Below are 144,179 nucleotides of genomic sequence, written 5' to 3' on the forward strand. Positions count from 1 at the left end.
TCCCTACCTACATCATCATCAGCAGAAAGTTTTTCACTCGGAATAGGAACTTGCCCAATGCAACAATTTTTCTACCAGTGAAGCCAACTTCACTTGCTTGTAATTCATGACAGGAGCAATACTGATCGATGACACCAGCACGCTGTTCAGCATGGAGTGCAGACTGATGGTCAGACACATGGTCAGATAACCCGAGGAGTCGGTTAATCAAAGGTCAGATAATCAATGTTTCACAGTAGTCCTTTCAGTCGTTGTCCTATGCACATCCCTTCCTTTGACTCTCAACTCCCCCCCCCCCCCCTTCCCCCTCACCTCTTTCCTCTTTCTAAACAGATAGACAAATGGATAGGTAAACAGTAATGCCGACTGACGGAATTATTCATCTCTGCGTAACGAGAAACAGAGAGATAATTATGACAAAAAAGTGGCAAAGATGTACAAGCCAAATTGTAACTGCTGTAAAAACATTATAGAAATTGGTAACTATATGCAATCTCTAACAGAATGTAACTAGTGTTACTGCAAATTCGTAGGGCTATTCTTCAAAACACTGTAAAAGTAATTTAATTACACCTCCATTCCTTCATACGAGGCAAAAACAATAAGAAATTAAAAATGGTGGTGCACTCATGATTGCAGAGGAGGCATTATGCAAACAATAATTCCAAACTTCTTTCAGTGAAAATACAACAGACAAAAGCTGGCAGCCCAAAAAATATCCGTAAAATAACATTTCTCCTTTTACTCTCAATTTAAAGAAGCATGTAGTATTATGAAACTAATAGAAAGTCCTGGTTGGAATACAAATAATTGGACACACACATTGCAACATTATTTCAGCACTATAGGCAAAATGGACTCTCTAGCACCAGTAAAATGATGTAGCTGGCTGGGTCAATATACTATGTGTGTTTGTGTGTGTGTGTGTGTGTGTGTGTGTGTGTGTGTGTGTGTGTGTGTGTGTGTGTTACCTCTGAGGAATGACATGGCCTGACAGTTAAGCAATGATTTCTACCTGATTTATGTGTGTCTGATGACTGCTGAATGCTTCAACTATATAGCGCATGGTTACTTTTATTACTGTCATTACTTGTTCTGATTGTTATCATCAGTAACTACTAATCCTGAATGCCACAATTAAATTACAAAACTGAAAGATCACTTGCTCTGCTCAAAACTTCTGGAAGACAGTGAGTGTTACTCTGCTACAGCAGGTGAGAGGACAAAACGGGAAAAGTTCAGAGAGTCTATTGCACTTAGAATCATGAAGTGTCACTAAATGTGAAGGAACTAATAATCGACCACAGCAAGCAGATGCAAAGGACAGCTGATGAAGCTGTATGAAAGATACAAAAATGTAACCAACTAGACATGCAATATCCTTGACCTTAATTTTATCAGTTATTTCCTGATCAAAAGCTTTAGAATCAAAGTAGTTTCACTGATCAGGCTCCTGGGGAAAAAAAAAATCGTGAAGGAATGCCAAGAAGATAATAAACACAGCTAATGTTGAAAAAGGTAGAGCACAGATTGTTTAAGGTTTTGGAGCTACAGGGAAGCTGAAAGACGTGAAGAAAGATATGGATGTCCTGAAGTTGGCCACATTACAAATAAATGAGCTAAACTGGATAAAAAATGAATAAATCTTCTGGACAAATAAATATAAGGCAACAGTCACATCAGTAACACAATGTGTAACAGATGTTTGCGCATAATACAAAAATTGACTGCAAAAGTGAGTAAATACAAATAACATACTGACCAAAAAATTATTCAACATTGAGATGTAACCAACAACTAGTACTAAACCAGTTTGCATAATTCTCTCATGCGCAGACATATTAGACATAGAGAAAAATAATAATCAAACAATGGAAAATCCAGAATGGAATGTAACAATACTGAAAAGGAAAGTAGCTACTCACTATGTAGCAGAGATGCTGAGGTGCTGACAGGCACAACAAAAAGACTGTCCCAAATTAGATTTCAGCCAGTATGGCCTTTGTCACAGCAACTGAAGGCACACTGCAAGCAGCAGCACCAATGCATGATGGGAGTATGGGGGGGGGGGGAGGGGAGAGAGAGAGAGAGAGAGAGAGAGAGAGAGAGAGAGAGAGAGAGAGAGAGAGAGAGAGCACACAAGTCGTTTATTTTTTACAAAAGGCTATACTGGCTGAAAGCTAACTTGGGACAGTCTCTTTGTTGTGCCTATCTGCAACTCAGCACCTCTGCTATGTGGTGAGAAAAATAAGAAAATATTAAGTTGATGAAAACTGCTGGTTAAGAGAGAGACAAAAAGGAAGCAGTAACTTAACAAAGAAGTTAATAATAACAGACACTTCTATTAATTAGCTAAGGCAAACACTTTTTATAACTCAATGAGCAAAGGATATGTGTGGAAAATAAATTTGCAGCTCAGCATGGCACTTGCTCAAGAATACACGAACACTGGCTGTATGGTGGAGGGGTAGTCAAGGGGAAAAACCATAGGGAAAGAAATCTTGGAATAGGTCACATTCACAGTGGCTCTAATTCAACTTTTTCTGCTCGAGACAGAGCAGACAGAAAACTATTTCTCATATGGGTACCAAACTTTATGAGAGTTCAATGTAGGATTAAAATACAGGTGTCAGTGTGCATTACAGGTGCTCATAGTCAACATGGGTATGGACAAGGTGAGCAGGACTTTAGAAGAAAAGATGTTTTATCACAACAACAGCAATAGTACTGCAGCTCTTCACAAGTATCAATACATTAATGGACTCAGAGGTGTCTTCTTTCCACATAGGGGTTGAAGACCATGATAAGGAAATTCAGATTAACTTGCAATTTGGAACCTACTCCTGGGAGAGGCCGGTTGCCATTTGTGCCACCAATTGTTGAAGAAATTGCTGTTGCAATGACAATTTTGGTCGTAATGTGCAGTCTTCAAGCTGTGCACGAGCTGCATTGCAACAGCTGAATGTTCCATGTTCCATGGTCCACTGTTCTAAAATTGCTGTTACCCTCTCTTGTGGAAATTAAAATGTGTTTCTTTCTGTGGTGCATTTATTATTTCACTTGTGAATGTCCTTACAAATGTTTCCACAAAGTTTATTTGCCCTACAATCACTTGCTTTTCATGGTAACCCTCTCAAGCAGCTCAAGTTTAATTATACACAGCCTGCAGATTATGGAGGACGTTGCTTGTAATTGGTACAGACTGCACAAAAAAAAAAAAATAACACAAACCTAATACAGCACTGGACCTCATAGGGCACCAAAACAACCAACACCATCCCGAGGATCAATGACATAAATTGTGAATGGTGATCAACTGAATTTTAACAAATTTCTCAAAAAGAAATTGCTACATGCCTTGAAAGCTGATGTTACAGGACCAAAACAGCATCATCATCATCATCATGGAGGACGTTATCACCATCTGATAATATTACTTACATTAGTGAAGCAACATTATCATCTAAATTGGTTTTACACATTATATTTCAGTAGAAACTCCTTCCCATATTTACACAATCTTTAAAATTCCTAAGTGACAAATCTGTCACCTATAATGATTTCAAGTTTTGTGGGAAAACTCTAAATATGAAATTTTCACTCACTGACCAGGCACATTTTTTTTTATCCTTTTTCAGGTATGTAATGAAGCAGTTTCTTTACATCACTCAACTTATCAGATTTTGGAACACATCTTAGGCTGGTTAGTACACTGGGCAAAGGTCATCCTGGTTCAAAAACTGGGAAAGCATGTTATATCATACTATTAATGAAGTCTGCCAGCAATGTATCAGGCAGATTGACGTGAGAAGATTAAATGCTCGAAGCTGCTGAAGTTAAATTGCATTTTCTGGTTTTAAGAAATGCTTCTCATTGTATTTTCTTCTGACAGGCAAGCCTTTTCATGGAAGATTTATCAGATAGTTTGCAAATCTGAAGTATTGGTTGTCTCCACATCCTTGGCAAGATACTTGGTTTTCCTGCTGTTTACAATAATCTCTGACATATGAGGTATACTGTAGATTCGGTTACACTTTCTTAGGACTGTTTACAAGACCAAAGACCTTCTCGCAAGGAACAAATCACCCCTGACTGGGATAGTGGTGTTTTATCTTCTGAAAGTAGGGTGTCAGGCAAGGTAAGGAGCATTCTAGCCTAATTGTGGTTTTTGTTATGCCTTCCACAACCACCACACATCTGTTTGGGAATTGATGGATTTCACTTACTTCTAATAGAATATCATGATGTAATCACAAAGGAAAAAACGCATTGTCGGTCCTTTTCTTGCAACTTGCCTCACATTGAGTCTCATTTTTCTTCCAAGATGCATTTCTCAGTCTTTCTATGAGCTTTTATCTACTGCTAAACCTATGAGATAAACAGTGGGAAGAGAGGACATAAAGACACCAGTGTTAACTCTGGAATAAACAGGCCTCAATCACATACAGAATCCTTTTCTCCATGTAGTTCAAAATGCATGTTTTGAGTACTTCAAGCATATACAAGATGGCTAAGAAACTGCTGAAGATGACTCATGCCCAGGACACACTTCAATATCAAAAACAGATGAAAATATCGAAAAGTAGGTAATCGGATTTAATCTGACTATCAGATGAGTATTCAACCAATAGCTGAAACTGTAGAAATAGACAAAAAATGCATAAGGCAAATTTTATATAATGAATCTAACACAAGAAAAGTGCATGCAAAACTGGTGCCAAAAATTCACATGACTGAACAAAAACAAGCTCATGGAAATGTTTGTAATGACACTTTGAATACCATAGAAAATGGTCCTAATTTGTTGCAAACAGTGACAATATGATGAATCTTTTATTTTCCACTTATGATCCAGAAACTAACTGCCAATCCATGCATCGGAAGGGGCCAAATTCACGAAGAGCAAAAGAATCTCAAATGATCAAATCAAGATTCAAATTGATGATGACTTTTTTTCGATATTCATCGAATTGTGTATCTTCACTGGGTTCCTGAAGGTCAAGCTATCAATCAACATTACTAACTTTAGGTTCTTGATCAACTCCATGAGAAAATACGAGAAGGACCCAAATTGTGTAAGACCGCCCACCTTATTCACCTGACCTAACACAATGTAACTTATCTATTCCCCAAGGTCAAATCTGCATCAAAAGGAACAAGATTTCAGTCCCCTGAAGCAGTGAAAGAAAAAGCGGCACTCTTCATCAAAGAGCTCACAGAGGAAGACTTCCAGCATGAAAAATTTGCACCGAGTATTTTATGAACAGAAGAGGACAGTATATAGAGGATGATGATAACTAAATACGTATGTTTTTGAAAGAAAATGTTTTACAGCAATAGTCTCATTATTTTACAGCCACATCTTGAATACATCAGACTAAATTAAGTGCTTACATTCAGGATAATCCCTGGATTGTATTGCTTGCACACCAGTGGATGTATTTCATTTGACATTTAGCAACAGCAATTCTACCATGAATGTTCTGTTTCTGCACTTCATATTGCTCTCTTTTCATCGATACATACTCTCTAGACACATATTAAGACCAGTTGCGAATTTCTTAGCTGTGGGCTTCATAGCAGATGTAATAATCTTCCTTACTGTCCTCTTATCAGCAAATTCTGTTTTTCTTATACTGTGTTTAGTAGATGTTTTCCCATAAACTTTATGTACTGTGAATTATACAAGAACAGCAACCTACCCTGGCTCCGAACAGGTAGCAATACATACTTATGGCCAGAAAACTTGTGTGTCGTGGTACTTTTGTTTACAGGTCACTAAATTATGATTAAAGCTCAGAGAACAACGTTAGGTAACTGAATATCATCAGTTTCATATATCTTAAATGATTTAAGCAGCATACACCAGGAAAGTTCTCAGTATGCATGAATGTCATCTGTTCCATATTTAATTGACCTTAAGAGTGACATCTTACAACAATGATGGGAGCCGAGAGCTACAGTGACATCCAACTCCAGTGCCAGTTTAGTGTGAGTAATATTTTCTGTGACCTATTCCTGCACGTTCCTTCAAATCCCTTAAACATTAATTCCATATCAAAAACTCTGTTCATATTACCTTGATATCTCACACATCCTGCAGCACTAGTCACTTAGAAAGTTGGTGTGAATAAAGCTATTAGTGAAAATCATATCTAAGTTCTTATAGTAGTTCGTGAGACTAGCCTTCACGTATAAACAAAAAAAAAGTGGCAGGGGACTTCAGTTTATAATATGTATGGCTGATTCCAAAGAGTTCTGCCATTCACTGCTAGACAGCAATAGCATCATTTACATTTTCACAATGTCGCAGACTTTAATTCATTGTAATTCACAAAATCTGAATAAATATTTATAAATTATTTGGACAAACCATTCTTGTGAATACAAGTTTGTAATACTGAAAACATTATCAAAATCCCTGCAGTAGTTCCTGACATTAGCATGAACATACAGACACAGCAATGGTGGGCTTATATTTGGTTGTTTGGTTGATTAATTTGGGGAAGGGGGACCAAACAGCGAAGTCGTCAGTCCAGAACTTTAATTTATATATGCATAGGTAGAAGACAGATACAAGAAACTAGCAAATATCATCAGAGTTGTACCAATTAATCAAGTCTGACTGTTAGTAGGGTGTTAACATAGTGGTACATAAACTCAATGACCACAGGAACAGCAGCAACTCAGAATTTTTCCAAGAGATTTCATATGGTTGTGATCTTCACCCCAAAGAACGGTTTGATGCAGCTCCCCATGCTAACCTATCCTGTGCAAGCCTCTTTATCCCCTAAGAACTACTGCAACTCACATCCATTTGAACCTGCTTGATGTATTTGTCTCTTGGTCTCCCTGTGGAATTTTTACCATTACACTTCCCCCCAATACTTAATTGGCAATTCCTTGATGCCTCAGGATGTGTCAATTCCTTGATGCCTCAGGATGTGTCCTATCAAATGGTCTCTTCTTTTAGACAGGTTACATCACACATTTCTTTTCTCCCCAATTCTACTCAGTAGTTCATTACTTACTAGATCTACCCACCTAACCTTCAGTATACTTCTGAAGCACCACATTCCAAAAGATTCTACTCTCTTCTTGTCCAACTGTTTAGTCCATGTTTCACTTCCATAACAGGTACACTCCATACAAGTACCTTCACAAAAGACTTCTTAACACTCTAAGTCTATATTCGATGTTAATAAATTTCTCTTTCTGAGAAACTCTTTCCTTGCCACTGCCAGTCTACATTTTATATCCACTCTACATCTGCCTTTATCAATTATTTAGCAGTGAAACTCTACTATTAGTTTTAGTGCCTCGTTTCCTAACCTAATTCCCTATGCATCACCTGGTTTAATTCGACTACATTCCATTACACTTGTTTAGCTTTTGTTAACGTTCATCTTATACCCTCCTTTCAACATACTGCCCATTCCATTCAACTGCACTTCCAAGTCCTTTGCTGTTTCTGATGGGATTACATCACTGGCAAATCTCTCAGGTTCTTATTTCTTCTCCCTTAAGTTTAGTTTCTTCTCCAAATTTTTCTTCATCTTCTTTACTCCTTGCTCAATGTACAGAACAAATAACATTGGGATAGGCTACAACTCTGTCTCGCTCACTTCTCAACCACTGCTTCACTTTCATATCCTTTGACTCTGCCATCTGGTTTCTGTGAAAGTTCTATATAACCTTTCGCTCCCTGTATTTTGCCCTAGCTACCTTCAGAACTTCTCATCAATGCTGTAAAAAGCTTTCTCTTTACAAAGCCTGTAAAAGCTCATAAACATAGGTTTGCCTTTCATTAACCCATCTTCTAAGCTAAGTTGCAGGGTCAGTACTGCCTCCCACATTCCAACATTTCTCCAGAATGCCAACTGATCATTCCTGAGGTTGGCTTCTACCAGTTTTTCCATTCTTCTGTAAATCATTTGTGTCAGTATTTTGTAGCCATGAATCTTAAACACATAGTTCAATAGTAGTCACATCTGTCAGCACCTGCTTTCTTTGGAATTTTAATTATTGTATTCTTCCTGAGATCTACTTGCTCTTCCCTTTCTATAACATTGCCATCATGTTGAGTTCCCTTGTACATCTCCTTTGTATATTCCTTATCTCCTATCTATATTCCTTCCACCTTTCAGCTTTCCCTTCTTTACTTAGTATCAGTTTTTCATCTGAGTTCTTGTTACTTATACAAATGCTTCTCTTTTCTCCAAAGGCCTCTTTAATTTTCCTGCAGGCAGTATCTACCTTTCCTCTATTTACACAAGCTTCTATAGACTTACATTTGCCTCCTAGCCATTCCCACTTAACCATTTTGTGCTTTCCATCAATCTCAATTTTTAGTTGTTAGTATTCCCTTTTGCCTGCTTCATTCACTGCATTTTTATAATTTTTTCCTTTCATCAACTAAATTCAGTATCTTTTGTGGTACACACAAGGGTTTCTACTAGTCTTATCTTTCAACCTACTTGATCTGCTGCCTTCACTGTGTCATTCTTCAAAGCTATATGATCGTCTTTTACTGTATTCCTGCCCATTTCAGTCAATAGCTGCCTGGTGCTCAATTTGAAACTCTCAACAACCTCTCATTCTTGAAACTTTAATTTCCTACTTTTCTTGCAGGCCGTGGGGGAGATACTTCCCATTAAATTTATTTCTTTACAGCATTTAAGGTAGTATGTGTTACCTCTTCTGTACACTCTTGGCATATAGTAGCAATCCGCTGCACCAGCTGTAGTTTCTGTTTGTTGTGAAATATAGCCTTCGGGACTGTGGGAAGTATATATACCATCAAACAATGGTGTTTTAATGGTTCTTGGGAAGTATGGTTACCACCAAAGTAGTTTCTGAAGGAGCTTGGGAAGTATACTTACCACAAAATTACTCTGTCATTTGTGATCCTTGGGAAGCACACTTACCAAAAACTTAGGGGTATCCCAAAGCTTTTAGGAATAGATCTCAACACCTCTGTCTATTCTACACTGACCCAGGTGTATGAAAACTGCAACAACAATCAGTTTGTTTGTTGTGGGATCAACTGTCATTGGAACACACTGCTTTGCTTCCATAACATTCATTACTGTAACGTGTATCAGCTCATATCACTATTGCATAGTGAAGTTTCCAGGATTGTTTTCACATTGTGGTAATTAAATTTTAAAATCAGTAACAAATATTTTTAAATACAGTAAAAGAAAACATAAAATATAAACAGAAAGCTCTGTTATGTTGATTAATCGGGTTTCTGCCAGTTATTCATGTCTTTCCTGCACAGTATTTCAACTGCATGACTCTCAGTCTTCTTCAGGTGCTGTCCGATACTGATTCCAGTGTAGAACAAGTCCGGTATTTATGCCTATGTTGTGCTAGGCATTGCCTCTGTGGTCCGTGCCGCTTCTGGCACTCTGTCCGTGGTGTGCACCGTGCCGACCAATAGCAACCGTTGTGGCATTTTCTTCTAGCCATGCCGCAACCGCTACTATTGGTCGGTGCACACCATGGACAGAGTGCCAGACGCGGGGCAGACCACAGAGGGAACGCCTGGCATAAGGTCGGCATAAATACCTGACTCGTTCTACACTGGAATCAGTATCAGACAGCACCTGAAGAAGACTGTGAGACACACAGTTGAAATGTCATGCAGGAAAGACGCAAATAACCGGCAGAAACCTGATTAATGAACATGACAACACCGTGCCGGGTAAGCTTGAAGAATTACAGAGAGATCTGTTCATTATCTTTTTAGATGTAATGGCAGCACATAACAGCTCACAAAAGGGAAGTGAGAAACTCATTTACCACCACAGTTTTAAGACCCATAAAGGTACCATGGGGATATAGGACTACCATAGTTTTTGGTCCTAAATCACAAAAATAAAATTATCAAAAAATAAATATAGTTAGCTGATCACAATTCCAAGAAGTGAACAAAAAAGTTATCTTCACCAAGTTGCTACAAAAAAGTGCTTGCGAAACAGTTAATCTACAGTTCATAACCAATCAATTATGGTCAGAGTGCACATCTGCTCCTGGAAAAGTCTTATAATTTAAAATCTAGTTCCAAAATCTCTGTCTTACCATTACACAATCAATCAAACTTTCAGCGTCTCTGTCTCTTCCTTCTTGAGCAAAGTAGTAGTGATGATTAAATTACATTCTGTGCAAAATTTTACACAGTGGCTACCTCCTTCATTTCTTACCCCCACTCCATGTTCTATTTCCTTCTTTTCCTCTTCTTGCTACAAATTCCAATCATGCATCACAATTAAATTTTACTCCTCCTCCTCAACTATCTGAATAATTTCTTGTCTCTCATAATACATTCATTCAATATCTTCATCAACTGCAAATCTAGTTGGCTTATAAACTTTTACTGCTGTGGTGGGTGTTGGCTGTGTGTATCTTTGCTGCAATAACAAATTCACTATGCTGTTCATAGTAGGTTACCAACAGTCCAATTTCCCAATTCATTATTAGACCTAATCCTGCTTTACCTCTATTTGATTTTGTATTTATAACCCTGTACTCAGTTGAGCAAAAGTCCTGTTCATCCTGTCACCTAACTCCACTAACCCACATCAAACGTAATTGCTACATATCTGTTTCCCTTGTTATATTGTCTAACCTACCTACCCAATAATGGGATCTACAATTTCACACTCCAATCGTTAGAATACTGATTTTGTTTTTCCTGATGGCAGCATCCTCCTGAGTAGTACTTGTCTGGACATCTGAATGGGGAACTATTTTACCTCTGGAATATGTTATCCTGGAGGATGCCATAATCATTTAACCAAATAGTAGAGCTGTTTGTCCTTGGTGGAAGTAATGGATATAGATTTCCCTAGCTTTCAGCCGTTTGCAGTACCAGCATACTGAGGCCATGTTGGCTGATGTTACAAGGCCAGATCAGTCAAACATCCAGATTATTACTCCTCCACCTACTGGAAAGGTTGCTGCCTCTCTTCTTGTCTGACCTCTTCACAGATACCCCTCTACTGTAGGTGCATCTACAGTATGGCTAGCTGTATCACTGAGGCACTCGACTAACAAGCGTTCAATATATCAAAAGAAAGAAAAGTAGTTGTTTATTCATCCACTGATATATATAGCATCAGAACAGTAGAAACTGCAATGGGATTTGTTTCTCGAACAACAAATGTTCAAAGTATTCCCTATCCTGACAATGGTGAGCGATTGAAAGGGATACTTTTTTAACAAACAAAAACACTAACAATTTCCCAATGTGTATGTACCCAGCTGGGTTAACAAATATCACAATCCAGACATTAGTCTGACAAAATTAGATATACTATAGAATTTAACTGCTCGAAGGTCTGTAAAAGCTAAAACAGATTACAACAGAAAAGCAAATTAAATGTAGTGTGGCATAAATGCAAGTTTTTGAATAGAAGGCTGCCCATTTCCCCATAAAATTAGGGCATACTGTAAATAACTGCATTATGGCATTTTGCAAACAATTACACTAATTGTTAGAGAGGGCTATAGTTTTTCAAATATCTTGTTTTACACTTGTTAATAATGATGGTGACTTTGGATTAACTTGGGTCCCTATCCACCTATGGCAGGTATGGCAGCCTTCCTTATGTGGGGCTGGGAGGCCACATGAGTATGTAAAAGTAATAAAATCAGTTTCGTGTATGGAAAACTGATAACACAATAAGCAGAATCTGTGTGAGTGAGAGAGAGAGAGAGAGAGAGAGAGAGAGAGAGAGAGAGCCCATTGGGGGGGGGGATTTCTTAAGGGGCAAGTGATATCATCAAATATATTTTTAAAAACTAGTATTACAAAATAGCAAAAGTAGTTCATGTAAAAAGACACCCAAATCAAGATTATGGAAAACACTTCTTTCCCTTCATCCACTATCCATGGGCTGATTATGTGATGGTAAACCGCTTCCGTAGGTGCTCCAATATTTGTACTACATCTAACAAACATGCTTACATGAAAGAGTACATACTAATATAATAGAGGGAAACATTCCACGTGGGAAAAATATATTTAAAAAGAAAGATGATGAGACTTACCAAACAAAAGCGCTGGCAGGTCGATAGACACACAAACATACACACAAAATTCTAGCTTTCGCAACCAACGGTTGCCTCGTCAGGAAAGAGGGAAGGAGAAGGAAAGACAAAAGGATATGGGTTTTAAGGGAGAGGGTAAGGAGTCATTCCAATCCCGGGAGCGGAAAGACTTACCTCAGGGGGAAAAAAGGACAGGTATACACTCGCGCACACACACACACACACACACACACACACACACACACACATATCCATCCACACATACACAGACACAAGCAGAAGAGACAGTCAAATGAAAATGAGAGAATCGAAAAAAAATTGGAAACTGTTCACAATTTCAAAAGTAATCACCATTAACCATTAATACATTTATCCTACCGTGAGACAAAGACGGCAATCCCTTCATGGAAAAACGATTGTGGCTAGACATGTACTTCTCTCTCTAAAGCAAAGTGACAGCCCAAATGTCTGTCTTTGGGGCTCCAAAAACATTGAAATTTCATGGGGAAAGATCAGGACTGTATGGAAGATGTGTAAGGACTCTCCAGTGAAACTCTGGCAACATCTGGGTGGGCACGTTTTCATCTGATTGCTAATTCTATATCTCCGATATGCCTGTTTGGTGCATAAAATTTTGAAACCCAAAAATAGTTGGTTATTAAAATGTAGTTAAACGTGATTGATTAATCAAGCTGGAAAGAAAGGATCTTATGGCCAAACTGCTAGGGACAATAATTAAAAAAAATTATCTTATTTGAGAAGTTAAATCAATATAATTCCTGTCAGTAGATTTAATAGTATTTAACATAGGGATAATAATCTTCTGTAATTGTACTTCAACAATTATACAGATGTTTTAAGAATTGCATAGGTTTTCCAACAACAACAACTTTTGTAAATGCAATGCAGGATGAATATGTGCATCTGCGAATGAGAGGGCACCTCCCACATTTGCTGGCAAAGTCTGGCCTCCAGCTAGCACCAAGAGGACACAAAATCTTTTCATTTTATAAGAAATCAATTCCAGCAGCTGCAATGTACCTTTTTATTTGCCTGTATTTGGAAATTTCAGCACAACAAGCATGCCTGTTTCAGCTTACAATGCCACTTTCAAGTGCACGTCTAGATGGAGTTGGCAATCATATGGCATCTAGGGACCAACTATGGGCTGTCTGTTATGAAATAATATTTTATTAATCATGAAGTTTTTATAATACAAAATTCTTTGTGATGATTGTTTGACAGCTAACTGATAGTTGGTATTCTTAGATGCTGTCAAAGAGTTATCACAAAAAAAAACCATATTATAAAAACTACATGATAATAATAATAATATTTCCCAAAAGACAACTCACAGTTGGCCCACGTATGCCATACGACTGTCAACTCACCTAAATGTGCACATGAAAATGGCACTGTAAGCCAAAACAGACAAGCTTATTGTGCAGGAATCTCCAAATAAAAGCAAATAAAAAATTATACTCCGGTTACTGGAATTGACTTATAAAACTTAGTATTTCAACTTAGTTCAAGCTGCAAGCCCCATTGACAAGAATCTTAGAAAAGAGTTGTGCGCACTGCTTGTCACTTGTAGTTATTATGTTGTGGTACAAGGGTAAAATTTCATTTTGCATATGAAACGGTATTATTGGCCAAAAGATATACAGACTGTTGTACATATGCAAGAAGTATCATACACAGAATCGAGAGCCAGACATAATTTGGCTCAAATATTTCATGTCGAAAGCGAACATGGTGTTACGTACGCATTGAACCACGTGACTATCAGAAGCCACTTTCAACACATTACAGCGCCAAGCTTCTCCCTTCTGGCACTTCAAATATTGGACAACAGAAATGTAACAGCTCTGGTTCTTGCACTAAATGTATATTTTTAGTAATACAGCTTTTCTATTTCGATGAATGGTATGCACGACTTCTGAAATAACTTAATCATATCCCATGGAATAACCCATAATTGATATTTTGATTATCCATCTTCTAATTATAATGGACTAGAGCTTTATGGTTCTTAGACAAGTCCTACAGGTAATCAAATTCTGAAACAGTTGTTGCCTGCATAAAGTGCCAGCAGAAAAACTGCAAGTATTAATAACTAGTTTTTTTTTTTCCATGTTGAGAAATTAGAAGGAGTGGTCTGTTTTACTTGGTGAAGAAATTTCTATAGCCAAGATCATATAAATTCTTGTTTATTCCTGAGAATCGTTTTTGACAAATATGACTGTCATTTTCTGGTCTTCAAAAAGTTTTTGTAGCAAAATGTGTTAACTGTGAGTTAGAAACTCATCCCATGTTGTCATTATGGTGGATAAAATGTAGCACATTATACAAAGGTTTGTCAGATATAAAACATTTACAACTGAAAAGCACCTTATGCACATAGCAATGTCCGTATACATTTGTGTACATGCACTGTATGCCTCATCTAACAAAGCTGGATCATCAATGTATGGAATATGGCATGCAGATTTAAACAGATGTGCACACAAGCATTTTACAACGTTGTCAACAAGGTAGGAAAAGACTAAGTGCTACTTACCATAAAGACAACACATTGAGTTACAGACAGGCACAATTAAAGACACTTGCATAAAGCTTTCGGTCACAGCCTTCATCACCATAATGACAACACAGCATGAGGTTCTAACTCTCAATGAACACATTTTATAACCAAAAATTTTTTGAAGGCCATGAGATTGCAGAAATAAAGAAGAATTTATGTGATCTTTGCTATTGGAAGTTAACATAGCAAACAACAAGTTGTGCTTCAGAATAGAGTCTGTAAACTTTTGATTCGTGTACATAGTGTCACTAAAAGTGATTTTTTACATCAACTTTCTGGTGCTTTGTGAAAGAAACTGTATCAAATGATTTAATTTTTACAGACAACACAGTAACATAAAATTTGTCAATTATGGAGACAGTTACTATATTTACTAACTGGATAGAATTTTATTTTGAGAGTAGGTTTTGGGAACTGTTTTTCATTCAACTTAAACTTCTGCTGGACATGAGTAGTTAGAAAGTTCCCCTTGAGTACTATTTACTGTCTGCCTGGTGACACACCCTCTGTGATTTATCAATTGTTTTGCAATATTGAAACTGCCATAGGAGAAAGAGCTGGTAACCCAGTGTTGTATGACCAAGTCAGCATATTTAGCATATTTCCAGGAATAAGTATTTGGTTTGACTGTAATTGAATTCATCAGAGATTCTGACGTGTGTGATTTATGTAGGAGTGTCTTGTTGCTATTGCCCCAGTATTAGTGGGGTGGAGACAGATTTCATAAGATAGGCAAAAAGAATCTTATGGACTTATGTGAGGTTTTAAGCAGCAAGTAAAGTTGGCCATAATCAGAGTGAGGTTGCTTTTTGCAATACAGAGGGTAGAAGCATTATTCAGTGACAGCAAATGCCATTTCCACCCCACTGACCATGAGGTTTAACATGTTTTCCGCAGGCTGCGGGTGCACACTGTAACACTTGTGACATACACAATCAGCTACAGACATCTTACATAATCTCTCGTTTACTGTGTGTCGTACAAATCAGGTATTTGAACTCATACAAGACTGATATGTCAATTAGTACAGTTACAAAATTTTCCCCATACACTTAATTCAGGAAATGTGGCTTACCCATCATCAAAAGCTCATTTCATACAATGTAACACAACATTTGACAAGCATACTGCAGGGGTTATATGGTTCCAGGAGAGTTGCAGCAGCTTTTTCTGTAGTTGGAGAATCAACAGTCTGGATGATTGACTGATCTGGCATATAAACATTAATCATTAATGGTTTTCCTACACTGGTACTGCAAACAGCTGAAATCAATGAATAACAATAGCTGTTGTACTTCTTGAGAACATGAAACTACTATATGGTTTAATGATGATTGCAACATCTATAAAACGGTCCCCCATTCCCATCTCCATATACGGAATAACTGAGGAAGTTTTCATCAGAAAAAAAATGAACTGACAATCTACAGGTCAAAGTGCAGAATGTTAGATTCCTTTATCATGTAGATACGTTTGATTTTTTGTAGAGAGAAATGGATAGTGTAGTCTAACAGGGTGTTTTATCAAATACCCTGGCCCACTATCGGTACTCGTGCCAGCTAAAGTAATATATAGAAGAGGACCAGATACTATGAGCCCCACTCTGTACTTTATAACAACAAGGGCAGAAGTGAGCAGTCATCTGATGTACAGTGTTCACTTGCTGTATGAGGGTATATGTAGACTTTGGCACCGAGTTGGTGGCATCACAGACAGCTCAGAGTAAGAGGGCTACCAACAGTGTCAACAGGGACCCAAAACAAATGAGTCATTCTTACGTTAAAAAATAACTTTGATGTACGGTGCAAGGATCACACATTATGTATCAGAATGTGTTAAATGTTTGGTTCAACTATTTTGAGTTACAATCGATTGGGTCTGCCACTGTGAGACTTTAAAAACTTTAAATACGGAGTAGTGCAAATGAGAGTTCGGAGTTTGTTTAGTAGCCGGAAGTTGATCTAATACTCCAGCATAACCCATCAAGGACAGAATAATAGGAAGTTTGAACATGATGGTGTGCAAAGTAGCTAGACCACCAAAACAATTTCTAAAGATGACAGTTCATCAGCAAGATTTATAACAGGTAATTGACAGATCAAGTGCAGATGGCACCTAAAGTTTGTCGCTGCAAACCCATCTTTTTCGTCGTAATAGCTTGAAGTTAGATATAATGGGAATTATTGAAGTTCACTGGTGGGGAGAACAGGACTTCTGGTCAGGTGAGTACAATATTATCAACACAAAAATCAAATGGGGCTATCCAGGAGAAGGTTTAATAAGGGATAAAAAAAATAAGAATACAGGTGAACTACTGAGAAAAGCATAGGGAACACATTTACTGTAGCCAAGATAGACACAAAGCCAACAATGACAATGACGACGATGATGTATGAATGTATGAAGAGATAAAAGAAGTTACTGAAATAATTAAGGGAGATAAAAATTTAATTGTGATGGGAGACTAGAATTTGTTAGAAGGAAAAGGAAGAGAAGCAAAAATAGCAGAACATGGACTGGGTGAAAGGAATGAAAGGGAAACCATCTGATTAAATTTTGCTTTGTGCAAAATTCTATCACTGCTAACACTTGTTTAAGGATTCATGGAACATGATTTGTATATGAGGAAAAGACTTGGAGATGTTGGAAGGTTTAAGATAGATTACATAATGGCATAAAAGAGATTTCTTAAATACACTTTAAACTGTGAAGAACTTACAGTGCCAAATGTACACTTTGGCCAAAATTTATTGGTTACCAACTGCAGACTAAATCCTAATTGCAGAAAAGTAGCAAATTAACCCTGTGGCGCATAGCATCCACTACAGTGGACAGTGGTCGCTTCTTTGGCATTTTCAATCAGTCCTGAGGCTGCAAATGCACACAGCTCACTGCAGTGGGCACTTCCTACTGGTGTTGTATCCTGCATGCATTTGCAGCCTCATGACTGATTGAAAACGCCAGAGAATTGACCATTAAAAGTTGTCCACTGCAGTGAAATTCATGCACCACAGGGTTAAGGAGATAAGTGCTGCGTAAGTTTGAAGAACCAGTGATTGTCAAGAGTTTCAAAAGCAGTATTTCTCAAAAACTGACATACAGTGACAGGAATACAATAAAAGACAAATGGGTAGATCTGAGAGATGAAATGGTAAAGACAGCTGAGGATCAAATAGGCAGAAAGACAAGGCATAGTAGAAATCCTTGGATAAGGCAAGATACTAAATTTGACTGATGAAAGGAGAAAATATAGAAATACAACAAATGAAGCAGGCAAAAGGGAATATATATATGTTAAAAAGTGAGATGGACAAAAAGTCCAAAATGGGGAAACAGGAATGGTTACATAACTAATGCAAAGCCGTAGAAGTATGTATGAATATGGAAAAGATAGATTCAACCTGTAGGAAAATTAAAGAAGCCTTTGGAGAAAAGTTGGTTACAGCAGAGAATGTGACAAAACCATCAGCTTAGTAAGTCAATAATACAAAATACTGACAAATTATTTACAGAGGAATATGTAAGCAGGTAGATGCCAACCTTGGAGGACCAGTTCAGGTTCTTCAGAACTACAGGAACACATGACAATATGATCCTATGACTTATCTTAAAAGAGTGGTTGAAATAAGACAAAGCAACATTCATAAAAAACATTCCATACGTTGAGACTGAAATTCTGAAGGCAACAGAAAGAAAAATACAAGGCGGCTGCCTAACACTCTTATCGCAAACAGACAACAGCTGCTTGAGCCCTAAAGCGGGAGTAGACAGGTAATTTTAGGTGGGGTCCGTACACTTTTGAAATTTTTTACTGAGGTACGAAATAGAAGCCAGCTCATATTCCTTAGTAACTTACTTTAACTTTCACTCAAAAAATAATATGAAATACAGTAGATAGGCATAATTGCATTCAAAAATCAGAGAAGGAAATAAAAATTTTAAAATACTGTAACGTCTATTACAGAATTAGTTTTTATAAGCAAGAATTGTTGGAAAGTGAATAATTCTTGACCTGCAATGTCTTTTTCAGAGATATCCTGCCTGTGATGGAAAGATGACACACTTTGCATCAGGTCATACATTAATTTGCCACTTTCTTGCAGCTCAGTACTCATGCCAAAAGTTCGTCTCTAAATGCTTTACTTTTAATATCCAAAAACTGCACAAAAGTAGACATTTGTCCTCCATCAACAGTGTCAAAATTCATCAAATGCTACGGCATAGCAAGCCATCTTCTGCAGAAATTTGAACAAACTACTTTTATTGTCAGTTGCTAAAATATTGGTTCTTGAACTGCTTCTTGCTGACAATGGAATACCTCGAATTGAGGCAAAAACACTTTTTCTCTTCAAAAAGTGTTGTGGCCACTTCCAACATACTTTTTCACACACACACACACACACACACACACACACACACACACACACACACACACACACACACTCCTTTGGGAGAATTATCTTGCCCATTCATAGAGTGATTTAGTAAGATGGTGCTTTTTCTGTAAGAAGCCAGATATGCTTGGAGTTTTTCTTGACAGCTTCAGTACGCAGAGGAAAGTTTTTGTGGAACTGCTGATGAGTTGTTTCGTAGGTCTATCAGTCAGTGTAAAACAAAACTGTTCAATTCAATCAGTTAAAAACTTGGTATTTTCACTATCAACTTTAGGCTTTTTAAGATCCATATCAATGAAAGGAAATGTTACAAGACTCGATAATAACAAAAAAATTAACAACAGCTCTGAATGAGATTGCAGCAACTACTGATGAAGGGGCAATAAAATTTGTACTTTTTATTTAGATTTGTTCTTTATGAAAATACTGCCACCCAGCACAAAGTGCATGTTGAAGCTTCAGAAAGGAGATGCTTTCATGTCAAAGCTTATGTCAACACTTCACAAAGGGGCCACTCCCACATCGCAGGTCACTGCCGCTGTATATACCCGCCCAAAATATAAAATTGTTATTTCACATCCAAGTTTCATGAAGTGGCATTAAGCTTGCACTTGAGTTACAAGCACAAAAATCCTGTTAAAATGGATATGTCTATTCCAATTAAAAGATTCTTCATATGTTGCCAGAGTAAAAGACTGTCTTTACAAAATTTCCTATTTCATGAAATAAAATTCTTATGCTGGCTTTGGGTGTACAGAGCTTTCAAGTGGACCAAAATAACATGCTGTGATGGCCAACCAGCTCGCTCCCTTCCATCCCCACTCCCCAGCGCACTCTCCTGTGCTACACAGCATAGCAATTATGTATTTAATCTACCCACTAACCATTAAGAACTCTAATCAATCACACAATTACTTGTAAATACTATAAAAATGATAAGGGTGGCACTGAAACATGTTATCTGCAGAAAAATATTTTTTTAAAAGACTGGCTTGAGTAATACACACTTTCAAAAAACTTTTGGCATTCTAGTTTTTGCTCTTCCATGGTCCAGATCTCTATCACAATCCACCAGTTGTTGATCATAAATCTAAGGATATGAATGAGAAGCAATAGTTGAGAAACAAACAAACAAGACAAGACTGCAGCCTATCTGCCATGTTATTCAATCTGTACACTGGGCAAGTAATAAAGGAAATCTGGGAGATGTTTGGGAAGTGAATTATATTGGATGTAGTTGTTTAAAGGCCACTTCTTTTTGATTTCCTTCAATAGCTCTAAAACCACAGCTTTTAGTGAAAATGTTTCCCAGTACAGAATTAAGCTATACTAAATTCCTACAAATAGGGGCCTTATTTATTTTTTTCTCTGAGACTAATAGCTTCCATGTTGCAGGGGATGCAAAACTCACACATGATTAAAAACAGCAATTACTATTAAAGGGAGTGGCCTAAGAACAAATATTAAATTGTGTACCACATCTACGTGCATAAGTGTCATACTATGAAATAAATTGTGTTCTGGCATTGTAAAAGGGTGGTGGAGGTGGCAGTGAAGTGTAGAAGCGCGAGGGGAAAGAAGGTCACAATAGGTGGTTGTCATCTCCAATTCCCTCCTTTACAGATCTGCAAACTGAAGAGCAAGCAGGTGCTTCCCCACTATCTAAACCATTACATCATAAGAAGCAACTACAGTATGTTTCACAGAGTATACCAACCCTTGGCAGCAGCAACACACTGGGGACGCAGTGCACAGACATACTGGGGCAAGGAGGTGAGGATAGAGCAGGTGTTAGCTTTCCACAAACTGCATTAACACTACATATTACTAACAACACTAACACAAGAAACTTCTATGGATAAAAACTACATAAATCTGTGCACACTGTTGTTTGAATCTTAGCTGTGAAAAATTCCTTTACAGCCAATATTTGATCGGCAAGGGAAGGAGAGATGGTGAGGTGAAGTTCACGATCACCAGACTTCGTACCAATGTCTGGTCTAAATCCCAAACCTCTCTGCCTTTTCTAATGCAGTGCAGTGAGGGCATGTGACACTGCATGCATGCGCATGCACGCACACACACAGCTGTGCTGTTTTTCTGGGAAAGGCGATCTTTCCCACTTCAAGTGCCGCTTGCATTTCAGTTTACAGACAGACTATACTTCCCCAGCATTTCCTGTTTAGCTCTCTTCACTGAGCTCATGTTTATGTCATGAAGTTATTTTCAGTTTATTAAGTGAGCTTCAATTTAAAATATCTTCCCATGAACAATAGCTGAGAAGTGCATAATTTGTAAGTGTTATGTCAGTGACCTTTTTAGTGTTGGAGGAAGAGGATTTGATTGCTAAATGTGGCACCTTGCTGCTGCATGTCATTGACAGGGTAATGTAAAGCCATGTGATTGTACTGTAATCACTCAGTGGTAAACTAATGACTGACCAGAAAGTCACTGAACTTCCCTCACTTTTAATTGTGCTACTGGTAAACTGCATAAATCTCTTCCATTCAGGAATTGCTACCACTTTTAGAATGGACTGCACTGAGTGGAACCACTTACAACACATCCACTGTACATCTTGAAAGGTGGATGTGAATGTGATTATGATGGCAGTGGACTCAAGTCTAGAACAGTAATCTGCATTGTTTGATGTATGTTGAAATATCTGAAGTTTTCCATAATACTTAGGAGTCCTACCAGTGTTCAGAGGGAGATCATTTAAGTCTTGGAGTCTCTTCAAAGTTGGGTGATGCTGTAAAAAGTGTTTCAGCCAGAGAGAGTGGAAACAATAAAACTGATGTTGTTGACAACATGTTACACTTGGGACAGGCTCTTCAGTTTGGTAGACAGTTGAGAGCTCAAGCTGTTACTCATAACATAATAAATAGTTCACTTGCAAAGAAGTAGCCATTTAATACACTGAAATAACTCCACTATATAAGCACTAGATCACTGAAGTCAGTTTGTCAACTCTCATAACAGAACTAGACAGAAAATGTTGGAGAGGTACAGTCTGCCTGTAAAATGAAAAGCAAGGAGTGTTCAAAGACACCTTTCCTGAAAGAATGCTACAGCTGCCATACAGGAAGACTAAGAATCAATTTCTTCTCTAGCAGTGTAGAGCAGCGTGCACAAATCTTTGTAGTTTCTGTCCATATGTGTTTCTTTCATTGGTATTATTAGCAACTCATACCTGTATTCCATTAAGTGTTAATGCACTCTGTGGCAAAGAAACAACCTCCCTAGGCATGTCTACACACTGCATCACCAGTGATTCATAAGGCATGCTGCAGAAGGCAAGTGTAACTCTGTGAAACATCCTGCAGTTGGTTCTTGTGACTTACTGGCATAGGGACAGTTGGAAAGCTCCTGCTGACTCTTCATTTTGCAGACCTAAGGAGGAAGGAAGTGCATGACCATAGTCTGGTGACCTACTTTTTCTTGCACTTCTACCCTCCATTCCCTCCCATTTGCCCTTTTACAACCCCACAACACAATTTTTCCCTACTGCACTTAGACATGGTACACACATTTAATATTTGTTCTTAACCCACTTCATTCAAAAGTAAACTGTAATTTTATGCCATTACAACTCTATTTTTAATATCTGCAATTTTTCCATCCCTTGGAGCGCAGAAACTATTAGCCCCACAGAAAACACGAATAGGACCTTTTTAGTAGGAAATATAATATAAATTAATTTTGTACTGGGAAACATTTTTGCTAGAAGCCACACTTTTCGAGTTATTCAATGAAAACATAAAAACAGTTACCTTTACATGTCCCCCAACTCCCACGCTTACAACATACCACCAATGGGTATTTTGCTTACACTGTTCATGACACACACTCGTACCATTGCACAAAAATTTGTGACTACATGAAATTTTTCCCGTATTCTACCTTTTTTGGTCTTCTGTTAACAGGCTATATCAGCAAAGACTAAATCTGATTATTACAAACATTAGAGTTTAGCAGAAGTTACATCCCCAAGCCCAAATCAAACCTTGTGAGTGGATAATGGAGTAATTTGTCACCTTTTTTGAACCATACAACAATTTTCAATTTTCAGCGTGATATCAACTGTCAATCTGTACAGCCTTTTGCTCCAGAAGATATTTCTTATTGAATCCTTGATAGGTGCACAAAGTATATATTGAAATTATTTTGAATTCCAGTACTGTGGTATTAACTTAGCAGATCATCCAAAATTCACTCCTTTCATTAAGCACATATATTTCCACGTGCAAAGTGGGCAGAACAGGTTTTCTGTAAACTCATCCATGTGCTGGTATCATCTGTTTATTATTCATCTTGATGCTTAGAACTCCACATATGAAGCCTCATCCAATTTGTGCCAATTGGGTTCACTACTGGTGCAAGTATGTCAGTTTTGCTTGTCTGGAATTGCATAATATGAGTCATCACAAGAGTAAGGGTTCAACTGTTTGCTGTGAACCAGTGGTAAGACCGTTACAATAATCCTCGAGCTATATCTCGTATCGGTGTGTCTGGGATGGAATGAAGGAAGTTAAATCCCAATTAACATCCCATCAACGATGTCATTTCAAGCACTGCACATTTGGATTGAGGAAGGAAATTCGCCACACCAAAATCTGCTGCGACCTTTCAAAGGAATCATTCCCGCATTCATCTTAACTGATTTTTTAACGCCGTAGAAAACCTAAGTATTGGAGGCATCATGAGTATTTGAACCACTATTCTTCCAAATGAGTTCAGTGGTCTGGATGAGTTTCGGCCCTTTATGAGTATACTTTAGTTTTCAGCAAACATTACAGTTCTTGAAGATTATCTGATGTTCTAGCTAAATATTTTGTATACATTAAAAACTACAGTAAGCCAAGACACCATATTTAACCCCCTCTGAATTTTATCTTATTCCTGTTACGTTATCTGCTAATGTGACCCATTCTCCACTCTTGAGATAAAGGCATGGAAAATGTCTTTAATGACATGTCATTCTGGTTCCTCCTCTAACAACAACAACTTTCCATACTGTTGTTATTTGATCCTGAGATATTTGCTGTTTAGTTTCTGTCTTAGAATTTTATAATCTCCACAAAGACCTTGACAAGATCACAGAAAATACTAACAAATTCATTTTTCTTGATTATTTTTACTAGAACTGAACTAGAGAAATCATTTACCGCTTTCCCAGTAAAGAAGCCATTACGGAAGCCACGTCAAGCTGCTGTTAAAAGATTTTTCTCAAAAAAGTGGTTATAAATACTGTTGAATAGTATCTTCTCAAAAATGTTTGCTACGTGGAAAGGGGGCACATGGCTCTATAATTAGAGATCACTTGCATATCTAGTTTAATAGTATAATTTGTATAAGGTCTGCCTGGCCTTGACTGACTGGTGATGTCAAGTGATGCCATTCCATTGACTGACGCGTGTCTGGGGACATGTGAAAAACCTCAATCTTGTTCCCTGCAGCAATGGTATCTAGAAATTGATCATCTTCGTTATATTAGTCCAAATAAATAATAAATCAAGAGCACAGGCAATTCCTTCCATTTCGCATTTCTCAGTAAGCAGCCTGGAAACCCAATGTGCCCACAATTTGTGAAACTGCAACCTTTCAAAGGGCGAAATTGTTCAACCCAAATTTGGAAATTCCAATGCTATAGTTTCAATTGTGAATTGCCTGTCTTCATGGATCTTTTTGTACATGGCTTTGACCAAATCCTCTGAGAGCAATGATGGCTGGCCTGATCGCAGTCCATCTTTGACATTTTCCCCATCTTCCCTTGACAGCTCTCACCCACTTATGCACATTGCTGTCACTCATAGCATTTGGGCTATACACCTCACTTATCTATCAAAGAATATCTGCTGCTGCAAATCATTGACTGTATTTCACAGTCAGCAGCTGCTCTATTGTTTTAAACATTTTGAACTAACACTGTAAACAGCACAGTGGGACAATAACAATGCAAATGGTGTCGCTTGGTGATTCAGGTATGCCAGGAGGTGTTGCACATATGCGTTTCAAAGTTTGCGTGACATTTCGTTAGCTGCAGTGATTCGGACCTTACTTTCCAAATATCCCTCATACGTGGATCTTCTGTACACTTTTCCTCATTGTTCATCCTGTTAATCCCCCCTGAATAGCAAAACTGAGTCACCATTCGTTATTCTGTGAAATTTTACCTCTCTCTCATCAGCTACCTCTGATTCATGGCAATGATTTATTGCTGACATTGGACCATCATGGTTGATCAACTTGTTTATTACAGGACTCACCAATTTCATGAATGACAGTTGAATTTAGAAATAAATTAGCAATGTTCTTACAATCCTGCTGGGAATGTTATAAACCAAAGGGAGAATCAGTAACTCTAGATGTCCTTTGTCAAAACTATCAGAGATAGAAAATTTATATTTGAATCTCCACACACAATTGTAAAATTCTTGTTGGAGTATTCTATATTGCCAGAAATGCGATATTGTAAGATTCCATGTTTATCTTTGGAGTACAGAACTCAAAGACCTGTTCAATGCAGTGCTCATTCACATCTATTGCCAAGACTATAAATCCATTGTTTGTATACATATTCCATGTTTTGTCTCTGGAAAGTTAAATAATCATAGTATGTATTGTCAGTTACTTCACAGGGGCCACATGTCCAAAATGACAAATGAAAGTGTTTAATATTTTTACACAGTTTGCTGTGGCCGAATGTATAATAAGGAAGCTCCACAATTAGTGGATGAGAGTGGCTGAAGTAAGAAGCACTGAATTAACTGTTGTTCAGATCTCCATGGAGGTCCCTTACACTATCTACTGCTGATCTCTCTACAGCTCACTAAACACAACTACAATGTTTATTATTGTGATTGTTATGCTAAGTCCAGCATAGACAACAGGTCTAAGAGGACATACTCCTGTCAAAATGAAGCAGCTAAAGAATGATGGAAAGTCAACCAAAACCATACAAACCTACTACCAACACCCCAGACACAACCTGTTAATTGTAAATCAATTATCTTGGCAATGCAGGACTGCAGACGTACATATGTACATGGAAGTCTTCAAGATCATACACCATTTTTCCCTAGCATTTTTATTTTTGGATTTTTAAAGAAATAAAAAGAAAGTAACAGTGGCTTAGAAAGGACCGAAGTACATTCCTAGTTCAAAGACCTAGGCATCAAAATGAAAATGCAACATATACTTCACTGTTCATTTCATTTTATTTACTCATGACAAAAACTGATTTATGTTGTTCATTTACAAGATTAAGGGTGTCTTTTAGACAATTAGGTCAACAGTAAACTGCGATAATGACAAATGCAAAAATATGACTGAAATAATAGCAAGAAACCTTGCATTTATTCTGTGAACTACATGAAACATAGCCACAACACAAATGCTTTTCAATTTACAAGACATGTCAACTTATTTGTATTGCACTAAACACTGCCTCGCATCATCTAATAATAGAAACATCCAGAATATTTTAAAATACAAGCAGAAATTTTTGAACAAAACTTCCATAATTTTGTGCCACATCATACATTCAAAGATCAGTTCAGAAAATGAAAATGTATCTTTATTTCTTAGTTGAGCTAAAGCAGCACAGTGCTACAGGAGTGAAAATTTGAATGTGGATTTGAATGACTCATTGAAATAAGTGAAATATTAACAATGTTTCCTCACAGTTGTCTTGCATAATGTTGATGAACAGTTATGAAAAACAGATATAAATAATTCTGCACCAGGCAACAAAAATTCAGGTAAATATCGAAAATACTTTTTATCTTCTATACACCTTTCTTCAAGGTTTTGTACACTTGTAAAATGGTTCTATAAAATGGACACACTGTTTGTTCACTGTTCTCCCACCTTCAGATTACTGTAAGCATGTTAACCCATTACAGCCCTTATTGGGCCTTCAGGACTCAAATAGTTCATTTACATGCCTGTATTCCGAGTCAGAAAGTAAACGATACCTGCCAACCCTTCGCTCAGCGGAATCCACTGTGTAGGCATGTGAGGAAAAAAAGCTGCATGAGAATTTTTTGAATTGTACATGAAATCAGAGAGCAAAGCAAACACCAAAAAATTTAAATTCATCACAATACACATTACATACACATTGAAATGATGCTGGCAAATTAACACACATTCTAACATTTTATTAGCAATCATCTCATGATTGTGTAGCAGAGAGGACTGGTTATCTAGCATGAAGGTAAACTTGTGAGGAACAAATTATGAACTACAAATTAGGTAAGTTTTCCACAAACAGGACCTGTCAAAACAGTGCAGTCTACTGGTGTCTGTGTGTTCAAATATATAAAGAAAATGAAATCAACTTACACGCAGCAAATAACAGTGCTAATGTGTATCCTATGTACTGTAATGTTTTAATAATGAAAAAGCTCACCAGGACAATTTCAATCAAACATCTTGTAAAGAAATTATCTTGACAGCAATGTACTGAAGGCATTCAAATGCATAATTATCTGTTATGTCAAAAACGCCAAGAGAAGTGTCAGATTATTGAAAGAAAGGACCACTAATAATATATCTATACTGTGAGATGGCACAAAAAGAAGTCCGAGGCATGAGGTCAAATCATTATTTACAAATGCCTTCTCAACTCTAGCAATTGTAAACACCTAAAATATTAGTATTCTTGTTCGTGATACTGATGTTTAAGTAACTGACTGTCGTCTTCAGTACACGTTTTTATTTTCCTTTGCTTTAAGTCTCTTATGTCAACTCGTGGTTGTCTGCTAACTACTCATTTGACCAGTTTGTGTTGTGCTCAGTGCAGATTTCTGAATTACATTTTCTTGTATCATCTTATTGCTCCAGCCCCTTTCCCTCCATCTCCCTCTCCCACCCCCTACTTCTTGGCATGAAAAAAATGCCGTTTCCAAAAAATCAATACTCAGTAGGTATTTCATGAAATTTGTCACAAGGCTTAAAGCAGTTTTCAAGGGCGGGTGAAACGAGTGAAAATGGGATGAAAGAGAAAAGTGTGAAAATGTGGAGGGAAAGGGAGAAAAAGCAAGTACAAGAGTTAATTTGGTGGTGTTACAGTGAGGCAGGAAGCAGGAAGTAACCGCTGAAAAGTGTTCTATCAATATTGTTTGTACAATTATCTGAGAAGAAGTACTGCAAGTGTAAGAACCACTTTGCTCCCTTTGGGATACCGGTCAAAACCCCCTGACATCCAGACTGCTCTGCATGGCAGCTTTGTTACATAGCTAGTATCAACTTGGGTTCCATGGCATGTATGAGTGGATTTGCACACTTGAGCAGTGGGGAGGCAGGTGGGGGGAGATGAGATAAACAGGGGGTAGATAGGAGGCAGCCAAGGCGAGAGAGGGCAAAAGGGTGGGGTCACAATGGGGGTTTACTGGGGGCACCGGAGGTAGTTGCAGGTGAGTCGTCACATGCTGAGGGGGTACAGGGTAGAGTCGCAGTGCTGCCTGGGGGTAGAGGTAGGGGGCTGCCAGGGGCAGAGGTAGGGAACTGCTAGGGGCAGAGGTGTAGCAGTAGCCCCCCCCCCCCCCCCCCAGACACACAACTTGGTCAGAAAGGATAGCAGGGGCAGGGGCGGTGTCGCCTGTGGCAGAGGGTGTAGCATGTGGGGACTGGCCATGAGCAGAGGGGGTGGTGGGGCACGGCCACCAGGAGCAGACGGGGTGGTGGGGCACGGCCACCAGGAGCAGACGGGGTGGTGCTGTGCAAAATGGCCTTGTCCTCTATGAATGTGATACTGTGTTGCTGCAATGGATCAAAATTTCACACATTCGTTTCCATCCATCATTTTGCTCCTGGAACCCTCTAAAATCTCCAATGTTTTTCGGTACACAAGAGAAAAATAAAATACGGTCTGAAAACCGTGCCTGAAACCATCATGTACTGAGGCAATGGAGCATCGCATTCATAAGAGAGAATTTCTACGCAGCAGCTAGTTCCATTTTCTCCACTGACAATCATAGCAGGCAGTCATGATAAGTGAATAACAATCACAACTGTGATATAGTCCACCTACAGTCCATCAGTGTACAAAGTCATGTTTGCTGCTGAAGAGGTGGCCTAGAAGCAAGCACCAGTTCCCACATCTTTGACATTCCGTAGTGTCGTTGAATGACACTTCCCGACATGGGTTCCCATCCTCGATTTGCTTCTCAAGACGCCCTCTACAACCCTTCGAAGTTTTCCTCAACAAATCTGGGACACCCTGTGTAACAGTTCGAAGTGTCTTGGTTTCATCTGACACACTAATTGTTAAAGATTTATATAAAAAGAAAAGTTGGGAGCAAGGGCCAATTATCTTCCTATCACCAATTTAAAGAGAAAATCAGACACAAGGTAAAACAGATAATACTAATGACATTTATCTTAGAATCAGCTAAAACCAGAGGCACACAAATTTTTTGGGCAAAAGTTGTATACTATCAGTAATGAAGCCACACCCAACAAAACTGCAGCATTATGGAAATGGTTACACATGTTTTCATAAAAAAAGAAGACTAAAGTCATTTTGTTAATGAGCACTTGTGATAGCAGGCAATAGTGAAGAGACAAATGCCATTAAAACAGTGTGATTACATCACAAAAAACACACCAAGAATGCACAATACACAACGTGCTGTCAGCACGTAACAGCAGGTCATCCTAAAAAGATGCAACCTCTAAACTAAAGTAGGCTTAGAAATAGAACTGAGACCCACAGAAGATGACAAATAACAATGACAGAAAGACAATGTGTTTCTGCATAACGAGTGTCCAGACACACTGCGATACAGTAAAACTTTCACCTTACAATCTTGCAGAGAAGTTCAGATAACACTAAACTTCATATAATCAATAGTATAGTTCACCATGTTTCAAATATTTCAATTTTCCAAGATTGTACTTTTATCTGTCTTTAATTATGATGTTGTAAGTCGCATTTTTCACATGCACATTGGAAAGGTGGCTCTTCACGCCATATTATGTAAGCATTGCCATCCTCTGCCCACTTCAAAGATAATGTAACCAGCTTGTATAATAGTATGTCCCACTACCTATTCCCATGACATACCACAGATCACATGGTGCAAACTGTGATGCCTTTGTGTATCACTTATGTTTATGTCAGTGACTGTTTAGACACAGAGTAGCAAAGTTTAAAACCTTTGATTTGGTCATCTATTTTTCCACAACCTATCAACTAAGTCATGCTAATGGCCAGTAAATTATCAAATGTTCTCACTTTTATTTTTGACAAAATTTGTTTATATAACCTAAGATACATGTTTTGATGACGACTTGGGTTATACTCAAGTCTTATGACTTATAATATGTAAGAGAACAAATCATGCAGCCCATACATTGATTTTACTGTCAGCCCTGCATTTTCCTAATACTTTTATTGTGCTTTAATCTTTTGCAGTTTTAACACTTGATAATGGCATAAGGCCTGAATCTAGATTTTGAAATAGAACCTATTCTACAGACAAATGGCGGTTATATTTTTCTCAAAATAAAACAGATTGGAATCATTTCAAAAATTAAGTTGTAAATCTCTCGAAGGACATTGTGTCCCAAAGTACTGTAGGTCTTCTTGAGATCATAAGACACGCAATTAGGTGTTGCCTCTGCAAGCAAGCCTATCCCAAAAATGTGACAGCAGGGAAACAATGACAAGTCCTTACATTTCAGCACAGAGATTAACTCAAAGCCTGAGGGAAATTGAAACCTAGTTAAAACACAAATCCTGCACAAATGTGCTGTTACTCACAACTTTTTATAAACTTCCCATTTTAGAATGTGTGTTATCAGCTTTTACTTCCATCTCTCTCTCTCTCTCTCTCTCTCTCTCTCTCTCTCTCTCTCTCTCTCTCTCTCTCTCTCTCTCCCCTTTTCTTAAGAACAAGTGTGTGTTTATCACAAAGCTGTTATGAATACTGTTCAAACAATATGTGAACTTCCTTTTACACATGGTAATGAAGCACTCAGACACCTGCCATTAGGAGCATTGTACCAGTTCCAGCCTCCCACACAACCAAATTGTTTTATCATTGTCAATATCTTTTTTGGTACTGTCATTATTTACATGAAACACAGTACATTTTTTTTTTTTTTTTGCAGTGTGATTTACAAGGGCAACAATGTAATGTGAAATTTTATGATAGATTGGACCAAAAACATTTTCAGAATTATTTCAACTGCAATTACAATGCTCTACGTAGAACACACTGTTACAAATCGTTCTCGAGTGAGAAAAGTGGTCAATCAATCAATTTATGGTGACCCTTGATACTGGAGATCTTAAAACCTTTATTCCTTGTGCACACTTTCTTTTCCACTTTTCTGTCGCATGTCACAAACCCAGTGAAACAACTGAGATCCCATGGTAGTGTCAAGAATCAAATACTGTTGTATGGGAAACTGTAAATTGTCAATAGTGTAAAAGGTGGCCAAATGACTACACTGTACCACATACAACTCTGTCAGACATTGCTGAAAGAAGATTCTACAAAATATTAGTACAACCAATCAGTAATGGAGAGCAAAAACACACACTGTGCAACAGGTAACACAGGTTCAAATTTCTGGAGTTAGTGTAATAGCACAGCAGTTTATACACGATGCCCTACTAGAGCTACAGTGGATGGCATCATCCACCTCTAACGGGTGTACAAAAACCTCTACCCATAGAAATCCCACTCACCACCAATACTACCTACCACTTCCATAGCTGTTATCTTTCCACACTAAAAAATTTCTCCTACTCAGTCGAAGCACACATGTGGAGCACATTTGCAGTAACAAACAATCACTTGCCCAGAATGGTTTAAGTCTTACTGCAGTCTTCACAGGCAGATACTACATTATAAACCCAGTCCCCAAACATTTCCTATGCCGTATCTCCATGCCCCAACTCTCCAACCAGCTGCAAAGGAACACTCCCTCACTACCCAATAATTTCACAGACTGGAACAACTTAAACACATTATTTGATTACTCTTCATTGTGCCCTCAAAAGAGGAACATACTTCTAACATCTCCCAAAGTTGTAATCTGAAATGAATAAGTATTAAGTACACAATCACCTTCCTGTTATTTTTATGAGGTTCAATTTATCAATGAGAGTATATTTCTTTCATGTGATCCTCAAACACCTACTAGATCTTCAAAATGAGAAAAAATCAAACTTAACGAAAAGTGAGTAATAAATACTTTAAAGGAAAATGCTGTTTGTTTCTTTGTTACATTTTATATTCTTTTACCACCACAAAATGTAGAAGGATGAGTCTCACTCAGTTTTAATTTATGCAAGTAAATCTGACAGACTTGCTTTTAATATTTTTCACAATCTTTAAAACTAGTCATTGAGCCAACTCTTCTACAGCTTATTTGGCTGCCAGATTCACTCACTCTCATCCACATAAGATATTCTTCATACTGCACAACCTCCTGTACATTCTGAGTTTTATGTGTGAGGGAACAATGTAAGATCATGTGGATTCGACAGCTGGCAGGAAAGCCCTAGCACTAATACCTGCCAAATAATCAATGCAGCTTGAAATTATGTGTAAAGTAGAGTTAAAATGAGGAAAACGTGTGTCAATGAGCACAAAAAAATTAATTTAATTGGGTAGATAAAAAATCTTCTGACCAAGCGGCAGCAGAACACACACACAAAATAAGATGATCATTAGGCGAGCTTTCAGAGCCAGTGGCTCCTCCTTTCGGCTGAAGGGTTGAAGGGGAAGTAAAAGAGGTGAAGGAAAAGGACTGGAAAGGTCTAGGAAAAGGGATACATTTCAGGAAAGTCACCCAGAACTGTGGGTCAGGTGAGACTTAGGCTACCGCACTGGATGAGAAGGTGACTGATTGTTGGGGACTGTAGTGGACGAGATTTGAAAACCTGAGAGCTTAAAGATGAAAGATAGGATAACTACTCTTTTCATCACTTGGTTTTAGTTTTCTACATCTTTCATTGTCTTACCCGTCTATTTTTCACTGTCCCCCTCTCACCCCTGTTACATACAATGCACTTAGCTTCTCACTCTGATTAACTGATGTATGATGTATGATGTTTACACAGTAATCTCTGTCTTGTAAGCTCTCATGTTCTCAAATTTCATCCAATGCAGTCCCCTATAATCAGCTTTTCCTCCTAATCCCGTACATTAAGTCTCCCATGACAGTTCTGGGTGACTCTCTCGAAATCTATGCCTTTTCCTAGACCTCTCCAGTCCTTTTCCTTCACCCCTCTTCCATCTCCTTCAACCTTTCTGCTTGAAGAAGAAAACCACTGGCTCCAAGAGCTTGCCTAATTATAACCTTCTTTTACGTTTATGTTCTGCCGATGCTTGATGAGTAGATTTTTTATCTATCCAATTAAATTATTTTGTCAAAAGTTGATCGTTTTCATGTGCATAAAGGAATATTTTTCCAAATTCTCAGCAACTCTGAATGTAGTTTACATGATAACAGTGATCTGTGGTTTTGCTCCTGTTAGCATTTCACAAAGTGAAGAGCCCTGAAATTCTGTTTTCATTTACAGTCTACAAGAGGAAGTCAAAGTTAAAATAATCACCTCAAAAATAAATTTACTTGATTTTTTGAATTTTTTGATTGTTTGCCGGTACATGTCTGCAGTCCTCGTGGGCAGTGAAATCCTCATCACATAATACCATAGCACACCACAAAAGAAGCCAAAACAAAGTGATGTAGCTCATTGCTAAATTGGAACACTATGTGGTAGTTCATCAGCATTTGTACGGGAACACTGCTGCAACAATTCATGTGCACTTGTAGGAAATGTAAGGCAACAATGAACCATCATATGACAGTGGTCAAACTAGTCTAAATGACTAAGAATGAAGTGGCAGAATAACTGCGAAGAAATAGGAATCCCAAGAAAAGAGAGGGCTCTGGTGATTGGAGCAAGGCATACCACAAACAAGCCCATAGAGAGAAAAATGAAGATCACTGATCAATTACCAAAATCTTCCACAACATTTTGAACATGAAAAAGGCACTCTCCAGTGGATTTTGCAACTGCTCACACCCATTCAAAATGCCCCTGAACAAATGCAGCAGTGGAAATATCGCAGTTGTGTCAGATCAATACAGATGTCTTCTTCAGCCACTTAATCACCAAGGATGAGCACCAAGCATATCACTACAATCCTGAGGCAATGGAGCAAAGCAAGCAGTGGAAGCATGCCTATGCACCACCACCAAAAAAGGTGGAGACCCAACTATCACCTGGCAGATGATGCCGATTGGTTATTGGGAGTGTCCCGGTATGGTGCTAACAGATATCCTCTTAAGGAGCAAACCATCATAGGAGCATACTAATGAAACTCCTAGTTTATGGGAAGCCGCCAAAACAACAGCTGCAGGATACAGCATAAGGTTGTGGTTCTGTTCCATGACAAAACCCCAGCTCATTCTATACAGGGCACAGTTACATATGCTGCTTCCTTGAGATGCCTTCCATGGCACTCAGTGACTTCTCCCTCTTTCTTCAAATGAATAAAGCACTGAGTGGCAGGCATTTCCAGAACGAAAGCAAGGTGATTTTCGTAGTGGAACATATCATGACCAGCCAAAGTAAGTACTTCTATAACCAAAGCCTCGTTCAGGTCATCCATTGTTCAGAAAAATGTGTTGCACCGGAAGGAAGATACTTAGAGAACTAACACAGTCACCAAGTCATGGCCGTAGCTTGATTTCTTCAAGGTTGTAAAAGATTTTATGAATACCCTTCATATAGTATGAAATTTGCAGAAAGATGCCATAAGTACATATACTGCCACAGAAAGAAAAGTATACCCAATTAGGGGTTTTCAATTCACTCAAGATTTACTGCTGTAACAGTATACAATGAGTACATGAAATGATTACATTTACAGATCAATAGCACGAGCAGTTCTGAGGTATCATGTATCGACCCATGATGAAACACCCATATTAGTACATTGGGTAGCCTCCATGGGCAACAATGCAGACGCCGAAACTCTGGCGTCTTATCAATCCTGCAGATTGTGAATACTGTTCTGGGATATGTTATTCCACTGCTCGAACTGTTCATGTATTCTGTAAGAATTGTTGGTTGACAAGTCACACAAGCCACTTCTTGTTCCAGGCGAATACAGATATTCATTCCAGCCAGAGAAGCTGCTGCATGATTTGCAGAGCATGTTGAGTTTCGAAGGACAGTGTGTGGGTGAGCATTATCCTGTTTGGAACAACACACACCTTCCCATTGCAAGAACAATACAAGAGCGAGTCCAACAACATTCTGCATGTACCAAGCACTGGTTAGTGTATCTTCCAGAAACACCAAAGGTGAACAAAAGTTGTAGCTTATCACACCAAAGACCATAACACCAGGCATGGAGCCAATGCGTCTTTGACAAATGCGTTCTACAAGTCAGCACTCACCAAGTCTATGTCATACATGCAATCAACAATCATTTGCGTGCAGGCAGAATTTAATTTCATCACTGAAGAGCATGGCGCACCACTCCATCTTCCAAGCGAACCTATGAAAACACCAGTTGAGCCCTGCCTGTTGCTGCTGTGGCACAAGTGGAAGATGGGCTACACGTGTGCATGCCCATAATCCCACAGGTGATAACTGGTTCACAACAGTTCGTCGTAACACCTTTGGGCTCACAAACCCTCTTATCTGTGTTGTGGTAGTTGTACAATCTGCCACTGCTGTCCTTACAATATGACAATCCCAGCAGGCATCCGTGCTTTGTGGACATCCAGAACCTCATCTATGGATGTGAGAATGTTCATGTGACCTCTGATACTGGCATTGTTGCACAAATGATGCAGCATGTCCAACTTGTGTGGCAATTCTCCAAAAGGAACATCCTGCCACTCTGAAGGCCACAGTTCCACCCCTTTGAAACTCGCTCCATTGGCTCTAGGAAGCACGAGTGTGTTGCCTGCTTGCTCCACACATTTTCACCACGCTGAGCCTTCTGGCTGCAAGCATTCCCTACTACTAAAGGGTAGGGTAGACAAAGATGGCACTGTGGCAGCTGTGCCACTATGCCATCTGTTGGCAGGCAACGTTTGCACAATTATCAGTACATCTATCATCCAGCTGGCATATGCCATCCTTCGGGTCAAAATCAGCAGTGGCTTTCCAGGTGTACTAATTTTTCTTTCTTCTTTTTCCCTCCTGTTGTTGTTGTGGTCTTCAGTCCAGAGACTGGTTTGATGCAGCTCTCCATGCTACTCTATCCTGTGCAAGCTGCTTCATCTCCCAGTACCTACTGCAACCTACATCCTTCTGAATCTGTTTAGCATATTCATCTCTTGGTCTCCCTCATCGATTTTTACCCTCCACGCGGCCCTCCAATACAAAATTGGTGACCCCCTGATGCCTCAGAACGTGTCCTACCAACCAATCCCTTCTTCTAGTCAAGTTGTGCCACAAATTTCTCTTCTCTCCAATTCTATTCAATACCTCTTCATTAGTTATGTGGTCTACCCATGTAATCTTCAGCATTCTTCTGTAGCACCATATTTTGAAAGCTTCTATTCTCTTCTTGTCTAAACTGTTTATCGTCCATGTTTCACTTCCATACATAGCTACATTCCACGCACATACTTTTAGAAACGACTTCCTGACATTTAAATCTATACTCGAAGTTAACAAATTTCTCTTCTTCAGAAATACTTTCCTTGCCATTGCCAGTCTACATTTTATATCTCCTCTATTTCGACCATCAGTTATTTTGCTCTCCAAATAGCAAAATTCATTTACTACTTTTAAGTGTCTCATTTCCTAATCTAATTCCCTCAGCATCACCTGACTTAATTTGACTACATTCCATTAGCCTCATTTTGCTTTTGTTGATGTTCATCTTATATCCTCCTTTCAAGACACTGTCTATTCTGTTCAACTGCTCTTCCACGTCCTTTGCTGTCTCTGACCAACGTATATTTGCACTTATCATTCAAAGACATCTTCCTCTCATCAGTTTCCATTGCTACAATAGTTGGCCTTGGTTGTTGCAGTCATAATAAAGTATTAATCTTGGTCACATTTAGTTTGTATTACTAACTGAAAAGATGGGGATAGGTTAAGTTTTTCATAACCTATTACATAAAGTCTGTGGTATGTAATGTGGAGTAAACAAAATTTTGTTTGTAAAGAAAACACCTGCGTACATGCTAAAATTGAGCTTGCTTACTTTGATAGCTATAGTACTCTAAAGCTCACATATCAATGTTGAAGAATGCTTAATTTACTCTTGGAAGACCAACATGTAATCAACAAAGAACCAAATTTCTGATACATATTTCGATGGTTGATTGACTACTTTATTAGAAATTTTATATGGTAAAATAATGCTGGCTGGGATTTTCTGTAAATTATTCATGACATTCAGTTAGAGGACTTGCATTTTTTAAGAAACCGGTCCTACCAGGATTACTACTTCACTTCTTACTTGAGAGATATGAAGCACAATGTCATGTTACATATGTCAACTTTTAAGAGGGATGACATGTCATCAGCATGGAGAGGGAAAAAAAAAAAAACAGAGGGAGAGGGAAAAAAAAAAAAACAGAGGGAGAGGGAAAAAAAAAAAAACAGAGGGAGAGGGAAAAAAAAAAAAACAGAGGGAGAGGGAAAAAAAAAAACAGAGGGAGAGGGAAAAAAAAAAAACAGAGGGAGAGGGAAAAAAAAAAACAGAGGGAGAGGGAGAGGGAGAGGGAGAGGGAGAGGGAGAGGGAGAGGGAGAGGGAGAGGGAGAGGGAGAGGGAGAGGGAGAGGGAGAGGGAGAGGGAGAGGGAGAGGGAGAGGGAGAGGGAGAGGGAGAGGGAGAGGGAGAGGGAGAGGGAGAGGGAGAGGGAGAGGGAGAGGGAGAGGGAGAGGGAGAGGGAGAGGGAGAGGGAGAGGGAGAGGGAGAGGGAGAGGGAGAGGGAGAGGGAGAGGGAGAGGGAGAGGGAGAGGGAGAGGGAGAGGGAGAGGGAGAGGGAGAGGGAGAGGGAGAGGGAGAGGGAGAGGGAGAGGGAGAGGGAGAGGGAGAGGGAGAGGGAGAGGGAGAGGGAGAGGGAGAAGTGTTTCACAAGATTCATTCTATTCAATCTTATGGGCTAACTTCAAAATTTGAGAAGACACAGTCAATTCAGTTTTGTACTTTTTCTATAATCACCAACAAATTTGTCATCAGGTAGAAAAGAGAAGAGCTATTTCTGCAAACTGACAGAAATTTGAAGTAGAAATAAATTTAACTTTATTCCCTAAAACAATTAAATTCAGTTTGTTTTTCTACAAAACCAAATTTACATTCTACAGGAGCAACTGAACAAATGATCGTACCTGGTCACACATTCTTTCGTTTCTGCATCAAGTTAGGCTTAGTAATGACTAGCAGATTTGTAGGTACAGAAATCAATAAATAATACATTTTGCATACTGTCATTCAAATATTAAGCATCAATTTACACTTGGGAAAAGCAGTCTTTGCGTAAATGAAATTAATTACAATTTTGTGAGGAATTTCTTGCATATACCAGGTGATCAAAAAGTCAGTATAAATTTGAAACCTGAATAAATCACGGAATAATGTAGATAGTGAGGTACAAATTGACACACATGCTTGGAATGACATGGGGTTTTATTAGAACCAAAAAAATACAAAAGTTCAAAAAATGTCCGACAGATGGTGCTTCATCTGATCAGAATAGCAATAATTAGCATAACAAAGTAAGACAAAGCAAAGATGATGATGTTTACAGGAAATGATCAATATGTCCACCATCATTCCTCAACAACAGCTGTAGTCGAGGAATAATGTTGTTAACAGCACTGTAAAGCATGTCAGGAGTTATGGTGAGGCACTGGTGTCGGATGTTGTCTTTCAGCATCCCTAGAGGTGTCGGTCGATCACAATCCACTTGTGACTTCAGGTAACCCCAAAGCCAATAATCGCATGGACTGAGGTCTGGGGAACTGGGAGGCCAAGCATGACAAAAGTGGCGGCTGAGCACACGATCATCACCAAATGACGGGCGCAAGAGATCTTTCACGCGTCTAGCAATATGGGGTGATTCTAATAAAACCCCTTGTCATTCCAAACATGTGCGTCAATTTTTACCTCTCTATCTACATTATTCTGTGGTTTATTAAGTTTTCAAATTTATACTGACTTTTTGATCACCCAGTATACCATATTTATCCAACAATAAGACACAGGTTGCCTTACAGTCATAGATTAAACTGCTGTTCCTGAGATCAATGTTTTTACATTGTACAACAGCCTAATTCAAGGGTCATGTTACATTTACATACAAAGCTTTGGCAACTCAAGTTGAACACAGAGGGTAGTAGGGGAGCCAGTGGCACCAGCTTGGGCAAGACCTAGGACAGACAGAAAGAGAGAGAGAAGGGCAGCAAGTTTCGTTAAGCTGCCAACAACAGGAATGCATATCATGTACCATGGCTTTTTACAAACATCTACCATGGTTAAACTGTGTTTTGCCTGAATCCAGTTGTTGTTGGAATTGAACACAATTATACTATAAGTTTCTACTGGAGACAAATTAATACTAAAAAAATTCACCATCACGTAGAACACCTAAAAACTGGGACAACAAAGGATGTCTGAGCTTCAACAAAGGCGCTAAAGCTGCCACTATTCCACAGTGCCACTGATTTTCAGGGCTGCCAACAGTGTTGACTTGAAGTGGTAAATTTTTGCCAATTCAGCTCTAAGGAGCCAGAGGACAACATCTTGTCGTCGTCCAGTTTGCTTGTATTGTCAATGCTGTAAGATCTGTAAATTGTAGCAATTGATAATGCATGCAAATTAAAGCCATGACTGTTGAGAAATGTGAATCTGTGAGTTCGCAGTTCACAATTGGTTTATGCAGCCAATATGACACTAGTTTTAAGTTAATGACAATGAAGGAAACACCACAGGAAGAAAATCTGGTATCACAGAAGTGAATGTTCATAGATGGTGCCAGCTGAATAAATTAAAGACTACCCATTCTGTATGCCAAACTTTCATGGGACTGAGGCAGGAAAAGTTGCATGAATTGGAGCTTTAGGTTGCTCAGCACGTGTGAGAAATGCAATGATGACTTCTCAGTTACTAAAGAAATTATCCAAATGAGAATACTGGAGATAAATAGGAATCTTCCAACTGCATATGTCGCTGAATTCAATGCAAGTACTGGCTGGTGCATGATGATCATGACGACGATGATGATATGATGGCAGGGTTTACTTCATGATGCATGACAATGATAGCTCAGTGACTTCCACAGCACTTCACGAAAAACAACTTACATATCATCATTATGTAATCAACTTTAGAAAACTGCATGACTATTTGCTGGCCATATGGGCAACGCCAATTAAATGCCTGTTTATTCTGATATACCATGAACTGTTACTGTCAACATAAAGAGCATTAAAAGTGTTCTTATAAAAAATTATGAAAATGAAAAAGCCAGAATAACAGTAATGTTGGGGGCACTTGAAGATGGACAGAAGCTCCTCCCATATGTGATTCCACTCCGGTAAAATATAACAAAAGGAAAACTGCCTGCATGGCTCATGCTTATGTTCCACAAAAAGGGATGGATGATAAATGACCCGACGTTAGATTGTTTGACAACCACGCTTTATGAAGAACACAGACCAGGTAACAATTCCTGGTGGCATGACCTCACAATTTCAAGAAATGGATGTTGTTGTTAACAGACCTTTTAAGGCTCACTTGGAGCAGTTTTCCAGTGAGTAGCTTCAAGGTGACCATGCCCTCACTTTGGAGGGTGGGGTGGGGTGGGGTGGGGTGGGGGGTGGGAGTTAAGGAAATCCTCAATATTTATGGTGGATCAGTGGATACTTATTTCCTGGAGCAGAATCCAGGATTTCAATTGAATCTATCCTGAAAGTATTTAAGGGACTCGTCTTGCCCCACACTGGCGTTATCTGCCAGTAGTTCCACAGCACGGTGCTACTGTCAGCTGCTGAAGATGATGGGTGTGCTTCACACATCCACAGTGTACGAGCAACCAAGGTTTATTCATTTTCTATGGAACAAGGGACAAATGCCCACTGAAAACCACTGTGAAATGCTGCAGTGAACGTATGGAGAAAAATGTCTCACTTTGAGAAGTTTGACGTGTTGGTGTTGTGAGTTGGCAAAATGTGTGAAGACTTGTGCAAAAATAAGAGTTCAGGAAGGCCACGGGGTTCAGTGACTGATGACAACTTATCTTGCGTGTATGCAATGGCGAAAACTGATCTGGGTGTGCACCTCAAGGACATTTCCTAGGGCTCGGCATTTCATATGGTAGTGTCTATGTCACTGTTCATGGGCCCTTAGGATACTGAATGGTTTCAAGTCAGTGGATGCCAAAGCTGTTGGCAGATGATATGATAGGCAAACAAATTATTGCTTCGCTCAATCATCTGCAACGGTATTCCGAGGAGGGTGGCAATTTCCTGACTGCATTGTTACTGGCGGTGAAATGTGAGTGCTGCATTTTACGCCAGAATTAAAGCAGCAGTCCTACGATGGTTCCACAGTCAGCTGAACGAATTCTGCCACATGTACATTCAAAATTTAGTGCTGCGAGATGACAAATAGCTGAACTGGTGTGGGTACTGTGGAAAAAGTGTTAGGTATCTAGATTAGTACGTATATCGGTAATTACCTGTATGTACCTTATATAGGCTAATAAAAAGAGGGAAAAGATTTTCTGATTCATCATCATCATCATCATCATCATCATCAGTAGTGGTACCACAGACTAGTCACTCAACTACTTACTCACACGGAAACTACATGACAATCAGATTTCTGTAATTTTTATATTTATGGTAAACTAAGCACAGAACTCAGAATCAATTTGCCAAAGCTGTTAGATGCAGCCCTCAAAAATTCTTGAGAAAAATCAACACTGAAGTTTCCCAGATGTCTACAATACCCAATATAATGTCTTTTTTCGATGGGGCACATGGCCCTGTAGTGGAATGCTCGCCTACCACGTGGGTTTTTTGTTTTGGGTTTAAGGGCGCTCAACTACTGAGGTCATTAGCGCCCAGTCACAATTGTTAGAGCACATAGTATCTAGTAAAACTCAAGGAGGGGGGGAGGGGGGGGGGGACACCAGAAAGTTCTTACAAATATACAGATAAAATACGTGAAAGAGTTATATGTCTTGGGACAATCCAGTCAAAGTAATGAAACGAAGAACACGAGCAGCTGCTCGAGCGTCATCCGCTAAAATATCCTGTAAAGTAGATGGCAGAGACAGGACAACACGAGACTGACTAAAACGGGGACACGACAATAAAACATGGCGCACTGTTAATGCATGACCACAAGGGCACTGCGGGGCTGGGTCACCGGAGAGCAGGTAGCGGTGGCTAAACTGGCAATGCCCAAGCCGCAACCTGGTCAGAAGGACCTCTTCTCGCCGAGATGGTCAGGAGGAGGTTGTCCAAGCAGTTGGGAACGGTTTTACTGCCCAGAGCTTGTTTCCTTGAAGTGAGGACCAAGTATCCCACCACAAGGACACAAGCCTCTTACAAACAACCCCACTAACGTCAGATGACAGGACACAATGGGAGGCTGGCCGAGGCAGCAGGACTGCAGCCTTGGCTGCAGCATCAGCAGCCTCATTCCCAGGCACTCCTACATGGCCGGGAACCCACAGAAGGCTGACAGGAGAGACACCCTCAGCAAAGGAATGGAGGGACTGCTGGATCCGTTGCACCAAGGGATGGACCGGATATGGAGCTCCAAGGCTCTGAAGAGCACTGAGTGAATCAGAGCAGAGTACATACGATGAATGGCAGTGGCGGCGGGCAAACTGAACGGCCTGATGGAGAGCAAAAAGCTCGGCCGTAAAGCTGGAACATTGGTCGAGGAGCCGGTATTTAAAGGTGACGGCCCCGACGACAAAGGCACAGCCGACACCATCGTTAGTTTTGGAGCCATCAGTGTAAATAAAGGTGTGACTGGCAAGTCGCGCACGAAGTTCGACAAACCGTGAGCAATACACTGCACCTGGAGTACCCTCCTTTGGGAGCGAGCTGAGGTCAAGATAAACATGAACCGGAGCCTGGAGCCAAGGTGGTGTCGGGCTCTCACCCTCTCTGAAGGTGGTAGGGAGGGCAAAATCCAATTGTCGAAGGAGGCGACGAAAGCGGACTCCAGAGGGCAGCAGGGCAGACACATACAACCCATACTGACGGTCGAGAGAATCGGCGAAGAAGGACTGATAAGAGGGATGGTCAGGCATTGACAACAGCCGGCAGGCATAAAGACAAAGCAGTACGTCACGCCGGTAGGTCAATGGTAATTCGGCAGCTTCAGCATAAAGACTCTCGATGGGACTAGTGTAGAAAGCTCCGGTCGCAAGACGTAACCCCCTATGGTGGATGGAGTTGAGATGGCGTAAGAGGGATGGCCGAGCAGACGAGTAGACGAGTAGACGAGTAGACGAGGCTCTCATAATCCAGCTTTGATCGGACTATGGACCGATACAAGCGAAGCAGGACAGTGCGATCCGCTCCCCAAGATGAACCACTAAGAACTCTGAGGACATTAAGGGAACATGTACAACGGGCAGCCAAATAAGAGACGTGCGGAGACCAACAAAGTTTCCTGTCCAGTGTGAGCCCTAGAAACTTAGTTGTTTCCACGAATGGGAGAACAACGGGACCGAGATGTAAGGATGGCGGAAGGAACGCTTTATATCGCCAAAAGTTGATGCAAATCGTCTTCTCTTCAGAGAACCGGAAGCCATTTGCCACACTCCATGAGTATAGGCTGTCTAGACAACACTGAAGGCAGCGCTCCAGGAGGCATGTTCGCTAGGCACTGCAGTAGATCGCGAAGTCATCGACAAAAAGAGAGCCTGAGACATTAGGTGGAATGCAATCCATAATTGGATTGATCGCTATGGCAAAAAGGGCTACGCTCAAGACGGAGCTCTGAGGCACTCCGTTCTCCTGGAGGAAGACGTCGAACAATACGGAACCCACACGTACCCTAAACTTTCGATCTGTTAAAAAGGAATCAATAAAAAGGGGCAGGCGACCGCGTAGACCCCACCGGTGCATAGTGCGGACGATACCTCCTCTCCAACAGGTATCATAAGCCTTCTCCAAATCGAAGAACACGGCGACAGTTTGGCGCTTTCGCAAACAGTTGTTCATGATGAATGTCGATAAGGTCACAAGGTGGTCAACAGCGGAGCGGCGGCGACGAAAGCCGCATTGAACATTGGTAAGTAGCCGTCGAGATTCAAGAATCCAAACTAACCGAGCATTAACCATGCGCTCCATCACCTTACAGACACAGCTTGTAAGAGAAATGGGGTGGTGACTAGAAGGAAGGTGTCTATCCTTCCCGGGTTTGGGTATAGGAACTACGACGGCGTCACGCCAACGCATGGGGACTTGACCTTCAGTCCAGACGCGATTGTAGGTACGAAGAAGGAAGCTTTTGCCTGCCGGCGAAAGGTGTGCCAGCATCTGAACGTGAATGGCATCTGGCCCCGGAGCAGAGGACCGGGACAGTGCAAGTGCACGTTCAAGTTCCCGAACAGTAAATGGGGCATTATAATTTTCCAGATTCAGCGAGTGGAAGGAAGGTCGCCGAGCCTCTTCTGCCTCTTTCCTGGGAAGGAAGGCAGGGTGGTAATGGGCGGAGCTTGAAACCTCCGCGAAAAAGCGGCCGAAGGCGTTGGAGATATCCACAGGATCAACGAGGACCTCATTACCTGAAGTCAGGCCAGGTACCGAGGAGTGGGCCTTAATGCCCGACAGCCGGTGCAGGCCACCCCAGACGACAGAAGAGGGAGTAAAACTGTTAAAGGAGCTGGTGAAAGAGGCCCAACAAGCTTTTTTGCTGTCTTTGATGACTCTACGGCATTGCGCTCTGAGTCATTTGTATCCAATACAATTCGCCAGCGTAGGATGGCGGCAAAAGGTGCGTAAAGCACGTTGTCGAGCACAGATAGCGTCTCGACAAGCCTCATTCCACCATGGGACGGAAACGCAACGTGAAGAAGAGGCAGTACGAGGAATGGAATGTTCGGCAGCATTGATGATAACAGCCGTGAGGTATTCGACCTGACTGTCACAAGTGAGAAAATCGTGGTCCGGAAAGGCCGCCAGGCAGGAGTAAAGTCCCCAGTCAGCTTTTGGTATGTTCCAGCTCGAAAGACGTGGGGATGGGGTGTGGTGCAGGAGACGAACGACACAGGGGAAGTGGTCGCTCGAATAGGTGTCAGAAAGGACATACCACTCGAACCGACGGGCAAGAGTGGTAGAACAGATCGAGAGGTCCAAGTGGGAGTAGGTAGGAGTAGAGTCCGAGAGGAAAGTCGGGGCGCCAGTATTGAGGCAGACAAGATTGAGATGGTTGAAGACATCCGCCAAGAGGGAGCCTCTCTGACAGGATGCAGGAGAGCCCCAAACGGGATGATGGGCATTGAAGTCGCCAAACAATAAAAACGGCGGAGGAAGCTGAACAATCAGGTGCATCATGTCAGCCCGACTAACTGCGGATGACGATGGAGTGTAGACGGTCACAAACAGAAAAAGTAAAGGCAGAAAGAGTAATACGGACAGCTACTGCTTGGAGTGGGGTGGTCAATGGGATGGGATGGTAATAGACATTGTCCCGAACGAACAACATGACCCCACCATGAGCTGGAATACCATCCACAGGGGGGAGGTCAGACCGCTCCGAGGTATAGTGGGTAAAAGCAATACGGTCAGTTGGGCGCAACTTGGTTTCCTGGAGACCAAGGACGAGCGGACAGTGCAGGCGGAGGAGCAGTTGTAATTCCTCCCGATTAGATTGAATACCTCTTATGTTCCAATGTAACAAAGCCATCGCTAGTCAGAAAAGAGGGGGAATGAAATGGGTGAAGAGCTGGTCACCTCGACGGCCGCGGAGGGCCGGGTTTCGAGGGAACAATGCTACAACCGGCAGGAGGCGGATCCTGTTCCATCGAGTCGTCGCCAGCGGCAGCCGCTTTCCCGGGTTGCGTAGGAGGGGCAGCATCATTCGCCGACGAGAGGCCAGCTGAGCGCCTGGCAGCAGAGCGTCCTGGCGAAACTGAGGACGGCCGGGAGCAGCGACTCACGGATGGAGCGTCAGACGAAACTCGCCGGGGTGGAGAGGGGGATAAAGATTTCTTCTTGGAGGTCTTCTTGGAAGTCCGATGAGGCACAGGGATGGTGGGCTGGACCCGAAGAAGGTCCTCACGCGTGGGGTCCATTGTGGAATGCCGGACCTCGGAAGCCGGGGTCCGGAACGTTTCCCTGATGGACGCCTGAAAAGAGGATCGCTTCTCAGGCGGCGGAGGGGGAGGAGAAGGAAGGGTGGCCTCTGGGGCAGAGGGGGCAGGGGCCGCGAGGGAGGAGGATTTGGAAGGGAGGGATTTGGGAGGCGGAGGCATAGACCCCGGATGGGGTGAGGAGGTGGAGGGGGGACAGGATAGGGGTGAGGATACTGTGGAAGGAGTGGACACGACCGAGGCAAACGAAGTTGTCAACGTCACGGGATGGAGGCGATCATACTTCTTCCTGGCCTCAGAATAAGAGAGACGATCCAAAGTTTTTAATTCTTGAATCTTCTTCTCCTTCTGATACGCGGGCAGTCTAAAGATCTAGGCGAGTGGATGCCAGGACAATTAACGCACCGAGGTGGTGGGGTGCATGTATGTTCCTCACGAAGAGGACGTCCGCAATCGCCACAAAGGGGCTCAGCCTCACACCGTGATGACGTGCCCAAAGCGCAAACACCGAAAGCAGCGCATAGGAGGCGGGACGTAAGATCGCACGTCGCACCAGTAGCACATCACCTTTACCTTCTCCGGGAGAACGTCCCCTTCGAAGGCGAGGATAAAGGCTCCGGTGTCGATGCGACGGTCTTTGGGGCCGCGCTGAACTCGCCAGACGAAATGCACGCCTCGGCGCTCCAGGTTGGCCCTGAGCTCCTCATCAGATTGCAGCAGGAGGTTGCGATGAAAAATAACCCCCTGCATCCTATTCAGTGCCAGATGCGGGACAATGGACACTGGGATGTCCCCTAGTCGGTCGCACGCCTGGAGCGCTGCCGACTGTGTGGCAGAGGCGGTCTTTATAAGAACGGACCCTGAACGCATTTTACTGAGAGCCTCGATTTCCCCGAAGATGTCCTCGATGTGCTGGACAAAGAACATGGGCTTGGAGGTGGCGAACGTCCCCCCATCGGTCCGAGAACAGACTAAATAGCGGGGGAAGTACTTCGCCCCCAAGCCGGTGGACCCGTCCTTCCTCCCAAGGAGTGGCCAAGGGGGAAAGGGCAGGAGAACCAGAACCAGAGACAGTACCTTTCTTTTTAAAAGACTCGGCCGCAGAGCGACCTGATACATGTTGACGTGTCATCTGCGAAACTTCCGCCCCGATACCACCCACTCCGACCAGGGGCTCTCCCCACGGGCGCCACCCAGCCTCAGCAAGGGCCACCTGGCAGGATGACCGCTACCACGTGGGTGACCTCTTTTAAGTTCCCACACGCGGTAAATTTTAAACAAAGTTACACGTTCCATGAGTTCTTCCATGAAGAATAAAATACATAAAGATGAAAAATTTTAATTTTTTATGTGTACAATTTTCTTTGATTTAAGCAATCCTTATTAATAATCTCCAGTAAAACTTCAGTACTCAAGAATTTGCAATGAAAAAAGATTTTAACACGTCATATGTAATTAGAAGCAAGGTGGTGTCATTTTTATGAAAAATGCAAATTTGATATGCATTAATTAGCATATATTTGATGAATTATATATTTAAGGTATTACGTGTTGGAACTCAATAGAAGAATAAAAAAACTAAAAAAATAATGACCGAAACAAGACTCAATCCACTGATTATCAGTCTTGAGTCATACTGACTTTTTTCCACCTTTATGTGTTTCACGCTTGATGGACATGTTCGTGGAACATCCACCTTTGTTTAAAAATATACACCACCAGGAATCGAACACAGGAGCTGTAAGTAACATGTGGGAATTCCACCACAGAGCCACACTGCCTGTCTACTTTAGGGAAAACTGTGTTCCGTGGAACTCTGGTGTTCCACTGGAAGTGAATAACTGCTCTGCGATAAACTTAACAATATGGTGTTTTTTCGCTATACTTTGTGATACAATTTTTTTTAAAGTTTTATTAGGTTTTTTGTGTTATTAATGATGATTTAAAACTGAAGTAATCATTCAACAAAGCAAGTTACTCTCTTTTTTTTTAATTTACTAGCCCTCAAAACCAAAAAGTATCCCATCAAAGTACCAGGATTCTCCAAGTGTTCCATCAGAGAAAAGGTTGAGAATCCCTGCTTTAGCATATTAGAGGTGCTCTGAAACCTTCAAAGTCGAGTGTCTCAAACATTTGAGAGTTGCCTCAACTGCCTTGAGTTCAACTTCACCTAACCACAAATACAAAAATTACAAAAATCTGATTGCTTAACAGTAAGCAAAAAAGAAGTGAAAATAAAAATTATTGCAAGCCATTTATTTTTGTTTATTTCATTTCTCATTTTATTACCAAAACGTATACAGTTAATGGCATAAGCTTAGAAACGTATAAAGTAAATGGCATAAGTTTAGAATGCTAACTTATTTTAGGCAGATAAGCATGTTTAAAAAGAGAGGGTAGTCTTATAGCCATGTTAACGTGGTATCTTTCTGATGTCTCGGCAGCCACAGCACATTTATTCTCAGTATACCACTTGATCTTCAAACTGTTCTATTGTCAGGACAAGATTGATAGTCATAAACAAAATACACAAAATACAGGCGGAATAATGTTCTACACTATTATCCTGAGTAATTGACAGGAGTGAAGTATTGTGCATAGCTATAATATTTTGTCAACATTTTATTTCTGTGGGCAGTTTGTCTCTCCTACTTTAAGGGGAATATGTGTGTGATGAAAATGGTCAAAGAGTGACATTTTCGAGTTATTATCTCTTAATAATATCTGATCTCTCCTGAATAATTTGATGCATCATTTGTCAATTAATTCCAATCAGAAGTGTAGCTTTTATTATTTCAAAATTAATAGTGTGCATATAAAACATCCAGGCATTCTGCTCTGACTTCCTTAATTATCTCAAATCTCCGGAACTATGGCTGTGATTTTCAGCTATTTATTCCTTGAATTTATGTTAATGTTTGTGTTAAGAAGTTGGATGCAGTGTGTAATCAGAAATGTCAGTATTGCACATGCATTTTGTGGAGACTCTAAACGGTAAAGGAAGACTTACAGACAAAAACATTGATGAACTCCAGCAACATTATGAAATGGTGATAAGAAACAATACACATGACCTGCAGGGGATGAAAAGAGCAGTGTGGGCTATCAAATTATCCACTGGTGAATCCCCTATATATGGTCTTTGCCACCTGATACTGGTTCATGGTGCAAGCACCACAAAGCTCAAAAAGTGGGTACAGAGAAACATTTTAGGCACAAAAATGAATACCATCTGCAGTGATGGAAGCTATTAAACCAATATACAGACAGCTCATCCTAGCCCTCTTTCCAAATGTCTCCATGGTCAAATGCAAAACCCGAATGAGGCTTTCAATAATGTCATTTGGACCTGCATACCAAAAAATATCTTTGTAGGAATGAAAACACTGTGCTTGGGTGTTTGTGATAACATTTAATGATGGTAGTAAAGGAAGAATCAGGGTACTAGAGCAACTGCGTATCACTCCAGGAGCCAACATATTGTAAGCCTTCCAGTGAATGGATCAACTTAGGATCATGAAAGCCCAGTGTGCAGCAGAGGAAATGACTAAAGAAGCAAGAGGCAGGAAAAGAGAGAAGCTTTTAGGTTTGCAGGGTGATCAAGAACAGGATCCAGATAAAGCTGATTATGGGCATGGCTGTTCCAGGAGCTAGCATGCCTGTATTAAGTTAATATCAAATGCAACAATTAAACTTTACGTCTAGAAAATGACTTTCTTAAAAAAATTCACCCATTATCTCAGGAACTATTAAAAACATGTACATCTAATTTTCCACTATGTTACCTCTCAGTATACTGTTGCTGAACCACCAAAACATTTCTACTTATGATGGTCTTTTACTTACAGAAGCAAAAGTGGTATAAAAAAAAATTGAACATAAATTTTTAAAAAATCATAACTAACTAATTATTTGTCTGTGTATTACGATTCTGGTTCAGTAATCAGAAAAGGAGTGAAACTATACTTCCCAAAAATTTCAGATCTGCCAAAAGTTCTGAGATAATGGGTCATCAATATTGCACATTTAATACTGTAGGTATAGGATGTTGATAATCCCTTAATAGGAGAGTAACCATTGTACGAATGACATCACACACAATTGTTCTTTTAGATACTTAATTTAAATTCTGAAAACTTAACAATCTATTTGCAAATGATTTTAAATAAATTTGACACAGCCAGTGGGAGTTGTAGAAAGCTAGTAAGGAAGCCATTCAGATTAACTTATAAGGAAAAATCTAGTAGCACTCAGTCTACGCTTAAGTAATCTACAAAACTCACATTTGACAGCAGGTACTTTCACCATAAGGAATGCTTGTTTTCATAATTACTTAGACTCATGTAGTACAAGGAAAGTTCTACTTTCTGTATTCAGTTAACGATTTCTTATAAAAGTATCACATAATTGCACTTCACATACTTCGGTAAAGAAATTGTAGGCATATTTCAGAACTTTTGGATGTATTAACATGATTTTTGATAATTGGTAGTGGAGTGTTGTTGAGTTGTGCTCCTCTCTCAATGAAAACCATCAAAGAAGCATTACAAAACCAGTAGTAAGCATTATAATGCATTATTCTACAAGGAGACAGCCAAAATGTTTTTTGTTTAACGGCCATACAGTACAGGATTTGTACTCCAAACATGCAAAATCAATGCAAGGCAATCATCCCTCCACTGCACCAGGTTGGAGACGCTCATTTGGTGAAACACAGTGTCCTGCTGTGTGGAAAAAATCCATAGCTGTCTGCTGCACATCCTAATCCAAAAGGAATCCTCAACCCTTTGAGGCCTTTTTCTAAGGGACCTAATAATCGCATGGGGAGAGATCAAGCTAATAGGGCAGGGGCTTGATTGTCCCCCACTTGAGTTGGCGTAAGTTCTGCATTATAATATTTGTGTTAGGAGTATGTGCATTATTATGAAGCAACAGCACCCCTTGGTGCCACAGTAGTGGTTTTTAACAGGCATGCTGCCCCATACACATTCTTCATTCTCCGATGGATTTCTATCAGTGTTTGTCTTTCAGCAGCCAAGAAAAGAATAACACTATGTTGGCCCTGTTTGGATACATTTGGTGTCACTATAATTCACATTTCCACATTCACTGCATACATGTTTGAAAGACACAACTGCCATCCTGATCACTTGCCTACATGTTGGTGCTTATATACCCACATCAGAGTCACACTATGTTGGATAATACACTGCACCAATGCCTACAAACAAACTTTTTGATTGGACCTTATAAACACAGAAAATGAAAAGTAATAAAATTTAGTTAAAGAGAAGGTTCTAATCATGATCACCCCACATTCTTATTTCTAGCTGTTGGCTATTAAGCTACATGATCCGCGGTCTAACATCAAATTCTGACTGAAGCACAGTTGTGATTTCATAAACCAAACCAAACCAAATCTGGAAAGGATCTTGATGAAGTGGTATGCATTTTTGGTTTTTGTCATATATAAAATGTCAGATTTCTTACATTAGACTGACTAATACAAGTAAAATAACAGTGTAGGCAATCTTCATTGTTTTGGTGTAGCACAGATGTGTGCTGTCAATCCAGAGTAATATCAGTGCTTATAGTGTCCATTTACTTACCAGATTCCCAGTCTTCATCTTCTGCTGAATCTGAGTCACTGGATTCAGCCTCAGAGGACTCACTAGGGGTGTCCTGGAAATGCGTTCGTTGCTGCATGTCTGTATGCTGCCACAGTTTACTGGCTGACAGGTCACTTGGTACACGGCGCATGTAAAGTGTCACCTGCCATGGCAAACGAAAGTGAGTCTGATTTCAATATATGACAAATTTATCTCCAAAATTAAATGACAGTGCCAACAGAAAGAAATTGTACCAAATGGCAGCAGATATAAACACAAATAAATAATCATATTTAAAAAGAAAGATGATGAGACTTACCAAACAAAAGCGCTGGCAGGTCGATAGACACACAAACAAACACAAACATACACACAAAATTCTAGCTTTCGCAACCAACGGTTGCCTCGTCAGGAAAGAGGGAAGGAGAGGGAAAGACGAAAGGATTTGGGTTTTAAGGGAGAGGGTAAGGAGTCATTCCAATCCCGGGAGCGGAAAGACTTACCTTAGGGGGGAAAAAGGACAGGTATACACTCGCACACACACACACACATATCCATCCGCATATACACAGACACAAGCAGACATTTGTGAAATGTCTGCTTGTGTCTGTGTATATGCGGATGGATATGTGTGTGTGTGTGTGTGCGCGCGAGTGTATACCTGTCCTTTTTCCCCCCTAAGGTAAGTCTTTCCGCTCCCGGGATTGGAATGACTCCTTACCCTCTCCCTTAAAACCCAAATCCTTTCGTCTTTCCCTCTCCTTCCCTCTTTCCTGACGAGGCAACCATTGGTTGCGAAAGCTAGAATTTTGTGTGTATGTTTGTGTGTCTATCGACCTGCCAGCGCTTTTGTTTGGTAAGTCTCATCATCTTTCTTTTTAAATATATTTTTCCCACGTGGAATGTTTCCCTCTATTATATTCAAATAAATAATCACAAATACTAATTTTCAGGAAACAGTAAGTCCTTCATCCAGCACAGAGAGAATGTGAACTTCAAGGGATATATATATCAGTAAGGGGCAAAACTGAAAAGTCATCAGAATCCCAAGCCAACAGAAAATTAGAACAGCAAGCTGACGCTCACATTCTAGCGATAGGTGAGTTTAGAAAACTTGAAATGGTATAAAGGTAACTGGATAGTTAAGAAATAATCAGAGGAGTTTCTGGAAAGGAAAGGATGAAAGGAGAAAAGTCAGCAACAGAAAAAGAGAAGGAGCAGTCAACCAGGGAGAAAAACCAGTCAACAATAAAACCAATGAAAGACTAAATGATAAAAGATGACAGGGAATGGGTAAGGAGGTAACAGAACATTAAGTCACTAGTCCAGCCATCTTAATGAGAAGTTCATGAAATCTGCCCTGGTAATACACACTTTAACTCTACTTTCATGTCACCAGAATCAATGTTTTCCTGCTGTTTGCAACATCTTTTATTGGTTCCTTCATATTTCCTATGTTCACAGTATTAATTCACACCTACTTCGCATTAACATGATTATAAATTTCCTACCATTTGCACTTAATGAAACAGTGCTCAAAGAGGATAAAAATGATGTAACTAGTATAACATGGCACTAGTGTGACAACAGCCTCCAAGTAGTGTGTATAAACACTATAAGAAGTGTCATCTTTCTTGTGCCCTGGACTTGCTAATTCTGAAACAGTAGTCTGAAACTAGTCTAAAAAATTCATGCCAATATGCTTTATCTCCTGCCACTATCATCGCTAACCGAACAATAACTACATACTGTACACAGCATTGTACATAGACATTATGTAAGTGAACAGAGGGTTGCACTGTTTGTTTTAAGTTTAAGCACAGTGTCTTTTGTCACCCATTAATTATAGGAAATAACACAAAGAGAGACAGGTAGACTTGAAAGAGATGAACAAGTAAAAATCACTGAAGAAGTTGATGTTCATTGCGGAACAAACACAACTCTGAGCTCCACAGCTGTACTGGAACACATTTATTACGTTGCGACTGGTTTCATTCAAAGGATGATCATCAGGCCATACTGCCAATTGTCTTGAAAACAAAGTAACAGAAAGTTGTTCCAATATCATGACTTCAGTAACCTTGTAACCTTATGGAAGGCAAATCGTGGTACATCGCAACTCCATCAATGCTCCACATTGTTCCATCAACTGCCTACCAGAACCATGACAAGCAGTGAGTACAGGCAACCTGGCATGCTGCATACACTAGAGTCTAACGTGGATCCACTAGTGTTTGATTTTACAAAGTATTCTAAGGGCAAGCTGTAGGGCGTGCCTGTCATCTTTTGCTGGTGATTGGTGGTTGTGCTTTTTTTGAGTGAACTATATGCCAACCAGCTGTCTTATTCAGAAGTGAATAATTAATTTTTAACAGTGATGGTAATAGTGATGTGTCTGTTCATTTTCACCATCTTTCCTTATACATTATTAGTACACTAGCAGTTTTATTTGTCGTTATCAGTGTGAGCAGAATTGACAAGTCACTGAATAATATATGGTTAAATCCTTTGGGGTTAACAATGTTGATGAAACCAGACATACTTCAACTTATTGTTGGACTAGTTTTGTCAGCACAAGTTACACACACTAGCTTCTTGCTGGACTTAGATTATTTGACTGCGGTTTTAGTGACTGATTTTGCATGACTTCACAAACTTACAGGATCTGAGGCAGCTACGAACTATAATTTTTGTTGCAGTTGATATTTATATTCATGTGTGATGTACTTGCATGCTTTTGTAGTGGTTAGTCAGGATAACAAACTTCAGTGTATATTGAATTTGGTAGTGGAAAACTGAACATTTGGAATTAATATGCAGTTAAATGAACTTTTGCTTACACACTGCCATATTCAATGCTCTGCTGACAGTACTTATATTAACTATTATTTAGCTTTTTTATTTGAATTCATAAATTATGTGAGGCCACCAATCACACATGTAAAGATTTTTCAACAAATAATTATTTGGTTTAAACTATAAGCCTCCGATTTCATCAACATTGTTCACCCAAAATGATTTAACCATATATTATTCACTGACTTGTCAATTCTGCAAGGATCAATTCCACAACAAATGTATAGGCTTTAAAGTGACTGTGCGTGACTGACACCTATGACTTCATAACAGCTCAAGCCAACAAATTAGGTCATGTATTGCTCACACTGTTAATAACAAATAAAACTGCCAGGGAACTAATAATGTATAAGGAAAGATGGTGAAAATGAACAAACACATCGCTATTACCATCACTGTTAAAAATTAATTATTCAATTCTGAATAAGAATCTCTTGCAGACTTCACTATATATTACTATCTGCAGTCTAACACATTCAAATCTGTCTGCTTATTTCTCTAATTGGCTACAGAGCTCTCATTAGGCCACAAACAAAGTCACTGACCTTCATCAAATATTCCACACACAATTTTCATAATACGTCTTTGTTAAGTTCGTAGGCCTGTAGGCTTGGCCCATCTCCAGTTTCATTTCCTAACAGTCACGAACACAACGCCAATATTATCACCCATTTAGCCATTACAATTATTCCCAATATGCTTATTTTGCACAATTTTTAGATGGTCTGAACACGTAAGGCATACAGTACACTATTGGAGGTTAAAGCTGGCATTACACAATAGTTCCATGTCTAACTTCTGACACAGTGAGAATTTTATTTTGGTTACAGCAATCATTTCCTGAATTAATTCCCACTCATTTTATTATCTCTCTGCCTGTCCGCAATATGGCTGGTTCAATAATGTCTCTGTCAGACTTACAGCATACTGGTAATACAATGTTTTGCTCTTAATCTGCACTATCATGCTTCTTTCAGTGTGTTCTTCACCCACAGTTGAAGCTGTTCTGCGAACAAAATCAATAAAATTATATCTACCCACAAATTGAACATTTTTTTCTACATCTTTTGATGCATAATCTTCCCCAGTTTAGTTCAGCAATTTAAATAATATGATTTAAATAATGTCAGTAAAATGGATCTACACTGTACCTCTGTATTCCATGAATTACATACCAAATCCTATTCGTTGTCAAGTTGTCTGGTACTTCGGCTCCTAACCGAGCAGTTGAGGTACTGTGGAAGCAAGCCTAATCCCCAAGAAGGGGATAGACAGAATGGGTGTGAATAAGTTATAGCCGAACAATGGCAAATCCAAGATGGATGTAATAATATATGAAAAGGAAAGTTGCTGCTTACCATACAGTAGAGATGATGGGTTCCAAATAGACACAACAATAATACTGTCACAAAATGAGCTTTCAGCAAACAAGGTCATTGTCACCAAAGGACAAGATACACACACACACACACACACACAAACACACACACACATCTAACACACAGATGACCACAGTCTCTGGCAACTAAAGCCAGACTGGCTTTGGTGTGTGTGTGTGTGGGGGGGGGGGGGGGGGGGTTCTTTTTTCCGACAAAGGCATTGTTGGCCAAAAGCTCATTTTGTGACAGTCTTTTTGTTGTGCCTATCTGTGGCTCAGCATCTCCGCAGATGGTGGATAGCAACTATCCTTTTCATAATAAGTTATAGCCAAATAAGCACCCATGATCAATTAAGGCCAAGTGGGAAATGCTCCAGGCTAACCACAGAAAGATGAACCAATAGATCTGCTTTGAACCCCAACAGTTACATCAGCATATAAGAACACGCCACACAGACTGGCTACGAAGTTGGAGCTCAAGTAAACAGAGTCTACAGGGTGGTCCATTGATAGTGACCGGGCCAAATATCTCACAAAATAAGCATCAAACGAAAGAACTAAAAAGAACAAAACTCGTCTAGCTTGAAGGGGGAAACCAGATGGTGCTATGGTTGGCCCACTAGATGGCACTGCCATAGGTCAAACAGACATAAACTGCGTTTTTTTTAAAATAGGAACCCCCATTTTTTATTACATATTCATGTAGTGCATAAACAAATACGAATGTTTTAGTTGGACCACTTTTTTCACTTTGTGATAGATGGCGCTGTAATAGTCACAAACGTTTAAGTACGTGGTATCATGTAACATTCCACCAGTGCGGACGGTATTTGCTTCGTGATATATTACCCGTGTTAAAATGGACAGTTTACCAATTGCGGAAAAGGTTGATATCGTGTTGATGTATGCTGCTCCGTATCCTGGATGACATCATCCAAGTGTCTGGACCGTTCGCCGGACAGTTACGTTATTTAAGGAAACAGTAAGTGTTCAGCCACATGTGAAACGTCAACCACGACCTGCAACAATTGATGATGCCCAACTAGGTGTTTTAGCTGCTGTCACGGCTAATCCGCACATCAGTAGCAGACAAATTACGCGAGAATCGGGAATCTCAAAAAAGTCGGTGCTGAGAATGCTACATCAACATCGATTGCATCCGTACTATATTTCTATGCACTAGGAATTGCATGGCGACAATTTTGAATGTCACGTACAGTTCTGCCACTAGGCACAAGAGAAATTACGGGACGACGACAGATTTTTTGCACGAGTACTATTTAGCAACGAAGCGTCATTCACCAACAGCTGTAACGTAAACCGGCATAATATGCACTATTGGGCAACGGAAAATCCATGATGGCTGCGACAAGTGGAACATCAGCGACCTTGGTGGGTTAATGTATGGTGCGGCATTATGGGAGAAGGATAACTGGCCCCCATTTTATTGATGGCAATCTAAATGGTGCAATGTACTACATAATGTTCTACCGATGTAACTACAAGATGTTTGACTGCATGATAGAATGGCGATGTACTTCCAACATGATGGATGTCCAGCACATAGCTCGCGTGCAGTTGAAGCGATACTGAATGGCATATTTCATGACAGGTGGATTGGTCGTCAAAGCATCATACCATGGCCCGCACGTTCACTGGGTCTGACGTGCCCGGACTTATTTCTGTTGGGAAAGTTGAAGGATATTTGCTATTGTGATCCACCGACAACACCTGACAACATGCTTCATGCATTATCGATGCATATGCGAACATTACGGAAGGAGGATTATCGCTGTTGAGAGGAATGTCGTTACACATATTGCCAAATGCATTGAGGTTGACGGACATCATTTTGAGCATTTATTGCATTAATGTGGTATTTACAGGTATCACGCTGTAACAACATGTGTTCCCAGAAATAATAAGTTCACAAAGGTACATGTATCACATTGGAACAACCGAAATAAAATGTTCAAACGTACCTATGTTCTGTATTTTAATTTTAAAAACCTACCTGTTACCAACTGTTAGTCTAAAACTGTGAGCCATATGTTTGTGACTATTACAGCGCCATGTACCACAAAGCGAAAATAGTGGTCCAACTAAAACATTCATATTTCTTTACGTACTACACGAATATGTAATAAAAAATGGGGGTTCCTATTTAAAGAACACAGTTGATATCCACTTGACCTATGGCAGCGCCATCTAGTGGGCCAACCATAGCGCCATCTGGTTTCCCCCTTCAAGCTAGACAAGTTTCATTCTTTGCAGTTTTTTCGTTTGACGCTTATTTCGTGAGATATTTGGCCCAGTCACAATCAATGGACCACCCTGTATAGCAGTCCACTACAGTTTGGATGCTGGGCATCACCTGCGTCATGCTATGTGGTGAATGGCTCCTGAATTTTCTTATCGATCTGAGATCCACTTTAAACAAATTCTAGTCAATTTCTCAAACTGTTCTCTTCTCTCTTCCCATTCAGGTGAAATCGGTAATGTATAGTATGGGCCAGCCTGCTGGCGGCAGGTATGTTATGGTTGCCGCACTGTGATCCATGACTACCCAGAGATCCAGTCCTGCATCTATATGTGCAGTGCTTAGCTCACACCATGAGTTCACCAGAAACGGAAGGCCAAGTATCATTCACTTTGGCAGTGATACACAAATGGTTGCCCAACTTTGCAGTCAAAAACAAAATAATTTAATCAGAATGAAAATTTTAACATGGAATATAGGAACAGTACTGGATCTGATTAATAACATGAGACCATAAAGAAGAAAAGCTCTCAACTTCCATGAATTAACACACCACAATATTGATGTCATTGCTCTGGATGTAACCAAGTATTCGGGTGAATGAAAGAACATACATGACAATATAGATTAACTACTTTTCGGAATGGGAACGCAAAAGCTTTACATTCCATTAATGGTGTGACTAGCTTAGTGATAAACATAAACTTGCTCCTGCTGCAATAACTGAATGGGTCATAAACCCTCCACATGCCTCCGGAAATGTTACACTTTCTCTCACGACCCTTCTTTAGATAATGACAATGGTTCTAACTGTTTCTAGAGTAGATGCACATTTCTCATAAGGTATCCCCGTCACATAATCACTTGTTATTTGGCAATTTTAACACTAATTTGAGAAATGACATCCAACCATGGATGGGAGGGTGTTATAGGAACACAATGGATAACTATTCCTTGGTCTTTGCACTGAGTGTGAGCTCTTTTTATGTAACAGAAAATTCTGAATACTGGGATGATTCAAGGCTATGAATACACTCCAGATGCAAGCACTAGGACCCTGTTGTATATATCAGCACACACATCTTTAGAATAAAGATGTTCTCATCAAAAAGACAGCAAAGGAAAAGGACAGTTGTTGGAGATACAAGGTGTACAACTTTGCTACCGCCGTTTGCCAATAGGTGGTGACAACGGTAAGTAGCAGTCAAAAGAAACAGATCGCAGACGTCAGGTAGTTAGCTTGGACCTCGGTCAACATAACCTCATTCAAACATTAGCCGATTTGAGTCTGCATCATAAAGTTGTTCTTGATTGAAAATGTCAGTTTACAAGCCTAATTCTCGTCATTTGTGGGAAGTGTTACTGTTTTGTTTCAATATGAAGAGATCCTCGACTGCTCTCAAGTACATATGGTAAGTACGCTATTAGTGGCAGAGAGTGTCTTGAGTGGTTTCAATGCTTCAAGAATGGTGATTTTAATGTCTTAGACTGGCATAGTGGTGGAAGAGAGAATGTTTTCGAAGATGCAGAATTGGAGACATTGTTGAGTGAAGACTCTCATCAAACTCAAGAAGAATTGGCACAATTAGTGGGAGTGACACAGTAAGGCATTTCAAAACATCTCAAAGGCTATGGGCATGATTCAGAAAGAGGGAAACTGGGTCCCGTATGAGCTGAAACCAAGAGACGTTGAACAGAGTTTGTGCGTTTGTGAACAGTTGCTTCAGAGGCAAAAACGGAAGGGATTTCTGCATCGCATTGTGACCGGGGATGAAAAATGGGTTCATTACTATAACCCTAAATGCAAAAAATCATGGAGATATCCTATCCATGCTTCCACGTCGATAGCCAAACTGAATATTCATGGCTTCAAGATCATGCTCTGCATTTGGTGGGACCAGCTTGGCATCGTGTACTATGAGGTGAAAATGTGAAACAATCACAGGTGCTCGTTATAATGCTTAATTAGGAAAAATAGTTTCAAAGAGTCGCAGTAAAACTTAATGCAGCTTAATTCTTGTCCTCCTGATAATCATCTCTCCAACGTACCCACCACTTTCATTCAGCTCTGCTCAGTTCTTTACAAAAGCTTACCACTCAATATTGTAGGGATTAGGGCTACAACACTGAAGTGACCTGGTAAAAATAGCATCTGCAGAAAAATCATACAAATGTTGGCTTGGTTCCTGCTTTCTTGCGGTATGATCAGCCCCAACTGAACAGCTCTGTCAGTAAGGTCAACATGGAGCTAGATTAGCTGCTTTGGGTTGCTACTTTGTCAGGCATAGGTTTAGTTTCTTTTGATGGTACTGGTAGGTGGGACTTCACAAGACAGGGCCTGCATCTCAGTAGGAAAGGGGAGGGTAAATTGGCTAAGATGATAGCAAAATCTTTGGGGAGAGGGGGGGGGGGGGCACTGATTCTCATGGGAGTACTTCTTTTAACAGTACAGTGAAAAATAATTTAGTACATTGCAACAAAATATCAGGGGATTTAAAAAAAAGTAGATGAGGTTCTTGTTTATTTAGAAGATTTAGAAAAATCCTGTCTGAACATCATATAGTCACAGGTATGGGAATGGTAAATGTAAGTGGCTATAAGCTTTTAGCACATGTAAGTAGAGATACTATGGAGAGAGGAGGAGTTGCCATAAATGTTAAAATCTGTCATAGTGTGAAAAACTTGGAAACTAAAACAATTTGTGTAGAGCAACATATAGAAGCATGTGCGTGTGAGCTTAAACTAAACAATGATACTTTTATAATTGTAGCCGTGTATTAGGTACCCACTGCGAAATTTTTAGCTATTTTTGAAAATCTTGGATTCTTAGTTGTGCTATCTGTCAGACAGAGGGAAGCAAATTATTGATTGTGGGGGATTTCAATGTAGATTTTCTGAAAGAGTCTGACAGAAAGCTTGACCTTGAAGTATTACTTGGTTCTTTCAATTTGATGTCAGTTACTGATTTTCCTACTCGGGTGGAACACGAAAGCAGCACACCGATAAATTTAATCAAATAAAAACTTTTCCTGCTAAGAATGGTCTATCTGATCAGGATGCACAGCTACTTACAGTGTATGACATAGCTCCATACAGTAATGAAAAGCAATCCTCCAAAATATTGCATTCAATTAACAATTTAACTGAAAATTTTAGGGAAAGCTTGCAAAAATTAGACTGGGGTGAGGTGTACAGGGAACCTGATGCTAATTTAAAATTTAACCTGTTTCATGATACCCTTGTGAGTATATTTGAAAATAGTTACCCTAAGAAAACAGTGAAATATAGTTGAAAGAAACCATCTAAAAAGCCGTAGCACACTAAAGGGATAAAAATATCTTGTAAACAGAAAAGTGAAATGTATCTTACAACCAGGAGGAGGAATTGGTTCAAATGGCTCTGAGCACTATGGGACTTTGGGACTTAACATCTGTGGTCATCAGTCCCCTAGAACTTAGAACTACTTAAACCTAACTAATCTAAGGACATCACACACATCCATGCCCGAGGCAGGATTCGAACCTGCGACCGTAGCAGTCGCACGGTTCCGGACTGAGCGCCTAGAACCGCTAGACCACCGCGGCCGGCAGGAGGAGGAATTACCCAGAAACTGAAACATTATAAAAACTACTGCACTGTATTAAGAAAAGTTATTAAAAGCCCAGAAGTATATGCATTATATCTGAGATTAGCACATCAGATAATAAAAAATAAAACAATTTGGAATATTGATAGAAGAGAAACAGGGCAACCGAGAACACAGGAAGACTGTATTTCTATCAAACTCTGTGAAAAGTTTGTTAATAAGAAGTCAGAAGTAGAAAACCTTTTTAATAATCAATAACACTGAAATTCAACCCACCTCTCCTAATGAACTTCACTCAAAAGTAAAACCTCACGTGGAATGGCATTTCCACCCAGAGTACTAAAAGCTTGTTTCCAACAGATAAGTAGGATTCTCAGCCACATATGTAATAGCTCACTGGTAAGGGCATTTATCCTGCTTTCACTTATCAAATATTTTAAATTCATTGAATAACCAAACATCACCAATACGGATATTTTGTAATCTCTCAAAGGCTTTTGATTGTGTGAATCATGAAATTCTTCTAGTTTAGCTTAAGTATTGTGGTCTGAGCTGGACAGTGCACAAATGGTTTAATTCATATTTAACTGGAAGAATGGAAAGGGTGAAATTAACAGTACAGATAGTCTGCAAAAAATCAACAGACTCCAAACTGGTGAAGTATCAAGAATGGTATCCCATAGGGTTTAGTCTTGGGCCCCGTATTGTTCTTAATATATATTAATGACTTCCCACTCTATATTCATGAAGAGGCAAACTAGTTCTTTTTGCTGATGATGCAAATATCATAATCATACCCAACAAAAAGAATCAGCTAAGGAAATTGTAAATAATGTCTTTCAGAAATTATTGGGTGGTTCTCCGCAAATGGACTCACTGTTGTTGTTGAGGTCTTCAGTCCTGAGACTGGTTTGATGCAGCTCTCCATGCTACCCTATCCTGTGCAAGCTGCTTCATCTCCCAGTACTTACTGCAACATACATCCTTCTGAATCTGCTTAGTGTATTCATCTCTTGGTCTCCCTCTACGATTTTTACCCTCCATGCTGCCCTCCAATGCTAAATTTGTGATCCCTTGATGCCTTGATGCCTCAGAACATGTCCTACTAACCGGTCCCTTCTTTTTGTCAAGTTGTGCCACAAACTCCTCTTCTGCCCAATTCTATTCAATACTTCATCATTAGTTATGTGATCTACCCATCTAATATTCAGCATTCTTCTGCAGCACCACAATTCGAAAGCTCCTATTCTCTTCTTGTCCAAACTATTTATCATCCATGTTTCACTTCCATACATGGCTACACTCCATACAAATACTTTCAGAAACGACTTCCTGACACTTAAATCTATACTCGATGTTAACAAATTCCTCTTCTTGAGAAACGCTTTCCTTGCCATTGCCAGTCTACATTTTATATCCTCTCTACTTTGACCATCATCAGTTATTTTGCTCCCCAAATAGCAAAACTCATTTACTACTTTAAGTGTCTCATTTCCTAATCTAATTCCCTCAGCATCACCCGACTTAATTCGACTACATTCCATTATCCTCGTTTTGCTTTTGTTGATGTTCATCTTATATCCTCCTCTCAAGACACTGTCCATTCCATTCAACTGCTCTTCCAAGTCCTTTGCTGTCTCTGACAGAATTACAATGTCATCAGCGAACCTCAAAGTTTTTATTTCTTCTCCATGGATTTTAATACCTACTCCGAACTTTTCTTTTGTTTCCTTTACTGCTTGCTCAATATACAGATTGAATAACTTCGGGGAGAGGCTACAACCCTGTCTCACTCCCTTCCCAACCACTGCTTCCCTTTCATGTCCCTCGACTCTTACAAGTGCCATCTGGTTTCTGTACAAATTGTAAATAGCCTTTCGCTCCCTGTATTTTACCCCTGCCACCTTTAGAATTTGAAAGAGAGTATTCCAGTCAACTTTGTCAAAAGCTTTCTCTAAGTCTACAAATGCTAGAAACGTAGGTTTGCCTTTCCTTAATCTTTCTTCTAAGTTACGTCATAAGATCAGTATTGCCACACGTGTTTCAATATTTCTACGGAATCCAAACTGATCTTCCCCGAGGTCAGCTTCTACCAGTTTATCCATTCGTCTATAAAGAATTCGTGTTAGTATTTTGCAGCTGTGACTTATTAAACTGATAGTTCAGTAATTTTCACATCTGTCAACACCTGCTTTTTTTGGGATTGGAATTATTATATTCTTCTTGAAGTCTGAGGGTATTTCGCTAAATTTTGAGAAAACACAATATATACAATTCTGTACAGTAAATGGCACAACACCACTGATAAATGTAGACTATGAACAGAAGTCTGATGCTAAGTCAGAATATTCAAAGTTTCTGGGTGTGTGCACTGATGAGAAATTAAATTGGAAGAAATACGTTTATGATCTGCTGAAACGGTTAGGTTCAGCTACTTACAGTGTTGGAATTATTGCAATTGGTGATAAACATATCAATAAATTAGCCTACTATGCCTATTTTCATTCACTGTTTTCATATGGCATCATATTTTGGGGTAATTAATCATTAAGAGGAAAAGTATTCATTGCACAAAAGTGTGTAATCAGAATAATAGCTGCAGCCCACACAAGATCACCTTGCAGACATTTATTTAAGGAACTCAGTATATTCACAGTACCTTCACAATACATATATTCACTTCTGAAATTTTTTATTAATAACACATCCCAATTCAAAAATAACAGCGAAGTGCATAGCTACGATACTAGAAGAAAGGGCGATTTTCACTATTTTGGGTTAAATCTGACTTTGGCACAGCTGCCACAAAAATCTATGGTCATTTGCCAAATAGCATTAAAATTCTGGCAGGTAGCCAAACAACATTTAAAATATCATTTTGTGTAAAGAAGACTTATGTTAAAGTAACACTTTCCACATCATTACAAAATGTCGTATTCATGATCTATGGAACAAGAATTAATGTGTGTGTGTGTATGTATGTATGTATGTATGTATCAAGCAGTTACATCTAACTTCGGGAAATAGGTCATGATATCATCACAACAAAATCCAAAAATGTCACCACAATATCATACAGCATTTATGGAAATCATCATCATCTGCAGCAACTGACACTGACCTACAGTCAATTTTTATAAAACTGAGTACAGCATTTCAGGCAACAACAAATGTGCACAGCCTGTAAAACATTCATTATCACTCTGTCCTTTCTTCTGTGGAAAGAATTTGACCTCTGCAAAATAGCCATTCCATATTTAGCTTTCATCAGCTGATGAATTATGCTCAGGCCTACAGACTGCATGCGACCTTTAAATTTTACAGAAAGAAACATAACATCAACGTTCCTGAGTAATGTCGTTATGTATGAGTGTCCAGGGCATCTGTCAATAATGATCTTGCATCCTGCTGCAGCCATCTTGTCATCTAAACTACTAAGAAACTTTGTACAAGTTTCAGAAAGCACCCAGCTAATGGTTATAAAATTGAAGGTGCACGGTGTTTACCTATATTTTCAAATCATCTGATAGTTTAAAAGTTTCTTATAATTAATGATGGCTACTTTCCACTGCTATCATTATTCACACACAGCAAGTGAGTCATGCTTTCTTTGCTCTGTACCTCTGCAACATTTTGTACCCTGAAAAAAAGAGCAGACCCTTTTTTTAGGGAAGTAAATTAGAAAATATTTCAGTTCCATGAGCAATGAAAAAGTTTCTGGGCTCAACTCAGTTACTAACTATGCCAAACTTTTCTACCCACCCATTTCTAATACTTTCCCCACCTACTGTTTCAGTAGGCAAAGCTATCCTGCCAGTCATTCATGCACTGAAATCGGCAATCCCAGAGTTTCGAGGCAGTTTCTCAGACCTTCTCTCATAATAAATTTCCATATATGGGAATATTTTCACTTTCATTTCATGAAGTCATTTTATAGTAAGAGATTGGTTAAGTCATTACAGGACATATATGAATTCAGTTTAGTTACATGTCTTGTTATGTGTGATGTGTGTGAGTGAAACTACACAATTACTGTAAGTAACTGTGCGTTTTAGACAAGCCATTCACTTTCTCAAGAGAGTTCAGAGACTATCAATTGTGCTGTTTCCTCCAGTAATTTTACAGTTTTCACAGGTTTACTGTTGCAAGTCACCTGTTACTATCTGTTACTATCATTACTGCCATGGAAAAAAGGATACACTTATGGATATTATTGATGACTTCTGGAATCTTATAGAACACTGAGATATAGAATTCGATTCACATTTACACCTAAACCTACACCCAGCAAACCACTGAAGTGCATGGCTGAGGGTACTTCCCATTATACCCATTATTAGGGCTGCTGCTGTTTCTAGTCAAATATATAGCACAAGAAGAAAGATTGCTTAAGATGCCTCCATACGCAATAATTAGTCTAATCTTGTCCTCACAGTCCCTATGGCACACAGTCCCTATGGCAGCGATATGTAGGAGACTGCAGTACATCCCCAAATTCACTGCTTACAGCTAGTTTCTTATGCTTTTTACGTTACCTTTCTCAGGATAATTTGCACCTATCTTCAAGCATCTGCCAGTTCAGTTTCTTCAGCACCTCTGCAACGATCTCCCACGGGTCCAACAAATCTGTCATCATTTGCGCTGTCCTCTACACATGCAGACTAACTTCTCTTAATCCTATTTGGAACAGATCCCACTCACTTGAGCAACATTCTCAAATGGATTGCACCAGTGTTTTGTAAGCAATCTGCTCTGCTTTGTAAATTGAATGCATTTCCCTAGTATTCCATCTATCATCTATTTTAATGATATGAATATAATAGAGGGAAACATTCCACGTGGGAAAAATATATATAAAAAGAAAGATGATGAGACTTACCAAACAAAAGCGCTGGCAGGTCGATAGACACACAAACAAACACAAACATACACACAAAATTCAAGCTTTCGCAGCCAACGGTTGCCTCAGCAGGCCTCTTTCCTGATGAGGCAACCGTTGGTTGCGAAAGCTTAAATTTTGTGTGTATGTTTGTGTTTGTTTGTGTGTCTATCGACCTGCCAGCGCTTTTGTTTGGTAAGTCTCATCATCTTTCTTTTTAGATCCCCCCCCCCCCCCCCCCCCCCCATGAACCATGGACCTTGCCGTTGGTGGGGAGGCTTGCGTGCCTCAGCGATACAGATAGCCATACCGTAGGTACAACCACAACGGAGGGGTATCTGTTGAGAGGCCAGACAAACGTGTGGTTCCTGAAGAGGGGCAGCAGCCTTTTCAGTAGTTGCAGGGGCAACAGTCTGGATGATTGACTGATCTGGCCTTGTAATAATAACCAAAACGGCCTTGCTGTGCTGGTACTGCGAACGGCTGAAAGCAAGGGGAAACTACGGCCGTAATTTTTCCCCGAGGGCATGCAGCTTTACTGTATGATTAAATGATGATGGCGTCTTCTTGGGTAAAATATTCCGGAGGTAAAATAGTCCCCCATTCGGATCTCCGGGCGGGGACTACTCAAGAGGATGTCGTTATCAGGAGAAAGAAAACTGGCATTCTACGGATCGGAACGTGGAATGTCAGATCCCTTAATCGGGCAGGTAGGTTAGAAAATTTAAAAAGGGAAATGGATAGGTTAAAGTTAGATATAGTGGGAATTAGTGAAGTTCGGTGGCAGGAGGAACAAGACTTCTGGTCAGGTGACTACAGGGTTATAAACACAAAGTCAAATAGGGGGTAATGCAGGAGTAGGTTTAATAATGAATAGGAAAATAGGAATGCGGGTAAGCTACTACAAACAGCATAGTGAACGCATTATTGTGGCCAAGATAGATACGAAGCCCACACCTACTACAGTAGTACAAGTTTATATGCCAACTAGCTCTGCAGATGACGAAGAAATTGAAGAAATGTATGATGAAATAAAAGAAATTATTCAGATAGTGAATGAAGACGAAAATTTAATAGTCATGGGTGACTGGAATTCGAATGTAGGAAAAGGGAGAGAAGGAAACGTAGTAGGTGAATATGGATTGGGGCTAAGAAATGAAAGAGGAAGCTGCCTGGTAGAATTTTGCACAGAGCACAACTTAATCATAGCTAACACTTGGTTTAAGAATCATGATAGAAGGTTGTATACATGGAAGAACCCTGGAGATACTAAAAGGTATCAGATAGATTATATAATGGTAAGACAGAGATTTAGGAACCAGGTTTTAAATTGTAAGACATTTCCAGGGGCAGATGTGGACTCTGACCACAATCTATTGGTTATGACCTGTAGATTAAAACTGAAGAAACTGCAATAAGGTGGGAATTTAAGGAGATGGGACCTGGATAAACTGACTAAACCAGAGGTTATACAGAGTTTCAGGGAGAGCATCAGGGAACAATTGACAGGAATGGGGGAAAGAAATACAGTAGAAGAAGAATGGGTAGCTCTGAGGGATGAAGTAGTGAAGGCAGCAGAGGATCAAGTAGGTAAAAAGACGAGGGCTAGTAGAAATCCTTGGGTAACAGAAGAAATATTGAATTTAATTGATGAAAGGAGAAAATATAAAAATGCACTAAATGAAGCAGGCAAAAAGGAATACAAATGTCTCAAAAATGAGATCGACAGGAAGTGCAGAATGGCTAAGCAGGGATGGCTAGAGGACAAATGTAAGGATGTAGAGGCTTATCTCACTAGGGGTAAGATAGATACTGCCTACAGGAAAATTAAAGAGACCTTTGGAGATAAGAGAACCACTTGTATGAACATCAAGAGCTCAGATGGAAACCCAGTTCTAAGCAAAGAAGGGAAAGCAGAAAGGTGGAAGGAGTATATAGAGGGTCTATACAAGGGCGATGTACTTGAGGACAATATTATGGAAATGGAAGAGGATGTAGATGAAGATGAAATGGGAGATACGATACTGCGTGAAGAGTTTGACAGAGCACTGAAAGACCTGAGTCAAAACAAGGCCCCCGGAGTAGAAAACATTCCAGTAGAACTACTGACGGCCTTGGGAGAGCCAGTCCTGACAAAACTCTACCATCTGGTGAGCAAGATGTATGAAACAGGCGAAATACCCTCAGACTTCAAGAAGAATATAATGATTCCAATCCCAAAGAAAGCAGGTTTTTTTTTGTTTTTGTTTTTGTTTTTGGTTTTATGGCGCAAAACTTCTATGGTCATTAGCGGCCAACCCGTGACTTAGGAAACAGTAAAAAATCGAAATTTAAAACCAGCAGCAATGGGAACAAAGCCATAAAATTGTAGAAACTAAAAGCAGAAGGAATGCTTAAAAATCCACTACAGAAAGGGGTTGGTTGTCCCAAAAAAAAAGCTTCAAATGACTGACGTCATTTCACTGTCACTAATAAACTGGAGAACGCGGTCGGCTGAGCGCGTGTCATCTGCTAAAATCGACGATAGATCAGGCGATAGCTGTAGACGGGAGCGTAACGGATTAAAATAGGGGCATTCAATTAAAAGGTGTCTTACCGTCCACAGCTGAGAGCAGTGGGGACAGAGTGGGGGAGGATCGCCGCTTAAAAGACGTCGATGGCTAAAAAGACAGTGCCCTATCCGGAGTCTAGCTAAAATTACCTCCTCCCGACGACGCGTTCGGGAGGAAGAGGTCCAAGCGCAAGGAAGGGCTTTCACTTCCCGCAATTTATTATGGGGAAGTGTTGACCAATGCGCACGCCATAATTGAGCAACTTTGCGACATAAACCGCTCCATAGATCGGTGAAGGGAAGCGACTGAATAGCTGGCCAAGGAAGAGAGACTGCAGTCTTGGCCGCTATATCGGCCGCCTCATTCCCACAGATACCATCGTGTCCCGGGAGCCAGAGGAACGCCACCGAGACGCCCCCCAGGTGGAGCAAGCGCAGACAGTCCTGAATCCGGTGGACCAGAGGGTGCACAGGGTAAAGAGCTTGGAGACTGAGGAGAGAGCTGAGGGAATCTGAGCAGATAACGTACTGTATCCGCTGATGGCGGCGGATGTAGTGGACAGCCTGGAGAACAGCGTAAAGCTCCGCAGTATACACCGAACACTGGTCGGGAAGCCGAAATTGATTTGGGGTGTCGCCAACAATATAGGCACTCCCTACACCTAACGATGTTTTCGAGCCGTCAGTGTAAATAAATGTGGCGTCCGTCATTTGTGCACATAGAGCAGCAAATGCCCGACGATAAACAAGTGAAGGGGTACCATCCTTGGGAAATCGACAAAGGTCACGGAGCAGGCAGATCCGGGGATGGAGCTAAGGCGGTGCTGTACCCCAAGTTGTCAAGAAGGTTTTTGTAAAGCGGAAGGAAAGAGAATGGAGCAGTTGACGGAAGCGGACTCCCGGTGGTAGTAGGGAGGAGGGGCGGCCTGCATACCCTACATCAAAGGGAGCGTCGAAAAAAAGGTCATGGGCTGGATTAGCAGGCATGGAAGACAGACGGCTAGCATAACGACTCAGAAGGACTGCTCGCCGATTGGACAGCGGAGGTTCAGCAGTCTCAGCATAAAGGCTTTCCACAGGGCTAGTGTAAAAAGCTCCAGACACTAAACATAATCCACGGTGGTGGATAGAGTCGAGACGCCGAAGAATAGACGGCCGAGCAGAGGAGTAGACTATGCTTCCATAATCCAATTTCGAGCGCACTAAGGCGCGATAGAGGCGGAGAAGGACCACTCGGTCCACTCCCCAGGAGGTACCATTCAGGACACGGAGGGTGTTAAGCGATCGCAGACAGCGAGCCGAAAGATAGGAAACGTGGGAGGACCAGCACAGTTTTCTGTCAAACATAAGACCCAAGAATTTAGCGACGTCCGAAAACGGAAGGTTGACAGGTCCTAGATGTAATGAGGGTGGAAGAAACTCCTTACGTCGCCAAAAATTAACACAAACGGTCTTACTGGGAGAGAAACGGAAGCCGGTTTCGATGCTCCAAGAGCGGAGGCGATCGAGACATCCTTGAAGACGTCGTTCAAGAAGGCTGGTCCGTTGAGAGCTGTAGTAGATCGCAAAATCGTCCACAAAGAGGGAGCCCGAGACATCAGGAAGGAGACAATCCATAATTGGTTTTATAGCTATGGCAAACAGTACAACACTCAACACGGAGCCCTGGGGTACCCCGTTTTCTTGGGAGAAAGTACGGGAGAGAGTAGTGTTCACCCGCACCCTAAATGTGCGCTCCGACATAAATTCGCAAAGAAAAAGGGGCAGCCGACCTCGAAAGCCCCAAGAGAACAGTGTGCAGAGGATGCCTGTCCTCCAACAGGTATCGTATGCCCTCTCCAGATCAAAAAATATTGCTACCGTTTGGCGTTGCCGGAGAAAATTGTTCATGATATAAGTGGAGAGAGCAACAAGATGGTCAACTGCCGAACGATGCTTTCGGAATCCGCATTGGGCAGGTGTTAAAAGACTGCGGGATTCCAGCCACCAAGCTAAACGGTAATTCACCATACGCTCCAAAATCTTACAGACACTACTCGTGAGAGAAATGGGGCGATAGCTAGAAGGGAGATGTTTGTCCTTTCCAGGTTTCGGAACGGGAACGACGATAGCTTCCCGCCATCGTCTGGGAAAAGTACTGTCGGTCCAAATTCGATTATAAAGGCGAAGGAGGTAACGCAGACTATGGGTTGATAAATGCAGCAACATTTGGACATGGATACCATCCGGTCCTGGGGCGGAGGAGCGAGAAGAAGAGAGTGCATGTTGGAGTTCCTGCATGGAGAAAACAGTATTATAGCTTTCGCGATTTTGAGAGGAGAAAGCAAGAGGTCGCACTTCCGCTGCACGTTTCTTCGGGAGAAACGCTGGCGGGTAATTGGAAGAGCTCAAAATCTCAGCAAAGTGCTGACCCAACGAGTTAGAAATTGCGACGGGGTCCACGAATGTCTCATGCGCGACAGTGAGCCCAGAGACCGGGGAGAAACTAGGCGCGCCTGAGAACCGTCGAAGCCGACTCCAAACTTCCGAGGAGGGAGTGAAGGTGTTAAATGAGCTAATAAAGAATTTCCAGCTTGCCTTCTTGCTATCGCGGATGACGCGACGGCATCGCGCACGGAACTGCTTATAGCGGATACAGTTGGCCAAAGTAGGGTGGTGACGGAAAATGCGAAGAGCACGTCGCCGCTCACGTATTGCGTCACGGCATGCCTCGTTCCACCAAGGAACTGGGGGGCGCCGGGGCAATTCGGAGGTGCGTGGTATTGAACGTTCCGCAGCTGTAAGAATAATGTCGGTAACGTGTGTGACCTCATCGTCAACACTGGGAAAGTGACGGTCATCGAATGTCGCTAGAGACGAATAAAGTGTCCAGTCGGCCTGGGCAAACTTCCAGCGTCTCGGACGCATATATGGCAGTTGAGGCTGCAGTCTAAGGACACATGGAAAGTGGTCACTTGAGTGTGTATCATCAAGGGCGAACCATTCGAAGCGCCGAGCCAGCGGAACAGTACCGACCGCAAGGTCCAAATGGGATAAATGTGTCGTGGAGGCAGACAAAAAGGTAGGGACCACAGTGTTGAGGCAAACTAGATCCGCTTGGTGGAAGACGTCTAGCAATAGTGAGCCACGTGGACAAGGATGTGAAGATCCCCAAAGCGGGTGGTGGGCATTGAAGTCCCCAACCAGCAAATAGGGGGGTGGAAGCTGACCAAGAAGATGAAGGAGATCAGCTCGTGCCATTGGTGTGGACGATGGAATGTATACAGTACAAAGAGAGAACGTGTATCCGGAAAGAGAAAGACGGACGGCGACAGCTTGGAAGGAAGTGTTTAAGGGGATTGGGTGATAATGGAGAGTATCATGGAGAAGAATCATGAGTCCTCCATGGGCTGGAGTGCCTTCAACAGAGGGGAGATCATATCGGACGGACAGAAAATGAGGGAGAACAAAGCGGTCATGGGGACGCAGCTTTGTTTCCTGAAGACAGAAGATGACCGGCGAGTAGGATCGTAAGAGGATCGACAATTCATCCCTATTGGCTCGAATGCCGCGGATATTCCAGTGGATAATGGACATGGGGTGAACAGAAAATGGAGTAGTGTGACCAAAGTTGCTGTCAACTCAAAGACTGCTCGGAGCTAGCGACCAACAGCATGGAACGGCATTCAGCCGAAGGCAGAAGATCCTGATCCATAGGTTGGTCAGGAGCAGCTCCTGCCACCAGCGATCGGCCGGTTGACCGGCCACCAGCAGTGCGCCTCGGCGACACAGAAGACGGCCGAGGGCGATTTCCGCCAGGTGGTGCTGTAGATGGGACACGCCTTGGCGGAGGAGGAGATGAACTGGGTTTCTTTGTAGCCTTCTTGGAATTATGATGTTTAGATGAAGGAGGAACCGATGGTTGTGAAGTTGAGGTATGTAAAAAATCTTCACGAGTATGCTCTTTTTTCGAAGTCTTGGTGTCGGACTTTTGGGCTCAAGATTTAGCAGAACCTGATGAAGGGTGAGCCATAGAGTGGGCAGGCGAAAGAGGTGAGGTTGAACAGGCGATCTTTGCGCTGGCCGATCTGACGACCGTGGCACTAAAGGTGAGGTCGCAAGTCTGCGTGGCCGCCTCCTTTGTTGGCCGAGGAGAAGCAAGGACAGTGCTGTATTTTCCTGTCTGAGGCACGGTGGGCTGTCGACTGGCGAATAATTTTCGAGCAGCAAAGGTCGACACCTTTTCCTACACTCTGATTTCCTGGATGAGCTTTTCGTCCTTAAAAACGGGGCAATCTCGAGAGGAAGCAGCGTGGTCACCCATACAGTTGATGCAGCGAGGGGATGGAGGTGGGCAAGCACCCTCATGGGCATCCTTGCCACACGTAACACATTTGGCCGGATTGGAACTGGACTGGCTGGTGTGATTGAACCGCTGACACCGATAACAACGCGTAGGGTTTGGGACGTAATGGCGAACGGAAATTATCTCATAGCCTGCTTTGATTTTCGATGGGAGTTGAACTTTGTCAAATGTCAAGAAGACAGTGCGGGTGGGAATGATGTTCGTGTCAACCCTTTTCATAACTCTATGAACAGCCGTTATGCCCTGGTCAGACAGGTAGTGCTGAATTTCTTCGTCAGACAATCCATCGAGGGAGCGTGTATAAACGACTCCACGCGAGGAATTTAAAGTGCGGTGCGCTTCAACCCGGACAGGGAAGGTGTGGAGCAGTGAAGCACGCAGCAATTTTTTTGCCTGGAGGGCACTGACTGTTTCTAACAAGGTGCCATTCCGTAATCTGGAACAAGACTTTACAGGACCTGCAATTGCGTCGACACCTTTCTGAATAATGAAAGGGTTGACCGTGGAGAAGTCGTGACCTTCGTCAGACCGAGAAACAACAAGGAACTGTGGCAACGATGGAAGAACCGTCTGTGGCTGAGACTCAGTATACTTACGCTTGTGAGCAGACATAGTGGAAGGTGAGGAAACCATTGCGGAAGAATCCCCCATGATTACCGGCGTCTCCTATGGCGCGCTCCTCCCTTGTGGGGGCCCTCTCTGAGGGCACTCCCGCCTTAGGTGATTGTTCACACCTCAGGTCACACCTCCCGACAAACGGACGGAGGGACCAATCGGCACTTTCGGAAGGTATCAGCTCGGGTAATCACCCCTCCCTGGGCCTGGCCGTTACCAGGGGGTACGTACGTGTCCTACCTGTCTACCCAGGGCGGGGAATTACGCGTTACCCCGTCACCGGCTTCGCACAAAAAGGCGTGGGTCGGCCTTCAGACACGCACAGGGAGGAAGAAAGAGAAAGGAAAGGAAAGAAGAGAAGTCTCAAACGCCGCAGCAGAGAAAAGGGTAAAGAGAAGAGGTAAGGAAAAGAGAAGGACAAAGGAAGGAAGAAAACATACAAGCAAAGAAGGCGAAGAATGCGTTACATTTTCGAGCGTCCGTCTCCGGACGTAGGCACAAACCATACTCCCAGATGGGGAGAAAGGGAAGGAAAGAGCCAGAGGTGAGGGGAGGAGGGGTGAAGATAGGGGATGGGGAAGGATGCGGAAAGGGAAGGTATGCAGCCCAGAAAGGAAGGAAGGCCACATTAGCTCGGGGTCCCATGCTCGCTACGCACGTATCCACAAAAGAGTTGTGGACCCCCTGGGGGGAAAGAAAGCAGGTGTTGACAGATGTGAAAATTACCGAACAATCAGTTTAATAAGCCACAGCTGCAAAATACTAACACGAATTCTTTACAGACGAATGGAAAAACTTGTAGAAGCCGACCTCGGGAAAGATCAGTTTGGATTCCGTAGAAATACTGGAACAAGTGAGGCAATACTGACCTTACGACTTATCTTAGAAGAAAGATTAAGGAAAGGCAAACCTACGTTTCTAGCATTTGTAGACTTAGAGAAAGCTTTTTGCCAATGTTGACTGGAATACTCTCTTTCAAATTCTAAAGGTGGCAGGGGTAAAATACAGGAAGCGAAAGGCTATTTACAATTTGTACAGAAACCAGATGGCAGTTATAAGAGTCGAGGGGCATGAGAGGGAAGCAGCGGTTGGGAAGGGAGTGAGACAGGGTTGCAACCTCTCCCCAATGTTATTCAATCTGTATATTGAGCAAGCAGTAAAGGAAACAAAAGAAAAATTTGGAGTAGGTATTAAAATCCATGGAGAAGAAATAAAATAAAAACTTTGAGGTTCGCCGATGACATTGTAATTCTGTCAGAGACAGCAAAGGACTTGGAAGAGCAGTTGAATGGAATGGATGGTATCTTGAAGGGAGGATATAAGATGAACATCAACAAAAGCAAAACGAGGATAATGGAATGTAGTCGAATTAAGTCGGGTGATGCTGAGGGTATTAGATTAGGAAATGAGACACTTAAAGTAGTAAATGAGTTTTGCTATTTGGGGAGCAAAATAACTGATGATGGTCGAAGTAGAGAGGATATAAAATGTAGACTGGCAATGGCAAGGAAAGCGTTTCTGAAGAAGAGAAATTTGTTAACATCGAGTATAGATTTAAGTGTCAGGAAGTCATTTCTGAAAGTATTTGTATGGAGTGTAGCCATGTATGGAAGTGAAACATGGACGGTAAATAGTTTGGACAAGAAGAGAATAGAAGCTTTTGAAATGTGGTGCTACAGAAGAATGCTGAAGATTAGATGGGTAGATCACATAACTAATGAGGAAGTATTGAATAGGATTGGGGAGAAGAGAAGTTTGTGGCACAACTTGACCAGAAGAAGGGATCGGTTGGTAGGACATGTTCTGAGGCATCAAGGGATCACCAATTTAGTATTGGAAGGCAGCGTGGAGGGTAAAAATCGTAGGGGGAGACCAAGAGATGAATACACTAAGCAGATTCAGAAGGATGTAGGTTGCAGTAGGCACTGGGAGATGAAGCTTGCACAGGATAGAGTAGCATGGAGAGCTGCATCAAACCAGTCTCGGGACTGAAGACAACAACAACAACAACATCTATTTTACTTATAAATGAGCCTACATGATCTTTCAAACAATGGGAAAACAGCGTGGTTTCAATCACTTGAGACTGCAGTCATGTGTGCGAGTTGCATTTGTGTGAATGTGTGTCTATTGTTGACAAAGGCCTTAATGGACGAAAGCTACAATTGTGAAAGTCATTTTGTTGTGCCTATCTGCGACTTGGCATCTCCGCGATATGGTGAGTAGCAACTTTCCTTCTCATAATACTGTATTCCTGAATGATCTTTCTATTTCTTATCTCTACAAATTGTTACACCCATTTGTTTTTATGAGTTGACAGATTCGAATGGTGACTCTTTGATATTGTAGTCATGGCTTATTACATTTCTCCATTTTGTGAATTACACAATTTCACTTTTGTGAACATTTAATGCAAGCTAACAGTCTTTGGGCCGTTTTGAAATTCTATCAAGATGTGGCTGGATACTTGTTCAGCTATTTTCAGACCGTACTTCAGTATAGATAACTGCACCATCTTTGAAAAATTGGAGGTTACTGTTAATACTGTCCACAAGGTCATTGACACACAAACACACAACATGAACAGAAAGGATCCTAACACATTTCCCTGACACACCTGAAGATACTTCTACATCTGCCAATGACTCGACATCCTTGATAACATATTGATTCCTCCCTACCACAAAATCCTCCAGCTAGTTACAAATTTCACTTAATATACTGTATGATCATACTTTTGAGAAGAAAAATATAGGTGGTACTGAGTCAAATTCTTTTCTTACACCAAGAAATACTGAATCTAGCTGACTTCCTTGATCCATGGCTTTCAGGATGTCACATGAGGAAAGTGAGAGTTGGATTTCACATGATCAGTGTTTTCAGAATCCATGCTGGTTGATATGTAATTCTATTTGACAGGTAATTCTATTTGAAGTACCTTATTATGCTTGAGTACAAAATTAATTATACAACACATCTATGTCAAGGATATTGGACTATCTTTTGTGGATTGCTTCTGCTCCCCTTCTTGAAGATGGCTGTATCCTATTTATTTTCCCAGTACTGGACTACTAAAACTTTTGCAATTTAGTTAGCCCCTTTTTAGACACACACACACACACACACACACACACACACACACACAGTATTTTAGGGATAAAAAGGGGCTAACTCAATTGCAAAAGTTTTAACAATGCAGTTGTTTTTCAAGGCCATTGACAATAATATCTATAACACTCATCTTTGCAGTGGTGCGAGATTAAGTTGGAGCAATATCACCAAATTTTCCTTTGTGAAGGGACATTTGAAAATGTAGTTCAACATTTCTGCTTTTGCTCTGCTACCCTCAATTTCAATTCTGTCTCGTCCAAGAGTATCTGGACACCAAATTTTGTACCACTAACAATCTTTACATTTGACCAGACTTTATTTGGACTTTGAGAAAGATCTTTCAATAACATTCTGCTGTGGTAGTCATTGAAAGCTTCACACATTGTCCTCCTAAGAGCCAAACAAGTTTTCAACATTGCTATCTACGGCTCACTGCTTTGTTTAGATTCAACTGTTTCAGTAGAGTGTTTGTTTAGGGGCTATTTTACAATTACTGTGTGTAATGAAGGCTACAGTCTCAAGTGGGAAAAAAAAGGTGACATACAATGTGTTAACATAAAAACCAAAAATTTCGAGAGCCTGGTCACTTGTGATGAAGTAGAGTGCAAAATAAACAACCTTCAATCTACTGCTTGGAAAGCATTGAAGAAGCAACACAGCTGCAAGTACACAACAAAAAACCACAGCTCTCCTTTCTCCGTACCCCACTGCCAGTTTATCGTCATGAATACTCAAATGGCTCTGAGCACTATGGGACTTAACATCTGAGGTCACCAGTCCCCTAGAACTTAGCACTACTTAAACCTAACTAACCTAAGGACATCACACACATCCATGCCCTAGGCAGGATTCGAACCTACGACCATAGCGGTCGCACGGTTCCAGACTGTAGCGCCTAGAATCGCTCGGTCACTCTGGCCGGCATCATGAATACTACAAATGCCAGAACTGAGGGGAATGAATGTAGCCGACTTACATCCAGTTCACATTACTGTACAGATCTAGACTTCAATAGACAACTGTGCAGTTCAACTGACGATGTTTATGCTCCTTGAAACAATGAGGGACAAATGTTCTCTCTCTGTAATGTGAAGGGCCACAACTACACAAAATTTTCACAGAACAGGAGTCAACACTTAAATAAATAACACAATGCAATCAATCTGTGCACTTGGACTCACAGTGGCAATGATTTTTGCAACATCAGATTACATAACCTGTATGTGGAAATCAGTACTTGTTCAAAATTACTGCCCAAAAGCTATGAACTACCAAAAGATAATAAGAATTAATTGAATTATTAACTTTTACTCCAGCATAAATTTAACGCAACTCATTCGAAAATGAAAGGATCAACTGTGAATACTATAAAATGTTAGGGGTTTTATAATAGTCGATTTTCAATTTGTTAACTATTTAATAATTATTCTTTACAATCAGACCTTTTCTTGAAACAAAATTGTTAAAATTGAATTTTGGTAACGTTGTTACTATCAGAAGTTCACAGGAAACAACAGAAATATTCATGAAAAACTGTTAATTCCTTAAGAGTGGGTTCATTAATAAGGAGTTTTACTGTTTAAGAAAAATGCTGAAGATCAGATAAGTAGATTGGATAACTAATGAAGAGGCACTGAATGGAATCAGAGTGAAAAATTTACAGCACAATTTCAGGAATATAATAGTGACTTCATGTGGTTCACTGGCCAGGTGCAAGCCTTTCAACTGGACGCCACTTTGGCAACCTGCATGTTCCTAATCTACCTCAGTTATACAACCAGCGAAAGGGAATCTACACTTTAACATGGAATCCAAACCATGCGTTGTTTCTCATGACGCCTCACATCGTTGCGAGGTGGAAGCTAGGTTAAAATGCAGACTGAAAAAATCCAATGTCCAACCAGGATTCAACCCCGTGACCTCTTGGTTTCCTGTCAAGTGCTTTGCTGCTAGACCATCACGCCCGCCTGATGAATAGAAGAGCTTGATTGATTGGAGACCTCCTGAACCACCAAATAAGTGAGATCAAGGTTTTACTAAGCAGGCAGATCCAAATGGATGTCGGCTGCAGTAGTTATGCAAGTATAAATAGGCATGCACACGATAGACTAGCTTGGAAAGATGCAGCAAAGAAGTCTTTGAACTGCTGACCATCAAGATGAGCTACTGAGGAAAAAAATTATTTTCATATAGAAAAAAAAGTGAATGGGGTCGAACAGTTAATACAAACCCCTTTAAGGAAATATTTGTATGTGTTATACAAACATCATGTAGAGCAGAAAAAATTCACACACACACACACACACACACACACACACACACACACAAATCCTTTGAGCCGTAAATGGAAAGCAAGGGTTTGGGTTCAACACTCTGTCCACAACACAGGTTTGATCTGCTAGGGAGATGCACAAATCTGCCAGGGAGTTTCACAACACACATGCTGCTGTGAAGTGAAACATTTACTCAGAATACAAAATAAATTAATAAGATACATACAACTTCAACCTCCATCGTTTGTACAGTGAAAAAAATAAATCAGAAAAGCAAACTGAAATTAAATCACATATCAAATCTCGGCACACTTCGAAATTTTTCCATCTGCCTTTATCCTAGACTTCCCCTCTCAATGATGTGAAGGTATGCCAGGAATGACACATGGTTTGGATTACACCTTAAACTGTAGGTCCCCTTTCACCACAATTACTGGGTCGTATTAGGGACATGCAAGTTATCAAGATGGCATCCATTTGGAAGAGTTGCACCAAGCGCTACATACCTCTCAAGGGACTTCCAGCCAATCATGTCATAAAAGTTGTTTCCACTCCACACAAAAATATAGGCAAGACCAAAAACCAAATGATTTATTACCCCCTCCCCATAACGTACAATAAGCGAATATAAAACATTGGACCATTTGCTTGTTATGAAATAAATTATAGAACTAAGCAATGACCAGGGCCTGCTATTTCCTCTGGAATCCACAATCAGAAAACTGTTCAAAAACACATGTTGAGAGAGAGATATCAGTCGTGAAACTACATGCAAGTACAATGTTTTATCTAATGAAAAGCAGAGCTGATAAACTGACATTTCAGAGTGACACATTCATCTTCTGGTGCTGTGTAGAGGCACTGTAAATGTCGCTTAATAATGAGGGAGTGACCTCTTTCTCTGAATGAAGATTCTATAGTCCAGGAAGCACTGAGGCAGAAATCAAAACTGTGTTTGAATCCTTCTGTAGCCATTCTGGATAAGCTGGCAAGTCTACTATTACTGGACACACTACTAGTACATAGCCGCTAACAGTGGATCCCATTCAAAGCTAAGCTGTAGCCCTTGCCTCTGTTGACAAGATAGTCACTAGTCCTTACTTATAACAGTAAACAGGGGTACATTATCAACATCTTGGCACTTTTCCAGAAGAGTATGAATATCATGATTTTTCAACACTGCCAGCTGGCTGAAAATGCAAAACCTTTTCATCAATAATATGCACCAGCAACCCTGCATTCACATATGTATTATCTGTCTTGAACTCATCTCAAATTCAATTTCCAACTATGTTCCTCGCATCTGTATTACAACAAAGTTAACTATTTAAATATGTGGCAGTAGAAATTTATGAAAGTATTTATACTAGATAAAGGTATCTCTTTTCTAGAGGCAACTACACAAAACTACTGAGACTTACCTCAAAATCTGGACTGTACAACTTGTTTTGTTTATCTTTATGAGCCTCATCGATTGCCCATTTGTTCAGCCTCAACACCAACATTTTCATGTCAGGCTCCAAAGAAACAAGTGACACTGTTCTGGAAGAAATAGTAACAAGAACTTTATGCACTATAGCAGAAGTAACTTCAGACTTGATTATACACACACTTAAAAACTGGGGTCAGTACAGTAACACATGGTGCAGGCTGACATAGAACAGGGTAAGAGAGTGCAACAGAAATGACCAGTTTCTTAATTAAGTGCTAGTTGAAGGAAGTCACTCAAATGTAACATGTAGCAGAAGCTGAGCTGTAACTAAAATAGAACAGAAAAGGAAATAATTAGCAAAAATGTAACAGGGCGAGCAGTAAATTTAGAATAAAGAAGATGAAAAGAAGGAAGATAAAGAAAGAAAAAGGGAGAATAAAATAAATCTAGGAAGGACAGAAGACTGCACTTTAACATCCCATCTATAGTGAAGTCCAGAATGAGATTTTCACTCTGCAGAGGAGTGTGCACTGATATGAGACTTTGTGGCAGATTAAAACTGTGTACCGGACCGAGACTAGGACTTGGAACCTTTGCCTTTCACAGGCAAGTGCTCTGCCAACTGAGCTACCCAAGCATGACTCACACCGCATCCTCACAGCTTCACTTCTGCCAGTACCTCACAGGAGAGCTTCTGTAAAGTCTGGAAGGTAGGAGATGAGGTACTGGCAGAAGTGAAGCTATGAGGATGGGGCATGAGTTGTGCTTGGGTAGCTCAGTTGGTAGAGCACTTGCCCGCAAAAGACAAAGGTCCCAAGTTCGAGTCTCAGTCCGGCACACAGTTTTACGCTGCCAGGAAGTTTTATAGTGAAGTCATTAGACACAGAGCAAAGCTCAGATTGGCGAAGGATATGGCAGGAAATTAGCCTTTCCAAGGAAGCATCCTTGATTTAAGGATTTGTATCACAGTCTTCCTGATTGAGAGTCCCCTGACTTAACCACTGATCCACTTTGGTTGGTTAAAATCCAAGGAAAGAAAGAAGAATAGAGAAATAAAGGTCTCCAAACAAATATGATGAATAACATCAGGGAGTAGGGATTAAAACACCCTAGCACATTTTAAGATGAAGCAGATTAGCATATTAAATTTCTTCCACCTAACTGTCAACCTAATACAACCAACTATTATCCATGTTTCATGGCCATAAAGCTGATGCAGAATAACAACAGTTGTTTGCAGTATTTCATCATGAGACCCAAATGTGAGCGAACTTATATAAGAAATACAATACTGTAATTAATGCTCAATATTCTACATTCTGATACTTACAAACGGAAATCTCAAATGGAACAAGGCAAGTACTATACCAAAGAACTGTGATAGTGAACTTAAATAATATACTGAATTTAACTAATCCATTTGAAATTATATTTGAGGTAATGTCAGAAGACAAGACAAGTAACAGAAACAACTGGAACCAACAGGAGTCTGAAAAAACAGTTTGTCAGTTAGACACCAAATTTGATCATTTAAAATGGCAGATGACTCAACACCACACACACACACACACACACACACACACACACACACACACAGAGAGAGAGAGAGAGAGAGAGAAAGCTGTACAAGCATTCAGAGGGGTTTTGTGTGTGTGTGTGTGTGTGTGTGTGTGTGTGTGTGTGTAGTTCAAGTGATGACTCGGAAACAAAGATAGTTCATAATGAAAACAATAGCATTTTGGGAGCAATTCTAGGTTAGGTAGTTAAAGCTACTCTAGGTAAGAAGAATGAAATGTGTGTCGAGTGATGGTGTTGCAATAAAAAAGATTATGCTGGAGGCAAGGTAAAATAAGAGGGTACAAATTGCCTGCAAGAGAAGATAGTTTCCATAAATTGAAACAATATCACAATTTTTCTATTTTACAAGACAGACGGACATTACATAAAACACCTCCTGACATATATCAGTCCCCACTCTAACATAAGAACTAGTCACCAAAATTATCAAAAATGGCACAGAAACAAATATTAAAGTTAATCAGGTAAGGAATAATTTGGCTCTAGCTACTGACTCACTATAATGGACCCTTTGCAAGTTGTAAATTAAATTATAGAAAACATAAATAAGTGTGACTTACCACTTTCAGATTCATAGATTTCAAGGTTTTTGACTAAGTTTCAGTAAAATATGTACCCCCAGCCCTTGAGAAACAAGGCACTAATTCAACCTGTGTTACTGTATTTTATAAACATGTACATAAGCACTACAGCTTCTATTAGAATTCATCATCAGAACACTGGGAAATTTAGAATTGAAAACTGAATCACAAAGAGATTTTATAACACCAAAAATACTATTAGCAGCCCTAACAGCTGTTTCCTGGTCCTTCAACTCAGAAAAAGAAGGCATACGTATTAGTGAAACAAATTGTAAACATTATTGTTGCTGATGACACCACATCATTTGTCTTTCTTCCAGATGACTTCAGCTACTAACGGAAGAACTAGAACAGTGAGTTTGAAACCAGACCTGCAAGTCCAGTAAATAAGACTGAAATGATGCATAATGAACACTTCAAAAGAAACAAAGTTACAAATTAATAATAAAATTACTAATGAATTATGACAGTGACGGATGGATCTTAAATGTGAAACAGGATTGCTCAGTGAGCAACAAAGAGATGCATGTTGAGAATAGGACAGGCAGAAAAACAAACTGATCAGGAAACAGATTGAAACAGAAGACAGGAGCACAACCATAACAAAGATAAAAACGATAGTGGGTAGGGCACGTGGTCAGACAAATGAATGGTAGTTGGAACAAGGAAATTCTATGCTGGATACCACGACATAAGGAAAGATTCACACATCAGTGTAATAAAAGGTGCGTAGATGACATAAAACATGCAGGAATTGCAGGGATGCATGCAGCATAAGAATGTAATGTAAGGACACGTATGAAGCAGGTCTTTATCTAGCAGTGGATGTCAAACGGCTGACAACAGTGACAATCACAGTGGGGAAGATTACAATGAAGATGAGGGGCAAATGAAATATGTATCTGTTGGGCACCTATTCCTACTGCACTGAAGTGTTTCTTCATAGAGACTTTTAATATTAAAATATATAGTTAAATGTAATTAATTTTATCAAAGTAATACAGTCTATTGTATTGTACTTAAACTGCACATCTTTGACTTCTTTCCATATTCTTGAGAGTTTGTTTCACAGATTCTACGGATTATTATTTGTCTAATACAAAAGTATATCGACTAGGTAAAGGGAGATCACTATTTTGCATTCTTTAATACTTGAAAGAGTACTATGCCCATAATACAGTGGAATCTCATCAGTATGTTCCTCATTGCTGTGTTTTCTTGCATAGAACATCATTTTTGGAAGTTCCAATCCCAATTGCATTGAACTCCTCTTAAAAATAATGATTTGCACATCCTCCCTCCTTGCTTAGCACATTCAGATTTGACAGTATTTGTACTGTTTGGCCATTGCAATGTTGGCTGTTGAGATTTATGAGAGTGGTGGGAAGTGGACATTTGCAGCCTCAGTGTGCAGAAAAATGCAGTGAGGCAGTGTGATTTAGTGTCAGCAACTTTGCAAGTCACACAGATCATTTGCTGTGGTAGAAATAAAGCAGGGAAGCGTTTGTACAGGTTAGCAATAGCTCCAATGACTCTTGACTTCTATAATGGCCAAACAATAAACCAAATAGTGCATAACTCAGTTTCTGGTGTTCTTTGTTCATGTTTAGCATTTGACTGACTATCTGTGAGATTTTGTGTTAAACAGTATACCTATACATCATGAATAAAATGACAGTGCTGCAGTTAAACGAAGTGGAACATTATTCAGCAAGTTGGCAAACATACAAACATGATAATGCACCTCCATCACATATAATACAACAATGAGCAAATGAAAAACAAGTGAAGCAGAATGTTTGGAAGTAGGAAATTGCAAACAAAATGGAATGTCTGACTCTTCAGTTTCCAGATCTTAAAAACATGCTAGTGAAGTGGATAAAACAGGCTTGTGATTCAAGTATTACATTTGATGGTACTGTCACTAGCGGTAAATGATGGTTTTGATGCAGACGGAACAGTCTTAGTTTTTCACCTTCAGTTCAGAGGAAAAAAATGGCATGGTGGAAAATTAAGTAAAGAGAGGCTAATTGTTGCATTATCTTATAATGCAAGTGGAACAGAAAAGTTGGTGCCACTAACAACTGGAAAGATGAAGAGCCCACGACGATGCTTCAAAAATGAGTGGCACTCCCCACATAAAATGTCTAACATGAATGCATGAATAACAACTATTACATTCTCACAATTCTTGTGAGCCTGAGGTGCAAGGCTGGGTGGTAGAAATAGGAAAAATTCTCTTGTTTATTGACCAGTGAGCATCTTATCCCCAAGACAAGTCACAGCTAAGTAATATAAATGTAGTGTTTTTCCTCCCACATGTACAATCCACCCTCAACCACTTGCCTAAGGCATTACAAATTGCCTGAAACAGTGATATAGGGTGATTCTTATGCAAAAGAGGCTGTCCTGCCTTGATATTACAACGAGAACAGGTTCCCCTGCCTTGTAAGCATCTCAACCAGTTTAAGAGATTTCTTCACTGTGTGCCCGAGATTAATGAGATGGGTCAGTGTACCAGCCAGCCTGAATGAGGTTATTATGTGGTTTCCCACATCAGACTAGGTGAATACCAGGCTAGTACCAAAGTCCTGCCACTGTTAAACAATGCCCAAACATTTACTAAAACACTTTCTCATGAATCACACTACACAGATAGTTGAGGTACACATACTCTGTCCCAGGGTTACACAGTCGCAACAGAGGGCATTCAGCCACCCCCTAAATTAACCAAGCAAAATCTGTCAATAACCATGCCAACACTGTGCAGATGTGGGGAAAAGGCACAAGAAAAAGAAGAATAGTGTTATTGTCATATGAATCTGCTAGTCGCTATTGCAGAACTACGCTAAAGAGAGGGGGATCATGTAATTATATCAGAGGTGACACACATTTTAAAGCTAGAGATGATCTGATTACAATTAGTGTGGGCAAACGTTTTGAATTAGCTGCCATTGAACTAACAGAGCTAGACACTTGTAGGAAGTTAATTATTCTGTGTGTGTACCGTTCACCTACCGGTAATATGGACATTTTCTTTAACAAATTAACCAATTCCTGGAAGGTGTCTTATCCCCAAAACTAAGATGATAATATGTGGAGATGTGAATATGCACAGATCTTGAGGGTGAAATTAGTAATAATTTTCTAGTCATTTTGAGCACTTTTGGCAAGGCACAAATGGTGAACTCCGCTACAAGGGAATCAAAAAGTTCAGCATCAGTCTTAGGTCATGTACTTACACAGGGAAAATTGTTAAGTATTCATAAGAGATGTTAGCCTTTCTGATCATTACTCTTAGATAATAAAGCTGAAGATGAGCTTGATTAAAAACCCAAAAACTGCAGACCTACAAAAGGATCTTCTTGGTACATAAAATACATTCTTTTTCTATGATGTTAGCAAATCAATCCTGGGATGAAGTATATACAGAAAACAATAAAGTTGCTACATACTCTACGTTCTGTACATGGTTTAAATTAATTTTTGATGACATATTTCCAAAAGAAGCCCCTTCTACAGCAGCAGCTAATGAAAATAAATAGATAACTGTGGGTGTTAAAAGTATTCTCAGGCACTTACATTTCTCAGTTCTTTGAAAAAGCGCTGCACAAATCTACAGTTCCTAGATTACTACCATGTGTACAAAAAATATATGGGAAAGGAAAAAAAAAGAGAGTAAAATGTACCCGAGATCTTTGGTTTTTTCAGTTTACAGAAAGCATTTGTGATGTACCTTATTTACCCGAATCCAAGCTGCACCCAAAAAATGAGACTCAAAATTCAAGGAAAAAAATAGTATCCGAATCTAAGCCTCACCCAGAAATGAGAAACTAAATAGAAAAAGGGACCGCACTTCAAAATTGCAACGAAGTAGGTTCAGTCTAACAAGAGACACAAGTTAGATGGAATGGATGAAGTTACAGCTACAGTAGTTCGGTTCGATTCATTAGCTGAGCAGTCAATCTTACATAAGGTTATTTTGTACATTAATTTACTCTTTAAAACATTTAAAATGACCTAACTTGTGAGCACAGAATTTATAGTCTTAGATGATTTGAAAATCAGCTGCCTTGTTTCACTTCTGACTGTATCACTATTCATCAGAAGAATAAGATGAATGTAAACAATACATGATATGTATATTCGTCGGCATTTACCACCGTCTCACTCAAGTCTGCTAGGGAACCAGGATTTAAATGAAGTAACAGATAACATGGAAAAATAAAAGGCTACATGGCATAATGTTTACATTCGTATTACAGGGTGTCTAAATGGACAAGGAAAAAATTCCTGGAACTTTCCTGGACTTCCCGGTTAAAAAATAGACTTTTTCCTGGGTGAAAATACACTTTTTCCGTATTAAGTGACAGTATACTTTCCCACGGAACTCTAAAACTTATTAGTCCTTTGACTGAATGGTTAACGTTTTATACACTGACATAGATCTTCCCGCCGCCACTTTAGAAAACGAAACCGAGAAAAATATAGTAAGAGAATACCTCCTTCCCCACTACATGCATGAATCTGGTAGCTTGGGTGCACCAGAAAATTTTTTCTGGTTAGCATTCAGCTTGCCCGTAGTTGCCAGAAGTGGGAGAACGTATTGCTCAAGTGTAACTGAAATGCGCATGCGCATGGAGCCCGCTGGCAACTGCTCAAACGAAACTAATGTAAACGGTTGTGACCTCATGCAGCAATCGGTACTGTAATTGTAAACTGTCGAAGCTGAGTTGGTAAAGTACCAGAACTTCAAGCGCTGATAGAAAGCACCGAAGCTGAAATCTTTATAGGTACAGAAAGCTGGCTGAAGCCAGAGATAAATTCTGCCGAAATTTTTACAAAGGTACAGACGGTGTTTACAAAGGACAGATTGCATGCAACCGGTGGTGGAGTGTTCATCGCTGTTAGTAGTAGTTTATCCTGTAGTGAAGTAGAAGTGGATAGTTCCTGTGAATTATTATGGGTGGAGGTTACACTCAACAACCGAGCTAGGTTAATAATTGGCTCCTTTTACCGACCTCCCGACTCAGCAGCATTAGTGGCAGAACAACTGAGAGAAAATTTGGAATACATTTCACATAAATTTTCTCAGCATGTTATAGTCTTAGGTGGAGATTTCAATTTACCAGATATAGACTGGGACACTCAGATGTTTAGGATGGGTGGTAGGGACAGAGCATCGAGTGACATTATACTGAGTGCACTATCCAAAAATTACCTCGAGCAATTAAACAGAGAACCGACTCGTGGAGATAACATCTTGGACCTACTGATAACAAACATACCCGAACTTTTCGACTAAGTGCAGAACAGGGAATCAGTGATCATAAGGCCGTTGCAGCATCCCTGAATATGGAAGTTAATAGGAATATTAAAAAAGGGAGGAAGGTTTATCTGTTTAGCAAGAGTAATAGAAGGCAGATTTCAGTCTACCTAACAGATCAAAACGAAAATTTCTGTTCCGACACTGCCAATGTTGAGTGTTCATGGAAAAAGTTCAAGGCAATCGTAAAATGCGTTTTAGACAGGTATGTGCCGAGTAAAACTGAGAGGGACGGGAAAAACCCATCGTGGTACAACAACAAAGTTAGGAAAGTACTGCGAAAGCAAACAGAGCTTCACTCCAAGTTTAAACGCAGCCAAAACCTCTCAGACAGACAGAAGCTAAACGATGTCAAAGTTAGCGTAAGGAGGGCTATGCATGAAGCGTTCAGTGAATTTGAAAGTAAAATTCTATGTACCGACTTGACAGAAAATCCTAGGAAGTTCTGGTCTTATGTTAAATCAGTAAGTGGCTTGAAACAGCATATCCAGACACTCCGGGATGATGGCATTGAAACAGAGGATGACGCACGTAAAGCTGAAATACTAAACACCTTTTTCCAAAGCTGTTTCACAGAGGAAGACCGCACTGCAGTTCCTTCTCTAAATCCTCGCACAAACGAAAAAATGGCTGACATCGAAATAAGTGTCCAAGGAATAGAAAAGCAACTGGAATCACTCAACAGAGCAAAGTCCACTGGACCTGACGGGATACCAATTCGATTCTACACAGAGTACGCGAAAGAACTTGCCCCCCTTCTAACAGCCGTGTACCGCAAGTCTCTAGAGGAACGGAAGGTACCAAATGATTGGAGAAGAGCACAGGTAGTCCCAGTCTTCAAGAAGGGTCATCGAGCAGATGCGCAAAACTATAGACCTATATCTCTGACGTCGATCTGTTGTAGAATTTTAGAACATGTTTCTTGCTAGAGTATCATGTCGTTTTTGGAAACCCAGAATCTACTCTGTAGGAATCAACATGGATTCTGGAAACAGCGATCGTGTGAGACCCAACTCGCTTTATTTGTTCACGAGACCCAGAAAATATTAGATACAGGCTCCCAGGTAGATGCTATTTTTCTTGACTTCCGGAAGGCGTTCGATACAGTTCCGCACTGTCGCCTGATAAAGTAAGAGCCTACGGAATATCAGACCAGCTGTGTGGCTGGATTGAAGAGTTTTTAGCAAACAGAACACAGCATGTTGTTCTCAATGGAGAGACGTCTACAGACGTTAAAGTAACTTCTGGCGTGCCACAGGGGAGTGTTATGGGACCATTGCTTTTCACAATATATATAAATGACCTAGTAGATAGTGTCGGAAGTTCCATGCGGCTTTTCGCGGATGATGCTGTAGTATACAGAGAAGTTGCAGCATTAGAAAGTTGTAGCAAAATGCAGGAAGATCTGCAGCGGATAGGCACTTGGTGCAGGGAGTGGCAACTGACCCTTAACATAGACAAATGTAATGTATTGCAAATACATAGAAAGAAGGATCCTTTATTGTATGATTATATGATAGCGGAACAAACACTGGTAGCAGTTACTTCTGTAAAATATCTGGGAGTATGCGTGCGGAACGATTTGAAGTGGAATGATCATATAAAATTATTTGTTGGTAAGGCGGGTACCAGGTTGAGATTCATTGGGAGAGTCCTTAGAAAATGTAGTCCATCAACAAAGGAGGTGGCTTACAAAACACTTGTTCGACGTATACTTGAGTATTGCTCATCAGTGTGGGATCCGTACCAGATCGGGTTGACAGAGGAGATAGAGAAGATCCAAAGAAGAGCGGCGCGTTTCGTCACAGGGTTATTTGGTAACCGTGATAGCGTTACGGAGATGTTTAACAAACTCAAGGGGCAGACTCTGCAAGAGAGGCGCTCTGCATCGCGGTGTAGCTTGCTCGCCAGGTTTTGAGAGGGTGCATTTCTGGATGAGGTATCTAATATATTGCTTCCCCCTACTTATACCTCCCGAGGAGATCACGAATGTAAAATTAGAGAGATTAGAGCACGCACGGAGGCTTTCAGACAGTCATTCTTCCCGTGAACCATACGCAACTGGAACAGGAAAGGGAGGTAATGACAGTGGCACGTAAAGTGCCCTCCGCCACACACCGTTGGGTGGCTTGCGGAGTATAAATGTAGATGTAGATGTAGATCAGAAGTAGTTTGTTATTACGAAGTATTGCATAGTCTTCGTCCTAAGACCTTTGACACGTTTTGCTGTTGGCAGACACTTGTGTGTGCACGGTGTGCATTTCCTTTGCAACTAAAGTTTTATTTTGTTTCTGTTTCCTCCAGTTTATGTTTTACTGCAGCAGTATCATTTGGCAGTAGTGGGATACTGTAATATTCTTTGTTAGACTACCAGGTTTTACCAGTCAAAATTACAAAAATTTAAATGAAAACTAAAACAATGAAAAATTCCCGGAATTATGAAAAATTCTCAGGTTTTTCCCAGTTTTCTCTCAGATGAAAAAATTCCTAGGTTTTTTCCGGGGAATATACACCCTGTATTATTCTTATGTCACAGATAGTATGTGATTTATGATTTCCTGTCACTGGTAGGAAAGCATCAAAGATGTACTGACGAAAGGTTGGCCATATTGACATAATCATGAAACACAGGTTTGCCAACAGGCTTTTCATAGTAGATCTGTAGTGAAGTGGCAGTGCTGTAGAAACAGTGGCACCAAGCCGACCTCTGCTGGCGCCTTATGCAAACCTGCACGTTACGCATTTTGGTATTTACATAAAGAAATTTACTTTTTGTGTATGAATATTTGAAAGGCTGTTATATTTGAAGATGAGTAATACAGAATTTCCTTCGTTGGAAGATGTATTACAATTCAATGGTTGACACGCCGGGGGGGGGGGGGCAGATTTATCCTAAAACTTTATTTACACATTTACTAGCGCAGAAATCTGGCACCCATATTTATCTTTGCACTTGCAAAGCATGCCTGTCTAGTGCTGCTTCTATTCGACAGCAAAAGTTAGTTGTGGTGGCTCCTAGTGCCATTTTTCAGAACTTCCATTTGCTTTGCACTCTATTCTAAGCTGCAGGGTCATTTTTTTCAGAGAAAAATGCAGCTTACAGTCAAGTATATTCAGTAATCATCAGCTGAAAAAACAGCTTGTGGCCACTGAACGACAGGTCCACAGGTTGGCCACAAAAAAGTTTTACATACATGTGTTATTTATTGAAATAAATTTCATCTGATAACAGAGATATGTTCCTCCAAAACACATACTGAGAAGTAGAATAAATGTGAGTGATTACAATAATTTGTACTTACAAATGATGAGCATGACAATTTTGAGAACTAACTCACTCACTCATCATGCATAGTTCCTTACTAATTTACAGACTGTGCATTATAAGTCAGAAGTAAAAAAACTAAAACCACTGCAAAAACTATATAACTTAGCTTCAAATAAAACTTAAATTACTTTCTAAATAATGCTATTGTCAACATAGTGTGTTCTATACTCAAAGGAAACAATTTCTCAAAAGAAGATGGGAGTATGTAACCAATCCATACAAATAGAACGTAATCACTTTACCTTGAATGCCTGAGTGGAAGTTGCGATACGTGAGACTGTCCATCACAACTCATTGCTCTACTAGACCTATCAGGAGGTGGGATTACATCCCCATCCTCATTCCCATTGGCAGGGGTATCAGGTACTTGAATCTCCTCACGAACAAAAAAGGTATTGAACCAAAAATGAAACATCTTCTCCTGCAACAGAATAAAACAACGTTAAGTGTTTGTTGCTGAATTTGGTTAGTAAGAAGTGTTCCACAATGAAACCTCAACAGATCAGTTGAGTAATACCCACATTAGGCCTACTCTCTCTCTCTCTCTCTCTCTCTCTCTCTCTCTCTCTCTCTCTCTCTCTTGCTTTATACAGTAAGTTGTGTAAACCAACAAAATCAAAACGTATAAATAAAGCAATATAATATGCTAAATTATAGAAATTTAAGCCAGTGGCTCAGCAGTGACATCAAAATTTGGTTGGGTTAGCATAGAAAGCACTGATATTTGTTACATTGCAGAAACTAGCACTCTTTGAAATCAGCAACCAAGTGGCCTGCAGCCTGAGGAAGCACAGAGATGTAAGTTAAATACAGCTAGGACACTGCATTAAACATATATTTACTGTCCGAATTATTTTCCCAACCATTTTCTTTGTTGCATTCATTCAAAATTTCAGTATCTGCAAATCCTCTACAATGATTCTTTTGATCTATGACAAAAGCACAACCAAACTCATCTTACATGATCTACCGCTCTTCTTCCTACCATTCTCTACCGCATTACATCACACTTCTCAGTTAGCTTCTCCCGAACAGAGAACTTTTATTCTCAATCATCCAACTCTGCCACCAAATTTTTTGAAAATTATCTAGTCATTCTTCAATTTTGCTGCAGCTCACTGATCTCTCAAACATCTAAACCACTTTAGATAATAGTATAAAATTAGGAACTGCCCGTAGATAAGGAAATAGATTATGCTCTTTCTTCCTTCTCTGTTCACTCTAGAATCACATCTCACTGCCTATAACCTTTGCCACAACTTGCGTCACTCATTTCACATGCTTTAAACTGTTTGTTGCATGTCCCTCTCACCCCTCACGACTGACTCCCATGGTTGGAACACTTTCCTCAACTATCTGTTTGTCGCAATCATTACTACAAGCTTCACTAATTCACCAATGAGTAACTGAGAAACTTCAAGCCCACTTAGACAGACCCAACTTTTTTTTTTTCCCCAAAACAGAAAATTGACATATGCTCCAAAACTTCCACACCAACATTTATTAATATCTCCAGCACTTTGTTTATCATTTGAGAGCAATTTTTTAGTTAATTATCATAGACAAAAATCTTCTTCATTAGCAAAACAACGAGAGCTTACAGCACACAACATCCCATCATTACAAAATAATGACAGACCCACCATAATCTACAATGTCGGAACTGATAGCGCAAATTAGCTCGTCACGGGGACTCATACACAGCAGACTCTTATTCAGACAATTGATAGATGTCTGCAGTAGCTAATGAAAACAATTCCAGGAATGGAAGAAATACAAAAAGTGAGTAAGGAATAACTGAAGGCCTCAATCAAATACATAGTGAGTGAGGAGTGTGAAATGTTAAGGAATGGAATCTTACAGGTTGTTTGGCATTTGGGACATAAAAAATAAAAACACTTGTAAAGCCCAGAACACCAATTAAACAAATTGATTACACATTTATATCCAAGATTTAATACCTTTCGTTTCATTTTTGGTTTGTTAAAAAACTGCACTTTTATGTCCCCTTCCAGCCGAACACTCTGGTCTAAAGGTATGCAGAAAGATGGACTACCTTTCTTGACTTCATACACAGGTGACGTAAATATCAATTTGTTTGAATCTGAGATCACTACCTGGAGACCTACAAAAGAGTTGCATACAATAATACAATTAGTACTCAAAACGGTACAGAAAATTAAGTAGCTTACACATTTGCAATCAACAAATTGATCGGTGATACTTACTACATTGTCCTCCATTTAGGTTTGGCAAGGGTTCTATACGAAGCTCCTTAAGGAGCAGCACAACAGGATGATACTTTAATTCTTCTTGTACTAATGTTGCATAATATCCAACGTACCGGCGTTGGCTAGGTATTGTAACACCCTAAAAAGTTAATAGTAAACTAGTTTTGACTACATTTGCACAAGTTCACATCAAAACAAAAAAGTCCTACAAACAAATTTTCATGCAGTCCAAGTGGTTAAATGGTAATCATGACATATCATGACTAAACATCGACACTTTGCTTTGCATACATTTCTCCATTACTAATATAGGCAAGGCATATCACTCACATGAAACTACGTGAGCCACAATTTATAAGCATATTGTACGCTCACGACATAACAATGGCCAATTTTAAATCGAACTCCTCACATCTATTAAATTCAGCAGCATAAGTTTTAAAGCAGCATAAGTTTTAAAGCAGCATAAGTTTTAAAGCAGCATAAGTTTTAAAGCAGCATAAGTTTTAAAGCAGCATAAGTTTTAAAGCAGCATAAGTTTTAAAGCAGCATAAGTTTTAAAGCAGCATAAGTTGCAGAATAGTAAGTAACAAATTAAATGTTTTCAGCGTGCACGCACCCACCCACCCCCACACACACACACACACACACACACACACACACACACACACACACACACACACAGATTTTCCATTTAATGTGCACAAGGATCATTTAAATTAAGGCCCTCTTCAAAACAATTATGGGCAAGGCAGCACACTCCATTGCCCAGTTTTCATATTGACTTACTGTTCAAAAAGTAACAAGTTTCTTATATGGCAACGAAGCTGCTTCTTAACTGTGTGAAAGGCAGCACAGTGGAATTACATATTCCGTTTGCTACCATCCTACTCCATTAGGTTACCGATTTTTCCTCCGTCTTCTGCTTTCCATTAAATATGTAATGTATACATACTATATTATTATGTAATTTACATTTACATCTATACTCTGCAAATCACCATGAGGCGCATGGCACCAGTTATTAGGATGTCCTTCTGTTCCATTCATGTTTGGAGCACGGGGAGAATGACCATTTGAAAGCCTCTGTGCTTGCAGTAATTATTCTAATCTCATCCTCAGGATCCCTATGTGGGCAACACTTAAAGGATTGTAGTATATTCCTAGATTCATCATTTCAAGCTGTTTCTTGAAACTTCATTAATACACTTTCTTGGGGTAATTTATGTCTATGTTCAAGAGTCTTCCAGGTCAGTTCCTTCTGTATCTCCATGACACACTCTCACAGATTACATAAACCTGTCATCATTTGTGTTGCCCTTCTATGTATATGCTCAATAACCCCTGCTACTCCTATTTGATACTAGCCCCCACACTTGGGCAATATTCTAGGATGGGTCGCACAAGTGATTTGTAAGCAATCTCCTTTGTACTTCAATAGCACTTCCCCAGTATTCTACCAATAAACTGAAGCCTACCACCTGCTTTAATATCACTTCAAAGTGTTACACCCAGGCATTTGTCTGAGTTGTTCAATCCCAACAGTGACTCACTGATATTATAGGATACTATATTTTTTCATTTTGTGAAGTGCATGATTTTACATATCTAAACATTTCCAGCAACTTGCCATCTTTGCACAACGTTGAAATCTTATCAAGATCTGACTGAATATTTATGCAGCTTCTTTCGGATAGTACTGCATTACAGATAACAGCATCACCTGAAAAAAGCCTGATTTCACTATTAATATTGCCTGCAAGGTCATTAATATACAATATAAACAGCAAGCGTCCCAACACACTTCCCTGGGGCACACCCGAAGATACTTCTACATCTGATAACTCTCCAGCCTGGATAACATGTTGGATCTTCCCTACCAAAAAGTCCTCAATCCACTCACAAGTTTCACTTGATACACTATATGATTGTACTTTTGACAATAAGCATAGGTGTGGTACTGAGTCAAATGATTTTAATAAATCAGGAAATACTGCATCTACCTGATCACCTTGATCCAAAGCTTTAAGTGTCTCACGTGAGAAAAGTGTGAATTGGGTTCCACAGGATCGATGCTTTTGATATCCATTCTGGTTGGCATTGAGGAGGTCATTCTGCTCACGAAACCTCATTATGTTTGAGCTCAGAATATGTTCTAACATTCTACAATAAATAGACGTCAAGAACATTGGATGGTAGTTCCGTGGATCACTTCTACTGCCCTTCTTGTATACAGGTGTAACATGTGCTTTTTGAACCAGGCATGGTTTTTTGTTTGAGAGATCTATGATAGATTATACTCAGAAGAGGAGCCAACTCAGACACAAATTCAGTACAGAATATGACAGGGATTCTGTCAGGCCCTGGAGCTTTGTTCATTTTTAACGACTTCAGTTGTTTCTCTACACTACTGACACTAATACTTATTTCATTAATCTTTTCAGTGATACAAGGATTAAATTGGGGCAATTTTCCTGGATTTTCCTGTGTGAAGGAATGTATGAAAACGGAGTTAAGCATTTCGGCTCCTGTTTTGTTAACCTCAATTTCAGTTCCTTTCTCATTCACTAGGGACTGCACACTAACATGGAACCACTACAGCCTTTACCAGAATTTCTGTGAAAGATCATGTGACAATATTCCGCTATGGTAGTCATTGAGGGCAACACGCGTCTGTTTCTTCAGAAGTTGCTTTGCAGTGACCATATAACATCGAGGTTTCCTCCCATTATGGACTGTTCTACTGGGTATACACTATGTGATAAATAGTATCTGGACACCTGGCTGAAAATGACTTACAAGTTTGTGGCACCCTCCATCAGCAAAGCTGGAATTCAATATGGTGTTGGCCCACCCTTAGCCTTGATGACAGCTTCCACTCTCGCAGGCATATGATGAATCTGGTTCTGGAATGTTTATTGGGGAATGGTAGCCCATTCTTCACAGAGTGCTGACTGAGGAGAGGTATCGATGATGGTCAGTGAGGCCTGGCACGAAGTCAGCGTTCCAAAACATCCCAAAGGTTCTATAGGATTCAGGTCAGGACTCTGTGCAGGCCAGTCCTTTACAAGGATGTTATTGTCATGTAACCACTATGCCACAGGCCATGCATTATGAACAGGTGCTCGATCATGTTGAAAGATGCAATCACGATCCCCGAATTGTTCTTCAACAATGGGAGGCAAGAAGGTGCTTCAAACATCAATGTAGGCCTGTGCTGTGATAGTGCCATGCAAAACAACAAAGGGTGCAAGCCCCCTCCACGAAAAACACGACCACACCATAATACCACCGCCTCCGAATTTTACTGTTGGCACTACACACGCTGGCAGATGATGTTCACCAGGCATTCGCCATCCCCACACCCTGCCATTGGATCACCACATTGTGTACTGCGATTTGTCACTCCACTCAGAGGATCCTGATGCAGTTTGGAATTCTCGTGTGATGATCTGGACTGATGTCTGCCTATTACACATTACAACCCTCTTCAACTGTCTCTGTCAGTCAACAGAAGAGGTTGGCCTATACACTTTTGTGCTGTATGTGTCCCTTCATGTTTTCATGTCACTATCACATCAGAAACAGTGGACCTAGGGATGTTTAGGAGTGTGGAAATTTCACATACGGACATACAACACAAGTGACACCCAATCACCCAACTACGTTCAAAGTCCGTGCCACGTTCAAAGTCCGTGAGTTCCGCAGAGCACCCCATTCTGCTCTCTCAAGATGTCTTAATGACTACTGAGGTTGCTGATATGGAGTACCTGACAGAAGGTGGCAGCACAATGCACCTAATATGAAAAACTTATGTTTTTGGTGGTGTCCAGATACTTTTGATAACTTAGTGTATATCTATCCAGTGTGTGGTCAACTATTCTTTTAAACCTGAGCTATAGTTGCTTTACATGCTCCTGCCCTGTACTGAAAGTTTCAAGTTCCTCACTGAAATATGACCCTACTGATTTTTTATCTATTTTACTGAACACATATCTTTCTTCTTGTTTTAGATGTCCCTTTTACTTTGGTAATCACTGCTGCCACAAACACATCATGGTCACGGATATCAGTTTAGATGTGGACATCTTCGAAGAGGTCACGTCTATTTTTGCCATGTTGTTGTTGTTGTGGTCTTCAGTCCCGAGACTGGTTTGATGCAGCTCTCCATGCTACTCTATCCTGTGCAAGCTTCTTCATCTCCCAGTATCTACTGCAACCTACATCCTTCTGAATCTGCTTAGTGTATTCATCTCTTGGTCTCCCTCTACGATTTTTACCCTCCACACTGCCCTCCAATGCTAAATTTGTGATCCCTTGATGCCTCAAAACATGTCCTACCAACCGATCCCTTCTTCTAGTCAAGTTGTGCCACAAACTTCTCTTCTCCCCAATCCTATTCAATACCTCCTCATTAGTTACGTGATCTACCCACCTTACCTTCAGCATTCTTCTGTAGCACCACATTTCGAAAGCTTCTATTCTCTTCTTGTCCAAACTAGTTATTGTCCATGTTTCACTTCCATACATGGCTACACTCCATACAAATACTTTCAGAAACGACTTCCTGACACTTAAATCTATACTCGATGTTAACAAATTCCTCTTCTTGAGAAACGCTTTCCTTGCCATTGCCAGTCTACATTTTATATCCTCTCTACTTCGACCATCATCAGTTATTTTACTCCCTAAATAGCAAAACTCATTTACTACTTTAAGTGTCTCATTTCCTAATCTAATTCCCGCAGCATCACCCGACTTAATTCGACTACATTCCATTATCCTCGTTTTGCTTTTGTTGATGTTCATCTTATATCCTCCTTTCAAGACACTGTCCATTCCATTCAACTGTTCTTCCAAGTCCTTTGCTGTCTCTGACAGAATTACAATGTCATCGGCGAACCTCAAAGTTTTTACTTCTTCTCCATGAATTTTAATACCTACTCCGAATTTTTCTTTTGTTTCCTTTACTGCTTGCTCAATATACAGATTGAATAACATCGGGGAGAGGCTACAACCCTGTCTTACTCCTTTCCCAACCACTGCTTCCCTTTCATGCCCCTCGACTCTTATAATTGCCATCTGGTTTCTGTACAAACTGTAAATAGCCTTTCGCTCCCTGTATTTTACCCCTGCCACCTTCAGAATTTGAAAGAGAGTATTCCAGTTAACATTGTCAAAAGCTTTCTCTAAGTCTACAAATGCTAGAAACGTAGGTTTGCCTTTTCTTAATCTTTCTCCTAAGATAAGTCGTAAGGTCAGTATTGCCTCACGTGTTCCAACATTTCTACGGAATCCAAACTGATCTTCCCCGAGGTCGGCTTCTACCAGTTTTTCCATTCGTCTGTAAAGAATTCGCGTTAGTATTTTGCAGCTGTGACTTATTAAACTGATAGTTCGGTAATTTTCACATCTGTCAACACCTGCTTTCTTTGGGATTGGAATTATTATATTCTTCTTGAAGTCTGAGGGTATTTCACCTGTCTCATACATCGTACTCACGAGATGGTAGAGTTTTGTCATGACTGGCTCTCCCGAGGCCATCAGTAGTTCAAATGGAATGTTGTCTACTCCCGGGGCCTTGTTTCGACTCAGGTCTTTCAGTGCTCTGTCAAACTCTTCACGCAGTATCTTATCTCCCATTTCGTCTTCATCTACATCCTCTTCCATTTCCATAATATTGTCCTCAAGTACATCGCCCTTGTATAAACCCTCTATATACTCCTTCCACCTTTCTGCCTTCCCTTCTTTGCTTAGAACTGGGTTGCCATCTGAGCTCTTGATATTCATACAAGTGGTTCTCTTCTCTCCAAAGGTCTTACAATTTAAAATCTGGTTCCTAAATCTCTGTCTTACCATTATATAATCTATCTGATACCTTTTAGTATCTCCAGGATTCTTCCAGGTATACAACCTTCTTTTATGATTCTTGAACCAAGTGTTGGCTAAGATTAAGTTATGCTCTGTGCAAAATTCTACAAGGCAGCTTCCTCTTTCATTCCTTCCCCGAAATCCATATTCACCTACTATGTTTCCTTCTCTCCCTTTTCCTACTGAAGAATTCCAGTCACCCATGACTATTAAATTTTCGTCTCCCTTCATATTGCATAGGTCCAAATGTTATGAGTGAAGGTGCTGCCCAGCAATCAGTCAGATTTTTTAAAAGTCTTCGAACATTCATGATGAATGGAGGAGTGGCAGGCCTTCGGTTGTGAATAATAATCTTGTCAACAAAACTGACAAAACAGTTCATGAAAATCAATTATGCACCATCTCTGAACTTTCACGGTTAAAGCAGGCTCATACATGGTAACTGGATGTCTCTATAGGCCCCCTGGCTCAGCAGCTGTTGTGGCTGAGCACCTGAAGGATAATTTGGAAAATATTTCGAGTAGATTTCCCCACCATGTTATAGTTCTGGGTGGAGATTTTAATTTGCCGGATATAGACTGTGAGACTCAAACGTTCATAACGGGTGGCAGGGACAAAGAATCCAGTGAAATTTTTTTTAAGTGCTTTACCTGAAAACTACCTTGAGCAGTTAAACAGAGAACTGACTTCGTGGCGATAACACATTAGACCTTCTGGTGACAAACAGACCCGAACTATTTGAAACATTTAACGCAGAACAGGGAATCAGCGATTATAAAGCGGTTACTGCATTAATAATTTCAGCCGTAAATAGAAATATTAAAAAAGGTAGGAAGATTTTCTGTTTAGCAACAGTGACAGAAAGCAGATTACAGAGTACCTGACGGCCCAACACAAAAGTTTTGTCTCACGTACAGATAGTGTTGAGGATCAGTGGACAAAGTTCAAAACCATCATACAATATGCGTTAGATGAGTATGTGCCAAGCAAGATCGTAAGACGTGGAAAAGAGCCACCGTGGTACAACAACAGAGTTAGAAAACAGCTACGGAAGCAAAGGGAACTTCACAGCAAACATAAACATAGCCAAAGCCTTGCAGACAAACAAAAATTAAGCGAAGCGAAATGTAGTGTGAGGAGGGCTATGCGAGAAGCGTTCAATGAATTCGAAAGTAAAGTTCTATGTACTGACTTGGCAGAAAATACTAAGAAATTTTGGTCTTATGTCAAAGCGGTAGGTGGATCAAAACAAAATGTCCAGACACTCTGTGACCAAAATGGTACTGAAACAGAGGATGACAGACTAAAGGCCGAAATACTAAATGTCTTTTTCCAAAGCTGTTTCACAGAGGAAGACTGCACTGTAGTTTCTTCTCTAGATTGTCGCACAGATGACAAAATGGTAGATATCGAAATAGACGACAGAGGGATAGAGAAACAATTAAAATCACTCAAAAGAGGAAAGGCTGCTGGACCTGATGGGATACCAGTTCGATTTTACACAGAGTACGCGAAGGAACTTGCCGCCCCCCCCCCCCTTCTTACAGCGGTGTACCGTAGGTCTCTAGAAGAGCGTAGCATTCCAAAGGATTGGAAAAGGGCACAGGTCATCCCGTTTTCAAGAAGGGATGTCAAACAGATGTGCAGAACTATAGACCTATATCTCTAACGTCGATCAGTTGTAGAATTTTGGAACACGTATTATGTTCGAGTAAAATGACTTTTCTGGAGACTAGAATTCTACTCTGTAGAAATCAGCATGGGTTTCGAAAAAGACGATCGTGTGAAACCCAGCTCGCACTATTCGTCCACGAGACTCAGAGGGCCATAGACACGGGTTCGCAGGTGGATGCCATATTTCTTGACTTCCGCAAGCCGTTCGATACAGTTCCCCACAGTCGTTTAATGAACAAAGTACGAGCATATGGACTATCAGACCAGTTATGTGATAGGATTGAAGAGTTCCTAGATAAGAGAATGCAGCATGTCATTCTCAATGGAGAGAAGTCTTCCAAAGTAAAGTGATTTCAGGTGTGCCGCAGGGGAGTGTCGTAGGACCGTTGCTATTCACAATATACATAAATGACCTTGTGGATGATATTGGAAGTTCACTGATGCTTTTTGCGGATGATGCTGTGGTATATCGAGAGGTTGTAACAATGGAAAATTGTACTGAAATGCAAGAGGACCTGCAGCGAATTGACGCATGGTGCAGGGAATGGCAATTGAATCTCAATGTAGACAAGTGTAATGTGCTGCGGATACATAGAAAGATAGATCCCTTATCATTTAGTTACAAAATAGCAGGTCAGCAACTGGAAGAAGTTAATTCCATAAATTATCTGGGAGTACGCATTAGGGGAATGATCATATAAAGTTGATCGTGGGTAAAGCAGATGCCAGACTGAGATTCACTGGAAGAATCCTAAAAAAATGCAATCCAAAAACAAAGGAAGTAGGTTACAGTACGCTTGTTCATCCACTGCTTAAATACTGCTCAGCAGTGTGGGATCTGTACCAGATAGGGTTGATGAGAGAGAGAGAGAGAGAGAGAGAGAGAGAGAGAGAGAGAGAGAGAGAGAGAGAGAGAGAGGATCCAACGGAGAGCAGCGCGCTTCGTTACAAGATCATTTAGTAATCGCGAAAGCGTTACAGAGATGATAGATAAACTGCAGTGGAAGACTCTGCAGGAGAGACGCTCAGTAGCTTGGTACAGGCTTTTGTTGAAGTTTCGAGAACATACCCTCACCGAAGAGTCAAGCAGTATATTGCTCCCTCCTACGTATATCTCGCGAAGAGACCATGGGGATAAAATCAGAGAGATTAGAGTCCACACAGAAGCATACTGACAGTCCTCCTTTCCACGAACAATATGAGACTGGAATAGAAGGGAGAACCGATAGAGGTACTCAAGGTACCCTATGCCACACACCGTCAAGTGGCTTGCGGAGTATGGATGTAGATGTAGATGTTTCTGAACACTTCCCACAAACTTTCTATATGGTTTTGCATGAGGTTGTCACCGATAACATAGGCTACTGAAAGTTCTATGCTCAGGGGGAACCAAAACTGATGGAGGGAGGGGGGGGGGGGGGGGGGGGGGCAGGTGTCCACACAACCGAACAAATGGTTTCTGCCTTATACTTACTTTCCTGCTATGACACAGAAGGGGGGGGGGGGGTTTAAAAGAGAGAGAAAACTGTAACTTGTGATGAAACGTGGGTGGCATATGTTAATGCCGAAATAAAACAGAAGTCTATGGCTTCGGACCATACCAATTCTACATGCAAGCTGAAGAAAGCCGGCCAAATTTTGTCACGAAGGAAAGTTATGGCTACGGGAGGGAGTTTTGCTAGTTGAATCTATGAAGTGTGGAACAATAATCACTTCAGATGACTATTGCGAAACTATGTAAAAACTTAAGTGAGACATTCAAAACAAGATGTCAGTGTGTGCCAACATTTGGTGTTGGGTTTTTGCAAGACAATGCCCATCTTCACAGTGTCCAAAATACTAGACATTTTGAAGCAATTCAAACGGGACCTTTTTTTTATCATCCTCCATACAGTGCAGACTTGGTGCCAACTGATTTTCATCTCTTTGCACACATGAAGAAGTGGCTTGTGTTGCAGCACTTCAATGGCAACAAAGAACTTCAAAATGCTGTGAAACACTGCCTACACACCACGCCAACAGAATTTTATGAAGTAGGAATGTGTAAATTATTGAAATGCCGTGAATAATGCTTAAATTTAAATGGCAACTGTTGAAAAATGGCAAAAAGCTGTAATTTTAAGATGTATATAATAATTTTTTTCATGTAGGTTTTTATTTACAGCCAAACAGAGATTATTTTCTGAATCATCCTTGTATTATCAGGGATAAATATGGCTGTGGCAAAGAGATACAAGCACCTAAGAAATAAGTTAAGACATAACGTGGACAGCACACAGTTATCCCAAGTAGGCACAATTCTAGTAACATTTTGCAGCTTATCTCAAAGCTTCCTTTGCTTTGGGTCTCATGTTACTTAACAGCTCAATATATGAACACAACCAGAGTTGAATATGAATACAATTTCATATTCACAATCACTTACTTCCTCAACTAAACCAAATGGCAACTCACAACCTAAATTAGACCCCAGACTACATTACAGATTTTCAATAACAAGTGCAGAAGTACTATAGACACACTGACAAGACAAGCATCAGTGGGAAGTTAACACTGCACATGAGAGGATGATCATCCCTAAGAAGATGAGTAATCCATACTTACAGCAAATGGATGACGTCTGGTTAAGAGCTGATTCTTAATTACTATATACTATCTTCTAACTGGCAGCCTGCAACCGGACATAATGCTGAAACTTGAAACTTCCTGGCAGATTAAAACTGTGTGCCAGACAGAGATTCAAACTCAGGACCTTTGCTTTTCGCGGGCAAGTGCTCTGCAAACTGAGCTACCCAAGCACGAGTCATGCCCCATCCTCACAGCTTTACTTCCGCCAATACCTCATCTCCTACCTTCCAAACTTTGCAGAAGCTCTCCTACGAACCTTGCAGGACTAGCACTCCTCAAAGAAAGGATACTGCGGAGACATGGCTTAGCCACGGCCTGGGGGATGTTTCCAGAATGAGATTTTCACTCTGCAGCGGAGTGTGCCGATATGAAACTTCCTGGCAGATTAAAACTGTGTGACGGACCAAGACTCGAACTCGGAACTCTCATTCTGGAAACATCCCCCAGGCTGTGGCTAAGCCATGTCTCCGCAATATCCTTTCTTTCTGGAGTGCTAGTCCTGCAAGGTTCATAGGAGAGCTTCTGCAAAGTTTGGAAGATAGGAGATGAGGTACTGGCGGAAGTAAAGCTTTGAGGACGGGGCACGAGTCGTGCTTGGGTAGATCAGTTTGCAGAGCACTTGCCCGCAAAAGGCAAAGGTCCCGAGTTTGAGTCTCGGTCCGGCACACAGTTTTAATCTGCCAGGAAGTTTAATATCAGTGCACACTCCGCTGCAGAGTGAAAATCTCATTGTGGGGACATAATGTTGCATGACCAATATGTGATATACATCACAGGCACGTGCGGGGCCGAAGTCGAGATCAGGACCAGCAGCAGACACAGTGATTTTTACTACTCACAGCTTGGCAACATGACACATTCGCCTGTCCATCAGGGTAATACTTTCAGATAACCGATGAGAGGTGACAAATGAGGCAGCGAATTTCTGGCACCAAAATAGAAACCACAGTTCTTCATTGTTTTCACAAATAGCTAACTTTGACGAAATATGTTATTAATTAGGAGGTTGTGACTAGGTTGCAATGTGGCAGTTTGGTTGCGATTTCACAAAGTCAATGAGTGTGAACGCTAAAAAACCTGGTTGTGGTAACAGTCTGATCGGTAGCTTAGTTCCAGGTTTAGGTTATGTTGGTATAAGACAGTTTTACTGTATTTGCAAAAAATATATTAATAACCTTTGTTGTTGCATATATTTGTTTCTTCCAAACATGTCACAAATTATGAGGTTGTTATTAGGTTGGGACATAAGAGCACAGCTTAAATTAAATTAATAATATTGGCTGTCAAAATATTTGCCTGTTTCTTCTAAATGTGTTAGGAATTCAGAGATTATGATACACAAAATTGAGTATGTGACACTATTCCTTTGAAATATACTCTTTGTCAGCTGCTGGCTCATTGGCTGCATAGACCCAGCAGCTGACACACCCATTCATTCCAATCATACATCACGGCAAGTGCTGACAACATTGCTGCCTAAAACACCTAAGTACACCACAGGACCTGATCTAGCCTTTTACACAAAAACAGTGTGCGCTTGACCACTGACAAAATTTACCAATTTTTCCTTCCAAAATTGAAACTGTATTGAAAGGATCATTGTGGAGAACAATGCAGCACCAACAAGACATCTAGATAAACTTTCCAGAAATGCATAACGAAGCGGAAGCGTTGCTAGGAGAGGAGTTCTTTGTAGGTGACAAGAATTAAATATCTGTATCTGTATATTCAATGAAAGTATTTCTTTTGCAAATTTGTTTGTTTAACAGACTTACATGTGGTTACATTACCACATCCCACATGCATCTCATTCTTCAGACACTGACTATCTTACCACAGCCTAAATTACATATTTCTTCCAATGTGTTAATGTATTTAGCACTGCTGTGGAAACTTTTACTTAAAAATTTCTATAACAATTCTGCATAGAGTTTTCCTGCAACGTTATGCAAGTAATGAGTTCTCCCACAAGAATGAAACTAGTCAAAAAGTTTTGCCTTGATTAAACTTGCCATAAAACCAAACTGTACATTACGCACTTTTATTCTTCACAAATAAATGACATAGTAATACTTCTGAAAAACATAAACCTTCATGCAAGACACGATGTGGAGAGTGTAGTCTCTCAAAGGATCACAAACATCAGATATTCAGAGATCTAATGTGGTTCCATAACAAGTACTTAGACAGTTTTTCAGCTTTCCATACAGGTAACTTATTTCTCAATGCTTTGAATATTCACCTTTTTATCATGCGTCCTCATTCCAGCATAGTAACTGAGTGCTTCATTTGCTGTCGAGTACAGCTTGCTGTGCAACAGATAGCAGCAAACCATAACACCTGTTCGGCCCTGCACAACCAAAATGAACGAATGCTTAAATTATTCTGAACAATGAACTTTTGTCTAGCAAAATTTCTATTACAAATAAGAGAGTCATAAAAATACTAAATTCAGTCCAATCAGTGCACTACCGAACCAGTAACAAATTCTTTAAATGTGCTTAAAATCAAACTCTGTGCAGGTATGAGATAGGTACTCACTATTACTAACAAGGGAATCTCTTAAATTTTCTCCCAATTTCCTGAAGCAGAACACAATTCTTTAAAAAGTAAAATAAAAACACTTGAAAAAATAGTATTTCAAGATTTCTGATCAATGTAAGCAGTAACATCTCAAACTCATTCTAGCAGAATCATAACAAAGAGTTTCGCAGTTGTGACGTTGTTGGTTTGATTCTCACTTTTAGTATATTTTTTTTTATCTCTACTTCAATTGTATATTTACTATCAAATGTAAATGTCAGTTAACAAATACAGAATAACAACATTTTAATATAAATAATTTTTTCCTCTTAATAACTAATCAAATGAAAATGTGAGTATTCACAATAAAACAAATTTTGTATAAAAATGCATCAGATGAAACAACATATTTGGTTTCTAGAGATTGAATGGTGCTACTGCTGTGTATAATTTTTTCATTCGAAAATATGGCATTTCATATGTCTATCACATTTTAATTTATCTTCATGTGATTAATAATTAAAAATAAAAAGATGATATTTTATAAAAAAAAATTATTATTAACTATTTCATGGTTAACATTTCCATTTGATAGTACAGATATAATTGAACAAAAGGGAAGAAAAGTGTTGCTACAAATGAGACACTTTACAAGCAACTGTGATTACAAAGCTTGCATAGTAATTCCTCAGCTACTAGAAAGTCTACTAATAAGCTTGGAACATTTGTACTCAAACACTTCAATCTTCAAAAATTAATTTATCTTTTTTTTATTATTATTTGCATAACACTGCTTTAGGAGATTGATGCCGTGCACCAACCCTCAAATGTGAAAAGTATGAAGGAAATCAAAGACAGCCAGTCTGAAAGGTACCCTTGAAAGGTGATACTCAATATGTGTCCTTGGATTTACACAAAATCAAAAATCAGAAACAACAGTACACTTCAATTCAACTTCCACAGAATAGGGTGAGAGATGCATATCAGGAGGAACATATTACATACTTCTGATTTTAATATCAGCAGTATTATGTGTTGCATTTCACAGTGCCTTTTATTTCTTTTCATCAAAGTGATCAGGAAATGTCTCAAAGTGTTGTGGTGCCCAGATGGTTTACTTCACATGCGAATACAGCAAGCAGAAGAAAACTGACCGTCTGAAAGGGAATTTTAAAGTGGTGGTTTGACTGAAATAGGCAGCATGTAAATTTCTACAAGAGTAATGATGTCACCACAGTTGTAATGTGATGCACAATTACGCTCAATCATGAAATAATAACCACATCACTATAAAATTATAACTACACATTGACATCATAGCTACATTAGTGTCAGTGCTGTTGATTTTTTCCCTCCCCTTCTACCCATTCTGCATCTTCCAATGGAGAACAGAAAAAATGTCATTACATCAGTGTAGTCACCACATGAGATCATGAACTGGTTTGGCAAGAGAATACCAATTGTGTTATGAAATATCTAACTTCTGAGTCACAAAAATACTACATAAAAGGCAAAAAGTACTGGAATTCATATTTGAGTTTGACAGTTACTTTCAGCATACTCACTGACAAGAAATTATTTCAAGTCATCTCTGCCTTAAAACTACACAGGATTGACAAACTATACATATAACATGTACTTAATGTAATACCCGACACCAAATATGCTGTAGTTCTTATGGTCACCCAATGCTTTGATGAACAGCATCAATTATTTTTACAATCTCTGTAGTTTTTAGACACTATCAGCATTTTACGTATGAGGCAATGTGTGACACTGAAGGGAAGGTGCATATTACCTTTCCAGCTTTGCAGTGGACAGCAGCAACATTTCTGGGATCCTGAGATAGCCACTCATGAACATCAGCACAGAATGGACCAATCAGTTCCATTTTGGGAGGGTTGTGATCATCAAAAGGGTAAACAGACACTCTCTGTTGGAATTTGCTCACATCATATGATCGTTCAGAACACCTGCAACAAAATAATAAAATGAAAATATTCACTGTTACACTTCAAAATTTAACCAAAAAATTTGTTTATGCAATAAGGAAAAATATAAATGGGGGAAAAATTTCAAGTAACTCAACCAACGCAAAAAGAGCCAAAGTGTGAACAGTCTCTCTCTAATAAAAATACAGAAGTATAGAAGATCAGGAATTAAAATCCTGTCAACCACAAAGCCATTAGAGAATGAAGCTCAAACCTTGAACAGACAATGATGAAGAAGGAAAGTGACTGTGCCATCCAGGCAGTTACCTTCTGCAATTCAAATTAATTAAGGCTAACAAAAATCTGCACAGTGCCATGAGTCTGCCATAGATACTCGAAAAAGAATTTTGACAGTGTATTGCCAGAATTTCTATTTTCACTAGCAGATCTGAACACTAACTTTTTAACAGAAAAAATATGTGGGACTAGTGTAAACACACAGGCTGCTTTACTCTCACACTTATCTTGCATCAGAATATGTGACACTGGAGACCAAGTATACACAAAATAGTAATGTGAAATTATACGAAGCTGCTATCAGATGAAATAGAAATTTCCGTCCTAGAACATTCTTGCAGAAATAAATTTAGAAAACAAAATGTATTGGCAGCATATAGTATCAAAAGAAAAATTCCCCTGACAAAACTGCAAAGTTGAGAGACAGAATTGCTGGGCAGTACTTACCTTCAGAAGGAGAAATGCCAATACACACATGAGGGTATAAAAAACTATCCTAGCCTCTCTCAGGGAGGAAAGTTGGTTGGTCAAAATAAAAAGGAAATCCTTATGTCAGAGGCACCTGTCCTTCCTTTTTTAACGTTCCCAACATACCCCTTTTTCTCCTCAAGAAAGAAACTAATAAGTCGCAAAAGCTACTTCTACATATGTATTAACTGTATCTTGATAAAAATGGATTAAATTAACCAAAAATAATTCCATAATAAGTATTTTATAGAAGAAAACCTCCCACACTGTAAATAGGCATAGAAAATAGCCATATTCAGAGAAATATTAAATGGCTATTGCAGTGTGAAAAAAAGCATCAAATTATTTTTTGTGATGAGAAATAGCATAAAACTATCCTGATATGGATGGAAACTACCAAGGAAAAAGAGAGAGACAAGTACTTAAAAAAGATAAACTGATGTTACAGACATCTAAAGACGATTGTTTTATTTGGTATGTGACATGTACATAACTGGCTGCATCTTCGTGAAGATTTGTTGTCGAACAATATATTTTCAAACAGTTCAAACTTGTTTGAATAAGTAGTGAGGAAAGAATAAACTACTGAGCTTTCACAAAAGACCCTCAGCTACCCCTATTATCCACTAGATAACAAAGCAAAACTGAATATGGATTTCAATCAAACTATTCTATTTACAGTTTAAACAACAGAAACTGATTGCAAGCAGAAACTGATTGCAAGAAATACCTACACTGTGGATTGCAATTTCTGGCACTTATACTGTGGTCGGCAATTCGTTTCTGTTGGTTGTAGCCTGTCAGGTGATTGTATATGGTAGCCAATGAGAATAACTCATTCTAATTACTTGTTTTAGCGAAAGATATAAGTTCATTACTTTTGTTTTCAACAAGCAGAGTGCAAAACTGCCAATTATTAATCTGGCTATTATGGATAAAAAGGTTGGTTACTGCTTTACATATTTACTTCTTGTATTGTATGTTGCTCACAATATGACAAGATTTCTTGCAATATTGTTTAGAATCCTGGTGTTATAGTTTGATTCTGAATTGCAAAGCTAACAAATGTGACTGCAGGAAAACTAGCAGTGGCGATGGACTGATCTATAATGTAGCTCTGTTTCATAAAGCAGTAATTTCATACATTCTCACCATGATGATATTTGTCAAACACCGTATTCTATTCAGTTCCACCTTCTTGCCTAATCATCCGACTCATGATCTGTCTTATTGATTTCCCATCATTCACCAAACAAATAGCTACCATCTACAGCATGCAACACAAAAGCTGATATCATAAATATGTACTTTTACCCAGTGTCTTTGGCTTTGGTAGTAACATTGATCATTGAAGCACTGTGTTTGTTGTTGCAGTAAAGGAACTTAATTAGCATTCACTAGTAAATATTATTTACTCATTTGTTCTATTGACAAAAAACGTGAAGCAAAATATGACACCCTTATGACTTCCAACGAGAGCAATGTTCATGTATGAATAGTTGGTGTAAGTTTACAAAACACTACCAGTATGGTAGTCTAAAGAATATAACAAGTGAGGGTATCTAAAATGATGACAGATGTCATGACTCATGGCACCACTGCAAAACAGATCAGAAGTACACCAAAGCTATCTTTAGTATTAGGAATATTGACTATATTATCACCAAAATCATACAGCAACAAAAGTTGTGCCTAAGCTTGTTTAGTATTTCTGAACACCAAGTTTGTTTTAAGTGCGAAACAAAAAATTTACTGTGATAATACAAACATTGCATGCAATACGACCCAAATGCTAGTAATAAGGTCTGGCGAGGCGTTCTCAAATTTGTTTAAAATAACAGATATTGTTTATACATCATGGATGTCAATTAGTAGATTATCCACTATGCTGGCTACTGCCTCCTTATAAAAGGTAGAGCACGCCACGATTATGTGGATCACCTTTTTGCAGTATTCCAGTCATGCTACTGTTACTATACAGGGACAAACTATAACTATGATTCTACATGAAACTATACAGTTATTTTCCACAAGGAAGCCATCTTCCAAAATGATAATGCCCATTTCACAATTCTAGTTTTCTCTGGGAGTTGTGCGACAACTATTCAGTTTAATTTTAACATTTCTTCTACTTCAACGATGACAAACATAATATTATCTTGCTTGTCAATTTTAGAATACAGTGAATATAATAGAGGGAAACATTCCATGTGGGAAAAATATATCTAAAAACAAAGATGATGTGACTTACCAAAAGAAAGCGCTGGCAGGTCGATAGACACACAAACAAACACAAACATACACACAAAATTCTAGCTTTCGCAACCAACGGCTGCTTCGTCAGGAAAGAGGGAAGGAGAGGGAAAGACGAAAGGATGTGGGTTTTAAGGGAGAGGGTAAGGAGTCATTCCAATCCCGGGAGCGGAAAGACTTACCTTAGGGAGAAAAAAGGACGGGTATACACTCGCGCGCACACACACACACACACACACACACACACACACACACACACACACACGCACGCACACACACACACATATCCATCCACACATACACAGACACAAGCAGACATATTAAATGGCCTTTTAATATGTCTGCTTGTGTGTGTGTGTGTGTGTGTGTGTGTGTGTGTGTGTGTGTGTGTGTGTGTGTGTGTGCTCGAGTGTATACCTGTCCTTTTTTCCACCTACGGTAAGTCTTTCCGCTCCCGGGATTGGAATGACTCCTTACCCTCTCCCTTAAAACCCACATCCTTTCGTCTTTCACTCTCCTTCCCTCTTTCCTGACGAAGCAGCAGTTGGTTGCGAAAGCTAGAATTTTGTGTGTATGTTTGTGTGTCTATCGACCTGCCAGCGCTTTCTTTTAGAATACAGTGAAATATACTTGCTCTTTCACTACAGATTTAACTACGTGCTGAATGGAAATGACAAATGTTACATAATCCACATGTAAATATTTAATTGCGTTAATCAGTGACAATAAATCACATCTGTAAAGCAGGCTAAAGGAGATAACACATGGTAAAAATTGTGTTCGTGGGTTAGCAATACTTTGGTAGTCCCTATAAATTCTATACTCACCTTATTCCTTATTATATCTCATCTAGCAAGTGTTTAACAGATGCACAACTGTATCTCCATATCTTTTATATTAAACCCCGTCCTTGTGCATACTTCCTGTGTAACTATATCCATCAAATACACAAAAAATTTCCGACTTTCCATTCTCATCCTAATTCCACCTTTCCAACTACTTCTGAAACTAACTTCTATTTTTAGGTGAAATAAATATGGCACATATCATAAAATGAAGCTCAAATTCTAAAAAATGTTACAGAATATGAAGCCCCAAAATTGTTTACCTCAAATACTTGCAGATCCAATCAAAAATATCCAAACATGGTTTTTAACAAGTTGTTTTAGGTTTAGCCATAGAAATCAATATCCACAGCCTCCATCAAAATGCTGTGATACATTTTTTTTTTTTTTTTTAATAGGGCTATTTCTGCTACAAATGTTCAAGATTACTGAAGAGGAATACAGTGATAAGATACTTGTGGAGTATAAGGAAGGAGCTCCCCAAAGATTGCTGGCATGCTCAGCGTATGGCAGTGACTGATCCTACCACAATCAAATATGTTTACATACACATCAGACATGTACTTCTGATAATTTGCCACAATACTTTGAAAGAATAAAAAACTATAGGACCAACTAAATTTTAGGGCCAAAGTCTCAACAGAGCACAGGCTCTGTTCCATTAGTATGGTAAAGCATGTGATAACTTATTTCACTATAATGTAATCCATGAGTTGTGGGAAAGTTAAATGGATAAAATGATCAATTGAAACACTGGATTGCAAGCATATAGCCTCATGCCAGAGACATGAAAATTAATTTTATCAAGCTTTTGTTTGGAAAAAAAGAACACATTTACTGTTTGAATGAGGCCACAAAGTGCAATATTTAATCACACTAAATTCTGGGTTCTTAGATTTACAGATTGTACTGAAAACTAAGATTCAGTCATATTTGGTGCTTACTGAGAAAGTCAATAAAAGCGGCAACTTCCAAATTCCGAACAAACTTGTTGTTATTCAAAAAATATCTTTAATAACCCAGACACAATAAGCAATTGCAATTCCAGAAAAGCCACCACTGTGATGAAACTTATGTTGTCCATAAAGTTATAACACTGTATGGACAAAGAGGAATGATCACTATTAGTTATGAGCTTTCACCAGTGAGGGAGGAAACACAACAAATGTAGTAAACAATGTGATGACTTAACCATCATATCAGTGCCAGTTTCTCCAAACAGACTAAGCTACACATCGGTCTGTCACATTCAATGGTTTCACCAACTCTCAATCAAATTATCCCCTAGATCTCGGGCTATGCTACAAATTACTGTCACCACTACCAAGACTTCAGGGGGGGTTATAGATCACACTCTGGCCCACCCATTGTTGTTGCTTCTGCTGCTGCCAATGCTACTGCTGTTTTCAGTCCAAAGATTAGCTTGATGCAGCTCTCCACACCAGTTTCTCCCATTTAAGTTTCTTCTTATTTGTGAAACTACTCCACATCATTGATTTCAATCTGTTGAATATAGTCAAGCCTCAGTTTCCCGAATATTTACCTGACACACTTCCCTCCATCACCAAATTGAGGATTCCTTAATACCTTCTTTTGCTCAAGTTGTGCCATAAATTTAATGTCTTTACAATTTGATTTAATACTACCACACATTAGTACTCTGATCTTCAGCATTCTTCTGTAGCACCACATTTCAAAAGTTTATATTCTCTCCTCATTTCAACTGTCTATAATACACGTTTCACTACCTCATAAGGCTACACTCCAGACAAACACCTTCATAAAAACCTTCCCAATACTTAAATTTAGATCTGATGTTATCAAATTTCTCTTTTCCAGATGCAATTCTTGCTACAGCCAGACTATATATTTTATATCCTCTCTACTACTGCTATCAGTTATTTTGCTACTTTTAGTGTTTCACTCCCCAATCTAATTCTACCAGCATCACCTGATTAACTCTATTTCCTCACTCATTTTATTTGTGTTGACATTCCTCATATATATTCTGCTTTCAAAATGTTATTCCTTCCATTCCACTGCTCTTCCAAGTCCTTTGCCATTTTCGACAGAATTACAATGTCATCAGTAAAACTCTAAATTTCATTTCTTATCATTCAGTTAAAAGTTCATGTCTACATTTTTAACTCCACAAACTTGCGGTGACTGGTTGTAAACAAAATTTTCTGAAGTACAATTACACGGTGGAAAATTAACAAGTAACGTCTAGAAGCAAATCTCCCTTGTTATGGGTGTCTAGACAACTTTGCTTGAGCTATATAGGCATTAATTTTCATATCACAATATTTTCCAGACCAGATATTTGCCTAACTTCTGCATGTAAGACGACAATCATATTTTCCACAGTCCTTCAATTGTGTATTACAACAATGCTAGCACTCTTAAGGTTTATCACTTTTATAGCACTTTTACTTTCCATTTTGAATATTTGACTAACTCCTCTGCCCGTCACACAAATGTATGACATCTTATTATGAACATCACAACCTTATGCACAACAGGTATAATTTACTAGAAGAAACTTCTGCACCATTGATGCAGCGTGTATTAGATTATGGGTCAATTCGGAACTCCACAGAATCACACACTTAAATTTACAGTTTTCAGTGCAACATATTAAACTGGACTGTCACTGATTAGTAAATTCCATGACAACTTACAGATTGTAGATCTTGTAGTGGTCTTTGTGTTTGGACTCCAGAAATTTCACAACATCATCAATGTGGTTGCGGTACACACCTTCAAGCTTCTGAGCTGGAAACCCCATTGCTATGAGATTGCTCTTAATGTCTGTATGGTTGATTAAGAAAAATTATGTCATTCAAAAATGAGACAAAATTCAATTATTGGTCACATAACTTCTGGGAAATAGCACTAAATAATCATCTTCATTACTCCACTTAATCTCTTCCTTCCCATGAATTCTGTCTTTGCTAAGCCCCCAAACAATGACTGCGACGACAGCACAACAAGCAGAATAATTTGACTACATTTAATATCCGAAAGAACTAATGTTTATGCTATAACAAGGATAGCAAAATATTTTGAGGTGCTGAATGCAACCCAGTCAAATCTTAAACTACAGATGCCATAAATTACATAAATAACTTCATAAAGGAGTACGCAAGTAACTAACATTATTTTCATCCAGGAAGAGAAAGTATGTACTGCAAAAACTGTTGCTGCCAATTTAAACACCAATAACCATTTTCAGAGTGATTTTATAAGCTGTATGTCAATTGGACAAATGAAGAACTGATCTTTCAGTACATAATGTGGAATTTAGTACACGTACACCCCCCCCCCCCACAAACACACACACACACACACACACACACACACACACACACACACACACACACACAGACAGAGAGAGACAGAGAGAGAGAGAGAGAGAGAGAGAGAGAGAGAGAGAGAGAGAAAATATGTACTGCATTTGCAACTTTTATTTGGTGCCTCGAACAACTATTCTAAGCTTTACATAGGGAGAATTAGAAAATTCCCATCTGCTGTTTACTAATTATGTATACTTTAAAGGAAACACAAGCTTATAAAATCAAATGCAAATAACCTATAATGTTCACAAGGAACTCCAGGTACATACTGACAAAGAATGGTTGAGAAAAACAGGGAAAATAATTAAAAACTCAGCATTCAACCCACTGCAGGAATATAACATATTTCTTCATTATTTACTGGTATTTCACCCATAATATATCTTCACGAAAGGCATATCTCTAATGTGCAAGTCCAGCCACAGCAATTGACATATCACATACTGAATACCACAACCATTGCCTAACATTAGTGCCTACAATGACCACAAGGGTGCATATTCCTAGAGCCAAGATATTTTTGAGAGTTTCAGTTAAGATGTTCTACCCCCTATTTTTAACCAACTGCTGCTCGCTCAGTCAACAAGTTACTAAATCTGAGGGTTACCAAGGATGAAAGATTTGTTATTTTGTAAGATTCGCTCACAAATGTGGATGGACTGTCTAGCTTTACCCGGAAAATTATTCAGTATGTAATTCATACTGCACTTCGCGAACGACACCGACGCGTATGGTACAATTGCGTAAAACTAAAAGGTGATGGAAAAGAAATGCTGGAATCTTAGTAGCGATGCTGTAAAAAAAAAATTGTGGCTAAATTTGGCAGACTAATTTTAGTGAGCTTTTTATTCTTATCAATCAAAAACCTAGAAACATACGTAAAGGATACATGTCAAATCCAAATTAAATCCATCCTGCGTATATCGTTTTCTCCTTTTACTCACAAGGATCCTTACAGGATTAGTCATTTTTATGTTGGAGATTGTGTTAGCCATTTTTGTGTACTGACAGATCTCTTTAGAAGATGAACCAATTTCTGGTCCCTTTTGCTCTTCCACGCAAACATGGAGTGGAGTTGCAGAAGCGGAAAACTGTTCGGATTTTAAACTTTCTAGTCTCGACTTTCTGCAAGAGAAGCATAACCCCATAAAAAAATCACTGCACCTCTCAAAGAATAAATAATATTAGCTTTCACTTGATGTGTCAACTAACATTGAGGCAAATGAACGCATCTCAACACAAACACTGTTCTTCAAAACCAGACGATAAAATTCATCCGGGGCAAATTTTCATACTATTCAATCTGTCAGGTCTCATGTACACTACTATTACTTTTGCGTTATCTTCATCAGTTTTGTTTGCGGTAACAAGAAGGCGTAATCAATACAGTATGTTACGGCATTTTTGATAGCCAGTCCTTTCCTACAAAATCTCGCGTCCTATACTTTTCCGAGATGCTATTCACTTGAAGACTTTTAACCCAAGCCTCACCAACATACTCATAAACTAACGCTTTGTCTTGCCGTCCTAAGCGCCTGCCTCACTGTTCGATTTCCGGAAAATATCGCACTTCCGTCACGTCTGTTTCCTTATTTCAGTACTCAAAATCAGGTCATTGAAACGGTCTGGACTGTACGTTTACAATCAACATTCTGTTTGATGTAGTGTCAGTCTACAAATAATGGTTTTCATCGCACAAACAAAAATTTCAAAGTTGTATATCAATTCCATTTCAACCATTAACTTCCACAGTTTTTAGGACAGATCGAACATCGAGATGTTAAGTAACATCCTTGATTAATCACTGCCTTCTATAGCAATTACAAAGTACCCACATACGACACAAAATCAAACAGTTCTTGAACATTGATCGAAATTCATTGCTTCAAAACGACATTAGCAAAACCCAAGGAGCGTTTCTGAATTCAAAAGCGGATACATATGATGTGAAATAAAAACAGTAACCAGAATATTAAGGAAGAAAGACTCACCAAACCATAACAAATGAAGAGGGAAAGTTGCTTATGAAAGAACTTAAAGTTTCTTTCCAGTATATTGCTAACAATAGAAAAAGAAGTGATTGTTTTTAACATAAATTCAAGAACACCGACTCAGTATAAAAAGTTAAGGCAACATTAAGTGCAAATAACGACTCAGTATAAAAAGTTAAGGCAACATTAAGTGCAAATAATATACTACAGTCATTTTTGAGCGTCTGTACAAGTAATCAGTGTAGCCAAAAATACAAAATAACACAAAACAGGTAAACTGAATAATCATGCAAATGATAATATCGTCACGTCGTAACCAGAATCAAGTCGAACTCTGAAAGTAGGATCTTCATTGAAACAGCACATTTATTACTGAAAGCACGTTTATTACTAACACCAACGTACAGCCAGAAAAGCATTGACCTCCTGGACAGAGAGTGCAGCTATTTATGCAAACTTCGAGGATTCTAGAATTCAGGTATTTGTACCTACATCGAATATTCCAGAATATGTAAACATTACAAACATAACATAATTCAAGAATCTACCAGAACCGATAAAAACTAAAACAAAATAACTGCTGATGGTCGGGTTTGAACTGACGGCGTGCAGTGCAGTGCTAACCACCACACCATTGGTACCACAGCTCGCGGTAGTGCTCTGTATCCTGGAGAAACAGCAACGCGCTCTTTGAGAAGTTCTCACAGCTGCCGGTTACAGCACTCTGGATTTATATGTTATTAACATTCCTGTGTTTGGTGGCGCTGGAGAATCCTCGTGTTCTGGCCGTGTTGTCACATCATCTTCACTATGATGAACATTGAAGGTAGCCCCTCCTCTCGAAGCTTCATGAACGTCGAATAAGTCTTCAGTTTCCTTGAACTTCTTATCGTCAACTGTGCGTCTGGGCTATAGCAGGTTTTCATATGGAGGACATGGACGAGCTCTCTACGTTTTTGTCTTTTTGGTGAAGGGTCATAACCCTCGCCTTTATGTGTGTTATCTTACAAGAGAGGAAGGATACTGTACAGCCCAAAGTAATGCTTTATGAACTTTTCTGGTAGTCTCACTTTCCACACAGGTGTGATACTCCATACCATGCGTCCCGGACGGTACCTCACTTTCGGGTACTTGGTATTATCAGTCTTTTTCCTGGGCGTCCACAAGCTGTATGCCTTGCTCCTTCAATCCTCATGATGAGGTATTTTACATAGTAATTCTATCAGCTGGTTCAAATGAAAAACTTTCCAATGCTCAGAAATAATCGCATGGGGAGCTCCATGTTTCAGAATGATGTCGTCTACAAGGAACTTAGTAATTTCTGGAGCTTTGGCTGTCAGTATAGCTTTGGTAACAGCACAGTGGGTGAGGTAGTCAGTGCAGACATTATCCATCGACTCCCATTTGTCGAGTTCGAAAACTTCCCTAAGGGGTGACTCCATTTCAGTGGAAGGGTGTTGCTACAGACAGGACTGGTACCAGACCTCCCTCCCCCCCCCCCCCCAGAAGTAATTGCAGCACATGCTTCCATCATTGATAATCCTTGCAGTGGCTTACATAGTGTGCAAAATATCAGTAGAGATCTATATCTGATTCTGTCTAGAGTCTTCATGAAACCGAGGCCACCAGAGGTGTTGGATCATCATGGAAATACTTCAAGATAGCTGTCCATAAATGAGATGGGATGAAGATCAACCAATTCTGTCCCCTTATGCAATTCTCCATTTATTAATTGGAATTCTCCTTGGGTCAGTACCCCACTATTCAACGTTTCTATGATTTTTAGCAGTGCTGTATCTTCCCTCTCTTCAGCAGCAATGTCATTTAATGCAGCGGTGACTGACATTTCATCCACAATGTGGTGTTCTACTAAAGAATTGCTTGAAAGGCAGTCAGTGTCCTTGTGTTTGCGTCCATTTTTGTATGCCACTGGATGCTGTACTCCTGAAACCTTAGTGCCTGTCTCCACCAGTTAATCCAATAGATTCTTCAGGCTAGTTAGCCAACATACTGAATGGTCATCTGTCATATTGGTGAGTGGTTTGCCAAATAAATACCTCAAGATGTTGTTGATGCCCCAAACAACTGCAGGGCGCTCTTTCTTCGTTGTGGAGTAGTTCATTTTGGACTTGGAGAGCAGTCTGGAAGCACAAGCGATCATCTTTTGAGTAGTTTCCTAAATTTGTACTAGAACTGCCCCTATCCCATGGCTGCTAGAGTTGGTGTGAAGTTTTGTCTCTGCATTCTCATCAGACAGTGCTAGGGCTGGAGAAGATGTTACCGGCTCCTGAAGGTCAAGGAAAAATCTTTCCTGCACTCCATGAAAATTTGACAGCTCCCTGAAATAGTTTTCGCAAGGGATGTACCTTGGTACAGAAGTCCTTTATGTACTGCCAGTAGTACGAGCCCCTTCAGAGAAATCTCCTCACATCACAAATGTGCCAAGGAGTCAGTAATCTCTGACTGGTCTTATTATATCTGTATTGGGAAGAACTCCCTCGTAAGATTTCTATTTCTTGGGCAGTAAAGACACACTTTCTCGGATTCAGGCGGAGGCCAACTGTCTGAATTCACTTCAACGTACTTGTCTGGTGGCTTATTTGTTCTTCAAATGTCTTCGAAAAACGACAGTGTCATACAGACAACAAACACACATAGTTCATTTAAGGTGTTGAAGCAGGTTGTTCATCATAGGTTTGAATGTGACCAGAGCATTACACAGTCCGAACAGCATAACTTTAAACTAAGAGAAGCTTTTGAAAGTTATGGAGGCACTCTTTTATCGGCCAGTCTCATAAACCTAAATTTACCATTAGCGTCTCTGCATGTTCATGGTTGAGAAGTACTTTACACCAGAGATGGCCAAAATTTCGGTTCGTGGACCTTGCTCGGGCATGTGTGCCAAAGAGCTCAACCTCGCTTCACATTTTCCCCACTGCCCCGCCACTCTGTCTGAGCATGAGCAGGGGAAAGAGAGGAAAACTACGAACATGCTGCATTTGAATGGCAGTGCAGTCGTACTGCGACTATTTGGTTTTATATCTCACATTTCTCAACAACATAGATCACAAAAAAAACAAATTTTCAGTAATATTTAATTATTTTTCGCATGCTGAAGACATAATGTAATTTTTATCTGGTACAAACTGTAGGCATATGGACTGATGGAGAGTTTCAAAGAGTTTCTCACTGAAGTTGCCACATAGTTGTGCCTCATTTACTTTAATAATCGAAAAAAGGTCTTCCACATAAAAATTTCGATTGAAATATTTTAGCACTTTTGCGTCCTCATTATGGAGACTTGGAAATTCTATAACAGAAAGCAATGTAAACGTCCTGGACAGTTTTAATGTAAAAAGATTTCTCTTTAAAACTGGAATTACCTCGCAGGTCAATATGTTACATTGGCATATGCACAGGGGCGCTCTCAACTGAAACGGCAAACGATCTCAAAAAGCATGGACACAGATGTGAGGTTGATACTGTCCTTAAAAGCTTTATAAAACTATCCTCATAGTAATTCATTCAAGGCCAGGATGACTTATTCAAACCTCCAAATTTATTTATTTATTTATTGCATTTTTTTTGCATGGAGACACCAACTGGTGTCTTTTGCGAACGTCATAGCATTTTTTTACAAGTTTAGTACTATATATATATATATATATATATATATATATATATATATATGTTGTTATAATAGAAGGAAACATTCCACGAAGGAAAAATATACCTAAAAACAAAGAGAAACTCTTTGTCTTTAAATATATCTGCTTGTGTCTGTATATGTGTGGATGGATATGTGTGTGTGTGTGCGAGTGTATACCCGTCCTTTTTTCCCCCTAAGGTAAGTCTTTCTGCTCCCGGGACTGGAATGACTCCTTACCCTCTCCCATAAAACCCACATCCTTTTGTCTTTCCCTCTCCTTCCCTCTTTCCTGATGAGACAACAGTTTGTTGCGAAAGCTTGAATTTTGTGTGTATGTTTGTGTTCGTTTGTGTGTCTGTCGACCTGCCAGCACTTTCATTTGGTAAGTCACGTCATCTTTGTTTTTAGGTATATATATATATATATATATATATATATATATATATATATATATATATATATAGTTTAATATTAATATTCACTTAAAGAGTATAAACACTTGTCAATCAAGAAATGTTTCAGTTTCACTTTGAATAAGTTCCCTTTGTGGCTCCTTATAGAGCTCGGTAACCTGTTGTACCATATTTGACCACAGATGCATGGACTATGGTCTGTTGTTTTTAATTTTTTAACGACAGTGAGCTTAGGGAAGTGGACTGACTTTGTCAGAATGTGTCCCTCCTATAAAGCGATTTTCTTTTAAAATGCATCTCCATCACATCAGAAATAAGTTGTTTCTCAGTTTGCAGCGTCTTAAGCCCCTATTATACGATGTGCATAAACTGTACTCCTATGCACCAGCGCCCCAAGCGTGCATATCTGTGACTACAGGCTGGTTCCCGTAGACCTGTTACACCACCCACCTGCGATATACCTTGCGCACATGCGCAGTAGACGGTAATAACGCGCGAAACGCAAATAGAACTGCCTGATCTCTTGTAAAATCGTTCGTTTTACCACGAGAAACACAAAGGGGACCGTGTGACATTTTGGAACGTCATTCGTTCAAATTACACTCCTGGAAATGGAAAAAAGAACACATTGACACCGGTGTGTCAGACCCACCATACTTGCTCCGGACACTGCGAGAGGGCTGTACAAGCAATGATCACACGCACGGCACAGCGGACACACCAGGAACCGCGGTGTTGGCCGTCGAATGGCGCTAGCTGCGCAGCATTTGTGCACCGCCGCCGTCAGTGTCAGCCAGTTTGCCGTGGCATACGGAGCTCCATCGCAGTCTTTAACACTGGTAGCATGCCGCGACAGCGTACACGTGAACCGTATGTGCAGCTGACGGACTTTGAGCGAGGGCGTATAGTGGGCATGCGGGAGGCCGGGTGGACGTACCGCCGAATTGCTCAACACGTGGGGCGTGAGGTCTCCACAGTACATCGATGTTGTCGCCAGTGGTCGGCGGAAGGTGCACGTGCCCGTCGGCCTGGGACCGGACCGCAGCGACGCACGGATGCACGCCAAGACCGTAGGATCCTACGCAGTGCCGTAGGGGACCGCACCGCCACTTCCCAGCAAATTAGGGACACTGTTGCTCCTGGGGTATCGGCGAGGACCATTCGCAACCGTCTCCATGAAGCTGGGCTACGGTCCCGCACACCGTTAGGCCGTCTTCCGCTCACGCCCCAACATCGTGCAGCCCGCCTCCAGTGGTGTCGCGACAGGCGTGAATGGAGGGACGAATGGAGACGTGTCGTCTTCAGCGATGAGAGTCGCTTCTGCTTTGGTGCCAATGATGGTCGTATGCGTGTTTGGCGCCGTGCAGGTGAGCGCCACAATCAGGACTGCATACGACCGAGGCACACAGGGCCAACACCCGGCATCATGGTGTGGGGAGCGATCTCCTACACTGGCCGTACACCACTGGTGATCGTCGAGGGGACTCTGAATAGTGCACGGTACATCCAAACCGTCATCGAACCCATCGTTCTACCATTCCTAGACCGGCAAGGGAACTTGCTGTTCCAACAGGACAATGCACGTCCGCATGTATCCCGTGCCACCCAACGTGCTCTAGTAGGTGTAAGTCAACTACCCTGGCCAGCAAGATCTCCGGATCTGTCCCCCATTGAGCATGTTTGGGACTGGATGAAGCGTCGTCTCACGCGGTCTGCACGTCCAGCACGAACGCCGGTCCAACTGAGGTGCCAGGTGGAAATGGCATGGCAAGCCGTTCCACAGGACTACATCCAGCATCTCTACGATCGTCTCCATGGGAGAATAGCAGCCTGCATTGCTGCGAAAGGTGGATATACACTGTACTATTGCCAACATTGTGCATGCTCTGTTGCCTGTGTCTATGTGCCTGTGGTTCTGTCAGTGTGATCATGTGATGTATCTGACCCCAGGAATGTGTCAATAAAGTTTCCCCTTCCTGGGACAATGAATTCACGGTGTTCTTATTTCAATTTCCAGGAGTGTATTTATATGAGTTCAAGGTGCCTGTTTAATAAGAAATGGCTTTTTATAATTATGTATTAATAGTTATTCTCTTATGTAGTTTACTACTGTTCTGAATTACAGACTCAACTGCTACTTTTATATTACGACACTTGGTTACACAGGTATATGTATATCTAAATTTACATTTAAACAACATTTTGCACATGGAGCACCCATTTGTTTTTGGAGCAGTGAAAGTAAATCTTCGGATTAGGGCAGAACGACGACAAAAACGAAAAGCAAGACTTTGTTGTATTCGACCCAGGCTGAAAAGAAGGGATGAAGGCGGGGGGTTATATTCACTGCTTATGAAAGAAATGAGGCCTAAAGACCTGCAAGAATTTCGGAACATCGTAAAGATGGACATGACCTGTTTCGAGAGGCTGTTGTATATGACAGCTATGAGGGAGCCCGTATCACATTCTTGAAAGTAAGAGTTAAATCATATGCTTTATAAGTTATCTGATCATACCAGCCTAGATCACGAATAAAATACCGGTAAATGCCCTGTTATCATGCAGGCTGGTTGTAACATTACGTTTCCTGGCGACTGGGGAATCTTTTACATGTCTGGCTTTTAGGCACAGAATAGCACAGCCCACCATTCCAAAAGTTTTTGTGGATGTATACACTGAAATTTGCAACACTTGCGTGAATTTTTCCGAGTTTGGCATATATATACTACTCAGAGCTTTGCCGTCCTCGTCTACCGCACTGGGCCAAACTGCACAGATTTTCTCGCCTATCACTGCCAGTTTCTCTTTTCTGGCACACTGAAATAAAGCAAGAGATACTATCAAATCAAGCATGAACTTTCACAAGCTAACGCATTACGGTACAAATTGAAAACCACCGTGTAACATTATATGCATTTTACTCAAAAAGAAACGATTGCCGAGTGGGAAAAAAAGTTTTTTTCTGCGTCTATGAAAACCTACTTACTGAAAAAAATGCGGAAAATCCCCAACACGAAAATCTGAAATTAGCCACTGGCCATCTAAAAAAAAAGCGAATAACAAGCAGAAAGCACTGTGGTATCCACTTCTGCGCATGCACAAGTTATAGCTGCCTAGTGCACATGCGCGGTTCGACAGCAGTTTAGAACTGCTCCCTACTCTGGAGTAGCACTCCTGCTAACTTTCGTAGTTTCACCTGGTCTGCCGCTATATGGTTGTAGCGCTAGACCAATACCGTCCACGGCGAATCGTCATATAATATCCCCTTTACTGTGGGCAATGTGCAGTTAGGCCCACTTTAAATACAGAGATCTGCAATCCATTCTGGATGTTCTAATTTTCGTTCCTGCACTCGTTTTTTTTCTAAAGAAATTCAAGAGTAGCGGGTTTTAAATCGGAAAATAGTTTCAGGCATTACCTTTAAGTTAACCAATGTACTTTGCTGTAATCAACAAAGCTCCATACTCTTTATTCAATTGCATAGAAAGCTGCTGCAACTGACAGTGGTATAATGCGTGCGACTTCAGAAAGTTTACTGTTCATGCAACCAGTTTCTTCACGTGCTCCAGCCCTGAAAATTTAGCACAATGCGCTTTTTAATGTGCAGAACAACGAATCCCATATGTCGATTGTTGTAATTTAATTGCTCTTTCACTGTCAAATAAATTTTTAAATTCTTTATGCATGGTATTGTAATGTCACTTTATAGCAAATATGCATAAGCTGTCGTTACAGGAACTGAGAATTCTCATCCTTCTCCTCCATCATTCCCATTCGTTTTAAAGGATCGCGACGATGATCGCTAGACTGTCTCTTTGTGCAAACAGCCAATGGACCGGTGAACTTCTTCCGTACCATGAAAAATAGCGCTGACAGTACGATTCTGCCGAACTCAGAGAGTTGTGCCGACCGAAAAATGCCTCACTGCAATGCAAAAAGCAATGTCGCGCTGTTCCGGGTACCTCCTAGAAGGACCGAACAAAGTCGAGTGAGAGTCTGGGCTGTGGTCTGCCTGCGGCCTGCACACATAGCGCGTGGTAAGTTCAGCACGCCGTGGCCGACCCTGCTTTACTCCTTTCCAGCTGTCTAACGTGTCGTCAAAATGCTGTAGCCGGCACACACCTTTCTTCATGATTTTGTTCACTCGTCGGTACTTGATGCAGAAACGCCATGTGCTGTCATTCTTCTTCTTCACAGGATGACAGGAGAGGACCAAGGACTCCCTGAAAGATCAATGGTGTCATCTTCACAATTTCTACTCAGATTATTCGTTGTTCATTTGGCTACACAATATATGAGTGCTGGCTAACTGGTCGATGATCCCCAGTGTTTTATCATGGACCACTTGGGCTGTCTTTTCTCCACTGCAGATTTGAAACTGTCCTAAAACTGATGCAGAACGAGTCTCACATGTTAACACTGTTACTCTGTGAAAGACATGCTATTGGCAGTTCAGTAAGAGGTTCCTCCCCTGACTTGTCTGTAGTGGTAGCGATGCACGAATTTTCGACACTAAGCTCTTTCCTGGACTAGTTTCAATGTCCCTACACACTTACCTTTTGGGGGAAGTTGTAGCTGCTCATGACAGTTAGTGATCCAAAGTCGTGCTCCACCATCTAGAATGCTTTTGATCGTCACTGGCATGTGGATTTCTTTTATGAGTCCGATCGCTTTTTGCAATCAACAAGCAAGTAGTGAGGCAGTGTATGTTTCAGGTGAGGCTGCATTGTTCCCAGATCTCCCTCCCTCCCACTCATCCCCTTTGTTACCAGACACCTCATATACCCCAAGACTTTTTGCTTAGACAGCCTCCTACAGTCCCCAGCAAAGAGATGCTGAGTTGCATATGCCCCATATATATAAGACACAGCCACACGAGTTGATTTCACTTCAGTGTTAGACCGACTATTAACTGCTATGATGCACTCCTTTGATGTATCTGCTGTTGGTGATGCGGTGTGTAGGCGCCGCCACCTGGATGGTGTCATTCCATGTTACTATCTAGATATTATATATGCATGTGCTTATATGACTGTTCATTTAATGAATTTTGTATGTTACAGATGACAGCACACCATCACTACTGATGGGTAATGAAATGTTAACCCCCTGATGGACGTTATTGGTGTTCCTGAGGATGGTGGGTGGTTTGGGAACTATAGAAATATATATACATCTGGATATATATATATATATATATATATATATATATATATATATATATATATATATATATATATAATTATGTATCTGTCTGTGTGTGTGTGTGTGTGTGTGTGTGTGTGTGTGTGTGTGCACATGTGTGGGGGGGAGGGGGGGTTGAGTCTGTGGGAGTGTGTGGTGTGTGTGTTGATGAAATAATTTATGATTGCATACAATGTATTGTCTTGTTTTTCCCCAGAACTTCGAATGATTTCAGACTGCTGTCTCATTGCCCTCATTGTCAAGGACATGGCTGCCCCTCACCTGTGTCACAAACTTCCACTCTTGTGATGTTTGGCTTGATATCTCTTTAAAAAATAAAAGAAGTGATGGCTATGTTACTAACACAAATCATAACCATCTGCAGCTGGTATGCACAGCTAGTGGACTAGGCACAGTCATAATATTTTGATGTACATCAATCAGGCTGAAATCATTCAAAATTTCAGCCAGATTGATGTACATCAAAATATCATGACTATGCCTTGTCGACTAGCTGTGCATGCCAGCTGCAGATGATTATGATTTGCATAAGTAACATAACCATCTCTCTCTACTTTTTTTAGATATATCATGCCAAACATCACGAGGCTGGAGCTATGTAACAGGGGGTGAGGGCTAGCCATGTCCTTCATGATGAGAACAATGAGGCAGCCACCTCACATAGATGAAGATTTGATGCTACAGTCTATGATGCCATTCTCAATCAGTAGCCCACAGGGCTGGTCTGGGACAATACCGTCACACTTACTGAGGGACAGTGCTCTTGTGAGGCAACTTGGGGTTGTAGAGGATGATGGATGGATAAATCCTGATTCATGTGAACATAAGTACCCATTTCGGTCTTTCTCCGTCTTCCTCACTCTGTACAAATAATTCAGTTATCTAACAGTACACGTCTTGTTTCTGCTTGTTACAGAATTCTTCCACAAGTTCACAGCTATAGGGATGGATCCCATGCCACAGCCGAGTCCTATAACTATTGACTTAGTGTCACCATGATCACGCATAGTACTTGAGGATGATGATGGTGGCGATGTGTTGGGGATCCCCATATTAGAGCCAACATCTTTCTCCACTATGAGGAAATGGGATATAACACCAGTCGTCGAGAGGCGCATACATGAGTACCAGTTCTGTCTGTTCTTCTTCTACAGTATTAATAATACGTCTCAAAATTGCATGCTTGCAGTAAGATGTGTTCTTGTCTGTTTGTAGGTGTGCTCTACGAAACCGATGACGGACTCCAGGCGAAAGTTTTAACGCAGCGGCATTCTGTGAACCCTTTCACAAGTTTTAGTTAGTAGGGGATGATGCCAGCCATCGACGAGCGAATGCCTGAGCAGTAGCTCTTTCTATTCTATTTCTTCTACAACAATAAAACCAAGAAAATTGCTTGCATGAATTGCTAACCTTATGTGTTCACGTTTGTTTCTAGGTGTACATTTTTTAACCAAGAGCTGGCTGCAGTGAGCTGACGCAGTTTACTTAACACAGAGTCAAGTGAGAGCATTCAGACTAGCGTGCATAATGGGTGTTTCAGCTCTCTGCAGCTGACACGCCGGCTGTAAAGCGAATCACCTGCTACTCACATTACACAGAGTCTAATACTAGCACGCAGACGAGAGCGTGTGTGTGAGCCGAACAGGTGACTCGTGGCATCCATTGTTACTCTGTGTTCTTCAGCTGGAACATTGTTGTCGAGCCGAAAAGAAATGGAGAAACCAGTTTCTGTGTTTGATGTTGAATAATTTATATACGAAATTCCGGCAAGAGCGGCAATTTGGGGTTCCTGCAAAGCAGCTTATTCTAATAAAAAGAAGAAAGCTAAGGCATGGAAGGAAGTATGCAGGGTTAATAAAGCCAACTATGACACACTGCCCGGAAAGAATATAAAATGATAGATAAGAATTCCATTTGCATAGCTTACAACATTTTTTTCCCAACAGAACTCATTTGTGATATTCCTCATACAGTACAATTTCATTTCTTCTGTGCAGATTAATTAGTGCTTTTATAAGTAAAAACACACAAACACTTTGGGCGTTTTTATTTAAATTCGGTGTGTTTTTATTTACAATTCATAAAATAGTTTGCTAAGAAGCCTTGGAACATGCACTTACTTAAATTAGTTTGATTCCTTGCTTCCATCGTTTCTTGGTAGGACGGTTTCATATGAGTTTTATTTCATAATAGCTAAAATAGTGCTATGTATAAGTTGCATTTTAAATTTTTAACTATATAACGACTATGAGTATTCTTTCCACTATATGCGGCTTTACTTTGTTCTACTGGATTAAAAAGTATCGAAAGTTTAAATGGTTGTATTTGTTTCTGTAAATTGTGACAAAATTTCAGTACTAATTTCAAGTCTGCTGTGCTAGATGATTATTCAGCACTACATAAGGTACACCTTAAGTTTTACACACAAGTGCTGCCATGCACGTTCCCTACTGTCACTGTTGAAATATTCAACAGACTTGCTTGATCTGTAGTTCATAATCATTTCACAGTTGAAATCATTGAAACCTTTTGACAGCAAGTATGTCTTTCAATTGATAACCGTCACGAACTATAACGAAGTTGCAAAGTACGACACTGGCTTCCACAATGTTTTCTGCAACATCAAATGAAAAGTTCAAAGGCCGGTGGAAAATCCGTCGTTTGTTACATGATATCCGAAAGTACACTCTGTAAATCGTCTTGCTCTAACCAATCAATAACTGAACACTCCCTTTTCCCATGATAAAGCTCTATCTGCAAACGGACGCATTACATTACATGACAGTGTAACACAACCGGGAGTATGAATGGGTGGAGGCACCTTATACTGACTTCTCGGTTGTCGTGACCGTGCGCCCTATCCAGACCACGTACCTGATAATCCCGCGGCGGTCGTACTGTTCTGCTCCACACTGCTGTTGGCTTGCCTGAAATTATCTTTCGAAATATGCAAGCGGGTTTAGGGGAGCCACTCAACGTTAAAACACAACATTGTCCTATGTGTGGTATGAACATCTATATTCTGAGACGATATGGAAGGGGACTGATGACCTGAGATGTTAAGTCCCATAGTGCTCAGAGCCATTTTGAACGATATGGAAACCACAGGTTGCACTGTTTACACTCTAAATCGTAAATGTTTATCCCAGTTAACAATCTTGATGATTAACAGTCCAAAAAGATCTTTCGGACGAGCGTACGCGTAACCGACACGACGCGGGCGATTGTTGATGATGCGGAAGCCGAATGATCGAACGAAAGTTCTTACGCTCGTCACACATACAGATATCTGGTAATAGTCCTCCTTGTCACTAGTAATGATATAACACTGCTCGTAAAGCTAATTTTTCAGTTCTCAGTTCACACTTGTACGAGCGTGCGCGTAACCGTCGCGGCGCGGCTGATTGTTGATAATGCGGAAACGCGATGATCGAACGCACGTCCTCACGCTCGCTACAAGGCACTGGCACTTGACTGCACTCTTTTATGGTAACTAATTTCTACTGATTCACATCAGTTCATTCTGGGAAACCGAACATGGAGAGGATGATTGATACTGTGCGACACTCAACGAGAGGATACACAAATACGTTATCAGCAGCACTGCTCATTTTTAATTACATCTTGACGCACTTTCCTCTGGATTACTTCCATTTTTGATCACTTTATCGAGGAGAACTTGTAGCAACACTTCAACCTGAATACTAACAATGTTTCTTACATGCAGAGCTACACACTACACAACATGACAGTTTCGTGTCCCGTGCTCGACTCACTAAAGACGCGGCTTCCCGCTAAGATACTCCGCAACTAAGCCAGCGATATGACAATACGCTTACAACAGGGCAAATGCCCATCTACAATAAGTACTAACGGCATTTTTGGATCAGCTCCCAGGCAGCATGCATGAACTTGGCAGAATAAGTGTCGCTTTCTCAAGTTTTCTACCAAAAACTGAATTTTTGAATAGAAAAGCATCAGAGCTTTTTCCATATCCGCCAATGTCTGCGGCCAAAAAACTATCATTAGAATCACAGACGGCGAGGAAAACAATAGAAAAGTAGCCTTTATAATTGTAAAAGCCACTCTCTTTGAGTTGAATGACTTCCACCTGTTTCCCGTCTGTTGCTCCAATACAGCTTGGAAAATCAGGTGCTGGAAAAAAACCCATTTGCAATTTCTTTCCATATTTCGTTACTTCGTGTCAGCATTATGAAGTCTCTCAAGTGACCCCAAATCTTGGTGCACACGTAGTTTATTATTTCAGATATTGTTGTAATTCCAAATCTGAACCTGTAGCACAATTTTCTTATGGTACATTCTGATCCACGATACCTGTAAAGATATAAATACAAAATTTTAAAATTGAAATACATTTAAGGATTTTGTTCTGTTAATATTTTAACTATACTGAATTTCAGAATATGAGCTACAAAAGAAATGGAAAAATGTAAGACATATTTTGGTGAGAGATTTTTCATAATACCTGAAATTCGAAATCAGATTCTGTTGGAGATGGAAGAGCGAAATACACTCCTGGAAATGGAAAAAAGAACACATTGACACCGGTGTGTCAGACCCACCATACTTGCTCCGGACACTGCGAGAGGGCTGTACAAGCAATGATCACACGCACGGTACAGCGGACACACCAGGAACCGCGGTGTTGGCCGTCGAATGGCGCTAGCTGCGCAGCATTTGTGCACCGCCGCCGTCAGTGTCAGCCAGTTTGCTGTGGCATACGGAGCTCCATCGCAGTCTTTAACACTGGTAGCATGCCGCGACAGCGTGGACGTGAACCGTATGTGCAGTTGACGGACTTTGAGCGAGGGCGTATAGTGGGCATGCGGGAGGCCGGGTGGACGTACCGCCGAATTGCTCAACACGTGGGGCGTGAGGTCTCCACAGTACGTCGACGTTGTCGCCAGTGGTCGCGGAAGGTGCACGTGCCCGTCGACCTGGGACCGGACCGCAGCGACGCACGGATGCACGCCAAGACCGTAGGATCCTACGCAGTGCCGTAGGGGACTGCACCGCCACTTCCCAGCAAATTAGGGACACTGTTGCTCCTGGGGTATCGGCGAGGACCATTCGCAACCGTCTCCATGAAGCTGGGCTACGGTCCCGCACACCGTTAGGCCGTCTTCCGCTCACGCCCCAACATCGTGCAGCCCGCCTCCAGTGGTGTCGCGACAGGCGTGAATGGAGGGACGAATGGAGACGTGTCGTCTTCAGCGATGAGAGTCGCTTCTGCCTTGGTGCCAATGATGGTCGTATGCGTGTTTGGCGCCGTGCAGGTGAGCGCCACAATCAGGACTGCATACGACCGAGGCACACAGGGCCAACACCCGGCATCATGGTGTGGGGAGCGATCTCCTACACTGGCCGTACACCACTGGTGATCGTCGAGGGGACACTGAATAGTGCACGGTACATCCAAACCGTCATCGAACCCATCGTTCTACCATTCCTAGACCGGCAAGGGAACTTGCTGTTCCAATAGGACAATGCACGTCCGCATGTATCCCGTGCCACCCAACGTGCTCTAGAAGGTGTAAGTCAACTACCCTGGCCAGCAAGATCTCCGGATCTGTCCCCCATTGAGCATGTTTGGGACTGGATGAAGCGTCGTCTCACGCGGTCTGCACGTCCAGCACGAACGCTGGTCCAACTGAGGCGCCAGGTGGAAATGGCATGGCAAGCCGTTCCACAGGACTACATCCAGCATCTCTACGATCGTCTCCATGGGAGAATAGCAGCCTGCATTGCTGCGAAAGGTGGATATATACTGTACTAGTGCCGACATTGTGCATGCTCTGTTGCCTGTGTCTATGTGCCTGTGGTTCTGTCAGTGTGATCATGTGATGTATCTGACCCCAGGAATGTGTCAATAAAGTTTCCCCTTCCTGGGACAATGAATTCACGGTGTTCTTATTTCAATTTCCAGGAGTGTATATGTATGCTGATATCCTATCAATTTTTAAAACAAACAGGAAGTATTGTTGCTGTTTTTTTTTCTTTGCAAGTGTGAAAGTTTTTTTCTTTATGTAAAATTCGTGTTAGTAATGTGCAACAGCGTTGTGGAAATAACAGACAAATAATTTGAGCAAATATACATATCAAAAGAAGTTATGCATCAACTCGGTTCCAAGAGTTGCGAAACATGTACGGATCAACATAAACATCATTTCTGCCCTTTTTATTGCTCATGAAAACCACACATCGCATGTTGTACCACCATATAGCGAGACCTTCATAGATGGTGGTCCAGATTGCTGTACAGACTGGTACCTCTAATACCCAGTGGGACGTCCTCTTGTATTGATGCATGCCTGTATCCGTTGTGACGTACTATCCACAAGTTCATTAAGGCACTGTTGGTCCAGACTGTCCCACTCCTTAACGGCGATTCGTCGTAGATCCCTCAGAGTGGTTGGTGGGTCATGTCGTCCATAAACAGCCCTTTTCAATCTATCCCAGGCATGTTCGATAGAGATCATGTTTGGAGAAAATGCTAGCCATTCTAGTCGAGCAGTGTCGTTATTCTGAAGGAAGTCATTCACAAGATGTGCACGATGGGGGCGCGAATTGTCGTCCATGAAGACAAATGCCTCGCCAATATGCTGCCGATATGGTTGTACTATTGGTTGAAGGATGGCACTCACATATCGTACAGACGTTACGGCGCTTTCCATGACCATTAGCACCGTACATCGACACCACATAATGCCCCCCAAAACAGCAGGGAACCTCCACCTTATTGCACTCGTTGGACAGTGTGTCTAAGGTGTTCAGCCTGACCGGGTTGCCTCCAAACACGTCTCCGACGATTGTCTGGTTGAAGGCATATGCGACACCCACTGGTGAAGAGAATATGATGTCAATCCTGGGCAGTCCATTTGGCATGTTGTTGGGACCATCTGTACCGTGCGGCGTGGTGTCATGGTTTCAAAGACAGACCTCGCCATGGACGTTGGGAGTGAAGTTGCGCATCATGCAGCCTACTGCGCACAGTTTGAGTCGTAACAAAACGTCCTGTGGCTGCACGAAAAGCATTATTCAACATGGTAGCGTTACTGGCAGGGTTCCTCCGAGTCATAGTCCGTAGGTAGCTGTCATCCACTGTAGTAGTAGCCCTTGGGCGGCCTGAACGAGGCGTGTCATCGACGGTTCCTGTTTCTCTGTATCTTCTCCATGTCCGAACATCATTGCTTTGGTTCACTGCACCTGTTACACCTGTTGGGTTGGAGTTGGGTTGTTTGGGGAAGGAGACCAGACAGCGAGGTCATCGGTCTCATTGGATAAGGGAAGGACGGGGTAGGAAGTCGGCCATGCCCTTTCAAGGGAACCATCCCGGTATTTGCCTAGAGCAATTTAGGGAAATCACAGAAAACCTAAATCAGGATGGCCGGATGTGGGACTTAACCATCGTCCTCCCGAATGAGAGTCCAGTGTTTTGGTTCACTCCGAGACGCCGGACACTTCCCTCATTGAGAGCCCTTCCTGGCACAATGTAACAATGTGGACGCGATTGAACCACAGTACTGACTGTCTAGGCATGGTTGAACTACAGACAACACGAGCCACGTTCCTCCTTCCTGGTGGAATGACTGGGACTGATCGACTGTCGGACCCCCTCCGACTAATAGGCATTGCTCATGCATGGTTGTTTACATCTTTGGGTGGGTTTAGTGACATCTCTGAACAGTCGAAGGGACTGTGTCTGTGATACAATGTCCACAGTCAACGTCTGTCCTCAGGAGTTCTGGGAACTGGGGTGATGCAGAATTTTTTTGATTTTGAATTTAGTTGTGCAATATGAATTAATGCTTTTCGTTCCAGAACAGCATCAAACATTTCTGATGGTGAAGATTTGTCACAAGATGCAGGGGAACGTGAAGAAGATCAGTGACATGAACGACAAAGCTGCCAATGAACAGGGACCACGGCAGAAATGGAATCCTAGCAGTACAAATGGAAAGCAGTCTGGTATCGATAAGCGTTTTGATGTTCTACCTGCGAGCTCAGTGTGTTCTACACAATAGTACTGAGAGATGAGAGCGTTCAGACGTGCATTCTTCAGATGAGGGCAGACTGTTTTTACTATTTTAACTGAATGACTTAAGACATATCCCTAAAGATATGAAATTGCAAGCCAAATGAGAACTAACAAGCGTACTTGCTAAGTACAGACATCCACACCACTTACCAACACCATTTCTTCCCAATCAAGTTTGACAAAAAACTCCACAATACACAACTCAGCTGTTTCATTCATATCAAATTGTGTTTGTTCCAGAAGTTCCACACTAAAAGGCTCATTACCCACAATCGGTACACCAGACTGAGGAACTACAAAACCACTATCATCACATTGTAAGTAGGCTGTTTATGTTTTCTTATTGGCAACATTACGTAGCGCTCTGTGTGCCAGTTTGCATTGTTGTCTGCCATTGTAGTGTTGGGCAGCTGGATGTTAACAGCGCGTAGCGTTGCACAGTTGGAGGTGAGCCGCCAGCAGTGGTGGATGTGGGGAGAGAGATGGCGGTGTTTTGAAATTTGTTAGACTGGATGTCATGAACTGCTATATATATTATGACTATTAAGGTAAATACATTGTTTGTTCTCTACAAAAATCTTTCATTTGCTAACTATGCCTATCAGTAGTTAGTGCCTTCTGTAGTTTGAATCTGTTATTTAGCTGGCAGTAGTGGCGCTCGCTGTATTGCAGTAGTTCGAGTAATGAAGATTTTTGTGAGGTAAGTGATTTGTGAAAGGTATAGGTTAATGTTAGTCAGGGCCATTCTTTTGTAGGGATTTTTGAAAGTCAGATTGCGTTGCGCTAAAAATATTGTGTCAGTTAAAGCACAGTCATGTATAATTTTTCTAAGGGGACATTTCATATGTCGACCCTTAGCCAAGGACATCTCACTGGAATCTTCTGATTTTTTCTTGTAGTTTGTGTAATTAGTGTAGCTATTGTTTATTGCTAGCGCGTAATAGTAGAGAGAATTTCCTTTGTAGTTGTAGTTTTTCATTCTTGTACAGTAAAACAGTTGTGGCATTCATGTAGATTTGCACCAAGTATTTCGCAGCTGCGCTTGCAATTAACTAAATATTATTTTCAGTGCTATGTTAATGTGTTCTCCTATTTTTGCTCTTCAAATTGTGCTTTTCTGTGTTATCGTGTGAAATATTGTGACAATAATGGCGTGTGAAAAACGTAACACTAGGCTCCAAAGTAAACTGATAAATAATAGTGACGAAGAGCGTAGCTTATCAGCACCACTGTGTAGTGAATTAACAGACATTCGAAGTAGTAATTTGGTAATTGTGCATAGGGAAATGGAGCATGCGGCAAATAATGGTGTAGACAGTGAAACAGGTAGTGAACATGGAAGCATTATCGATCGATCGGTCGGCAACAGCTCGCCTCAGGAATCCGAAATGACAGAACACAATACTGCAAATACTGTAGACTTAGGTTTTGGGTCCTCACCGTTTTCTCAAATGAGTCAAGACACATTTTCTGCTTGTCAAAATGTGAATGTTGCCGGTGAAAATGCACTGCCAAAAAGCATAGAGAAACAGATTCCAGACACTAATACATTATTATTGCAATTAATGCAACAAATGGAACAAAATCAGAGACAAATGGGACAAAATCTTCAAAAGTTAGACACAATGGAACAACACCAGAGACAAACACAGCAACAGTTAGACACAATGGAACAAAATCTTAAAAAGTTAGACACAGTGGAACAAAATCTTAAAAAGTTAGACACAATGGAACAAAATCTTCAAAAGTTAGACACCACACTTGAACAAACACGTGAAGATTTAACTACTGAGTTACATAACATTGAATCGAAATGTCAAAAAGTCTGTAATGACGTAAAAACACAAATTTGTGAGCATTTTCAACCTATTTTTTCGCGGCATGAAAATGCATTACAGAATCACGAAGCAGCCATAAAAGAACTGCAAACCATTGTTCATGAAAATCATGAGACCTTGTGGGCTAAAATTGACTCAGTTGCATCTACCGATTCGGTTACACAACTTGCAAAAACTCAGGAAAACTTAAAGGACACAGTAGATACGATTTCAACACAAATGGACACTCTGAAACTTGGTTCAGAAAAACACACTGAGGAAATAAGTACACTATCGGAGAAAGTAGCCGAACTTTCGGATCAGTTCACTAACTTATCTGCAAAGGTAGATGATGATCTGAATGACACAAGACCTGTAGCCTTCACTGACACGGAAGAGTATGAACAAATTAGAAAATTCAAACAAAATCAAAATCAAATCAATACACAGTACAAAAGAGAAATCCGGGAAGTACAAGATCAGCTGACACAGGTAATACAAGAATTACATATTTCAGAGGCCACTCGCGCTCCAATATGGGAAGAGGGACATAGAAATACGGAACAGCCACAAAATAATAACTCAGGGCACTTCGGAAATTATGATAGAAATTGGCAAGGTACACCGAATTGTGAGATGGAACCGCCGACACGACGTAACAATGACCGATATTACTACACGTAAATTCAAAACGTTTAAGAATTCTGCCAACGACATTCATCCACAAGCGTGGCTCCATCAATTCTCTCATTGTTTTCCTCCCAACTGGTCATTGGAGCACAGGTTAGAATTTATGTGTGGCTACTTGGAGAATGAACCAGCTGTAAGAATGCGATCGGTCATTCACGATTGTCACAGTGAAGGAGAATTTTACCATGCCTTCCTCTCAGCGTACTGGTCTCAAGCCACACAAGACCGAGTAAAACATGGCATCATAATGATGAAACACTTCAAACAATCTGAATTTTCCAGTCTTGTGAAATATTTTGAAGACATGTTGCACAAGAATCAGTACCTGTCAAACCCATACATCCCCTCAGAACTCATCCGCATTTGCTTAATCAAACTGCCTGAACATTTACGACATATTATTTTAGCAGGACGTTGCAAAGACGACATTGAAGCTTTTCAGGGACTGTTACAAGAACTAGAAATTCACACAGACAGTCGCGGGATACGAAAACAGGAAAACAATCACTACAGGTCACATCCGTCACAATTCCGTGACGACAGAAACAATAACTGGACACAACAAGTCTATTCTTACAACGCAAATCGTGACCAAAACAGACACCACCCATATGACAACCACTGGCAGAGTAATAATAGTTACAGAGAAAGATCGCACTTCCATAGTAATGAATATGACAGAGATTACCTTAGAAACAGACAATATGGGAACCAAAACAATTATTATCAAGGGAGACAGAATAACTTCAGACGCAACAGTTCAGCGCGCAGTTATGATTCAGGAAGAAATTCTCCACCACTTAACCGACAAGAAAGAAATTATGAAATCTACCGATGTGACGACAGACGAGATAATCGTAACGACAGACCTGAATTGCATCAGAACTGGCGGGACTCAAACAGAGCAGGGCACTTTCGACAACGTGAATTTGAAGAAGCTAGGTCTCCTAATACCAATAACGACGCGCGCCAACAAAGGAACAGACAATGACTCGCACCGCAGGCAGCCGCGTGCGCCGGCTGGCTCAGAGAAAAATAACATAGACGCTAATCTTGAGAAAGCTTTTAGCTTTCCTCACCGACGTATACTGCATGATAATTCCGTTCAAGTTGAACCTCTGCGTACTAGGAAGAGTAAAGGTTTACACCTTAACTTTGTCTTTGCCATATAACTTTTCACTTCACATTGCTAGTATGCTTTGTCAGACTTAGAATCTGTTTGCGGTGTTTCTGTTTCATATCTGCACAGTTTTTCTGTATTATTCTGGAAAGTAAAACATGTGTTAGTAGTAACTTTTGTGGTATAGCTACAATGACACAGCCTTTTCCGTAGCACAACAATACGTTACAGCACAGTACTTTCTTCATCACAACAATAAGCGTAATAACTGAGATATCTATACGCAAAGCATTTCACTTTTGTTTATCATGAGGTAAGTACATTGACTTCTGCATAACTTAGCTTTCGGAGGACGATAACTACGACACTTCCACAGAGATTATCTTACAACAAGACGCACAGTTTAGCGCTACAGTACACGTATTTGAGTGATTAATTTTATACTTAAAACATTTATTTTTAAAGGTATTTGAAGTACAATGACACAAAGGTTTTCCGTGATACATTTCATTCCATTGCTGTAATCTGTAACACCTGAGGGTATAATTACATTAATCCTCAGGGGGGTACACGCCTACTTTGTGTATCATGTGTTTGGCAAGCACAAGGAGCCCTAGCTAATATGGTATTTGCTCATACAACTTTACACATTGGTACCATATTCCTCTAAAACAGAATTACACAGCTATCTGATCATTTAACTGAGAGAGACAAACTTTTTTACTACGTCAGTGACACATGTTTACGCAATTACAGAGTTGGATTACTTCACACTTACGAAATTGTATTTGGTCTGTACTTTGTGAACTGTTCATACTTTTTCGGACCCATTGTGATATTATGAGAGCTTTGAATGATATATTTGGTATAGGATCACGATTTTTAAAGTACGTTTGAGGTAGATGACGCTATTTAAATGAGCAGAGAATTTTTTTAGGTTTTGAAATTATTGCAGGAAGCTACGACGTTTTTGAGATTTGACTGAGGTGTTATGATGTTATTATTACGATGTGTATTATGCTGTTGAGGAATGTTTATTATGATATGTATTTATTATGATGAATTGTTGAAGATGTGTTGATGAATATGTATATGTGTAATAAGGTAAGGAATAAGGAGTAGTGGTTAGGGACTCTAACTTGTGAAAAAGGATGTTGGAAACCAAGAATCGTACTTTAAGAGTTATGAAATGTATGTAAATGCGTGAATGTATTACAATGCCGACGAAAATTTTTTGGACAATGTTATATTCATAGGATTTTGTTTCTACAGCTTTGTAACGCAAATTCTTGACCTGTGAAATATTTTAATATGAGACTGTCACTGTAGCGGAAACTGCTGTCGTAAATATTTCCGTAAGAAAGTTAACGGACCACCTGCACGTAATGCGTCTTGGGCACCCAGCTGTGTCAGACGCCTGAAAAAAAAAGCCATTAGTGAGGGCCTTTTCAGAGGCACAGGTAGAAAAGAAAAAAAAAGGGAGGCCATCATCCTCGCTCTTGACATTCCTTTGTAGAATGCACCACAAATACGACACGCTCATTACTTGGAAAGGTACTTACATCTGCACACGTGATTATGACAAGCGTCTTTCTCGAGAATTAAGAGAATTTTTACTGCCTTATGAAATGCCATATGGCTAATGAATGATGTTTCATGCCGTCCTTTGTACATATTTGCTCATTTTCTTTAATATCTAGTTTCTAGCTGCACTGCAGCATTGTTTAAAATAAAATTTTATGAATGTACTAATATAGATATTTTATGCCTACAGATCCAGTAAACAATAACTTTAAAAAAACGAAGGAGCACAAAAAGACATTTCCCTTCACAGGACTTGCATACATAATTTTCTTTTCCACTACTTGGTAATATTTTTCGGAGAATAAGTTGTGGTGCACCACTTTAATTACATAGACATTAAGATGTGAATATACATTTCCCTTGTCTGCATTATTGTCTTTAGTGTAATGTTTTTTTCTGCTTGAGCTATGTCATGTTTAGATATAATTATTTCATTTGATGCTGCTGTTTGCCAGGCATAGTGTTACTGAATTTGACTTTGTGTTACTCTTCTAAGCCAGTTTACTACTGATTTATTTTTCTTGTTTGCTGCTCATTGCGTTATATTAGTTGTAATATTGTTGCTTACTTTGCCAATTTGAATTTTTTTTGTCATTGCTGTTCATGTTAATTGTTTTGTGCTGCTGCATTGCCTCGTCCCTTAGTTTAGCATCTGAGCTCAGTAGATTTAAGTTAGCTTAAGAGGGGGTAGCCTATAAGGGAATGAGTTGCGATGGATTTGAAGAAATGCACTGAGAGGTTATACGAGAAAAATACAGAAAGCATGCTTGAATAGGATTTTTTTGGTGGAAACAAATGTTGAAATAAGACGAAAGATCTATGGAATGAAGTTTTGGGTTGGACTGCAGTACCAAATGTTACACTGAAAACGAACCCTGTCCTTTCCTTTTGTGTTATTCTGCTATGTGTTTGTGTACCCTTGTTGATTTGTCTTTTTCCTGTATTTATATGTTTATCTGATAAGGCTTATGTTGTAGAATTTTTCTAATACTCAGCTACATGAACTATGATAAGGAATACTGTTATCCTCAAATATAACTGACATTAATAATATGTTATTTACCTTGTAAAGATGTTTAGACGTTATTTATTCTGTTTTGTTTTAAAGCTCATGTGTAAAGTTGATGTTTCAAAAGTTATTCTGACCTTTTCTGTATTTACTTATGTCACAATTCCTGTAACACTGATGTATATGTTAGTTCGATTCTTTTGTAAAGCCTGTACCACAAATGTTATCTGTATTGTTATGTTCTTTAATGATGTATTTTGTACCTTTGTTATTGTATTTTTATGTTATAAAATTGTAATTGACACCAGTTCATCAAATTAAGTAACTTGTAAGTTACATTTCACTGCACACGTTTTTGTTGGTCATAGTATATGGACAATATGTGAGAAGTTGGGACTGTTAGTGTTTGCACGTGTGTTACTAATTCAGCAAGGGACTGGATAACAGCATTGCTGGTTCTAAGGACAATTCCAAAAACTTTGTGCGTGCACAAGTGGTGGTTTATGGACTTGCTATCTTCTCTGCAAGACTCTTCGATGGTGAATGTGCACCTGCACAGTCGCAACAGATGGCTGCTGGCCATCTCTACATGGACTACAGTGGGTCTGCATCTTTGATGACTCACCAATATCATTATTTCTACAAGGACTGCAGTGGGTCTGCACCTCTGGTGGCCCACCAATATCGTAATCTCTACCAGGACTACAGTGGGTCTACTCTGTGGTGACCTACCTACCAATATTCTTCAAAACGTCGAATGACTCTGCTGTGGGTTTGCTCTGTTGTGGCCCATTACCTGTCAGCATGTCAAGAGTCAGCACTGTCTTTCTGTTGGAAGGACAACACTACTTCTTCAAGACTGCATGGAAATCCACTACTTCCGTGTACATTTTCTTTTACTGCTCAAACTTTGAAAAAAAAAAACACTGAAATTTTACTGTGATGAACAATTTGGACTGTCTTTATGGACTGTGAGAAAATTTTAGCTTTTGACCAACATTGTATCAATAAGTGTGTGCATTTGATTTCTTTGTTATTGTAATTACGATTATGAAAAATTTTAACAAATATGTATTGCCCAGTGCCCAAAACAATTTGTAAAATTTTTTGTGGGGAGCGTGGGGGCTATGTAAGTAGGCTGTTTATGTTTTCTTATTGGCAACATTACGTAGCGCTCTGTGTGCCAGTTTGCATTGTTGTCTGCCATTGTAGTGTTGGGCAGCTGGATGTTAACAGCGCGTAGTGTTGCACAGTTGGAGGTGAGCCGCCAGCAGTGGTGGATGTGGGGAGAGAGATGGCGGAGTTTTGAAATTTGTTAGACTGGATGTCATGAACTGCTATATATATTATGACTATTAAGGTAAATACATTGTTTGTTCTCTACAAAAATCTTTCATTTGCTAACTATGCCTATCAGTAGTTAGTGCCTTCCGTAGTTTGAATCTGTTATTTAGCTGGCAGTAGTGGCGCTCGCTGTATTGCAGTAGTTCGAGTAATGAAGATTTTTGTGAGGTAAGTGATTTGTGAAAGTTATAGGTTAATGTTAGTCAGGGCCATTCTTTTGTAGGGATTTTTGAAAGTCAGATTGCGTTGCGCTAAAAATATTGTGTGTCAGTTTAAGGGGCTCCGGAAAGGCTCAAAAATCATGAAAAGTTCAATTTTTACTTTTTTGCGTTTTCTGAATCTGCAGACTATTACCTTTTAATAGATATATAATTTATTCAATTCCAAAGACTACAACTCTTTTAAATTTTTTTTGAAATGTGTTCTACATGGGCGTGACCCACTGTGGCGCTGTTAAACTGCTGTCAAATGGTGTTATTATTAACGTCCGTGTTCATCAGGTACATTTTAGTGATGTGAGATAAAGTATGTGTTGTGGCTAACCTGTGATGGTTCAATATATATCGCTGGTGTGATTGTCGATTGTTTCATGTTTATTTACTTTGTCGTTATCTCGAAAATATTCGTAATTAATTCTGTTTCTTGAGTCTCTATTTTGTTGAAGTATAATAATGAGTAAAAGTAAAGTTATTAGAAATCCTCTGAAGGCTTTTAAGAAAAGGAGAAATGTTTGGAAAGCCAAAGGTATGTGTTATTACTGCAAACAATAAAGACGAGGCAGCATTCTGAGGCGTGTGATAAAGTGCGATATGTTAATTACCTTGGTGACGGTGATTCTAAAAGTTTCAAACATGTTCAAGGACTGAAGCCCTATGGTGATGATGTTGTAGTGCAGAAATTTGAGTGTATTGGACACGTACAGAAGCGAATGGGAACAAGACTTTGGCGACTGAAAGCTTCATACAAAAAACAAAAACTCAGTGATGGTAAAGGGTTGGATGGGAAGGGAAGGTTAACTGACAGTGTAATTGACAAAATACAGAACTATTATGGAATGGCTATTAGGCAAAATACACAAACTGTCGACGAAATGAAGAAGGCTGTTTGGGCTCTTTTTTTTCATACTTCTTCAACCGATGAAAATCCCCAACATAGCTTGTGTCCCAAAGAAGAAGACAGTT

At 40.3% G+C, this 144,179-nt stretch overlaps 1 protein-coding gene across 2 annotated transcripts; it reads right to left on the minus strand.

Moving 5' to 3' along the window:
- Positions 1-26,233: 26,233 nt before the first annotated feature.
- Positions 26,234-117,915, minus strand: LOC126161482 (phosphatidylinositol 3,4,5-trisphosphate 3-phosphatase and dual-specificity protein phosphatase PTEN). 2 transcript variants are annotated; one of them, XM_049917382.1, is made up of 11 exons: positions 117,330-117,915; positions 117,007-117,242; positions 115,443-115,572; positions 108,766-108,940; positions 106,687-106,794; positions 94,269-94,410; positions 94,002-94,165; positions 92,283-92,461; positions 81,217-81,337; positions 51,942-52,104; positions 26,234-27,042 (listed from the first exon to the last, which is right to left on the minus strand). In XM_049917382.1, the coding sequence occupies exons 1-11, from the start codon at positions 117,347-117,349 to the stop codon at positions 26,957-26,959; spliced, it is 1,524 nt and encodes a 507-aa protein (XP_049773339.1). In that variant the 5' UTR covers positions 117,350-117,915; the 3' UTR covers positions 26,234-26,956. The 2 variants fall into 2 exon arrangements, with proteins under 2 accessions (XP_049773339.1, XP_049773338.1); XM_049917381.1 differs by having other exon boundaries at positions 117,007-117,914.
- Positions 117,916-144,179: the final 26,264 nt, after the last annotated feature.

Source organism: Schistocerca cancellata, chromosome 2 (genome assembly GCF_023864275.1).
Source record: "Schistocerca cancellata isolate TAMUIC-IGC-003103 chromosome 2, iqSchCanc2.1, whole genome shotgun sequence".
In the NCBI taxonomy this organism is placed as follows: domain Eukaryota; kingdom Metazoa; phylum Arthropoda; class Insecta; order Orthoptera; family Acrididae; genus Schistocerca; species Schistocerca cancellata.

Bases quoted from the DNA above. Each gene is read 5' to 3' on its own strand.
- LOC126161482 (XM_049917381.1), bottom strand. From the start codon at position 117,265: ATGGGGTTATGCTTCTCTTGCAGAAAGTCGAGACTAGAAAGTTTAAAA. The intron at 94,411-106,686 runs GTGAATATTCAA...TTAACTTTTTAG, and splicing joins TGAGGACGCATGATAAAAAG to GGTGTTACAATACCTAGCCA. The intron at 94,166-94,268 runs GTAAGTATCACC...ACTCTTTTGTAG, and splicing joins CCTAAATGGAGGACAATGTA to GTCTCCAGGTAGTGATCTCA.